Source organism: Xyrauchen texanus, chromosome 14, assembly GCF_025860055.1.
Source record: "Xyrauchen texanus isolate HMW12.3.18 chromosome 14, RBS_HiC_50CHRs, whole genome shotgun sequence".
Lineage (NCBI taxonomy): Eukaryota > Metazoa > Chordata > Actinopteri > Cypriniformes > Catostomidae > Xyrauchen > Xyrauchen texanus.
Window position 1 is genome coordinate 40,608,433 of NC_068289.1, and position 123,991 is coordinate 40,732,423.

At 38.2% G+C, this 123,991-nt stretch overlaps 3 protein-coding genes across 7 annotated transcripts in view; 1 reads left to right on the forward strand and 2 right to left on the reverse strand.

The window, feature by feature from the left end:
* Positions 1-15,420, forward strand: part of tanc1b (tetratricopeptide repeat, ankyrin repeat and coiled-coil containing 1b) — a 198,813-nt gene extending 183,393 nt beyond the window's left edge. Inside the window, exons 19-27 of one of the 3 annotated variants that reach the window (XM_052142050.1) lie at positions 2,290-2,423; positions 2,519-2,642; positions 2,951-3,126; positions 6,121-6,253; positions 6,765-6,794; positions 6,912-7,003; positions 7,267-7,413; positions 11,000-11,100; positions 11,799-15,420. In XM_052142050.1, coding sequence (XP_051998010.1) covers positions 2,290-2,423; positions 2,519-2,642; positions 2,951-3,126; positions 6,121-6,253; positions 6,765-6,794; positions 6,912-7,003; positions 7,267-7,413; positions 11,000-11,100; positions 11,799-13,146 — 2,285 coding nt within the window. In that variant the 3' untranslated portion in view covers positions 13,147-15,420. Of the gene's footprint in view, positions 1-2,289; positions 2,424-2,518; positions 2,643-2,950; positions 3,127-6,120; positions 6,254-6,764; positions 6,795-6,911; positions 7,004-7,266; positions 7,414-10,999; positions 11,105-11,798 lie in introns of those variants that run through there. The other 2 variants (XM_052142051.1, XM_052142052.1) reach the window with 2 other exon arrangements.
* Positions 15,421-17,220: 1,800 nt separating this feature from the next.
* On the reverse strand, positions 17,221-33,798 carry LOC127654741 (WD repeat, SAM and U-box domain-containing protein 1-like). Its single transcript, XM_052142068.1, has 11 exons — positions 33,733-33,798; positions 31,401-31,819; positions 29,664-29,851; positions 26,806-26,892; positions 24,823-24,916; positions 24,134-24,167; positions 22,952-22,992; positions 20,868-20,993; positions 18,964-19,169; positions 18,053-18,187; positions 17,221-17,819 (listed from the first exon to the last, which is right to left on the reverse strand). The coding sequence occupies exons 2-11, from the start codon at positions 31,802-31,804 to the stop codon at positions 17,653-17,655; spliced, it is 1,482 nt and encodes a 493-aa protein (XP_051998028.1). The 5' UTR covers positions 31,805-31,819; positions 33,733-33,798; the 3' UTR covers positions 17,221-17,652.
* Positions 33,799-37,087: 3,289 nt separating this feature from the next.
* LOC127654730 (bromodomain adjacent to zinc finger domain protein 2B) lies at positions 37,088-121,057 on the reverse strand. Of its 3 annotated transcripts, XM_052142046.1 has the most exons (37): positions 120,936-121,057; positions 86,110-86,214; positions 82,474-82,662; positions 77,882-78,040; positions 77,507-77,670; positions 76,189-76,383; positions 73,524-73,985; positions 71,215-71,704; positions 68,644-68,895; positions 68,349-68,403; positions 68,168-68,276; positions 66,272-66,373; positions 65,390-65,603; positions 63,557-63,649; positions 63,400-63,461; positions 63,240-63,305; positions 62,102-62,167; positions 61,579-61,623; positions 60,090-60,122; positions 56,462-56,527; positions 55,566-55,706; positions 54,502-54,756; positions 53,084-53,298; positions 52,815-52,889; positions 51,650-51,866; positions 51,488-51,550; positions 49,994-50,138; positions 48,551-49,116; positions 48,143-48,428; positions 46,540-46,695; positions 46,290-46,450; positions 45,572-45,864; positions 43,481-43,616; positions 43,167-43,313; positions 42,297-42,580; positions 40,302-40,445; positions 37,088-38,149 (listed from the first exon to the last, which is right to left on the reverse strand). In XM_052142046.1, exons 2-37 carry the CDS (start codon positions 86,210-86,212, stop codon positions 37,972-37,974), a joined length of 6,387 nt encoding a protein of 2,128 aa, XP_051998006.1. In that variant the 5' UTR covers positions 86,213-86,214; positions 120,936-121,057; the 3' UTR covers positions 37,088-37,971. The 3 variants fall into 3 exon arrangements, with proteins under 3 accessions (XP_051998006.1, XP_051998007.1, XP_051998008.1); XM_052142047.1 differs by lacking the exon at positions 60,090-60,122; XM_052142048.1 differs by lacking the exon at positions 86,110-86,214 and having other exon boundaries at positions 120,936-120,980.
* Positions 121,058-123,991: the final 2,934 nt, after the last annotated feature.

Below are 123,991 nucleotides of genomic sequence, written 5' to 3' on the forward strand. Positions count from 1 at the left end.
ATTACTGAATTCATAGTCATTTTGATATTTTAGTCAAAAACTTCATGTGGTGTAACCATCTGGAAATGGTAAAACCAAATTTTTTAAATATTAAATTCTTAAAAAAAAATTAAAAAAGAAAGAAAGGAAATATGGCAAGCACTGTCCAGAATAATCGTATGTCTTTACAACAAAATAAGCAATTAAATTTTGTTTTAAATTATTATTTGAAAAACTTTTGTCCATCAAATCAAAGTCAGGTGGTGTAACCAACATGTAGAGATGGACCCCTCATGACTGTAGGTCATTTTAAAAAAAAATATTCAAAAAAATATATCCAATATTTTGTCATTTGTGTAAAATGACAAAAAATTATTGTTTACGTCAATTGGAGTAACCATGAGAAAATGTTTGGATATTGTTTACAATCAAATGTTTAATATGAATTTTATTTTTTTTAAATATGTTTGAAAACTTTAATTAATGATTAATTTGTGTACACTCTCGGGTATTCAAGGTGCAAAATACCTTTTACTTGATGGTAACACCATATGACATTAAATCATTTTTTTAAATAAAGTGCTGTAAATGTTTTTCAAACTTTTATGAAACCAAATTGAACACAAACATTACATAGTAGGGATCAGACGATATGTTTATCTCACGATTCAGTTCAATATAAGATATGAGGTTCACAATTCAATATTATCTCGAATCGATGTAAGAACACTTAAATTGTTTATTTAAAAAAATTATGTTTGAGCAAAATGCACATTAAAATTTCTCAAAATAAAGTTCTTTAATATATAATATAAATGCTCAGTTTAAATAATATGACCTTTCTCTATAGGAAAATATCACAAAATCAGGCTGATCAGGTGCAGAACAAGGAATAAAACTATAATTAATTTTATATCATGAAATTGTATATATAATAATGATATGAGCATTCACTGTTTGAAATAATGTGTACAATATACAAGTAAAAACATTCAGTTTACATTCATTTGTATAAAAAAACACACAAAAAATGTTACTGTCACTTTAAGAGTTCAATGAGCGGCTCACAGTGTTCCAGTTCAGCGAACATCAACGGGAATCTCTGTTTCTTTAGCTCATCCATGCTGCGAGATAAAATTTCATATTTCTTTTTACTTTTTTATCTGACTGTATAAAACAAAAAGGATATTAAGACACATTATTCAATGAAAGTGGAGTTGCCTCATCTGTGATGGACACACACATTACACGGAGGAAACAATACGTTTAATTTCAAGCACTTTTTATCAAATCAAGGCGACTTTCAAGGTTTTCCAGTTATTACATTTCTAAAAGCTAAATTTAAGCACTTCAAGGACCTTGTATGAACCCTGTAAACAGTGTAGAAAAATGTGCAGTTGTGGTAAATCAAGCGATATAGAGATTGTGATGTTTTACAGTTCATTTAATTTATGAACACAGTGTTGCAATTTTCGAAACATCTAGTTATGCCACAATATGGGTCGTCATTTTATTGGTTTGTGGTATATCGAAATTGGACCCCTAATTTCTAGGGACTGGATGTGTGTTTTAAATTAGATTTTTAAAAGGTTTCAAATTTTTTCATAAATTAACGGCACGATGTTAAATAAGTTCAATCGAGGCACGAGTTTATCCATCAGATCTTAATTAACAGACAGCGGCTTTAAATGATTTTTAACCAAGCGAAGAGAGCAAACATTTTGCATCCCCATTTGCTCCAACAGTTAAAGATAAAATACACCATTATATAGTTGTTTCCACAAATAAAATAAAATATATATATATATATATGAGAGAGAGAGAGAGAGAGAGAGAGATGTAGACTACTGTAAATGTATAACATAATTCTTTGTTATATTACCCTGTCATTGAAAAGATATAAAAAAAAAATATAAATTTTCTAGTTTTTGCAGCTAAATAAGGACTAAATCTGTAAAAACGGTCCATTCCATTTTGTGACACATCTTAGTTAAAATGGCAACAAATTTGATGCTCCAAAACACCTTAGCAACTTACACAAACACCCCGGTTAAGGTGTTACATTTCTTCGACTCCTCAGAATGTTTAAACAATGCATTTGTAGCGAGAGCAGCATTCTGCATCCATTATTTGATTGTAATCTTGAGTGGTGTTTTTATGAAATCGCACATGCAAAGCTCTTGATAGGTAGAGAAAATATATCATCAAAAAACATATTTAAGAGCATATATTTGCTTACGATTTAGTAAAACAAATGTGTTTAATATTGTGTGATAACAAAAGAATGCATGTGTACTTCTCTTTCCTCAGCTCTGACAGCGGCGGCAGGACGGGGGAAGTTGGAAGTGTGCAGCTTCCTGTTAGAGCAGGGGGTGCAGGTTCAGCAGGTGAACAGACGAGGAGCATGTGCGCTCTACTGCGCAGTGCGACAGGGACACTGGCAGGTAAGATGCTCCAAAACACCTGAGCAACTTGCACAAACAACCACAAACAATAGTTGCAGCTCAGTCCAAGTGTTAATGTAGAAATTCTGTCTCAGATTGCAGATCTGCTGTTGCAGCATGGTTCAGATGTGAATGTAAGTGACAAACAAGGACGCACACTGTTGATGGTTGCCGCATGTGAAGGGCATCTGAGCACCGCTGACTTCCTGTTATCTAAAGGTGAGCGAAGTTCTCACATCTTCTGAGAAAGTGAGACAGTCAGGCCGCGTGCCGAGTCATTTAAAAGAATTCGCTCATAAGTCATTCGTTTATGAATCGGACCACACCGGTCAAGCTGCACGTTTATTGTTGCGTGCAACCAATGAGTACATCACGATAGAAGTCAATATATATGTATAAGAACTGGCTCTCGACTCTCAATGAATGCTTCATAAAGCAATTTTAGAAGGTTTTGCAAGTCATGATTGAAGTGTCATGTTTCCGATAAGGTCTCACTACTTCAAATGAATATCTTCTGCATTTCTCAGGTGCCTCTTTAACGTCGGTGGATAAGGAGGGGTTAACTCCTCTCAGCTGGGCTTGTTTGAAAGGACACAAGAATGTTGTTCAGTTTTTGGTGGAGAAGGGTGCGGTTATTGACCACTTGGACAAGAATGGACGCACTCCGCTCGACCTGGCTGCTTTCTACGGAGACGCAGACATGGTAAGTGAATATTTGTAATGATGCCATGAGGACAAGCCTCTATAAAAGTGTTTTTGTAATATGAGATGCTCATGCAGTAGATCAGAAGTGAATTCATTATTTTAATTTCAGTTGAGATACAGTAGCAAACAGTTAAATGGAAATGAATGCAATTCCTATAACTGCTGTAATTTTTATTTCCTGTCAGTACGAATGACCTATAAGCATGATATCATACATATTTGCAGAGAAAATAGATTACAGTAATAATGCTTGAAATGTCACCTACTGTTTGTAAATTAGTTGGGGCTAGAGCACTGAAAGTGCAGATGCCTTATTATTCTTCTAAGGATTATTATTCTTCTTCTTTTCAAAGTGTTGGGTGCTTTTGCGGCACTTAACATGCTTAACTCATTTGCACACACATCAGAGTTGTCAGCCATTATGCCCGGGCAAAAGTTCACCCATGGGCATGTTGGTGGGCTCTCTACTACCACGTTCAACGTGGGTGTGTAAGGGGCGCTCTGTAGCACCCTCTTTTTCACCTACAGTCACCAAACTTAGTACATATATTGTTCTCATCAAGCCTTACAACTTTCATAATTACAGTCATTAGCTCCGCCCAACAGGAAGTTTGCCATTTTGGATTTTTTTGAAAATTGCAGGCCCTGAACTTTTAAATACTCCTCCTAGAAGATTCATGTGACTATCATCAAATTTAGGCAACATTATGCCAAGACATTGATGATGCTAAATTGTGAACAGATTTTGTATCTATCGAACGGTGTTGCCATGACGAATACTAGGTAATAAAACATTATGGAAAACAGGAAGTGTGTCTCATATCTTCTGTTTGCATTGTGTGATTTAGATCAAAATTGAGCTGTATGTTTGTTAATGGCGGCTGATCACATGAATGTGGCTATGGTGGGAAACTGTCATAGCGCCTCTAGCTGGCAACAATAGATGTAGCACTATGAACAGACTTTGAAAAAAACATTCACCCCTTTCGCATCAAATGTACTCAGACTAGTGCCAAATATATGAATGTAAGGGGATTCTTTATTTTTATTTTTTATCCCCTTTTCTCCCAATTTGGAAAGCCCAATTCCAACTACTTAGGTCCTCGTGGTGGCTCATGCTACTCTCCACGATCCATGCACAACTTACCATGTGCCCCATTGAGAGCGAGAACCCCTAATTGCTACCACGAAGAGGTTACCCCATGTGACTCCCTAGCCACAGGGCCAATTTTTTTTACTCAAGAGACCTGGCTGGAGTCACTCAGCACGCCCTGGATTCGAACTTGCGACTCCAGGGGTGGTGGTCAGCATCTTTTCTCGCTGAGCTACCCAGAACCCCAATGTAAGGGGATTCTTGATATCTAACATGATATTTTCATAGCCACAAGTCAAATAACAATATTCTTTTTTGGACTATCCAGGGGTTCACACTTGCCATAATTACACATTTATTACATTTGCCACACACATCAAATTTGTTAACCATTTTATCTGAGCAGAAGGTAAGACATGATAGAAATAGAAAGCATTTGATTGGATAAAATTAATGCAGTAATGAAATTGGGAGTCATACATTTTTCTGGGTCTGTTTAGCCGGAAGAGAGAAACTGCAGATTTATAACGCTTATGTCTTCTGAAAATGAATTTTGTCAATGTTTAGAAGTACACTAGCATATAGCTTTAAACCTTAAACCTTAAAGCTAATAAATATGGACTAAAAGCATCAAAACGTTTGTTTGTTATTCAGTAAGTTACTCTTCCTGTCAAAAATGTTTGCACTCACCCGGAACATGCATAGAAACCAATACTGAAGACATAAGGGTAATGCACATACATTATCTCTAAGTCTACATAAAGGCTATTATATTTTTATAATATAGAATGATATTATTCAGAAAAACACAATCAGAGTTATATTAAAAATATCCTTGCTCTTCCAAGCTTTATAATGGGAGTGAATGGTACCTTAGATTTTGAAGCCCAAAAAAGCACTTCCATCCATCATAAAAGTAATCCATACGGCTCCAGGGGGTTAATAAAGGCCTTCTGAAGTTATGGGTTTTTGTAAGAAAAATATCCATATTTATAACTTTATAAACTATAATCACTGGCTTCCTGTAACGGCTGTCCGCGCATTCACAAGAGAGTCGAGTTCTGGCGTAGGATGTAGGCATAGCATAAGCTCCAGTGAGACTGTCCAACATCTTTGCATTGTTTACAGCAAAGGAAATCGGCGAAAAGAAGTGAGTTGTTTTAGCTATACTGTAGATTTGTATTAGTCTTAAAATGGTGCATTCGTGCGTCTATCCGGTCATTCCAATCGTCCATTCATGGCAGCTAACACTTTCAGCCTCTGTTGGCATTTCCTGTACGAGCACCACCACGTCTCCCGTACTCTCCGTCTACCAGATTTGTTTGTTTGTGCCGCTGCTGCAGCCTCCTCTATCTCCCGAAAGTTCCTGCTCAGTGTACTCCGGTTCAAACAAATAGGGCTGGGCAAAAAACTCAATCACCTCTTCTCTTATATCGAAATCCTCCAACATTTTACTTTAAAAATCCTCGTTGTTGTCTTCTAATTCGTCACCGGCAGAACTCGAATCTCTTGTGAACGCGTGAACGGCCGTTACCGGAAGCCAGTGATTATAGTTTATAAAGTTATATTGTAGATATTTTCTTACAAAAACGTATCGCTTCGCTTCAGAAGGCCTTTATTAACCCCCTGGAGCCATATGGATTACTTTTTTGATGGATGGATGCACTTTTTTGGGCTTCAAAATCTAAGGTACCATTCACTCCCATTATAAAGCTTAGAAGAGCAGGATATTTTTTTATATAACTCCGATTGTGTTCGGTTGAAAGAAGAAAGTCATATACACCTAGGATGGCTTGAGGATGAGTAAATGATGGGATAATTACATTTTTGGGTGAACTAACACTTTAAATGAATTAGTCTGATAGTAGCTGTAAGCGTTGCAATGTGTTGTTTTTGCAGGTACATTATCTGGTTGAGAAGGGAGCCGTGATTGAACATGTGGATTACAGTGGGATGAGACCTCTGGATCGAGCCATCGGCTGCAGAAACACATCAGTGGTTTTGACCTTACTCAAGAAAGGAGCTAAACTTGGTGAGATTGGCATCTGTACTAGGACTGGGCCATATCGCAAAAAAAAAGGGGAAAAAACATATTTCTGTATTTTTTTGCCTTTTGATGATATTTGATACATTTATATTCTTTTTTATTATTATTAAAACAAGAAAGAACTAGTCTAATGACATGAAATGTAACGGCAAAATAAAAAGTGCTTTTTGGAGCTGTGGTGCTGAAGGTTACACATGGAGACCCGGGTTCGAATCTTGCTTGGGTCATGTCCTAATCCAGTTCCCTCTATCTTTCCACACTTTTCCATAATGTGTCTTCTGCCCACTTCAACAACAAAAAAATTATAATTCACATTGTTTTATTTTGCATTGCCAACAAAATCACTGTGAATATACTGTGAATATTCAATATATCGCCATGTTCTTACCTTCATCTTGTTTTGGTGTATTCTTACTTTCTCTTTGCATGCCTTTTTCTGTGCTGTTTTTATTTTACTCTTTTCTCTTTTAACTGCTTTCACTAAAACCCTCACAAGGCTACAGAACGTCTCCTTATGATCGAACAGGTACACTCTTTAGGTAACTTTATTTCACGACAATCGCATACCTTTTCTATGCTTTGTTTTTAAAGATAAGTTTGACGTAACTGGGACCACCTCTCTTTTTCCCTCGCTGTATTTAAGGTAACGCTGCCTGGGCGATGGCGACATCCAAACCAGATATCCTGATTATCCTCCTACAGAAACTCATGGAGGAAGGCAATCTGCTTTATAAGGTAGGTACAAAGGATAAAGTTCAAGGTGATTTGTGTGTGTGCCTGTCTGTGTGTGTGTGTGTGTGTCTGTGTGTGTGTGTGTGTGTGTGTGTGTGTGTGTGTGTGTGTGTGTGTGTGTGTGTGTGTGTGTGTGTGTGTGTGTGTGTGTGTGTGTGTGTGTGTGTGTGTGAGAGAGATTTAAATGATTGAGTTTGGTGTCAGAATGATTTTTGTAGCTTGACCGAGTGATTGAGCTTCTTTTTGTGCACATTGTCTCTTCTCAGAGGGGAAAGATGAAGGAAGCAGCTCAGCGGTATCAGTACGCATTAAGGAAGTTTCCCAGAGAGGGTTTTGGTGATGAGCTGAAGGCCTTTAAAGAGCTGCGAGTCTCTTTGTACCTCAATCTCTCCCGCTGTCGCAGGAAAACCAACGTAAGACACGACTATCAATGCCTCACCTTCTACATGCTCACTTTACTTTCCTAGAAACATTTATCTATGCCTCTTACGTACATTGTGCTCTTTTCAACTTTTGACTGCATATTATTCACAAAAAACTCAACAAGTTGAAAACATCACAAATTAATTAATTCCCACATTTATCAGGGTCTAGGCAACTAGCTCTTTATTCCTTTAATAGTATTTTTTGTAATGTTGCCGTTTTCAAATACAGTACTGTAAGACTGATGATCTGTGGACAGCGTGTATCAGCAACTGTTCCTCAACAGACAGAAAAAAAATTACACAATTTTAATTTAACAAAAATATTCTCTATAAAATACAAGAAAGCTGACCTGCAGACTTTCGAGTTACAGTTTCTAAAACCAAAGACAAAGTCATTTTTATCTCTCACATTGTCAAAAATCATCAAAAAACCCCAGATGTAATGGCTGTCTGTCAAGAAGGATTCTTTTGCTAATGTGAAGGGCAGGTACTTTCTCTTGAACAGAAGCATCTCAACATGAAGGGCCCTATTTTTAATCTCCTGAGACCAGAGCGTGACTGCTGTGTGAATTGTCCATTTCCCTTTTTATTTGTAACTAGTAGCACATAATAAGAGTACTTCATTCTTATTCAAAGTAATGTCCAGCATCATCCAATCAACATGTTAAAATAAAATGATACATTATAAATTGTGAATCTATGTACTGATTATCATTGTCCCATGTGTGTCAAACATATTGAGTGATTCAAAAATCATCTGCAGCCTGAAACTGAACTTATGACTTGATTTTAGGAGTGAATGCACTTAACTGCATAGAGAGCTATAGGATGCTCTCTTGCTGCCTATTTAGTGAATGACTTGACCTTCAGTGTGCTGTCTGTCTGCACTGGTCTCAGAACCGTTTGAAATGCACCTTATTTTTATCCGAACTTGATATAAATCATCTGAAAGCAAAATTTTTCAGCTATTGGATGAACTCAATGTGATAATGCACAGTAAATATATAGGAATGCATTTACTAATGTTAATGTATAGAACCGTATTGTACAGTGATAGCTAAATAAAATATTAAAACTATATTAAAATGAAGCAATATGACCCACAAATGTGTTCATGTTTTCTACTTTTGAGGAAATATGGTTCCAGTTTCCACATATGTGGACATGTTTATCAGCACACTGACTCGCGAAAAATTAACAGATTTGTTAAAGCGGCATATCAAACAAAACTAGAGACTCTCTTTACAACCAAACAAGTTTCAATAAAAAAATTAAAAAAAATGTTTTTTACCAGAGGCAAATCGGTGGCATGCTGTTGCGTCACGTGACTCGGTGCGGCTTAAGTTTAATCCTTAAATGACCGTCTAGAGTCTTGTGAACATTATTTAAATTATGCGCTGCATGGACGCGGGGTCGCGTGAGGTTAATGAGTGTGTTTTTGATTTTATGTTTTGTGAAGCACTTTGTGCTTAATCGCTAAAAGGTGCTATATAAATAAAATGATTATTATGAAATCCCTTTTCTTTATTTCTTTTCTACTAATTCAGTGTTTTCCATTTTGTTTTTTCTGAATTTGACAGTTTAATCAAATTTTTATCATTAAAATGATGTTTAAATCAATTAAATCATTAAAACTTTTAGCAAATGAAAGTATTTCATAAAATTGAACAAATAAATAATATATATATATAGAGAGAGAGAGAGAGAGAGATCCTTACAGCACAATCCAAACTACAACATTGGAGTAATTTTTGCCAAATCATGTGCTATTACAGGTGAGATATTGCTTAAATACAATACCTGCTATTGGTAGTAGCATTATTATAACAGTGAATATTACATAATTATACAGTACTGATATAATCCATTTTTTTTTTTTTCAATTTCAATGCAGCTTTTATTTTGACGGAAAACCTAGTTAAGGACAGGAGTTTTCCTGTACATTTTTGATGACAACTTGACCTCGCTACATGACCCAGTGTGATTATTAAACCGCAATAGGATGTGATTTAATTAAATATGTAGTCTGTATGTGCTGCACGCTGTTGATGCATGCTTTGCTGTCTGTCATCTATCACAAAGATGTTTTTGATGAAGTGTCTTCAGTGTATGTGCAGCCGGCTTCACACGTTCACTTTGAAGTGCGCAGCGCATGCAGACTGTATATTTATGTATTTACATCGCAGTGGTTTAATAATCACACTAGTACATAACGTGATTTTATTTTTCTGTGCTGAATGTTCACACAAGAACATTTGTACGTTAAATGGTATCAAGTTTTTGGTACTGGACCATTTTTACGAGTAACGGGTACATGAGCGCATATCCAATTAATCAAGGTTTTTAGGACTAGTTTTCATTGACGAAACCGTACAAACAGAACGACATTTGTTTAACACTTATTTTAGTACTATAGACAATGTTTGCTAGACGAGAATGAGAATGAGGCATTATGCAATAAAATAAACTGTAAAAATTATATTTATACTTATGTCCTTTAACTCTTAACAGTTTAACAAATCTCATACTACCATAACGAAGAGCTGTTTGACTTTGTATATTTACTCTTGTTTAATAGACCAAGTAAAAATGCAACTGTTTGTCATTAATACCGTGTATTAGCAGCCAGGTTGCATGTTATCTTGTGATTTAATTTAACTTGACATGTACCGTATGGGGCTAAATTAACCTCTCTTCCACTATTTTTGGTTTCGTAGATACATTTTGAGAAATGTTGAGAAGGATTATGGATTAAGGGGCTCTAATAAATTGTTGTTCATCTATTAATGACCCATAAATAATAGAATCAACGTTAATTTATTTTCTTTACCTTTGTGCCTCTAAAACGTTTAAAAGTCTCCATAAAAGAATCTGGGCTGAATATCTAGAGACGCTCTGGTAGATAGACGGGTGCAGTCCGAATCAGATTGTGCTTTTCACTGCTGTAAATGCCACACGCAGCAAGGCAAGAAAGACACAAATTACTCAAAGGACTCGAATTGATTTGAAGCGCTTTAGAAGTATTAGTCTGTCTTGAAGTGGTCTAGTGACACAATACAGAGCTGATTTCCCTTGATTGATGATACAATGATAAACAGCAGAAGAGTTCACTAATTCAATCGCCTGTTATTTGGACCAATTTACCACTATTCAGTTGTCCAGTGGTGTAAATCTAAACGTGGCACCTCTGGCTGACTTCATGATTGCATCACTTATTCTCAGTTTATGGACCTGTGCGTAGGTTTGGGAGACGAGAAACGGTTCAAAATAAAAATACTAAAAGCTGAATTATGCATTCTAACACCAATGTGGATATAAGCGATCTGAAGTTCTCTCATAGCACCTTTTCATGGTATTTATATATGAGGGATCAAGTTAGCTATGTTGTTTGTAATTCCTGATTTATTACTGTTCTATTGAAGTCTCACAATTTGACAGCAGGTGTCTTAGGGTAGTGTAAGTTTTCCAAATATTGTCATTTCTTTCTTCCTCAAAATTGAACCAGAATTGTCGTGTTCCTTACGATCGTCATCCCCACCTGATGCAAACTCTATGCTTGCTCTCTCTTTGACAGGACTTTGGCATGGCGGAGGAGTTTGCCACAAGGGCTCTGGAGCTCAAACCCAAATCATATGAGGCGTACTATGCTAGAGCCAGAGCAAAACGGAGCAGCAGGTGAGTGGATAGACTGTTCAAACACACAGTGTACTGCCTATGGATTTTACAGTTATGTCTCTTTAAGCATTGCATTATTAGTTAAGCAACATACTGATGACAAACTCTATTTACATCAATTGTGAGTCAAGTCTCCAGCGCACTTCACATTAGAAACTTGTACAAAGAATATTTCCATACACATTATGCACGTAAAAGTTTCCTTTTAGCTCTTTCTGTGTATTGTGTGTCCAGAGATGAGATCATTTCATGTCTTTTAATATCCTTTCTGTACAGTCAGTTGTAGTTAAATATAAATAATGAGAGAGAAGTTACACAGTTGTTTTTACCTTCGTTGTTTTAATGTGTGATTTAAAATTAATGTGCGCTGCGCTCATTCAACCGTAAACACTTGCTAGCGGAAGCTCGGTAAACTCATTCTCTTAAAGAGACGGTACTAATTTAGTGCTTGTTAGACATATTAATGTAAAGCGTACAAGTACATATAAACCTAAAATTTAACAAATTGTATTAAGTGTAATAAATGTGTAAATTATAAGTATTTAAAGGGACAATCATACATTATGAAATATTTGTACTTTTAAATAATGCGAATAAAAACTACCATTTACCTCCAAAGTGTCCGTAGAGGGTTGTAACATTTACACATTTGCTGCTTTTTGCATAATTTCCTTAATTATATCTCTGTGTTTATACAGACAATTTACTGCGGCATTAGCAGACCTGCACGAGGCGACCAAACTCTGCCCCAACAATCGTGAGATCTGCCGTCTGCTGGCTCGGGTTGAGGAGGAGTGTAAACAGATGCAGCGGTCGCAGTGTAAACAGCAGGGGGAGCCAAACGCACCAGCTGCTAACCACGACTCGGATCACGAACACGGCGATCAAGAGGACGATGACGTGACAGAACGCAGCCTGGGACGGGAAATCGAGGATGAGCCGGGCTCTGAGGCATGGCATCAAAACATCTACTCGCTCAACCGGAGTGTGCCGGATTCTAATGGTCGTTCAGTGTCGCCCCCTCACAGGCAAAGCCTTCGACACCAGCACAGAGAGCCCGTGGCTCAGAAGAGCCTTGTGCAGCCAAGCAAGCAGGCCCAGATCGTCAAAACCAGCCAACACCTTGGATCTTTACAGGTAGGGTGTACACGACAAACAAGTACCAAGTCGCAGTATGCACCTTCCAGTCCGATCCCGAGTCGTCACATATCAAGCGTGCTCAAAGCAGGGCCAGGCATTGACATCAGCCCTCTATCGGCGAATTTTGACGATGCAGGACGGCCGTCCATGGCAGCAAGTCATGAAATCGAGGATTTTCATATTGCACACTCCTCTAAAACTCAAGAAAGAGTCTCTAGAGAGGCTCCACCTGTGTTGTCATTGGATGGCATGGGATTCTCCATGGCCCCTGGAGTTCAAGCCCAGGATTCGAGGAAGGGGTCGCAGGCAACCAACATGAGGGTTTCGAGCTCCACAAGTAGCCTTGCTTCAAGCAGTAGCTTATCGGACAGTGGGAAAGCGCAAGGTCCAGATGTACGTACCAAAACGGGCACGGACAAGCCTAAGATCAGCCAGGGAGGATCAATGGAATACAAACCCAGACCTTTCATGGGGATTATGGACAAAACGGCTCGATTTCAACAACAACAACAACAACAACAGCAGCAGCAGAGTCATCCAACACCAGTGTCCCGTGGTTGGCAAAGTCAATCCACTGAAGGTCTGGTCGGCCACAGCATGTCTTCTGCAGGTGTGAACTGTGAGCTTGTATACACCAAACCAAACAACGCTTACTACGAGCAATTCAAAACTCCCTCTCAGGTTTCTGCCTTGGGCGGCCAGCACAATGGGAGTTTGCACTCGAAAGAGTTCAACGACAAGTTCTGCCAAGCTGCCACTTGTCACAAAGAACCCAAGCCGGCTCTCGTCATGGCGCATTCCTTCACAGACAGTATGCCGAAGCCACCCAGCTTGACACGAGATAACCCCACTCTTCATGTAGCTTCAATTAAACCAAAGAGATCCTTTATAGAGTCTAATGTTTAGGGCATATTCATAGGCAACCTCTCATCCCCCCAAAACACACTTCAGATGAAGCTATTTACTTTGAGGATTGTCCAAACTCTAATATACACACACATCAGCCACAACATTAAAACCACCAGCCTAATATTGTGTAGGTCCCCCTCGTACCGCCAAAACAGCACCAACCCGCATCTTAAAATAGGATTCAGACATGATGTACTTCTTGTACAGAGCGGTTATCTGAGTTACCGTAGACCTTGTCAGTTCGAACCAGTCTGGCCATTCTCAGTTGACCTCTCTTGAACAAGACATTTCCCTTCGCAGTAAATTCTAGAGACTGTTGTGCATGAAAATCACAGGAGATCAGCAGTTACAGTAATACTCAAACCAGCCCATGTGGCATGCCTTGTTGAAGAGAGAGGTCAACTGAGAATGGCCAGACTGGTTTGAACTGACAAAGTCTACAGTAAGTCAGATAACCACTCTACAATTTTGCTGATAAGAAAATCATCTCTAAATGCTTTCCTGAGATGCGGGTTGGTGCTGTTTTGGCGGCACGAGGGAGACCTACACAATATTAGGCAGGTGGTTTTAATGTTGTGGCTGATCGGTATGTATATATATATATTACAATGTTTAAACTAACATTAACTAAATATGAAAAATTTTCAGGCAATTATTAATGTTCACTAATGTTAAGTTCAACTTTATTCTGACATGTTACCATAAAACTAAAACTCATGAGAACATAAATACAGTCAAGTGTGTCCAGAACTTTTACAGTTAGTATATATGTACAGAAAATATTTACTCCAAAACTCATTTACATATATTTTAAAGGGAAATGTAAACGCAAGTTCAGACTTGTGTTAATTGGCTGAGCAGGTGCAAATATTCTCACAATAACCCAGTAGCAGTCAACTAATTGGTCTGGCATCATTTTACACAAAACATATTTGATAGGAAATTTATATTCTGAATTTAAAGGTGCTGTAAACTATTTTTTCCATTGAAAGTTGTGCAAAAGAAGTTACTAATCCCTGAAAGATATTAAAGAAATAAGTGTCTCTGTGACCGCTCTAGACAAACAAAAATGTGTTCGCGGGCCGTGGACAATGACGCTTTCTGCCTGTCAATCACTTTGCGCGTTCTCATTGTATTGTAGTTGCAGTGACACTTTAAGGCATAATGCATTTTTATGCCATATTGTTCTCCAACATGCCAGTTGTCAATTGCGTCCACCATTTTGCTGCTAGTGTTTTTGATAACCGTTTCTGCTCGATATCTGTTTTAATAAAGCTCATTTGGTATCTTTGGAGTGTGGGGTTTTGGAAAGAGGGGGTGTGGCTTATCCAGTGGTTCAGATGGTCAAAATTCTAGAATGGCTAAAATTGCTTACAGCACTTTTAAGGCTGATGATAAGCAGGTCGTTAATCGGCCTGGCAGATATATTAGTCTTTCACTACTCTTAAAAGACCATATTTACATTAAGCCTTGAACGTAGACAATTATTCAGGCTGGTTGTATTTTTTTAAACCCTTCAAAAGGGCATGGTGCCATAATGGGCTTTAATATTGCTGCTCACTCACTGTGTGTCAAACAAGAGACACTGCACTGAATCAGCAGAGGAACATGCCGAGACCATGACACGAAACTTGTAATAATTGATAAAGAAGGACTAATCTAGTGATCTGCACAAGGGGATAATGTTGACCGGCATTCCTCTGCTATGAGAAAAATCAGACCCTCTAACAATGTAAATATTATGTGTAATTTCCACCTTTTAGTGTATATCTACAAAAAAATGTAACAAGTCAAGCGCTTTTAGTTGACATTGTTCAAGGGTCCTAAAAAAAATGTACCTGTTTTGTATGTTTGTACATTTTATTTGAATTTGCCCAAAAGCGTTAAAAGGCCATTCATTTGTTGTTTCTGCTCGTTATTTCTGTCTAGAATAATTTATTTTTCAGCGCGTCTGGCTTGGGATCTGTAAAAACAATATATTTTATAAAGTTATTTTTGCACAGCTACTTTAAAATGGAAATACGTTTTACGGTGCCAGTACGAAACTATGGAGGTCATCTGGGTGTGCGCGCATGCTATGATTTATGTGAAAGAATTGGAAAAAAATATATAAAATAGGAATGAGATGGGCAGCAGTTATATTTTCAGTGTGTATAAATATATTTTTTTCTGCAATTTTTGCCTCGAGTTGTGTGAACTGTACAATCTGTTACCACATTCTGTATCAAAAATGAATTTGCTGTGATCCATCTGTGGAAAATAAAAATCTCACTGGAAAAAAAAAAAGCATTTAGCACCTTTTAGCAATTTAGCACAAAGTGCTTCCCAAAACACAAAGTAGTAAAAGCAAGTTTATGCAAATTAGAGTTTAAACATGACTTAAAAACAGACTCAGATTCAGCAGATCTAATATCCCAGGGCAGACTGTTCCATAATCGTGGGGCCTTCGCTACAAACACTCGCCATATCTTGTTTTGACACTCTTTGACTAATGTTACAAGATCTACTTAACCTATTACGGCTTGTTTTACTCTAGGCCGTCTGTTCGGAGTAAAACAGTCTGATATGCCACTTTTTTTATCATGTCTATTTTTCATGACGTTATAAACCAAAATGTGACTGTGGTGTTGTTTTCTCTGTTTATCATACATGTGCATTTGACACGCTAATAATCACTTTCTCTCATTTGATCTCTGAATGAATCAAATCTGCTCGATATACTCTACTAATCGAGACCTTTCCAAAGATATATGACACATGGCTGTGATCTTTTGATCTTTTTACATATTTACGAATTATAAAAAATGGAAAGTTCTTGATTGGCAAATTTGAAAGCTGTATTTGAGAATTAGTCAGATCACCTATATTCATTGTAAAGATGAGCATCTAAGCTTTAAAACGACATCTATTTTGTGCAGATCAAGCAAGTTGTTGAGTAATATAATGATACATATCTCTTTTTTTCGTGATCAGCCCCCCCTCTCAGCCCGGGATTACTCAGTGTAAGAGGGTAAACTGATAAAAACAAGACTGAACTAACTTCCTGACGTGATATTTAAATGTGTCCAAATTTCTTACCACTTGAAGGCTCAAGTGCTGACAATCTGAATCTTATTGAAACCATGACCGATTATAACAACCTCCATTTCATCGGAATTAAACTGCAGAAAATGACATGCCATCCAATGTTTTATATCTACTATACACTCGAAGATCATTTAAATTAGACATAATTGGGATTCAATGACAACTATAACTCTAGGTCAAAGTTTATGTTATGTTTTTGAATCAAGAGGTAACATACAGAGAAAACAAAATTGGCCTTATTAGGGATCCTTGCGGAACACCACCATTTATTGTTGAAGAGGGGGGCATATCATCTCTAACAGACACTACACATGTTTTTCCTATTTGTATTTTTGAACACAAGACATCTGGGGCTTTACTGAAAAGATACGGGACTTAAGACCTGGTAGTCCTCCCCTGGCGCCACCTATAGGTACAGATATGGTACCTCACATTGAGGGAAAAATTAAGGCAAATCAGTGTGGAATGTTTTGGAAAAATGGCAACGCATGTTCTCAGAGGTTTTCTCAGAATACTTTGCCATGTTTAGTTAATTTATTACATTTTGAATGTCTAGAAATTAATTTTATTTGTCCATCTAAGCAGTCTATACTAATTTCTAATAATATTATTTTTTTTTTTACTTGGACTGCAATACACACATTTAAAAAAAAAAAAAAAAAACACATTTGTGAGTAGGTTTAAATCTGATTCATTTCAGAATCTTGGAGAAGGACACCCTCAGTCACCATTCACTTTCATTGCATCTGTATTCCATACAATGGAAGTGAATGGTGACTGAGGCTGTCGGACCCTAACATTCTGCCTAACATCTCCTTTTGTGTTTGAAGGTAAAAAGAAAGTCATGTGGCTTTGTAACTACATGAGGGTGAGTAAATATTTACAGAATTTATTTTGGGATGAACTAAACTTGGCAGATCAGTCTTTTCGGTAACACGTCTGATTTGCATTTTTCCCCATACATTTTCTACACAGAGACTTCAAAAATCATATTAATAAAGAATTTCTGTCCATGAACCGAAGCAATCAGCTCCAAGATGAATCACAACATTTAGAAGAAAAAACTAATTTAAACTCTGCCATTTTATCTAAGGTACAAGACTGTACCAGTTGAAAAATCACACTGACTTTTGGCTTTTACTGAAGCATACATCACTCAGTCTTGGGGCTAAATGGTAGGTCTGTCTTGAGAGGTTTATACATTAAATGTCATTAAAACTCAATTTCTCTTGGGAGAAAATGTATGGGATTTATACTTCGAGAACCCTACAATTACACTGTATTGACTGCACAGTTCAAACCCAAGTATCTGATTTAATAACTTGCAAAATGACAGTGTGGACAGTCGGCACCAAAGATTGAATTTGAAGACCAAATCAGATTTGTTGGCAGAAAATTGTACACATTTACACAAAGCTAGTAGTGTAAGACGTGGCTACTGGCTCTCCATCGCTGTATGGCCATCTTCAGGGTTCTGTTGGGGGTCAATGTGTTGGTTTGTAAAGGCAGGTTTGTCATCGGGCTCGACCGGTTGGAAGTGTTGATCCAGCTCTCGATTGCCTCTCTCTCGTATGAATAACCATCTGTTACGAACACATGCAACGGTTAAATAACTCCTTTACATCGAAACGTCGCATAGTCAGACTTATGACTATTTGCATAAACGTTTTCACTTTGCATGTTAATTGGACACAGAGCACTAACCACTGCTAATTTTGCCATTATGTGTTGGTTTATTTCAGGAGTTGATAGCAAAATAATTGATCAAGGTAGAAGACTTGTACATAATAACTGAAGAAATAATTGCACAGCTGACCTGCAGCCATGACGGGGTCCTTCATGGTCTCTCTGGTGATTGGACAGAGGAACTCATCTGGAACATCTGAGCCAATCAGAGCAGATCTCAGCTCCTCAATCTTCCTCGTGACTTTACCACGAAGACCCACTGATTCTACAGGGGAGATACAAAATATTTTCTCTGAAAGAGACAAACATAAGAAAAAACAATCTTGGTAGCCAACAATTAGCATGCGGTACCAACCTTGGTCATCTTATGCTTACAGGGCAACAATGTCAGTGGTGCTTTATAACCACTCTGTACAAATGTAGTGAGAAGAATATGATGTCTGTATTCTATTCTGAGACACGAGTTGGCTCTGTTTTGGTGGCACGAGGGGGACCTACACAATATTAGACAGGTGGTTTTAATGTTGTGGCTGATTGGTATATGTATAATAAAGGGGTGGGATGCTTATAATGCTTAAACTCTACCGAAGTATCTCAGTAGATTTGTAGGCACACAAATGACTTGTGTTGAGTGAGTCAATTAATCGATTCAACTGATTCATTTAAAAACGTAAAGACACTCCTTTGTCGCCACCTATTGGTGTAAGTCGTCACTGAACAAATCTTTTGGTGAATGGATTCAAGAGATGAATCAAAATCTCCACTACTAAAAGAAAAAATCTTGTAAGGTTGTACACAAATGGTCATAAGTTGTAATTGACTAAATGGAGATGCAAAATTGTTTATTTTTTTCTTCATTTAAACCATTGAAATGGGTGCTTTAAGCTTATTCTTTAAAAAAAATGTTTTCAAGGAAACTACTTGGAGATTCTTTTTTCACCCCCTCATGAATTTGCATAATATAGTGAAACCAGTGTGAACGTGTGTGTGTGTGTGTGTGTGTGTGTGTGTGTGTGTGTGTGTGTGTCTGTCTGTCTTCACCCATGTTAAATTCAGTGGCCAGTGTCTCCTTGTTTAGGGCGATGAGTTCGGCCCCATCTATGTTATGGGCTCTAAACGTGTCCACCACAGCTTCAAACCCTTCGTCCTGAAGCCAGTCACAAACATCCTCCTCTGACCAATCCTTGACCAGCATTTTGGAATAACCCAGGGACTTCCTTCCTGTCCAAGCGCACAAACAGGAAGTGCTTTATCATCATCCACAACACTGAACATCACTCATTATAGTCCAAACAATGTGGCTCTTTCCTTCCCAAACCCAAACAAAGCTTCTCCTCTGTGCTTGATAGAAATGATTTATGTACAGTACATCTCTGAACAGATAACAAAAACAATCTTGGCTTGGAACATGAAGTCTGTTTACATGCTTCATCTCCGATTTATTCTACAACAGTTTAATCGTGTTTTGTGTACGTGAGGAAGTCAAAACCAGATATGCAAATCTAATAATAAATACAAAGCTGCGTGCTTCGAAGCGAAGGGGTGGCACTTCACATGCCCCGATTAAATGTTTTCAGAAAAGATATGATCCACACCAACTCCATATTATTATCTAGATGGACACTGTGTATATATATATATTAATATGTCATCCTCAGATGTCATATTAATACACACACTTCAATAACAAAATGCTGCAAAGACAACTCTCTGAACATTGTAATTATGAGTTTCAGTTTTGGTAAATAACCAAAGTCTGCAAAATTATATTCTGTCTGTGGTGTAATCCCATTTTGAGAGATAGTTTATGTATTAAATATTCATGAAATATTTGCCATGATTTTGCTGGCAATATAAAATTAAGCAACACTGAATATCAGTTTATATATTATTATGTTTGTATATATTATATTATAGCATTATGTTTGATTTAAGGATTCACGATATGAAATGATACAGATACAGATTTTAACAAACAAAATTATAGGCAGATACTGATATATTGTCACTTAACTTATTTTGTCATCAGATCACCGTTTTACTTTGGAATTATGCTTAAAAAGCTTTTTTTTACTGTTCTAACATTAAATAATTTCCATTGAACTTGGACTGGATCTGTTGAACATATGATGGGCCAAAATGTTCAAGAGAGCCACAATGATACAAAATTGTTGGTTAATTCTATGGAATTTTCAACCACATCATGAAAAAAAATAAAAAGTTAACCAGAGGGACAAAAACCCCTTTTAAATTCTGTATTATAGTAGATTATGTTGTCCAGACCACTAGAGGGCGCCGCTTGCTCACACAGCACTGACTGAAGCACTGAATTCAGAAATGCAGCCTTTTAAGGTTTAATATTTGCTCAAGACCATATTGTGATTTCAATCTTAATTCAATCAATCGTGCAGCATTAATGGATATCATACTGATGTCTCAGAAGTCAAAGTCTGCTGGTTTCAAAGCATTTTAAATGGTTTCCACCTCATCGTAAAGCCTATAGGTAACTGCCATTTTCACAACTGCCACGATGTAACAATGGTGGACAATGATTCTTTCTTCCTGTCAATCATTTTGCACATTTTCATTGTATTGTAGTTGCAGTGAATTATTGAGGCTTAATGCATTTTTATTCTCAATTGAGGGCGCTATTTTACTACTGATATTTTTAGCAACCGTTTCTGCTCTCAATAAAGCTCATTTGGTATCTTTGAGATGCAGGGTTTTGGAAAGAGGGGGCGTGGCTAATCCAATGGCTCAGTGTCATGGAAGTAGAATGGCTAAAATTGCTTAAAGCAACTTTAATAGAGCTTGAGCCCGGAACATTCACAACACAGTCTGACAAGAGCAGCCAGCAGATCTGAGTCAGTATTCATTTGTGGATTGTAGAGTTGAATAGAAGAAGCTGTATTTGTATTTGTATTTATATTGAGTGTGAGAGATGCGTGTGCTGCTGCTGCTTACGTGCTTGAGCATTTCCATCTCCAATTCTCCAGATATTCACCGTCTTATCCATAGAGCCAGACGCAAACATCAACACACAGGGAGAGAACGCACATGCGGTCACATATCTACAGCACAGACAGAGAAAAAATAGTTGGGAGATTTAGAGAGTGAGTTTAAGATAACAACTGCCTTCGGTCAATAAAAAAATACATCTTTAAAATATTAACAACTTCAGTTTTGACCAACACAAAATAAGTATCGTTTGAAAGATCAGAAGCTGTACTTCACAATGTAGACATTATGACCAAAACTGAACAAGTGCTTTGAAATGTGCAGACAAATCAGAAGTGCTCAATTTTGATCATTTATATAAAACATTAAAATGTATGCTATGTACACAGTATTGCAATCATTAAAATATATCAAACTCATTAAATATCCATGTGTCATATGTTGTTAGAAAGCTCTCAAAGAGTAAATACTCTTTAAATACTATTATGTTGGTGTAGCTTAGATGCCACATTTTCACTGATAACTTAAATATCATATGGAGGTGATTATATTTAAAACGAGACCACACACAAGATAATCGCATGTATAGATCATTAGATAATCCACATGAAGCACAATGTTACATATGGCCACCAGGAGATGGCGCCAAATACACTCAATGATGACTCAAATGGCACAGAATGAAAGTCATTCTGTGAAATCTCAGTATTAAAATCATGTCTGCATGCTATTCAAGCCTTTAGTCATTGTTGTGTTTGCATGTGTAATTAGTTTTTTTTATTTATAATTATGTTTTATTTGTTTGGAGAGCCTTTTGGACACATGGAGATGTTTTTTTTGGACACTGTGATACAGTTGACATGATTGGGAACAAAATAAATGTTTTTCAGGGCCACCTTGTTTACACCCAGATATATAATGTCAAATCAGGATTATTTATTTTTTTCAGCGGTTTGTTAGACTGAGAGTCTCAGAATGTTTCATAATCAATATCATTAAACAATTTGAAACGTTTTCTTTACAATGATACCAAACACTTGACCCTCCATGTTTTTTTATTTATTTAGTTATAAGCCTTTAATTCTGGGTATGCCACTAAAACAGGAAATCTTTTAAAACACCTTCAGATTTGATTCCAGGATGTGCTGAGTGACTCCAGCCAGGTGTCCAAAGCAACTAAATTGGCCCGGTTGCTAGGGAGGGTAGAGTCACATGGGGTAACCTCCTCGTGGTCACTATAATGTGGTTCTCGCTCTCGGTGGGGCGTGTGGTGAGTTGTGCGTAAATGCCGCAGAAAATAGCTTGAAGCCTCCACATAATGATTACTTTGGTACTCAACATTATGCTTCAAATGCTATCGACTGAACTTAACTTGGATTGAACCCAGAATATTCCTTTAAAAGGATAGTTCACCCAAAACTCTAAATTCTGTTATGATTTACTCACCCTCATGTTGCTCCAAACCTGTGTGTGTGTATATATACAAATAATGTATCTTTTTTTCCCCCCTGTGGAACACAATAGATGTTATGCAGATTGTTTGGGACTGACAGTCTCAGTCACCATTCACGTTCTTCACTGCAACTTTTTATACAATGCAAGTGAATGGTGACTGAGACTGAACATTCAGCCTAACATCTTTTTTGTGTGTGTGTTTCACAGAAGAAAAATAAATTTAAACAGGTTTACAACTACATGAGGGTGAGGAAACGGCAGCAGAATTATCATTTTTGGTTAATAATGACTTTGAATCGATTTTTATTATAATTCAGCATCATGTTGCAATCTAAATCTAGGCATTTTGTATTCAGTTCTGAAAGGTGCACACCCCTGATGTTCAGAAGAGGAATGATAACTGTATTTATGGATTTATTTATGTCAGCCTCAGTCACCATTCACTTTCATTGTATTAAAAAGATGCAATGAAGGTGAACGGTGACTAAGACTAACATAAGGAAAGCAAAGCATACAGGAACAACATGAGGGTGAGTAAATGATGACAGAATTGTCATTTTTAGGGTGAAGTATCCCTTTAAGAGCAGTGTTAACATGAATCAGGTGGGACACTCACCTGTCATGCTGCATTAGAGTGTGTAAAAGCTCTCCGTGATTCTGTAAACACACACACACATATATTAGGACATTAGGCGACATAGTTAACAATGTATGTTGACACACAGTCATACCTCCAACTGTGATTTTGAAGCCATTGTTTCTTGTTAAAATGCTTGTTGCTAATGCTAATAAGGACTACAACAGTCATCTATTTCGTAAAGCAGGTCTCTCATTCTCATGGAGCGTTTAGTCTTTAATTAGCATTGTGATACCAACATTCATTTTTAATAAACACAGTAGCTTCAGATTAATGTTTGAGGTCTGACTGTGTAACTTTACATTCTAGAACAAAATGTGAAAGTCTCTTCAAGAATTTTTAACCACATTAAGTGCTTTAGTAAGTCAAAACTATGAGATGCTAAGTCTATTTTGAGCTGACTTGATCATCTCATGATTATGACCTCATAATTACGACTATCTATTAATTTTTACTTTTATCTCATGAGGATGACTTTGCATCTCATACATAAGATCATACAATGTTATGTTAGCATTATGACTTATCTAATAATAATAATAATAAAATGTGTTCCTCCTAATTAAGACTTTGTATCTCATAATTTGACTATCTCTGGATTATACATTTTTATTTTTAACATTGACTTTTTATCTCATAATTTAGAATTTTTATCTCATAATTTCAACCATATTCTCTCAAAACTGTGACCTCATAATTATGCATTTTTTAATGTCATAATTATGATTTTTTTTTCATAATTTTTACTTAAGATCTCAAAACTGACTTTTTCTCATATAATTATGATTTTTTTTCACATTAATCATTCTCATAATTTTTAATTTATCTAAAAACTGACTGTCTCATAATTATGATTTTTTTACTCAATAATTATGAGATTAAAAAGTCAAAATCATGAGAATAATTCATAATGTATCTAAAGACCTTGTGACCTTTTATCTCAGAAAATAAAATCACGATTTAGTTAATCATAAATATGAGTCATAGTTCTATGTGGCTGAAATGGTCTTCCATACATCCAAATCCAAAACTATCTTAATAAACAAAAAACATTGGAAATCTTTGAACCTGTGGCTCAAAAATGCAAGTTCTCTTCCAGATTTATAAACTACAACCTGAACCGCTTTATTGCACATATATCAAAATCTGTCAATCACTCACCGCATCATATATAGTGACTGTTTTATCCACAGACCTGCAGAAACAGCACAAAATAAAATCAACATACGGAGGCCTCTGCTCTTATGAAGTGCTGTAATTATACGTATCCCTGAGTATGTCAACACACATAATATTCATTCATTCATTTGGGATGTTTGTCACAACTATCCAAGCTTTGAGAGTTTTTTGTCCCTTAAAATTCTGTTTTAAAATCCAGCATATATGATATTGTGTTTAGCAATCAGAAATTGACCCCACTGGTCCCTCTAGTGGTCAAATAGTGCAACAGGCCAATGACAACAAACCAGGCTATTCGTGTTTATACTACCAAACTACTCTTGCCATTTATACAGCATATATTATATGCACAATATGCACATATTCTATATGCATAGAATACCTTTAACATTTATTAAAAATGTTCACAATACAACCTTTTTCTCGTCTCATTATTTGATCGGACCGCTAAAAAATAAGTCATTTTTACATTAGGTACAATAACCTTTCCAAGATAATAACTGGACGGCACTCACAGTATTAAATATGTCATTTGTAGCACTAAACAGTTTAAAATGTGTATCATTACATCAAGTATTCTGTTTTACATACTACTTTTATAGTATAGTATTTATACTTGTGCAGTATTGAGTAAGCTAGTATTCTATTCGTGGTGAGTGGGAGGGGCTTACCCAGAGACGAGCAGCTGTCCGTCAAATGAGAATGCACAGGAGAGAACTGGAGCAGATTGAGCTGAGAGCGTAAACATCAGTGACATCTTGTAACCTGCACATCAAAGACAACATCAGTCTCGTCATCAAATCAAATGCTGTTTTAGAGAGTCAAACTTTTCCTAGTGAGCTGCCTACCAAGGCATCACAGGTGCGCTCCTGATGTTAAGGCTGTTACACATACCTATGCTGCCTTCTAAGATAACTTCTTTTGGAAGAATTCAGCGTAGCATCACGTCTGAAGGTTATCCAAGAATGTATTGTGACAAGTGAAATGATTTGTGAAAGAAAACAAAATTATAAATCCCTATAGTCAGGGCCGTAATGAGGTATTCTGGGCCCCCTGACTGTGTACTGAACAGGGCCCCTTTCCTATTAAAACAATTAAGTTTACAATTTGTTGAGGGGCCCCCCTGGACCTGTGGGCCCCTAGAATCGTTGCCACCTTTCACCCCACTATCTACAGCCAGTAGCGGTTCTAGCTGGCGCCCTGGGCGAAACCCGCTTCAACACGCCACCCAAAGTTGTGGGGCGGGGTCCTTATTATTGAATCCTGATGAAACATTAGCTCAAATAAATCAATCAATCAACCCAGACAGGCAATTTAAAGAACCATAAAAGACGAGCGCACTGGCATCATTGATGACATCAGTTAGAAAATGAAGATTCACCTACACACACACACACACACACACACACACACACAAAATATTCACATTGCACAAAACAATTTCCTGCAAGACAACGAGACACTATATATATCAGCACATCTGTGACTGACTGATGCTCATCTGTGTGTGTGTGTGTCTGAATCAACAGTCTCAGCAGGAAGTGACACTGGACACACATTACAGTCGTGACCGTTGCCACAGCAACAGATGGACGTGGCAGACATGGTCACCTATCCTGAGTATTATAGTTTAAATACAGTCTTCATTTTACCAGTAGGTGTTCACTAAACCCATTATACACCAATGAGCCAAAACATTATGATCACCTTCCTAATATGTTGTTGGTCCTCTGTCTGCCACCAAAACAGTCCCGAATCGCCGAGGCATGGACTCTACAAGACCCCTGAAGGTGTCCTGTGGTATCTGGCACCAAGACATTAGCAGTAGATCATTAAAGTCCTATAAGTTGCGAGGTGGAGCCGTCATGGATCGGACTTGGTACAGCACATCCCACAGATGCTCAATCGGATTTAGATCTGGGGAATTTGGAGGTCAAGGCAACACCATGAACTCTCCATTATGTTCCTCAAATCATTCCCGAACAATGTGTGCAGTGTGGCAGGGTGCATTATCCTGCTGAAAGAGGCCACTGCCATCAGGGGATACCATTGCCATGAAAGGGGTGTATCTGGTCTGCAACGATGTTTAGGTAGGTGGCACGTGTCAAACTGACATCCATATGAATGGAAGCTTTTCGTCTTCCCACAGTGCATCCTGGTGCCATCACTTCCCAAGGGAAACAACACACTGCAATGGAAAAGAGCGAAGGGGCGTCGGCCATCTATTTTTTACATTCTATGGTTTCCACATAGACATATATGGGATTCCAAACGTCATCACTCCTATTTCGTATATATATATATATATATATATATTATTCGGATGAATCCTTTATTTGTTTTGAAGTCATTATTAGTGCCTTTCTGAATAAGAATTCGCTTCGAGCACATTATGCTGATGCTCCAGCCATTATTCCAGCAAACTATACAGAGATAAATATGAGATATTAATTATACTGTCTAAACAAACTGATCCGGTTTCATTATTTGCAATTTGGCATTGCAAACATTCATATGTGATCTGCATGCAGTGTGAACAAAACCTTAAAATCCTTTGTACACTCGTGCATGACTCACTAATCTTTAATTCTCTCAGTCTAAACTTCAGTGAATTTGTGTTGAATGGAGGGGAACGGAGAGAGACCTGCATGTACCTGCTGTTGCATGCTGGGAAACGATCCATATCCTCAGCTGGTTATCCTGCCCTCCAGACGCCAATCGAAACGTCACTGTCTGACCGTCTGAAAATACACACGCACAGGCAACAAAGCATGACTAATCTACAGATAATGATGTTTGACTTCCCTGTAATGATAAACACGGTTTATTCACTCTCAGAGAATCAGGATGTACACAGTCATTTAACCTCACAATAACTGTAATTAGACTAATACCACCAAGCTGTTTCTTAACAGATGGCTTTAAACAGAATAACATCTTAAACATCGATGTTGTGCTGAGAATGAGTGAGAAAGAAATCATTATAAACTGCTTAAACTGAGTCAAAGACATTTTAAATGTCACGTCTAAATTGACTGTCAGCATAAAGTCTGGTCCACATTGCAGCTTATTCTGGACAAGAACTACTTTGACAAAAAGTGACCAATCACAGTTCCTATTTTATTTTTAATGACATTTAGGGGTGAGTTCTTCCCAAATATCTGAAACCACAATAATAGATTAATAGAAAAAAAAATACATAAATTCACGGTACAGCGGGGCTAAAGGCAGACCTTAACCTTGTGCGACCCCGCGTGCACATGCATATGCTATATGTAGATATAGATATGTATATCTATATGCATGTTGTATTTTGGCTTTGCTATATGCAATGCATAAATTAATTTCATTTAAACCGTCTGATTTCAGTTCAGGAGACTCTGTGCAGTCAGTAAAGGGTTAAACTCATGTGACAAAACAACATGGCGCTGACCACAGCGGAGTTTGTCTTTGGCAAATGGCAACAAAACTACATTTTTACATTAATCTTTTGATTGAAACAGGTTTCAGAGTCTCTAGTTTCATCCGATATGCAATTTAAAAAATTTGAACGATTAAATCGCAAAATGCCATGCTGCTAAACACAATGTGCATTAATGCGCACAATAGCAAAAGGTTTTCATTAGAATCATATTTATTGTGCATTTTCACACTGAGAATTTTTCAGAGGCTTTATATTGAGTTAGGATGTAAATAAGGTGCATTTCAAACTGTTCTGAGACCAGTGCAGACAGACAGCACACTGTAGGTTAAGTCATTCACTAAATAGGGAGCAAGGGAGCATCCTATAGCTCTCCTATAACTGTTCTGAGACCAGTGCAGACAGACAGCACACTGGAGGTTAAGTCATTCACTAAATAGGGAGCAAGGGAGCATCCTATAGCTCTCCTATAACTGTTCTGAGACCAGTGCAGACAGACAGCACACTGGAGGTTAAGTCATGCACTAAATAGGGAGCAAGGGAGCATCCTATAGCTCTCCTATAACTGTTCTGAGACCAGTGCAGACAGACAGCACACTGGAGGTTAATTCATGCACTAAATAGGGAGCAAGGGAGCATCCTATAGCTCTCCTATAACTGTTCTGAGACCAGTGCAGACAGACAGCACACTGGAGGTTAAGTCATTCACTAAATAGGGAGCAAGGGAGCATCCTATAGCTCTCCTATAACTGTTCTGAGACCAGTGCAGACAGACAGCACACTGGAGGTTAAGTCATGCACTAAATAGGGAGCAAGGGAGCATCCTATAGCTCTCCTATAACTGTTCTGAGACCAGTGCAGACAGACAGCACACTGGAGGTTAAGTCATGCACTAAATAGGGAGCAAGGGAGCATCCTATAGCTCTCCTATAACTGTTCTGAGACCAGTGCAGACAGACAGCACACTGGAGGTTAAGTCATGCACTAAATAGGGAGCAATGGAGCATCCTATAGCACTCTATGCAATTACATTGTGCATTCACTCTTAAATCTGAAAAAAAGTTCAGTTTCAGGCCCGTTTTCCACATATGTGAACATCGATTTTTAGGAAACATTTTGCATGTTTATTAGGTGCTACTAGTTACAAATCAAAAAAGGGAAATCGAAATTGCACACAGGTGTCACGCTCGATCTCAGGAGGATAAAGAAAATTTGAAATAAAAGCTTTTTTCGCAAGTTTATCAAGATTAGAAAAACACATTTCTCTTTATTTAATACTACTGGAGCAACATAATCTGTTTGAAAACAATTAATGGAAGGTGACTTATTGTGTGATATCATGTGATTGAAACTATTTAAGATGGCGGTTTAGTAAATAGCAAGTCTGAGGCAAAGCGGTATGCTCGAAACGTCATAAAAATGTGGATTTTTCAGATGTGTGTTTCCTTTGCACTGGATTGTTGCTTTTATGGATTCTGCACCCTATTCATATATATATATATATACAGTGGCGGATTTAGGCATGGGTGACATGGGCAGTCGCCCAGGGTGGCACCTTGCGTGGCATCATTTTTAGAAAAACTTCAACTGAACTTGACCATTAGACACATGACAACTTCATCAGAAAAATATTTCAGTGCATAGTACAATACTAATCTAGCAGATGTTTTTCTCCAAAGCCATTAACAAATAATCGGTGCAAACAGAAATTCTGATGTCCAAGTTTGCATAAGTTTGCACGAACTGCTTCGGTGGTTTTCACACGAACATCAAAAGAGAATTCTGCGCCATATTTGAAAGTTTCTGTCTATCATTGTGGTATCAACCATTTCAAAACGGCATGTAAAACCAACTGTAATTATTCACTTTGCATGTCAGTCAGACATGTCTGTTTCTGTTTAAGTGGCCAGAATAAGCTGCAATATGGACCAGACTTCATGCTGCAAGTCAAAATGTCTGAAAAAGGAAGACTACTGTCAAACGTCCCACAGCATCACAGAAAGTAAATTCCATATTCCACCAGAATAGTGAGTAATAATAATCTACAGCAGGGAGGGGAGATTAGATTGACTTTTATATTATCGGTTTTACCGATGCAGATCTGTGGAGAGAAGTGACAGCAGATGATTCCCAGATCATGTGCTTCTCTCTGGGTGTGTAAAGAGCTCATGGCCCAATTCCACAAGTGAAGTTCTCCATGAGTGGAGCCTGTTACGAACATCTGCCCACACGGAGAGAAACAGCATGCCAGCACGGTGCCCTCGCTGACTTTGGCACATCTAGAGATGAGAAGGGTTCAGATTACACAGATTAAACAGCACGCACTGGACATGTTGTTTTTTTTAGACTAAAGTAAACATTGTCCATTCTGGCTTTTATGGGCGTCTTTACTGCATGTTTGCATTAGGAAAGTGGTTCTCAAAGTGTGGGGGTTTTCTCAAATCTCTTCACTTTCACATCACACTTTAAAGATATTCACTGGTTTTAAAACAGTACACTGCATCCATAAAGTAACCGTGTGCTCACTATAGATTAGCCATAGTAATTCTTGTGGTTAATAAATATAATACAATCAATAATAAGTCACTTACATAAATGAATAATTATCAGATAATGTATTTTTGATATATAAATACTTTCTCCTATTCCAGCTCAAAATGCAATATTTAAATACATCTGTAAATGAAATATATATGTGCATGACATTTGTAAACACTGTGAGAGGGTCCCAAACTGCACACTTATGCACTATTCTATATCATTATGTAGTGTAAGTAGTATGTTAACACTGCAGATTAAACTAAGAGTGTGGAATGTTGGACACTTCATGCACTCAGTGCTCACGGCTGCCATACATGGAGGAAGGGGCGGAGTTAAGTGGTCTGATAAACCAATTGTAAATAGAGAATGCAGCAACTAGCGAAACTTTCAAAATGTGAGTTGAGGGGCCTAGGGGGCTCAGCAAGACGCTGACTATCACACCTGGAATCGCGATTTTGAATCAAGGGCATGACGAGTGAATCCAGTCAGGCTTCCCAAGCAACCAATTGGCCCGGTTGCTAGGGTTGCATTGGGTTAACCTCCTCGTGGTCACTATCATGTGGTTCTCGCTCTTGGTGGGGTGTGTGGCGAGTGGTGCATGGATGCTGCGGAGAATAGCGTGAAGCCTTCACGTGCACTGGGTCTTTGCGGTAATGTGCTCAACAAGCCGCGTGATAAGATGCGCAAATTAACAGTCTCAGACGCGGAGGCAGCTGAGATTCGTTCTCCACCACCCAGATTGCAGCGAGTCACTACGCCACCACGAGGACTTAGAGAGCATTGGGAATTGGGCGTTCCAAATTGGGCAGAAAAAGGGGAGAAAAATCCAAAAAACAAATGTGAGTTGAATGCTTTACCATCACCCCACGCTGTGTTAATATGCACGTTGTTTGAGGTTGGCTAACGTGCTAAAGCTAGCAGAAAAGCATTGCATGCATTTGAAACGTCACTTCCAACAGCTTTTAAATGGCGAATACTTCCGTGAAGTAAAAAAACGAAACATTAAGTATTCAATTTGGGACAATACTACACTTCATGCACTACATGGCTGAATCTAGTGTGCATAGTATATAGTGCATCATTTAGGTCTCTATAGCACTTAAATTCCTCTGTTTTTTTTGAGCGACCCATCAAGCTCTACACAACAACAATTGTGTGATTTAGGGGCAGGACTCTGTTTGTTCAGTCAACTGCGTTTTAGGAACGATGTTTAAATATAATGTTAATTCCCTTGCAAAAGCCACTAGTAGAGCAAAGATTACCATTTCAACTGTAAAGGAATTTCACCTTTGCAGTGTCTTTGACGGCACATTCCAGAGAGCAACGGTCCCGTCAGCAGCACCAGACAGCAGATATAGCGCATCAGGAGAGAACGAGCAGACCCGAATTGGACTGCGTGCCGGATGCTCCAGTGAAGCCACCACTGCACCTGTGTGCGCTCTCCAGACCATAGTCACGGCATCTGTGGAGCAGGACGCCAGATATCTGCCGCAGCGGCTGAAACAGCAGCAGTGAACACCGTAACCGTGACCGCAGAGAGGAGAGAAGGCCAGTTCACGGAAGTCCTGCACGGAATACACACGGACAGTTTTGTCTCCGGAGCAGGTGGCCAGTAAAGAGTCTGAGAGCGCGCAGCAGTTCACATCATCTCTGTGGTCCTGTAGGGTGCACACTAATGAGGCCATGATCATTACGTAAATGTTTACCTGTGAGAAGAGACAAGAGAAATTTTAAAGTTTACATATTTTATTCCATATATCTGCTTATGCAGAAACAAGTATAAGTAAACCATTTGCAGGTTGATTTCCCATGTGTAAACACTGCAGCAGTAGCGGTTCTTGCTTGTTTTGTTGCCAGGGCGAAACCCGCTTCAATACGCCCCCCAAAGTTGTTGATCGGGGGGTGGGGGGGATTGACCCCGCCGCAAGATGCCTAAATCCACCTCTGTATTGCGGGTCTTTCAACATTGCTTTGTTTCAAAGCGACCAGTTCAACCCAACGCAATACTGGTTCGACAACGGCATGAGTTTGGGGGCGTGACTACCCACTAGATCAACCAATGTGTCGTTTTGTGGCGCGTTCTGCATAACAAGGCGGCCCCATTTCACGGCCGGCCCACTGGGAAAAGTCCCAGTTCCCCAATGGCCAGTCAGCACCTGATCACAACTAAGCAGTGTTGGGTGAGTTACTTAAAAATAGTAATCCGCTACAGATGACTAATTATTTTCCCAAAATTGTAATCAGATTACTTTACTAATTACTTAATTGAAACATTAATCAACTTGACATTTAAGTTACTTTCTAAAACACTTTTCTGCCCAACAAATATTTCTATATTTCTATATCTATATTTCTTCCTTGTTCATTGTTTCACACAAGACAGCACTTCACATTTCACCTTCACAATGACTCGTTACGCTGCCATAATTCATGTATTCTACATAAATAATATAATACAAATAAGCATAACCCTATAATGTACTTAAAATTAAATTCAAAAGTCATTAACTGTATAATGTAATTGCAAGAATTTAAAATGTAATGCATTACATGTCACTTTGACTAAAAAGTAATTATATTAGAGTAACTAATTACTTTGTAATTGCATTACACACAACACTGTAGCTAATTGTACATGGGAGTGAATTTAAATAATAATAAACGGATGTTGCATTTAAAATTGGATTTAAGAAAAATTCCAAACGTTTCCTTAGTTTGTCCCGTACTCTAATTGAAATGTAACACTTTCCAATTAGTGGTGGAGGACGAGTCTCAGTTGGCTCTACTTCTGAGGCCGTCAATCCGCGCATCTTATCACGTGACTCGTTGTGCATGACACCGCGAAGACTCACAGCATGTGGAGGCTCATGCTACTCTCCACGATCCACACACAACTCACCACACGCCCCATTGAGAGAACCACTAATCACCACCACGAGGAGGATACCCCATGTGACTCTACCCTCCCTAGCAACCGGGACAATAGGGTTGCTTAGGAGACCTGGCTGGAGTCACTCTGCACACCTTGGATTCGAACACACGACTCCAGGTGGGATAGTCAGCGTTAAAACTCGCTGAGCTACCCAGACCCCCAATTATCTTAATTTTTTTATTAGTATATTTTGAAATTAACATAAACCAAGATTAATAAATGCTGTCAAAGTGTTCATTGTTAGTTCATGTTAACTAATGAAACTAATTAAAAAAAAAGCATTCTAGTGTTACTATTGAATTATTTCAAACTACACATGTTTTCTTAGGGATAATGATTTTGGGAACCAGTTTATACATTTCCCTATGTCCTCAAGATCTCTTCTTGCCACTATATAACAGGATAATTAATAAAGTTGAAGTGTCTGAGCTTGGCCAGAATATAGTTCTGAAAGTCTGGTATATCCTTTTATAGAAATGCACTCCAATTCTACACTAAGCATATGCATTTCTTTATAAGTAACAAAAGGCACGGCTTAATATGAATGGCTCACCTGTTGGCAAAAGTGTTGTTAAAGATCTTACTGTTGTTAAAACGCTTGAAAAAGTGCATTCAAGTTGAATTGACTACAGTAAATGTAACATTTTAACACATGATAATCTGCACTAAATATAGATTCTTACTTACACTCAATAAGTCAACCTGATTGTAGAGAAGGATTGTTGGAGTCGTCCACAGTGAGTGATGGTTCCTCTCCAAACACTTCCTGAATGACTGTTGTGATACAAGGCAGGTGAGTCATGTGGCACGCTCAGTTCCCTTGGACAGTAGTTTCCAATCATAAACACCCCAGAGATTATCAACATTAATAACATGATCTCCCCTGAGGTTATCAGAGCTGCTTTATGCAACACCTTCACAAACAGTGACTGGTCAAGAGTGTGAACCAATGAAAACACAACCCAAGTTCAGATTAGCATACTATCATACTACCCTTAATACTTTGGCAGAAATAGTAATAGCATCGTGTTGTATGCGGTTCCAAACCGCCATTTTTGTTGTAGGAGTAAATAAAGGTTAGAGAGGTATACAGAAAGAAAGCAGCTGTCCAAAAACAATGTAGATTTACTTCAACCACACACTACACTGAGTTTGACTTTTCAGTCTTTCTGTTTGATGTGCAGACCAAAATAACAGTAATTTCATAATTAACCTCTTATTTTCCCTTCATATGCATTTAAAGAATTCATCTTTTCAAATCAACAGATATTGATGAAGCTGTAGTTATAAAGCTGTAATTTAGTTTAAAATAATTTCATCAACCTGACACTTAAACGTCAAGTATGTTTATCATGATGTCATTTGAGTTTCTGAGAGCACAAACAACGTGACGGGTACTGACATTAAGGCATGTCACAACTTTACTCAAAAGGTCGGAGTACTACACTGAAAAAAAAAAAAGGTTTTGCAAGTTTTTTGGTTTGCACATTTTAATGGTATAAAATTAAGGACAATAAAATGACTTAATTCCATGGCATAATATTGATTAAAGTGAGTACATCGTGTAACACCTCTCTCTTTAACTTTGAAATGCTACATGAAATGAGGGACCAAACAGACCAATTTTACTCATGAGTCACAGAGTTACACATCACATGCATCTTCAACATGACACCAATAATTGAGTCAAACATTCGAGAGAAAACGCAGTCCAGCTCCACAAAGCAGTCTTTAGTTTGCAATCAGTTGCAATCACTTTTGGTTACAAAAGCAGTCTAGGAATACTATCCTCATCCATAATCACCTGCCAATAGCCACTTTTGAGATCCAATGTCTTGGATCTGCGGCATGGGAAATCCAAAGGTGTCTTTGCATTTAAAGCCCTGTAATCAATGCAGAAACGCCTGGTACCATCCTTCTTGGCCACAAGAACTATGGGAGCTGCCCAAGGGGAAGCTGATGGTCTGATTATCCCTTTTTCCAACATGTTGGAAACTTTCTGATCAATGAATTGTTGTTTGGACACAGAAACAGGGTAGGCCCGTTTATGAACTGGAATCTCATTTGAGGTGTTAATCTGGTGCCGGATTACAACAATTCATTTTAGGGACTCAGTGCAGACTGTTGGCCGATCAAACAGGAGTGTTTCTAGCTGACGTTTCTGGGTTCTGGGAACATCCGCTCAATTTACCAGTTATTTAATGGTTGCCAAGGTGGAGGAAGATACTTGAACTAAAGGTAATGCCAAATGTAGACTAATTGCTGCTGGAGCAGCGTACAGCATGAATGGATGTTTTGCACGTTTCCTCTGACAGAATGTAGGTCTTGTCCTTGAAATCAATCTGAATCCCTAAATCCATCAACAACTCCAGGCCAAGTACAATGGGTAAAGATAGATCTTGATCTTTCATCACAAAGGTTTTGAATGGATATTGATGTCCATGAAGTGTACAATTCCAGATTACCTTTCCTAGAGCTGTCTATGACTTGACCTTTAGTAAGTGAGAAAGTCTGACCTCTGCTGGACATCCAAGTTTCAGTGCTTGACTTCAATTTTTTCCAGTAAGATTCCTGAAGTAAAGAATAGGTGCTACCAGTGTCCAAAACTGCTTAACATCTATAGTTATTGATGCTGATTGGCAGGGATAATGGGTCAAGCGGTCTCTTTATATTTCCTGACAGTACAGCAATATTCTCGTCTGGTGGTAGAAGGTGCAGTGGGAATAGTCTAGTTCTGTAGGATTCTCACCCTCTGTCTCATCATACAGGTTGGCCATTATGTGTCAGTTTCATTAATTAATTAAAATGTAATTTAGTAACTTAATGCACTTGCTCAATCATAAAGCTCCATGATCTTTAAAACTCCTCCTGTCATTGCCTCAGGCTGGGGAGCCCCTGGCATGACGTACACCCCTATCCTCTCGTCTCGTCTGCCGGCGGGTCACCCCTGCCTTGCTCGACCTGGGAGGAGGCAGGGGGGTAAAAACAACAACAAAACAAAATAGGCGATGGATAAAGACCAACATGGAGCAATAGATAGAGAGAGGGGGGCCTACCACTCCAGGCGGTCGGAGAGGAGGCACGGACGGCGGTCCTCTTGACCCCTCCACGTTTCTGGGGGATGGCGGGGCACTCCTCCGCCCCTGGCAGCGGCTCCTTCGCGCCAGGCGGTCGGGGAGTCCAGTTACCAGTCCCCAGGTGGATGGCAGTGTCGAGGACACTGCGACAGGCATCCCTCCTCCTTCCCGGGTTTCGGCACCAATGTAAAGAGGGTTAAGGGAAAGGAGGCGGCGAGAACCGGCTTGGCATTATAAATGATAGTTTTGATAATTAACTGAATGAAAAACACACACATAAACACAGAGAGCAGCCTGTGATTCTCTCTCCCTCTTGAACTGTCGTCACCGGCCGCCTTTATCCCTCGCATGCCAACATCAGGCTGCTTAGGGACCGGGCGTGCGTTGTTCCAGCCCGGCCCCACCCTCTTTTACTAATACTCTAAAGTATTAATTTTGACATGTTTGAATTGAAAATATGAAGTAAAAACATTTCTTTTTAAGTTCATGCTTAAACAAGCTTCTTCAATGTAGAAATGTCATTTTCTGCTATATTTACTTTAGTTTACAATGTAGAATAAAAAAATAAAACAAAAACCAAGTACATTTCCATTTATTCATTTACCAGACACTTTTCTCCAAAGCGACTGAATCAAGTATTTTACACCCCTAAAAGGTATGAAAAAACTAAATCACAAAATGAAACATTAAACTAGCCAGGCTGTTTAAATCATTTTATTCGTGACATACTAGAGAAAAATAAAAATCCTACAAAACAGAGCATTGCAACATCTTTACAAAAGATAACTTGAAATATTCTGACCATAAAAAACAAACGCTGCAGTAATCTAGAGAAGATGTCACGTCTCACCGACGCATATGAAGATCGGAAACTCACTAATTAGAATAAATAAAAAGTACATGTGACATTTTTTGATTCTGGTCCCTTGATATGTTTCAGATCCCTCCAGTCCATCAATTGGATGTTTTGTTTTTTTTTTTTTTTGCCATTTTATTGTCCACCGGTTGAAAATGTGTGAGCCCAATCACTTAGAAAAGTAATAGCACAACCAATAAGTTCCACGATTTGAGGTATAATTCATGTCTGTTGCACAAATGGTCCAGGACAAGTTGTGCACCACAGTTTAATTGGTTAAGGGTTTGTTCTTTAACCCCAAGTAAGAGCAATAGTACTTGTAAAGCTTTCCTTAGCAAACACTTGAACACATGTGCATCAGAGTAGGATTTAAGTGGAATTGAGGTTGAGGATGCCGGATGTCACAAGTACAGAATAGAATATTCAAAAGCAATATTAAACATTAACAGTCATTATATCTGTAAAGATGGCCTCACTGTATTCAAAACATATGCTTTTATGCAAATCAGGCTTTATAGCACAACTACATAATGGATCTTCTGTTGCCCCGGGATCTCAGAACTTGTAAACAAAATCCTTTTTTATTTGCTTTTTATATTCAGGAAAGAAATCCACTTTCATTGAGACCTTTAAAGCAGTTTGTCTTTTTTTTTTTTATGTTTTCATTGAAAATGAAAACCATTTTAATCATAAATAATGAACAATAAATTAAATATAGTGCATTTGCTATAATATTAGTGTTTATTAAAAAAAAAAATAACAACAACAACAAACATATTTACAGGTAGTGTGAGGATATTTTCCCAAATGTTCTTGATTTGTTCGAGTAAACATTGTTCAACATGTCAAACCTGGTATGAAATATCAAGTAATTGAGGTGCTTTTGGTGTCTAATGCTGGTTTATTGATAACTTGCGTCACTGTCTAAACCTTAAAGCCATAAGATGTTCTTTTAAAGCGTCTTGCACATCTGAAATGAGAAGCAGAAACCGCTCATGTGCCGGGACCGAGATTTGAGGAGTTCTGCTTTAACATCTCGGTCCATCTCCTCTGGAAAAACCTTCTCATGGTGTGTCCTGCTCGTCCAATGTCTGAATTGTCCTCGTTGAATTTTTCACAGTTATCAAACACCAAGTTCACATCGATAATGAATGTCTCAAGATTCAGATACCTGCAATAAGAAACGTAAATTCAGATTAACAGAAAACATGCGTTTTTGCTCTCTTGTCAACATAACAAATATTTAATAACAAATTTAATTCCATGTACACTTAAAAAACTAAAGACAATAAAAAAAATTTCATCCAGAAATAATTCATTTGAATGGATTTGATCTAATCTTGTTAAATAAACGTTATTTTGTCATATCCACCATTTACAAATGTGTCTAAAGTTATCATTTGCATTATGTTGAGGCAACGTAACTTCATTCTTCGTTACTGTGGGCCCTATTTTAAAAGCGCTAAGTGCAGCACTATGCGATAAGTCATACACACCAAGGCAATGGGCATGGGCATGAAGTTTTGGTATTTTTGTGCAAGCATTCGCCAAGTCTATGCGCAAGTGGGTTTGGTAAAATTGCACGTGCCGGGCATTGATGGGCTGGGTCAAGTGCAATTTAATTCGGAGGTTTTTCTCCGGCACCGTCTGCTTCTTATTATATAATCCATTCCCTGTCAAGCACCAGCAATATAAACAAAGTGAGTAGGCCTAGTGTATATGGACTGTGTGCAATGAATTGCATAAACAGAAGAACTATGGATTTACGTTATTTTGTGCATTAACTGTGTCTTTGTTGTATGTCATATTTCAGTGACATGCTCCTTTTATGTTTGAAAATATGATTGTTGTCTGAATTTGGATTTATGCTCCATTATGTTATAAAGAATATAAGTGTTATTAATCATTTCCATTTAGTGACTCAAAATCATGGCGTGTATTAACAGTGATTGTATCGGAACGCACGTCACTTCTACAGGTCCATTTTTCATTTTGAAATTCAAATTACACTTCAAACGAAACGAAAATGTAATCCAAGTAACGAAGTGGTTAAAAAAAAAATCAAACCAAATCTAAACACGTCACTCTCTCAAGCTTCTTCCACCTTTTGCAGTGACTTAAAAACCCCTCTACATCGGGTATCTCAGCGAGTAAAGACGGTGACTACTACACCTGGAGTCACGAGTTCAAATCCAGGGTGTGGTGAGTGACTCCAGCCAGGTCTCCTATGCAACCAAATTGGCCCGGTTGCTAGGGAGGGTAGAGTCACATGGGGTAACCTCCTGGTGGTCACAATTAGTGGTTCTCGCTCTCGGTGGAGCGCGCGGTGAGTTGTGCGTGGATGCCGCGGAGAATAGCGTGAAGCCTCCACACGCACTGTGTCTCCGCGGTAATGCGCTCAATAAGCCACGTGATAATATGCGCGGATTGGCGGTCTCAGACGTGGAGGCAACCGAGATTCGTCCTCCGCCACCCATATTGAGACGAGTCACTACACCACCACTAGGACTTAGGATTCCCAATTATTGGGAATCCAACTCATGACTTCAGGTGTGGTAGTCAGCGTCAGTCCTTGCTGAGCTACCCCGGCCCACAAAAATTTATGCTTTTGAGCAAATAGCCTAGAAAAGTACTATTTTAGGCTAGGTATGCAAATAATTTTTAACCTGCTGATCAAGAAGGCTATTTTCAACGATGTGGTTAAACCCTTTTATTCTGTGTGCACGTCATGTTTAGAACAACACATTCAGTTTATTGTACATCTCTCACAGGACAATTTTTGCCATTTATTTTTACACTGTTATTTTTTAACGTTCTTAACCGAACAGCTGTCATATTAGATCATAGGCTAATAATGCACGTTGTGTATTTTTAGTGCATTTTTTTCCTCTATAGTAGATTTGGCTTACCTGTGAATTATTTTCAACAATGTCCTGACTGTGTGTTTAATATGTTAAGTTACATTTACTTGGCGATTTCCATCTAGAACAGGCTATTAGGGTTGCTCTATTGGTCCTGCACTATTCGTTCAATTGTTAATTTGCATTTAATTTTGTAAAATTTACATTTTGATTCATTAAATGCATGTCATGTTCTATATATAATGTTGCCTACAATGGTGATAATGCAAGTCAAGCACATCGCAGATAAATGCCCCTTTTTCGGTGGAATTTATCGTCAGATTTGGCTTTTGGAAGAATTTTACATTTCCGTTTAATCGTCAGTGAAATGAGTGGTCCCTCACATCCCTAGAGAGAATGTTTTTGGATGAACTACTCCTTTAACACAATAAGTTTGTTCTGTTTCATGTTATTGTTACCCACTGGCTGTTGGTGAGTTTGTCTCTGATAGTAGAGAGGTCCATTGGCTTTTTGATGATCTTGTGGTATCCAGGGACAGATTTGGGATTGACAGGTGTCAGAAACGGCCAGGAGTCCTGATGACGTTCCAACTCACCCAAGAGCAGTCTGATGAGCCAGAAGAGACCAATCAATTATATCTGATTCATATTAAAATATAGCAAACAAATTCAGCAAATCACTTTGCAGCTGATGCCTATTGCACACTGGTATGAGCTCCAATCAGATTGCACGACTGTAACACAACTTCTGAGAGTGTGCATGTGTTTGCTGGGAAACAAGATCTTGTTTAAAAGACATCAAGTTATATTTTAAATGATGCTAGTTTATTATTTTCATATCATGCATTTCAGATAACTCTAAACAACACATAAAGTGCATAAAAACCAAACTAACTGCGACTGGTCGTGTCAAGGTTATTATAATTTTGTGATATTTCACTTAAACTTTCTTTGAAAACGATTCACTTCATACCGTATACACACTGATCAGCCACAACATTAAAACCACTGACAGGTGACGTGAATAACGTTTATTATCTCATTACAATGGCACCTGTTAATGGGTGGTTTATATTAGGCAGCAAGTGAACAGTCAGTACTTGAATTTCATATGTTGTAAGCAGAATAATTGGGCAAGCGTTAGGAGCGACTTTGACAAGGGCCGAATTGTGATGGCTAGACGACTGGGTCAGAGCATCTCCAGAACGGCAGATCTTGTGGGTGTCCTCGTATGTAGTGGTTAGTACCTACCAAAAGTCCAAGGAAGGACAACCGGTGAACCGGCGACAGGGTCATGGGTGCCCAAGGCTCGTTGATGTGCGTGGGGAGCGAAGGCTAGCCCGTCTGATCCGATCCCACAGAAGAGCTACTGTAGCACACATTGCTGAAAAATTTAACGCTGGCCATGATTGAAAGGTGTCAGGACACAGTGCATCGCAGCTTGCTCTGTAGAGGGCTGCATAGCCGCAGACCGGTCAGAGTGCCCACGCTGACCCCTATCAACCGCCCAAAGGGCCTACAATGGGCACGTGAGCATCAGAACTGGACCATGGAGCAATGGAAGAAGATGGCCTGATCTGATGAATCATCTTTTATTTTAGATCATGTGGACGGCCGGTTGCGTGTACGTCGTTTACCTGGGGAAGAGATGGCAGCAGGATGCACTATGGGAAGAAGTCAGGCCGGCGGAGGCAGTGTGATGCTCTGGGCAATGTTCTGCTGGGACACCTTGGGTCCTGGCATTCATGTGGATGTTACTTTGACACGTACCACATACCTAAAGATTGTTGCAGAACACATTCAGCCCTTCTTGGCAACGGTATTCCCTGATGGCAGTGGCCTCTGTCCGCAGGATAATGCACCCTGCCCACACTGCAGAATGGTTCAGGAATGGTTTGAGGAACATGATGACCTGGCCTCCAAATCCCCCAGATCTCAATCAGATTGAGAGCCGCCATGGATTGGACTTGTTGGTCCAGTACATCGATGTACTGGACCAACAAGTCCAATCCATGGTGGCACCACCTCGCAACTTACAGGACTTGAAGGATCTGTTGCAAACGTCTTGGTGCCGGATACCACAGGACACCTTCAGAGGTCTTGTGGAGTCCATGCCTCGACGGGTCAGAGCTCATTTGGCGGTACGAGAGGGACCTAGATGAGGCAGGTGGTTTTAATGTTGTGGCTGATCATGCTCACTGTGATTGGTCCATCGATAACTCAACTGAAAACAGTAATAAACGGCAACATTTAACAAGATAGTTCCCCAAATAAAAAAAGCAGCAATATGAACTGTAATTGGTCGCTTTACATGTCAATCAATTGATCTATTCCTCTCTAAATAGGCAGTTCTTGGCCAGAAAAAGATGGAGACTGGATCTTCATGCTGATAAAATACTATTACCATACCTAGGTCAAGCTGATAGATAACAATCAATCGCATTGAATACTCTGATACCTGCACATGGCCAGGTCATTATTGTCCTCTCCGGCTGTTTTGGGTTTCTTCACGCATGCAGGACTTTCTAGCTTGGCTGCAATTGCTGAAGGATTCTCCTCAGCATTTCTCTTTTTGATTTCCTTTGTCACTTTTTTGGGCGTGCTGTTGGCACTGCCTGAATCTTTCTCAGAGTTCTCTCCAGCCATAGATAGCTTTCTGTTACGTTTGACCTCAGCGGGTTTCTTCAGTTCGCCGCTTGAGCGGTTGGAGAGCTTCTTGGTCTTCACGGACTGACTGCTCGCCTGCACAGAGACAAAACCTGTTTACTGAGAACACTCGGACCTCTCCACAGAGAACAAGCAACATAAATGATCTGGACATCATTTACTCACCCTGACAACCTTTTGACTTTGTTTTGTGAACCACAAAATAAAATGTTTGGCAGAATGTCCGAGCTGCAACACAAGTGGTTTGTGATTGTTACTGCTATGCTCCAAACAGGACTTGTGCACTATATTCCAATACTTTTGTAGTCATACGATAGCTTTGTGTGAGAAAAGGAGCTAAATTTTAATTATTTGTTATATTTCAATAATCTCCCCCTCCACCAGAGCTCTTAAATCTCATTTGCGATTTTGTCGATTTCAAAAATATACCTTTGTATGCGACTGATGCCAAACACTAATCATATGGACTGCTTTTATGAGACTTGGCAGTAAAAATCACCCCCCAGTTTTATTGTATGGAAAGGAGCAGCTTGGACATTCTGCTTAATGTCTCCTTTTGTGTTCCACTTGCGAAAGAAACTAAAACAACAATATGTTGGAGAGGTAAATGATGATAAAATTATACTCAGGCAGTGTTACTCAACTACTAAAAGTGCTTCACCTGTGATATGCATGCTGGACAGAACCAATCTCCATCTGGTATGCTGCTGATCTTGGGTTTATGGCAGTAGGTGTGGCAGCCTTTATCACATCCGTCACACAACAGCAGAAGCTCCTCGTTGTCTCCTTTACGGCAGATCTGACAGTACTGACCAATACAGAACAAAGACATCCTGAGATCATTTCACTGAAGTCTCAGAGAGGTAACTAAAGCACTCCACACTTTTGGAAATAGAATGCATTCATGCAGAAGATATTTGGTGTTTGGAATGACGAGAAGGTTTCATTTTTGGGTGAAGTATTTCTTTAACTCACCACTTTCATGATGGATTTCTCCCAGGCAATGGACTTCTGCAGCTGCTGTATACAGAGAGCGAGCTGACTCGCATTACGCACCGCACTTACAGCTTTACGCCACTGTTTCAAACCTGGAGCTAGATCCTCCTCAGTCCTGATAGACAGAGAGAGACAGAGAGAGAGAGAGACAGAAAGACAGAGAGAGAGAGAGACGAGACAGACAAACAGAGCGAGAGAGAGCGAGACAGACAAACAGAGCGAGAGAGAGCGAGACAGACAGACAGAGCGAGAAGCGAGACAGACAGACAGAGATAGACAGAAAGACAGAGGAGAGAGAGACAGAAAGACAGAGCGAGAGAGAGACAGAAAGACAGACAGAGCGAGAGAGACAGACAGACAGACAGACAGAGCGAGAAAGAGCGAGACAGACATACAGAGCGAGACAGAAAGACAGAGCGAGAGAGAGACAGAAAGACAGAGCGAGAGAGACAGAAAGACAGAGCGAGAGAGCGACATACAGAGCGAGACAGACAGACAGAGCGAGACAGACAGACAGAGCGAGAGAGACAGACAGACAGACAGACAGAGCGAGAGAGACAGACAGACAGAGCGAGAGAGAGACAGACAGACAGACAGACAGACGAGAGAGAGAAAGACAGACAGAGCAAGAGAAAGACAGACAGACAGACAGACAGACGAGAGACAAGACAGACAGACAGAGCCAGAGAAAGAAAGACAGACAGACAGAGCGAGAGAAAGAGCGCACGAGATTGAGAGAAATTGAAAAAAAAAATAAATAATTGAGACAGACAGACAAAGCGAGCGAGCGACGAGCCAGACCAGACAGACAGAGAGAGAGAGAGAGAAAGCGAGAGAGAGAAAGAGAGATTAGCACACACCATTCAGAAATAAAATAGATAAACTATATGAATGAGGTCCAAATGACATTTTTGCCACACCTGCAAATGATGGATTGATTTAGAAAAATCTATTGTGTCATAATTGGAATATTTTTTATTTAATTTATTAGTTTAATATTGAAAGTCTGTGTCTGGACAAGGCTTAAACAGTAAAATATGTATAGATAAGTCATTAATTAAATGTTATAATAGTTAATATAAGTCATTTAAAAAGTCCTAAAAATAAATGATGGCCTAGTAAAAAAAACGTTTTTTTTATTATTAGTAAAAAAAAAATAATAATAATAAAAAAAAATCTCCAGAAGTTAGAGTAAAAAAAATAAATCAAGGTAAATATCACTTTAATTGGGCATAATTTCCAATCAAGCTGTAATTTTGACATTGTGAATGTATTATTTAATTGTGTGTATTTAGGATATATAAAATGTTAGCTATGAAATTAGCCTTAGCAAGACAAAAGAGTCGGTCGTTTTATTTCAAAAATTGTAAAAATGTAATTTCCGGGGGTCTGGGTATCTCAGCGAGTATTGATGCTAACTATCACACCTGGAGTCGTGAGTTTGAATCCAGGGCGTGCTGAGTGACTCCAGTCAGGTCTCCAAAGCAACCAAACTGGCCCGGTTGCTAGGGAGGTTAGTCACATGGGGTAACCTCCTCATGGTCACTATAATGTGGTTCTCGTTCTCGGTGGGGCGTGTGGTGAGTTGTGCGTGGATGTCGCAGAGAATAGAGTGAAGCCTCCACATGCACTAGGTCTCCACGGTAATGCGCTCAACAAGCCGCGTGATAAGGTGAGCGGATTTACGATGTCAGAAACGGAGGCAACTGAGATTCGTCCTCCACCACCTGGATTGAGGCGAATCACTATGCCACCACGAGGACTTAGAGTGCATCTGGAATGCCCAATTCCCAATTGAAAAAAAAAGATGTTCTGGGAATTTTCATAACTTTCAGAAAAAAATTCCTTAAATCTCCAGCATGAGGATGAGTAAATTATGAGAGAATATTTACTTTTAGGTGAACCATTTTTTAACATAAAATATAACACTAGAGATCAGAATCAGATCAGAATCCCACCCCAAACACAAGCAAACAGCACCAGTAAAGCATGAATAGTGGCAGAGGACAGCATGATGCCCTATTAAATGAACATGAGGAGCATCAGAGAGGAAGTGAGAGGATGACCTACCCGTCATCATCAGCTCTATCAGTTGATGGCGCAGGGGCGGGTACTGTGACCGTGCCCACCTGATCCAGTCTGATCTGAATGGTGCTGCTTAAAGGGCTTTTCAGGTACCTTCTCGCGATGTTCCTCTCCAGTTCTGCCAGCCGCGACACTGCAATGTCCAGAGGGTTGTTTGCACGGCGAGCAATGCCGCAGTCAGACATATCGCCTGTTGCTTTGCTGTTATTCATGATAGGTTTGTGTTCGTAGTACACCAGATCTTCACTTTGTGACTCTAGTGCTGGCTTCATCCAGCCCTGGGAAACAGAAAACAAAAATGACACTTTGATATCGTGTTGTGGCATCAAAACATTTCAATTGTTTTATAAAAAGGCTCATTTTGCTCCGGTCATGTGGTGCGAAGAAGAATGATATTTAGGCACTTTTTAACTATAAAAGATCGCTTCCAGTCAGGCGTGACGAATGGCCGAATTTACCAGAGTGCTCCCGTGTTGCAAACACGATGGCACGTGAACTGACGTATGACAGACACACAACCAATAAGTCATTCATCTTCTTCTACCCAATCAGCCACCCAATAATGTTTACTTGAATGCTCCATGTGGAATTTTTCATATATTAAAATGTTTTTATTACAAATATATGCATGTAGGTAAATGTCTATAAGTAACAATATTTAACCTCGATCATCGTGAGAATATAAACGTTTAATGTTCTGCACCTTGACCTGCAGGCTGGCCGAGGTGACCTTGCGTTCCAGCTCCTCAACCTTCTGTAGGACACCGATGTCAACGTCCATAGCCTGATCTTCAACACACCAGCTCTGGACAGTATCCTCTGAGATATGATTCTTCTCCAGCTCAGAGACATCGATAACTGTGACTAGACGAACATACAACACACAGAACAAAACCTAAGTGCACTGCATTAGCACCCATTACATTTTAAATACTGTCTAGAGAGATGCAAACCATCTCTGTGTTTGCTGCAGATCTGAGCGATGTAATCCATGTGCTTCTGCAGTTGTTTCTGAAGGACTCGCTCTCGGATCCCGCGGGAATGACACGCCTTCTCTATGGAACGCAACACTTCAATGTCTGTCACCTTCCACCAGCCAGTTGACAGCTCTACAACACACACACACACACACAATGAACTTTTCTAGTGTTGTCACGATTATGAAATTTGGCTGATGATTAATTGTCTGTTTTAGGGCATTTAACAAGTATGCAGATTAATGTTCCATTTAGGGCTTTCATGATTATGCAGATAAATGGTCATACTTCTCATCATTTGCTCACCCTCATGCCATCCCAGAGGTGGTGTATGTCTTTCTGTCTTCTGCAGAACACAAATTATTATTATAAGAATATTTCAGCTCTGTTGGTCCATACAATACAAGTGAATGGTGAGCAAAACTTTGAAGCTCTAAAAAGCACATAAATGCAGCATAAACAATCCACCAGACTCCAGTGGCTTAATCCATGTCTTCTGAAGCGATCCAATTGGTTTTGGGTGAGAACAGACCAAAATGTAAATCTTGCGCTCTGCACATGTGTCAAGCACTAGGAAGTGTAATCGAGCATGAAATCATGATCGTGTCTAGAGACTGCAATGGCAACATGTACAGTGAAAAAGGAGTTATATATTTTAGTCTGTTCTCAACCAAAACCAACTGGATTGCTTCAGAAGACATTGGAATAAAACTCTGGAGCCATAAGGATTACTTTGAAGCTCCAAAAAGGAGATAAAGTCAGCATAAAAGTTCTGATCACCACTCACTTGCATTGTAAGGACCTACAGAGCTGAAATATTCTTTTAAAAATCTGTCCTGCAGAAGAAAGAAAGTCATACACATCTGGGATGGCATGAGGGAGAGTAAATGATGAGAGAATTTAAATTTTTTGGGTGAACTGTCCCTTTAAGGTGTTTGTGTGCTTCATACGCCTTAAGAATTAATTGTATGCATATTTACATTTACATTTATGCATTTGGCAGACGCTTTTTATCCAAAGCGACTTACAGTGCACTTATTACAGGGACAATCCCCCCGGAGCAACCTGGAGTTAAGTGCCTTGCTCAAGGACACAATGGTGGTGGCTGTGGGGCTCGAACCAGCAACCTTCTGATTAACAGTTATGTGCTTTAGCCCACAACGCCACCACCACCACTACACCACTGCATATTTAACTCAGAATCATATAAAACAGGCATATATGATTTTCTCTAAGGTTTTAAAAACTTGCACAGATTTACAATGACATGAAAATGAATATTTTAAATATCAAACATTTCATACATTTTTGGTTACTCTCTACGTTACTCTTGGTCCATTTTACATGTACACTGTTGTTTTAGGAACACAGTCAACCTGAATATCTATTATAGAAAAATATTTCTGTCCTAAAATCTTCAGTGTGACCTTTATTTTAAATGTACATTTTTTTTTAGAAAAAAGTGTAAAATCAGAAGTGTGCCTATGATGCCTCAAAATGCTACCTCTGTAGGCAGCTCACTACATTTAGGAACAGAGCTACATTTATTGTCCATTAAATATGAATGGAGAGGTCTTACCTTCAGGAATAGGTTCGGCTGAAGGGTAATCCTGATTTTTAGCCACCTCAATCACAGGTGAGGGTGTGAAGAGGGCTTTCTCAACTGGAGATCCCGGGGAGTCTCTCTTACTGGTGGTCACACTTTTGGGCAAGTGAGGGTTAATGTTTCCAATGCCCTCTGTGGGCAGGTAAACTCTATTGACAATCGGAGCCATGACAACCCCAGGAAAGGCCATGTTTGGAGTCATGTTTCCATTGGACCAAGCACAGCCTGGCACATCCACCAGGGGCACACCAGACATCATCTGCAAACACGGCGGAGAGAAGTTACCAAAATATTTTGTGATAAGTCTCATTCACTCTTTAAAAACAGTTTTCCAGAATGAATCAGGCTTCACTATATTTTGATCAAAGTGCACAAGCGTACCTGCAGTCCTCCTAACGACACGTTATTGATGCCCGCTGTGCTATAGGGGCCCGTGCCATTTGCAATATGGTGTGAAGACAACGATGATGCTGAACGCTGACCTTCAGTCAAAGATGCCCCATCACATGGAGACCGAGGCAACAGGCTGAACCAATGTGTGTTCCTCTCAGTCAGAACCTTATAAAGCTGGTCGTTATTAAGATGTTGTGCGTTACTGAGGTCGGCGGGGAAGCGGAGACAAGACTCGTCCAGGCGGGGCACTACAGAGGGGCTGCTGGGTAATGTATTGTGCTGGTTTGGACTGCTGTTTTGGCTCTGTAAGACACTTGAGGACTCGGGTGACATCTGGGCTACCTTTATGATCTTGCTGAGCTTTGAGAAGGATCCAGGTTTCTGCAGGAAATAGTTGAGAGAATCTACATCCTCTGGAGGTTTCGGCGAGGTAGGTTCACGTTTCATCTCAGGTTTTGAAGATTTTTCATCAGGTTCCTCTACTGGCTCCTCTTTCACCTGGACGAACCGAGAGTCCTTCAGTCTCTTCCTCTCTCTCTGCCACTCCTCTGGACCTGAAGGATAGGGATGGGATAGTTTTTAAAGGGGTCATGAAATGGAGAATCAAATTTTCCTTGATATTTAGACGTCAGAGGCAACTGTACTATAAAAACATACTGTAAGTTTCAGAACTCAAAACTTCCTCCCCAGCCTAAAAAGAGCATTTATATAGTTACCACCCAACGGAAACATCTTGTTTCGAAATCGGTGTGTTCATGACGTCACAAGACATTGCTCATAAGTACTTACACATGCCACAACATGAGTTATCTTTTGGCCCCGCCCACTGGCGCTCAGTTTGAGAGAGTGGGACAGACAAGCCTGAACACCAAAGGGGACCCTGAACTATTTAGAATTATTATTACTTTTATTTATTTATTTTTTATGGGGGGGTTCCCTTTTTCCAACCAATTTGGAATGGTTGCATAGTGACTTGCCTCAATCCGGGTGGCAGAGAAGGAATCCCAGCTGCCTCTGGGACTGTCCACCCATGCATCTTATCACATGGCTTGTTGAGCGCATTGCTATGGAGACAGCGTGTGCGGAGGCTTCACGCCATCCACCGCAGCACCCGTGCCCCACCGAGAACGAACCACATTCTAGTGACCACGAGGAGGTTATCCCATGTGACTCTACCCTCCCTAGCAACTGGGCAAATTTGGTTGCTTAGGAGACCTGGCTGGAGTCACTCAGCACATCCTGGGATTCGAACTAGTGAACTTTTTTTTTTTTTTTTTTCTCTTCCAAGTAGGTCTCTGTGGAACAATAATGGGTGCTTTCCAATCTAAGAGTGTTTTCAAACCGGGACAGACGTTTCTAAACTATATGGTTTCACAGACCAAACTTTTCTGTGTGTATGTGCTCTCAGTGTTAATGTGATGTCAGTCTCACCCTCTCCACTCTTACGTCCTTCCACAAAGACACCCCCACACTGGGGCAGCACCCAATAACGTCTTTTATACCGGTCCTGACCGAACATTACCGAGCGCAAGGAGTGAGAGGCCTCGAACAGCTTGCGACGCATCTGAATCTGTTGCTGTGGTAGATAGAAGTACAAATTAATCAGTGTTCATACAAAGTCCTTGAAGTGCTTAACCCTTAAATGCATGGTAAACATTATTACATGCTCGGGTCTTTAGCGACACGGCACGTAGAGTCAAAATAATAGGATATACGGTCATATATTCTGATATATTTTGATGTTTTATTTTTCATCTGTCAAAGAGATGATGCAACAAATATAAATCAGGATTCATTACTTCCACACTGAAACGTAATGAGATGCAACTGCCTGTCAAACACATATTGAGCTACACATAATCTATGTATATGTATATTCTCAGGCAATTTTTTAATCTAAATAGACGTACAATGTACATACTTTCATTAGTACACCAAAATGACCATAGTCAAATCATACTGTTCATGTATTAAACTTGCTATAGTTTGTCAAAAAGCAATGTCAACTGTAAATCAAGTCAATCACTGACACATCAGTGCCACCTTAAATAAGACAGCATGTATAATACAGTGTGTTATATGGGATACTGATAATTCACCACTGTCACACAAAAAATCAATGTGATATAGTAGACATATGTCCTGTCATAATTACATTATAAAGATATGAAATAATCGGAAAAGCACCAAAAAATTAAGCAGGTATAATTATTCAGGTGGTGAAATAAGGTCCCGGTTCACTAAAGACCCGAGGTATGCATATAAGTGTTAAAGTGCTTGAATTTAGCTTTTAGAAGTACTGGAATCGTAGAGTTGGAATTCCTGGAAAATCAGCTTGATTTGTTGAAAAGTGCTTAAAAATGCTTGAAATTAAAAATAGAACATTTCTATGCAGTTGGCATTCCTGAGAAACAAATTTCTCACCTATTTCTGATTAAATTTGCGATATTCCCCACACACAGGGCACAGACTCCACCCAAGATTAGAAAGGGAAATCTGATCGCCATGAACAGCAACCAAACAACAGAGAAGGGTATAGCTGCAGGCATAGCTCCAAAAAGGGACGCAAGCTCAAAAACGCCATTGAAGATATAGGGAGCCCCTAACCGAACCCTTTCCCTAACCTTAACCGTGAGTTGGGGCAACCCCCTTTTGGAGTCCCCCCACCCCTTTTGGAGTCACCCCACCCCTTTTGGCGATTCCGCCCACATTTGAAGGTCTCCGGCCTGCAGCTATACCTACTTGAACCAACCAGCCCATTCGGTTTTAGTTTTTTCTACATGACGTTAAGGAGCATGTTAAAAACTATGGTCTGCACTTCTATGTTGCTCCCGAATGACAATGCGGATACACATCCCTCTACAATGTTTTTAATGGTTGTTCATGCAATGTTGGAATTACTGTAATTACGAGTAGTTTATTTACCTTGCTAAGCTTCTCAATCTGTCTTTCCAGCTCCACAATGCTTGTGTTTTGATCACCTTCATCCTGAGAGACAAGACACGGAAGAACATCTCTTGATATGACACTAACAATACCAACAGCTGACACGCAAACCAGCGATCATGTGACCGAACCATGCTCTACCTCTTCCTCACAAGCCTCGGCTTTCTTCCCTTTCTTCAGTCTGTAAACCTCTTCCTCGTACTCTTCATCTACCTGCTCATCACTGTCATCATCTTCCTCGTCGTCATCTTCACTCTCGCCTGCTTTACGCTTGCGTTTGCGTTTGCCGAGGGTCTGACCCTCCTCCCCGACACTGCTCTCTCTCTTCCCCATCCTCTTTGAGTAAACGCTCCTTAACCTGAACAACACACAATAACAACACATGCATTACAATCCAAACAAACACTACATCGGATTAGAATTACATTCTGTTTTTATGTATAATTTATGCATTATAGTAGTTTAACAATGTGCCAGATGTCAAAAAGAATTTTGTATTTTGGTTTCCTATGTGGACCCAGAGACAGGGGCGGTGCTGCTTCCTAAGGAAGCTGAATTCTTTTAATGTCGATAAGGTTATCCTGTATTTATTTTATAAATCTTTTATTGAATCTGTTCTTACTTTTGCTTTTATTGCCTGGTATGGGGGCATCAGCCTGAGGGAGCAAAATAATCTACGCCATATTGTGAAGGTGGCTGGTAAATTAATAGGCTGTCCACAGGTTTCCTTCACAAATATTTATGAGAGGCAGGTTATGAGGAAAGCAGATGCCATATTGGACTGTGTAAATCATCCCCTTCATTGTTTTTTTGAGGTCCTCCCCTCAGGTCGGAGATTTAGAGTCCCTTGTTTTAAGTCCAATAGGACTAAGAACTCTTTTATACCAAGTGCAATTCGGTTGCTAAATTTGCACAATTCTATGACATAGATGGGTAATACTGTAACGGTGTTTTTTAACTAGTAGTTTGTGTTGTTTATTGGTATGTGTATGTGGTGTTTAGGCTACCTGTTGTGTCACCTGTATGTTTACCTGGCTGCAAGACAACTTTCCTTAGGGGACAATAAACTGAACCTAACCTAACCTAGAGGGGTTGCCAGGAGTGGCCAGGAGTGACCGTGCCCCCTCGGACAGAAGCCTGGCCACCTCATTGGCCACACCACCCACAGTCGTACCTCTCCGTTGCGGGTGTCACCGTGTCCACTCCCTTCCGCTCTTGTATCCACGCACCTCTGAGAATGATGCAACCCCCCACAAGTATGGAAATGTACATGCATGCATGTGATCAGTATAAACAAGCATCTTACTTTCGTAGTTTTCCCTCAATCACCCATTTGTCTCGTCGCAGGTTGGTCATATTGTCAATGTTTTTGTCGATCTCACTGTGCAAAACAGAATAAAATCTTGTAACAGACTGCAATTCTGTTTGGTGCCACTAGAGGCGCTAAAGTTAGATACTTCATCCTCATAGAGTGTAGTATATTCTCAGTCATTTAAACATCAGTTTAACATAACAGTAATGAGTGAATCCCTCTGATAATAAGCATACAGAGCAAGTTAACTGAGATGAGCTCACTTGACAACGCTTTTACTGCAGGACAGCTCATTAACCAGGAAGGCCAGAATGGAGGCTTTCTGTGAGGGCGTATGCGCCTGGAACGCTTTGGTCTTCAGGCTCTCAGACAGCGACGCTAACTCCGTCTGTCCACAGTGAGCTTCCATGTAAATCTGTAGCACCTCTGAAACGTTGTCCGGATTCAGGCCGATATTAGTCAAATGACCTTCAAGAGCCTGTTCCAAGAAGTGTTCAAAACATCCAATCAAAAGAACAGAATGATACAATTAGAAATGTGGTGTAACATTACCAGAGAATATCATTATTGTGGTGATGGAAAGTCATTTAATCTTTAAGTTCAAAAAAGGCTTTCTATTAAGTGTGAAAGGATGCGAGATTAGCGCAAGAACATTGGTGTAGGGTTGAACTAAACTCTCGCAGATATTGCTGATAATGTGACTTTGAGAACGTAAAAAGGAATTCCAGAGGGAGTACACCCAAAAAAAATAAAAAAATGAAAATGTAATCAGTCATTATTTACTCACCCTCATGTCATTCCAAACCTGCATTCTGTCATTTTTATTTTCTAAGAATATTAAGCTCCAAAAGTACCAGAAAACCCATAAAAGAACCAATATATAATATAAAGTGGCCCATATATGGAGGATTCTTCAATTTAAGGCATTTTTAGCACAGTGGACCTCTAGAAAGTAAAGTATTTTTCCACACTCTTTAGGCCGATTTATACTTCTGTGGCGACCCTACGCCATAGCATGATGTGCACCTCTCTGGGTCAACGCAGACAACAGCAGCTGTGATTGGTTTGCTTTGTAACCAGAGACCGCCCCTCCAGCGTGACAAACAAGATATCTGAGGCAGGAAGATTATTTGAAGATATATGACGTTGTATTTGGACAAGGCACTTTCATTAAGACTCAGGAGAACTGTTGTACTTGGGAACATCTGCCATTTTAATATTCGGTTTATGTTTATTAGTTACAAGCAGGGTTGGGAGGGTTACTTTTAAAAAGTATTCTGCTACAGATTGCAGAATAAATGCTGTAAAATGTAATTTAACGTACTCTGTTAGATTACTCATCATTAGTAATGTAATCTAAATATTATAGTCCACCGTTTGAATATTCAAACGGTAAGAACTAACACATTTAAGAAGTAATTGTGTCTTGGCATCAATGACATCAAAACTTTACAACCATGCTCATTCTATGGAAAAGAGCTGTGTGAAGATTCACCAAAATATCTCCTTTTGTGTTTCATGGAAAACAAAATAGCAGCATAGGGGATTGGAATGAAATGAAAGTGAGTAATCAATGAATTTTGGGGCAGACTATTATATTGGCACACATACCTTCTGCCTGTTTTGTCATAGTATGGCGTTTCTACCTGATCGGTCTTGTGTTTGTATATCAATTACTGACCTTGTGTCCTGGTGGGAGTCCCGGGTCACATACAGCAGCAGACAGCAGTCGCACCAGCAGATCTTGAATAAACCTCATGCTGTCATCCACATTCAGCAGCCCTGCCTGCATCACAGCGAGCGACGGCACATCAGCGCTCGCATCTAAACCCAGAACCTTCCCAAAACAGCGCAGGAATTGTATAACCATCAGACAGTCTGAGAAACACGCTCCCGGCAAAACCAGACCTGGTATCCGTGACAAGGCTGGAAGAGACTGGAAGAGAGAGAGAGATTTACACATTGTACTTTCATGAATTGTAGTTTTAATAATTACTGGCGAACAGTTCTTTTTAATTAGAACCGTTGTTCATGCACTGTCATTACATTAATGTAATGTTTAATGCACTTTTCAAAAAATTTGTCATATGGAGCTTTCTGTGAGGCTCTTTTTGTTAGTTCTTCCTCTTTTTACTTTGATGACTCCAGCCAGGTCTCCTAAGCAACCAAATTGGCCCGGTTGCTAAGGAGGGTAGAGTCACATGCGGTAACCTCCTCGTGGTCGCTATAATGTGGTTCTCGCTCTCGGTGGGGCGTGTGGTGAATTGAGCGTGGATGCCGCGATGGATGGCGGGAAGCCTCCACAAGCGCTACGTCGCCATGGAAACACGCTCAACAAGCCACGTAATAAGATGCGCGGGTTGACGGTCTCAGACGCGGAGGCAACTGGGATTCGTCCTCCGCCACCCGGATTGAGGCGAGTCACTATGCGACCTCGAGGACTTAAGAGCACATTGGGAATTGGGCTTGCCAAATTGGAAGAACAAAAATGATTATATTACTCAAATGTATGTCTATGAGATTACATTACTTACTGCATTTTTTGTCATGTAATTTGTAATCAGTACCTGATTATAATTCACAAGTAATCCACCCAGCACTGCTGGAAAACTGGCTTCTTTTAGTTCATTTTGACGAAACACACTTTTTGTTTGTTTGAGCAGCCCAAACTGGGCCAAACACTACCACACTGACTCAAGCAATGTTGTGAGTTTTTTGGCCTTCAGTAGTTGCTGTATGATTCACCTTGTGATCTGTCAGACACATGTCTTCATTAGGTTGGTTCAGCTCTTTGGCCATCTGTAGTTCCAACCGCCTGAGCTCCAGTTTACGTTCCTTATTTAATCTTTTCTCATCTCGTTTCTCCTGTTTCATCCGCTCTTTCTCCTGCGGAAACATTTGACAAGAGTTGACAAAGCCGGTATGCCATCCCTGAGAGCTGCAGATTAGTGATGAGCTTTCACAACAACAACAACAACATGAGCAGGGGCCGGTTGCACCAGCTATACGTACGTTACTTAGCCTAGTTGTGGCGCTCTACTAAATATTTGAGTGTTTCACCATTATTCTTAGGTAGGACGTAACCCTACGTATAAACAAAATATTTACGTAAGCCTCCAACCAGGAGTATCGGATGGAATAAAAAGCACATTCGTTTAATGACATCACTGAGCTCATGCTTTAGTTGACAGGCTTCAGTCCTTTTGACATATATGATGAGGTTGCATTACACTCGTTTACATTTACGGGAGAAAACATTACGTAAAAAACTTAACACGTCTGTGTACAAATTTGAAAGCCGTTTATTGGATCAATACAGTTAAACATCATATTATGCGACTGTGCATTACTTTACAGAGAGCTTACCACCTACTAGTTAAGTTTGCCTTAAGAACAGGTGGTGCAACTCATTTAAGCACTGGCTTAGTTACAAACTAACTAGCAGTTACTAATCCCTTAGTGTGAACTTTACATCCCAACTTACATGAGAGTTTACACACAGCTGGTGCAACCGGACCCTGCTGCTTCTCAAAAGAATTGCATATAAGACGACTCTCTTTTTCACAGTCCATGTCATTTAGAGGAAAATGGATTAGAAAAGAAAATGGCAGTAAAAGTGAATTTGGTGCTGCATAACTCACCTCAGCTTTCTTCCTGGCCTCCATCGCCTTCATCAACATCACATGCTGTCGACGCCGCTCACGTTCCTACAACACCAAAAACAATAACATTAGCAAAAGAAAGAAAATGAAGCAAAACCAAAGAGTGAAATAGCAATAAATAAGATGAAATGCTCCATCACAGACGTGGCCTGGTTGCAAAGACAATACTCCAACGTGTCCCAACCAATTACCAGAGTACCAAAAAAAGTGGTTCGGGAAGAATTGAAGGCCATGATGGATATGGGGGAAATAGAAGAATCACACAGTGACTGGGACAGCCTGGTGGTGCTGGTTCCAAAGAGCAATGGCTCGGTCCTGTGTGGATTATAGAAAAGTCAATGCAGTGTCTAAATTTGACGCGTATCCAATGCCTCGTATTGACAAACTGCTCAATCGGTTGGGCGCAGCTTGCTTTTATTTGACACTGGATTCAACAAAGGGTTATTGGCAGATCCCCTCAACACCAATATCCCGTGAGAAAACAGCGTTCTCCACACCGTTTGGCTTGCACCAGTTTGTGACCCTTCCATTCGGTTTGTTTGGGGCCCTGAACGTTTCAGCGCCTTATGGACCGAGTCCTCAGACTGCACTCTGCGTGTGCTGCTGCCAATCTGGATGGCATCATTATATACAGTAATGATTGGCAGCAGCATATGGAGCATCTGAGGGTGGTTCTGAGGTCTCTGCGATGGGCGGGATTCATGGCAAACCCCAAGAGGTGCGCAATTGGACGGGTGGAGGTATGGCATCTGGGGTTCCTCTTGGGTCACGAAACCCAAGACCAAAAAGGAGGTGAGACAGTTCCTGGGGCTGGCTGGCTATTTGTGGAGCGGAGGGGGGCGGGGCCAGGCTACAATGTTGCACGCCCAGTCCCCAATCGGCCTGATGGGGCGCGCGAGGGATAAAGGCGGCTGGTGACGACGGGCCGGAGAGAAAGAGAGAGAGAATTACGGGCATGTCCGTCATGTGTGCATTTATGTTTTTGTTTTGAGTTTAATTAAATTATTATTTATTATTATTATTATTAAACCTTTATTTAACCAGGAAGAGACTCATTGAGATTAAAAATCTCTTTTACAAGAGTATCCTGGCGTACATTTACATTGACAAGCCGGTTCTCGCCTCCTCCTTGCCCATCCTAACCCCCTTACATTGATGTCGAAAACCCGGGAAGGAGGAGGGATGCCCGTCGCAGAATCCTCGACACTGCCGTCCACCCGGGGAGCGCCGCTACCATCTGCTGGGTGACGGAGTAGCCCGACCGCCCGGACGTGGGGAACGGCCGTCGTACACGGGGTGAGTGGGGACTGGATTCCCCGACCGCCTGGAGCGATGGAGCCGCTGCCAAGGGCGGATGAGTGCCCTGCTGTCCCCCAGAAACGCGGAGGGGTCGAGGGAAGACCACCGTCTTCCGCGAGGGGAGGAGGGAAGTAACTCCCCGATCACCTGGAGTGGTAGGGGCGCTGCCAGGGGCGGAGGAATGTCCCCATGTGCCGCCAGAAAAGCAGAGGGGTGTTCTGTCCACTGGGGGTTGGAGGTTTGACTCCGGTTCGCCCGGGGAGGACCGGCTGTCGTCCGCCGAAGAGTGTGCAGGAGTGCTCGAGGACCATGCGACGGCTCATCAGAGAACCGGTGAGTGAGCTTTTTCTATCTCTCCTCTCTCTCTTTCGCACCGTGTTAGACTTTTCCCTCGCCTATTTAGTTTTTTTGTTGTTGTTGTTTTCCCCTCCTGTCTCCTCCCAGGTCGAGGAAGGCGCAAAGCACGCCCCTACCCAGGGAAAGGGGGGGGGGTGTAGGTCATGCCGGTGGCACCCCGGCCTGAGGTAACGCCGGGAGGAGTGTGGAGCGGAGGGGCAGCCTGATGGGGCGCGCCAGGGATAAAGGCGGCCAGTGACGACGGTTCGAGAGAGAGAGAATTACGGGCATGTCCATCATGTGTGTGTGTTCATGTTTGTGCTTTTGGTTTAAGTTTTTATTAAATGATTATTTATATTGACAAGCTGGTTCTCGCCTCCTCCTTGCCCATTTTAACCCCCCTTGCACTATTATAGGAGGTTTGTGCCTAATTATTCGGATGTCACCAGCCCGCTGACTGATCTCACTAAAAAGGGAGCATTTTATTCATAGGAAAATGATATGAATAATGAAAAACAATATTACAACCAATGATTCCTCAGTAAAGCTTTAGAGTTTCAGGAAGGTGTAAGAGGAACTGCTCGAGAGTTAACAGATTATTCCGATCACAAAGACACAATCTGCTACAGGTCAGCTGGTCAGTTTCTAAACATCTGTTAAAGTATTTCAGGTGTTATGCATTCAGCTTCAGGTTTCTACAGGCAGCTTGTGGTGTTTAGTGCAGGACAGACAAGAGGAGATGCAGGAGACCGAAGTCCACATTTATTCTCAGTATATCAGTCTTTAAACAAGATCCAAGAATTACAAGATAGTGACCAATTGGGGTCTGGGTAGCTCGGCGAGTATTGACGCTGACAACCACCCCTGGAGTGCTGAGTGACTCCAGCCAGGTCTCCTAAGCAACCAAATTGGCCCGGTTGCTAGGGAGGGTAGAGTCACATGGGGTAATATCCAAGTGGTCGCGATTTGTGGTTCTCGCTCTCAATGGGGCGTGTGGTAAATTGTGCGTGGATCGCGGAGAGTAGCACGAGCCTCCACATGCTGCGAGTCTCCGCTGTGTCATGCACAACAAGCCATAAGATTATATAATGCACGGATTGACGCTCTCAGAGGCGAAGGCAACTGGGACTTGTCCTCTGACACCCGGATTGAGGGGAGTAACCGCGCCACCACGAGGACCTAATAAATAGTTGGAACTGGGCATTCCAAAATGGGGAGAAAAATGATAATAAAATAAATAAATAATAATAAAAAGAAAAATCAGTGACCAATTGAAATGCTATTTTTAGCTGGTGAGTAACACTTTAGATTTGTCATGGACCATTAGCTTTTGGAAATATTTATTTTTGTCTATTTAAAATCTAAAGGGACAGGATAGATATAAAAACATCGGAGGTGATGCAAATGGAAAACAAGAACGAACAAGTATGGATCATTAGTCAGCATGATATTGAGTGCACACAAAGGAATGGTTGATGATATGAAGTGGACACCAGTGTTGGGGAGTAACAATGTAAAGGAAAATACACCATTATAGCAAGCTCAGGATGACCACGACGTGCGGCGGATAAAGGCCGCTTATTATTCAAGATCCAATCAATTCCTGATGGATAAAATCAAGTCCTGTAACACGTGTTCTCATTGAAAATCCTGTTTCATGCGGAAATACAGTACATAAGATTATAGAAGTCCAATGGATTATAAACAGCAAAGTCGCTTCCCCAACACAGGTGTTCACGATCAAATTTCAAAAACATAATCACAACCAACATAGATAAATATGACACTGTTGTGAAACTGAAGTCTGTGAACAGTTACAGATTATTAAAAGCAATTTAAAGCAACGCAGGGCACCATGCAAGAGCAACACATGCGCAGTCAAAGCAATCCTCTACAGCACGTGCAACATGAAAGCAAAACAACCAAATCACAACCATTTCACAATGCATTAGATGTACAAAAGTAAACATACCCATACCATATCTAGTCTATGTCTGTCCAACTCCTAGTAGAGAGAGTTGGCAAAGGATTATAAAAAGGCAACAAAAGCAATGTATGCCACCTTATTGATCAAGCAATTACCAATGTTCCCTTTAATGTTTCTATTGGTCAGATCCTTCAGTCACCTGTAACACAGTACTGACCTGTGTGGTGTATATATACTAATTGTTATTTATTTAAATATGTTTCTTCAACTTCGGGCACTTTTAGTACTGTGGACTTGAAAGTCAAAAGTGTGTTTTGTGTTTAATAGAATTTATTTATTTATTTTTTATAAAATAGCTCTTTTGTCTTGCTGAGGGGTCATTTCATAGCTAACATTTTGTATAGCCTAAATACACACCATTAAATAACATTTTCAATGTTTTTTTTTGCATAATTTGGCAAAATAACAGCTTGATTGTAAATGACGTCCAATAAAAATAGTCTGCTCACAAGTGATATTTCCCTTGATTTTTCTTTATCTCATATTCAAATGACGGCACAACTGCGGGACAGTCGTAATTTTTGACAAATTTATAGTAATAATTTTCACTCAATAAATATCGAAATGGGTTAATGTTTATTTCACTCCTTGTTTGGATCGTTTTATGCAATGATTTGTATTTTTATAATGTATTTTCATTAGTTTAATATTGAAAGTCTAAAGGCTAAAACTGTCAAATCTGTACATAAAAGGCATTTAAAAGTAACAATAAATAAATGATAAAGGCCTGATAAAATTTTGTTTTAATGTGACTTAAATAATTTTGTAAAAAAATTATTTACAAAAATTTATTTTAATAAAACTAAACCCTTTGTGACTTGAAAGAGCCCAAAGTTGAAGAAATACTAATTTACTAATACAGATTTATTATTTATAAGTTTTTGTTACTCATTTTTGTTTTGTGGCTCATTTGTCGAAACACCGGCCTGTACAGTTCTCCCGATGGACATTCCGTCCGTGATCGCCCCAACAATGCGTCTGCCCACCGGGAAATTGCCCGGAATGCCAGATTACCAGACCAGCCCTGTGCATGACCTCTGTGAGCTTCCATATTTGCCATGACAAATCATTTCTTTCTCAATTTTTTTTCCAGTAAAAATGTCTAAACATCCTTAAAACAAGATACATTTACTTAAGAAATTAAAGTTAATTTGAAGATTTTTATGCTTAAAAAACAAAACAAATTATAATAATTTGCCAACGAGGCAAGAAAAACTTCAAAAGGGGCTCTTTTCTCATTTTAAAAAATACGACTTAATATCATCTCAAGTAAATGTCTTTCGTTTCAAGGACGTTTCCATATTATTACTGGAAACAAAACAACATTTCCCACTTATTTAATTTTTTACACTCCCTTCAGAAATGCACATCTGTGCACATGTGAAGCTCACAGGGAACATCTGTAATGTTACTTCTCAAATAGTGATTATGAAAAGAGGCTTGAGGCTTTATTCAGAGGAAGACAGGTTCATACCTGATGCTTGAGAATAAAAGCCTGCTGTCGGCGCAGCTCCTTCTCCTACAGACAGAGATCAAATACATTAAAACCACAAATATTCCCTTATTTCCAAAACTGAGATTGAAAGAACGAAAATGATCGAGAGAAGTATTGTGAGGTATAGACAGATGCAGATGGGGGGGATGGGAAAAACAGATTGGATTTTTTCCATTTATATCCGCAGTATATTGAAATGGTTGGCTTTTGATTGACTAAAGGGGAAACTGAGTGTTAATGTAAAATGAGAAATGAATATCACACAAATCACATTATACATCTGTGTGTGTGTGTCACTGAAATGCATGAAAATGCTTATAAAATGATTATTTTATTATCTTTAGACAGGTGATCACATGAAACTGGGGAACTATGGGAGAGAACAAAAACTCTAAAACATATTGAATCTTCGTACATGTACAAGGAGAATCTGATATTGAGAAACTGATTATTAATCGACTAGTAAATAAATAAATGCATGAATCACTCAAATGCAACAAACCTTAATTCGTTTTTCAGCTTCCAGTATTTTTGCATTGGCAGACTCTTCCTTCTTTTTCCTTTTCGCCTGCAAACAAAGGAAAAATGAACAGCTTTGATTTTACGGTGATCGGCAGACACGTTTTTAGAGATATAAATGTTTAGTACGAAGGCTGAAAAACTGATTTTAAGATTTACGCATTTCAATTTCATAACCAATCACATCAATAATTATTGAGTAATCTTTAACAAAATAAAATGAAACTAAAATGCAATTTTCAAGGTTTTATTTTAATATATAAAATGTAAAAAAAAATTACCCAATTCAATTTGATGGAATTTTATAGTGAAATTGAAATGAGTAAATCTTAAAAATAGGCTAAAATATTTTTTGAGTGCAGGATACATTTCTTACAATATTTTTTAAAGTCTGAAATGGCTTAAAAGGGGGACATTTTTTGTCCCAATCAGATTTCAACCAAGCCATCGTTGCCAAGTAGAAATAATCAAGGCTGGTTTTTCACACTAAATTAAATTAAGAATGATAGTACGAGAAATATCGTTGCAAACATGAATATCCGATACGTCGCCCAGCCCTAAGGTAAGTATAAGACAATAATAAATTAAACAAGACGACAAAAGCTTTCAAAGCTTCTTCTTCAAGAAATGACTGTTTAATATTACAAGCATGCTCTTTAGATGCTGATTATTCTTGTATCCCATTGACTTTAAATGCAAAAACCCCAAGCAGAGCTGGAAGTGCATTAATCCCTGAAAGAATAAATTAAATCTCTATTTAAATATTCCTATTAATCACTGTTTTGAAGGCAGTTATGATTGATTAACCGACCGTGTCAACTTTAATTGATGCAAGCCAGATGTCGGCCGGTCATCTGTATGGTCCAAGTGCTAATTGCTTCCCTTACCATATGCCAAAAGTTAATATGCACGCATTAGGAGGAATTTTACTCCCTTGAAAATCTACTTTAAAGCTGGAAAAAGCAACGTTTTAGAATTGGGGAACATATTAAAGATTTTTCACCATTTATAGGTTGTGAATCAGATGACTGAATTGCCCTAGAAGTCTCCAGATACTTTTTTGGGGACTCTGTATGTTAAAAGCTTTACAAACTCTTCTATACTATTCAAAGAGTTAAAACCTCCAGTATCTGCTGAGCTCGGAGTTCCCTCTCCATACGGACCTGCTGGATTCTCATGACCTTTTCCTGTGAAGAGGAGAATGAATAAGAGGACATGAGTCAAGATATGTAATAAATGAAAGAATTGGCTATATTCAGACTAATGCTGAAAATCTCAGACCTGCTGTTTGAGAATCTTCATTTGTTCCTTCCGCTTCTGCCTCTCTTCTGCCGCTTTGATGGCTGAGAGTTCCCAGGAAACAACGAGCAAGTTGAGTTCACTGGATATTAAGTGCAGTAACGGGTCCATTTCTATAAATGAAACTCATTTAGCTCACCTTGCTGTCTCCTGGCCTCTTTGGCCACTCGTGCCAGCGCCTGTTTCTCCAGTTTACGCATCAGCTTTATCTGTGCCGCCTGCCGTGAGATTTCTGTCGCATGAATACAAACTTTAGTTCTAATCTATAAGCCACAATTTTTGGCAACAAATGATAAAAAAATCATCCCTGAAGTTCTCAACTCTCCATTCTGCAAATAGCATGCAATTTTAGTCAGCTAAAAAACATTATAGCTGACAATAATGTGCAAAGTGATACAAAAAACATGCATCAAACTGTTACTTTGATAAGTGCATTGTTGACCTGTTGATACACGCCGCTTTTTGAGCACAAACCGTGAAAATGACATACCTGAACTTAAATGGTTGTATTTACGGGACCCTTTGGAGTACGGACACAGGTGAAGTATCTTTTGAAAGAAGACACTTTGGGCTTTATTTCCCAAGTTTCAGATTTAATATATGTTGTTATTTTTTAAAGTTAGTGAAGCTGAAGTTTATAGTAATGGAAATATTTTGTGCTGAACATGTTTTTATAATCTAAAGAAAATAATAATAAAAGTACCAACTTTGTAGACGGCTGGTTTTGTTTATGAGACTCTAATATATAAGATCATATACAGTTTTACAACATGAATGCTGCTCAGATTGCAGTTTGTTGAAGAACGATGACGAAGGCGAGATCTCATGTAAACAATGGAGAATATATCAATATTTCTCACATTTATCACTTTTATGGACAAAAAGTGCAATTGGATGTTTTTAATGAACGCTTGTCATGTATAATTGACCCAAGTGTGTTGAACTGGATTCATCTGGCGATCGTGTTTTCATAATAAATGTATGAAGTCCCATTTTGATATTGCATGTTTTCATTTGTACTCCTGCACAAATAACTAAATTGCTGTTTCTGGAGCATTGCTATCGTGAAACAGAGATCAGATATCAATGTTGAACCCTTAAACCTTTGAAAAAATGTATAATGTTAACATTAATTACATTTATAGATGGTAAAATATATACTAAATGTAAGCAGAGTGACGTCACTACCGCGCGTGTGTGTGTATGTGGGGGGGGGGGGGGGGTAATATCTATAATTTTATTCTCATTATATTCTCGTCAACAGTATGTTTAAATAAAGTTTTATTATCATATGTGTCTTTCACTTCGTCTTTGTTATAGTTCAGCAAAATCACTACTGTTAAAACAGCGTTATAATTATTGTTATTAAACTTTTATAACATATGGTATTAACCTTGTTATAACAATTGTAAGTAATCCTGTTATTTACATTTTACATTTACATTTATTCATTTAGCAGATGCTTTTATCCATAGCGACTTACAAAAGAGGAAAACTTTGTAATGTTGCCCTTTTGTACCGCTGTCTCCTTAAGATGATTCGCTTATAAATTTAAGTGCATATAACACTTGTTAAGGGCATATAACATTTGTTATAACACTTGTTAAGGGCATATAACACTTGTTAAGGGCATATAACACTTGTTAAGGGCATATAACACTTGTTATAACACTCGAATAGCACTGTGCGTAATCAAACTTTTGAATGAGCTTAATAACTGTGGTCATTTCTCCTTTTGTGTTTAACAGATAAAATAACAGTATACACGTTTGGAACAACAGCAGGGTGAGTAGACTGATTTTAATTTTAAGGTGAACAATCCCTTTAAATTCATGTTGGTATAACAATTATAGAAACCCAGTTCTTGGCTTGGTCTGGAGCTTATTGGGTAACCCGAACTATTTAATGTTCATAACGAATAAAATAATGTGTGTTTGTTTTTGTGTACAGTAAATAAGACGGTCAGCGGTACCCTGGGCTTCAAACTTGCGCAGTAGTTTGGCCTCGGAAGTGTTGAACACATCAGCTTCACTCTCATCCGGTGCTCTGCTTTTCTTGCCAGACTGAGAGAGGTCCACAGCATGATCCCCGAATTGCTCAAGAGTCTTGGGACGACCTCGCCGACCCTCCAATGCTAGGATACGAGGAATGACCTCCTCCTCTTTCAGTAAGCACCACTGCAGCCCCTGAAGAAGAGGTCAATATTTTTTATAAAACAACTAATTTAATATTAAATAATAAAAAATGGCATATACCATGCAATGAGTCAACCAGTAGAGAATTTGCACCATTATTAGTAGCAGAAGTTGTTATAAAAACAATGTTTGTTGTTTGCAGAGTTTAGTTGTTTACTTGCTGCATTAATACTGTATATAATTCAATTGATGCACAGGTGTGTGTATATTGGTTCAATCGATCTATAAAGTATTTAATTCACTTGATTACCAAAAAAAATAAATAGGAATTATCACATTCTTATTAAAATAAAACACATTCTTGTCAAACTCAGTTGAGTTTCCAGCAAAAATCATTATTGTGTCATTTAAACCGTCCGTTAACATGGTATGAAATTAATGATTCCAGATTTTGGTCATAACACCCACCCAAAAACTGCATCATTGTGGTAGTTTGGCACTTTGATCAAGTTATTTCTAAATGAACTTACTATTAATTTCCTGCTCAGAACCACAAAGGCAGAATTTAACAAACTGACGAAAATGACATGATTCACTTCCAATTCACTTACAGTCAAAAGTAGCACGCAAATAAAATACTGCAATTTTACGGTCACTGATGAAAGCAAAACAATGACATTTGCTCTGCTTGAATGGACATTTTAAATTGACATACTTGCCTCTGGTCCATCCCTGGCTTCATAAAAGTCGCCAACCTTTATTTTTGCACTGAAGCTAAAATGATCCCGTGTGATGTCTCGGACTCCGTTTCTGGTCAAATACTGAAATGGGTGAGAAAATAAGACCATAACAATTTCAATAATTCTCCACCAACAGTTACACATGGACAAATCTCACCAGTTACAGTAATGTTTGATACTACAAACAAGTATTGTGCATGGAAAGTGTGAAGCTCAAATATATATATGCATTCTCAATTCCCATTCTTCCGTTTGTGTTTTTTGATGACTTTACTACAGTGATGTGAAAAATGTATTTGCCACCTTCCTGATCTCTTTATTTTTGTGTATTTTTCAAACTAAATTGTTTTAGATCTTCAAACGAGATATGACAAATCAAAGGCAACATGAGTAAATGCAAAATGCAGCTTTCAAATATATATATATATTATTGAAGCAAAAATGTTATCCAACACCTATATCGCCCGTGTGAAAAAGTAACTGCCCCCTTAAACTTAATAGCTGGTTGTGCCACATTTAGCAGACCAAACACTTCTGATAACTGGCGATCAGTCTTTCACAACACTGTGGTGGATTCACACATGCATTTTCGAGCAAGAACTGCCCATTTAAGGTACTACCACAGAATCTCAATCAGGTTCAAGTCAGGACTTTGTCTAGGCCTCTCCAAAACTGTAATTGTGCTTCTTTTGAGCCATTCAGAGGTGGAATCACTCCTATACTTTGGATCTTTGTCTTGCTGCATAATCCAGTTGCGCTTGAGCTTCAAATTAAGAACTGATGACGGGACGTTCTCCTTTAGTTGAGAGCAGAATTCATGTTTCCCTCAATTACTGCAAGTCATCCTGAAGCAGCAAAGCGTCCCCACACCATCACACGACCACCACCATGCTTGACCGTAGGTATGACGTTCTTATTGTGCCATTCTGTGTTTGATTAACGCCAGATGTAACGGGACCCCGTCTTCCAAAAAGTTCCAGTTTTGACTCATCGGTCCACAGAACATTCACCCAAAAGCTTGGAGGATCATCAAGGTGTGTTTTGGCCAATTTTTTAGATGTGCCTTAATGTTCCTCTGGGTTAACAGTGGTTTCACCTCGCCACTCTTCCATGGATGCCATTTTTGCCCAGTGTCTTTCTGATAGTGGAGTCCTGAACAGTGACCTTTAGTGATGCGAGAGACGCCTGCAGCTCCTTGGATGTAATCCTTGGATTTTTTGTGACTTGCTGGATGAGTCGTCGCTGTGCTCCTGGAGGAATTTTGGAAGGTCGGCCACTTCTGGGAAGGTTCATTCCTGTGCCAAGTTTCCTCCATTTGGAGATAATGCTCTCACTGTGGTCCTTTGGAACAGCTTTGTAACTCTTCCCAGACTGATGTATTTCAATCACCTTTTTCCGGAATTTCTTTTGACCTTGGCAAAGTGACCTCGGCTTTTGACCTTGGGTGAGACCTTTTAGCCAACTTCATGCTGCTGAAAAAGCTATATTTAGGTGTTTATTTGATTGAATGGGGATGGCAGTAATCATGTCTGGGTGTGTTTAGTCCAGCTGAACCCCATTATAAATGCAGTTCTAAGGGGGCAAATACTTTTTCCACTCAGGCCCAGTTGATATTGGATAACTGTTTTGCTTCAATAAATAACATTATCATTTAAAAACTGTATTTTGTGTTTACTCAGATTGCCTTTGTTAGATTTAGTTGAATTTTTAAAACAGTTTAGTTTGAGACATACACAAATACAGAATGAGTAGGTGTGTCCAAACTTTTGATTTGAAGAATGTGCATATCATCCGTCCTGCTCTCGAAATACTGTATAGGTCATTAAAAAACATTCAGTATATGTCAGCTACTAGTTTTAAACAATCCTCTCTTGCCTTGATGATGTCAGGATACTGTTTGAGCTTCCTGCCACATGGAGCAAAGTATGCCACCTCTCCCCACAAACGTCCACACGTGTTTGTGATGCATGTCTCTCTCTGCCATCTGGGAAAATTATTTAATGAATTAAAAGAAAAGCAAGCATGCACACATAAACCACCCTATTGGATGACTCACCCGTATTCCAGAGGTTTCCGTAGCGCACGCTCATCCGTGACTCTTCTTCTTTTACCTGACATCACCAGACAGGAAACAGAGAGAAATTAATCGATCTTATCCATCGGGTATTGATTGGATCATAAAAAGTTGGCGTTACAGAATAGAATAGAGTCAGATTGTTGGAGGGGAGGGGTTGAAAAATCAGAGACCTTAGTGCCATCAGCCAAAAGGGAAAACCGTTTTTTTGTTCATCAATTGTTTTATAATAAACTATTATATATACAGTATATATCACAATTTCAGTTTACAATACCTGGGGGCGTGGCCACACTGGAAGATGAGGCTGGTGGGCTGCCATTGGCTGGTCCCTCAGTGTTGGTCACAATCGGGGGCGTGGCCATGACAAGGGTCTTATGAAGCTGTAGTTTGAGAGGGGTGGAACTAGTGCTCTGGCTGTGGGATGAGTCTAGTACAGAGGATTTGGAGAGTTTGAGTGCCGTTCGCTCAGTTTCTGTGTCCGTGTCATCATCATCATCAGAATCGTCATCTAAAAGACTGTCAGAATCTGCAGAGGAGACAAAAGCTGTGTGAGTATGTTCATGTGTGAATAGCCAAGGGCACACTTATTATAACGCAATGTTAAATATTTGGGTTATTAATATATAAGGACTAATATAATAAAGGATAGGGATAGTCTAGAGATAGTAGATCTTTTTTGTAGTTTAGATTTTTTTTTTAACTTTCTGGTCCCATTTTATATTTGGTGTCTTCAACTACTATGTACTAACATTAAAATACAGACAATACTATGCACCTATTGTGTAAATGCATATTGTTCTGTAAAAGTCTCACAAGATTCATATTAGAGGTTGAGGTGCAGGTTGGTTTAGGAGTAGGGTTAAGGTTAGGGTTTAACCTCCTGAGACCACCGCATGATTGCTGTGTGCATTTTACGTCTCCCTTTTTGATTTGTAACTCGTAGCATCTAGTAAACAAGCAAATTCTAGGGCAAATAGTTTTAATAAAAATGTATGTCCTCATATGTGGACGGCGAGAGTATGTTGTGAAATTTTAAATAATACCAAGCTATAGATAATTTTTAAATCAAACTGTTAACTATGTTTCCAGGAGTGTTGATTATTCATGTTTATGGGACGTTACAGACATTACATCAGAAATAACTTTTGGTCGGATTTTAGGAGTGAATGCACTTAACTGCATAGAGAGCTATAGGATGCTCCCTTGCTCCCTATTTAGTGAATGACTTAACCTCCAGTGTGCTGTCTGTCTGCACTGGTCTCAAAACAGTTTGAAATGCTCCTTATTTTCATCCTAACTCCATATAATGCAATTAATTATATAATTGCAATTAATTCCATGCCCAAATTTGAGTTGTAGATCTCGTGCAGTAACTACTTGTACGATAGTTTAAAAGATTAGAAACATAAGGGGGTAATTTACCCAAAAGTGCCTTGGCAATAAATAAAAACATGTGCAATTTTCTCCTGTGATATAAGGATGACTAAGCTAACGATTCATACAAAATACAATGATGAGTACGTGACTCTGTCATTAAAGATATTATTATCAGATAAGAATCATAAATCATAAAGTTAAGGTCAGGGTCGGGCAGGACTGGGAAGAGAAATCGGCCTGTGATTTTACATAGCAACTGGCCCAAGAGTTGTTGAGGGGGTCCTGTCCTTTTCTGCATATCGCAGCACCGTTATGTGGTCCATTCTGCATAATGAGGCGGCTCATTTTAGCTTATTATGGCTTAGTCAGCCCATTTCGTGGCTGGCCGACCAACCGGCCTGCCCAGTTCTCACGATCGGCCTCAAAGTGCATCGGCCGACCGGAAAAATGCCTGGTGTGCCAGATTAGTAGTCCAGCCCTGGGGTTGGGTTAGGGTTAGGTTTAACATTGTAACTACAGATGTAACTGAATGCAGGTACTTTAATTTCAAGTACAATTCAATAACACTTATGTACATAATAAGCACATGGTGTCGTAGTAAAAGACACCTAATATAAAGTGGGCCCAACTTTTTAACGTCATGTCAGCTTATATGACTATTTTCAAGTCGAAGTCCTGGTTAGAATATAAAAACAGATAAAACAAAAAAACGTATGTATAAGATCCATTTTCTCTAAAAGCTTGGTTAAAATAATCACAATTAATCTCATTTTATTATTGTAGTCAACATGTAAACCCATAGCGTTGCTCATTTGACAATTTGTAGATACAGATTCGGTACAAAGTTTTGTTGACTTCAAAACATATGCTACCATCAATTATATTGAATTTGCTTAGTATTTTCTTGTATAATGCATGTAAACAAAATGTGGTAAATTGTGTATTATAGTTAGGATCAGGGCTGGACTGGGAAGAGAAATCGGCCTGGGATTTTACATGGCAACTGGCCCAACTGTTAAGCAGATGGGGGGGTTGGGGTGATGGTGGGGGATTCGCTGTCCTTTTCTGCATACCGCGGCGCCATTTTGTGGTCCGTTCTGCATAATGCGGCGGCTCATTGTTGCTTATCGCGGCCCATTCAGCACATTTCGCGGCCTAAACTCGCGGACGGGTCACCCAAAACAAACGACGGAATTGTTACAGTGCCACAGAGACCGTTTTTACATCTTGAGAAAAATAACCTATGAATTGTTTACTTATAGTTGTCTCTAAGATGGGATTGGAGAAAGTATTTAAAAGCCAAAAAAAAAAATTATACATTTCAGCTTTCAAGGAACCTGAATTGGATTTATCAGATTAATCAAATTAGGGACCAGAATCATTTAATTCCTTTCAAATCCCATCCCTAAACATTTCTACAAACTACTTCAGTGTTCAGACTTCATGCTGGCTATGCAAGATCACTGACCTGAGAGACTTGAAACATCATTTTCATCTTCGTCCTCCATTAATGAGTCATCAGAGTCTTTAATGTTGGGCAGGTCAGACTCCGCCCCCCTGAAGAGCTCCACCAAAGACTGCCTCTCTTTCTTCACGCCCCACTGCCCTGTTTTACAGCCCTTTCCTTGTCCTGCTTTCAGAATCAGACCAGGTGAGGTAGATGTTCCCATCTCCATGGGTGCTGGTGAGGGCGCCCTGCCCGCTGTGGTCGTGAGGTCGATGGGGGTGTTGGTGGTGGCGAGCAGGGGTCTATCAGGGGTGCGAGCGCTCTGGGAGCGAGGTTTACTAATCAAGGCCAGAGGAGCATCATGAACGGCATTGAGCTGGTGGTTCCCGGTCGGATGGGAAGAGAGGAAGAGATTGGAATGCTGACTGGTGTAGGTAGATGATTTACCGGAATCTTGTGCACCTTTCAGCTGAAAAGATGCCTCTTTGAATGACTCCTGAGGTAGAAATGGCTGATGGGACAGAAAGGGAAGTCAGGTGTCATTCATTTCAGATTCATTTCAATAAGTCAAGGAATCAAACAGAACAAAGCTGCCCTCACATGCATAAATATTGGAACAGACTTTTATTGTTTATATTATGTTGCAGCTTACATTTTTTAATAAACCGTCAATCTCAGAATTGAATTAATTCACAATGTATATATATACACCATCATTAAATATTTGAAATATTTTTTTTTCCATGATCATATAGATATATCAATCTAAGGCTTGAGAATCTTTCTGCCGTCTTGGTTCCGGAAGTATTTTTCCCATTAATCTTTTTCATAGGGATTTTATAAAATCCATCATGAAAGACTCCTAAGCCATGAACCGAACCAAACCAACCGGCTTTGAGGTGAAATCACAACATTACAAACAAGATTGGTTCAACAAAAGTTAAGCTCATTCAACAGCATTTGTGGCATAATGTTGATTACCACCAAAAAAAAAACATTTTGACTCATCCCTCCTTTTCTTTAAAATCAGCAGGTTACAGTGATGCACTTACAATGGAAGTGAAAGGGGCCAATTTTTGAAGGGTTTAAAAAAGGCAGAAATGTGACGCTTATAATTGTATTAAAATGGATCTGTTAAACATCATGTGTTATTTGAGCTGTGAAGTTTTATGGTCGTTTTAGGGTTTTCATGTGTATGGCGTTATGTCATGGCAACGAAGTTGTAAAATTGGCTATAACTTTACACAGATGCAGTTAGTAAGTGATTTTATCACACTAAAATCATGTTCAAAAGCATTTGGTTTATGTCTTGTGGCTATACCATGAGTATTATAATGTTTACAGATTGGCCCCCATTGTCTTCCACAGTAAGGGCCTCACTGGGGGATGAGTCTAAATAAATTTTTGTGGTAATCGACATACATTATTATGCCTTAAATACTGTCGATTGAGCTTAACTTGTATTGAACCCGGAATATGCCTTTAACATTTTTAATGAGGGAATGAACTACAATCCCATGAAGCATTGCGAATGACGAAATCAAATTAAAAAACTAATGGAAATGTATTAAAATATTGATTTAAAGTTGTTTATTAAAAGTATAGAACTATATATTTTGATCGTATAAGCGAAACATTAACATATTTACAAATAAGTAATTTGAGTGTGTAGGGAGGGCGACTCGATTGCGTCATTCACAGTGCGTTATGGGAGCAGAGCTCTTTCGGCGCACTTTGTTTGCCACAATTCTCGGATTGGTAGATTTTTCCTCTCAGGATCCTGGGTAGTGTAGTTCCTCACCAGGGAATCCAATATTTAACATGATATTTTTTTTTAAATGCAGTTGAAATGACATGACTGATGGCTGAACTCCCTACTCCACCCAGGTCTCCTAAGCAACCAAATTGGCCCGGTTGCTAAGGAGGGTAAATTCACATGGGGTAACTTCTTTGTGGTCATTATAATGTGGTTCTTGCTCTCGGTGGGGTGCATGGCGAGTTGTGCGTGGATGCCGCGGAGAATAGCGTGAAGCCTCCACACGTGCTATGTCTCCGCGGTAACGCGCTCAACAAGCCACGTGACAAGATGCGCTGAGATTCATCCTCCGTCATCCAGTTTGAGGCGAGTCACTTCGCCACCATGAGAACTTAAGAGCGCATTGGGAATTGGGGAGAAATAAACAAACAAAACAAAATAATCAATTCCCATCTGGAAATATTTATGGGATATTTACTTCCAGAACCAGACTGTTGCTCTATTATTCATTTCTGAATTTATGTTAGTAGCTTGTAGAATTGCAAACGGTTATCATCTACGTTGTGTGTTGCACCTGTTTGAGTATGCAGAGGTTGTTCATGCTCAGGAGAGTCCCGTTAAGGTAATTCCTGCCCATTTTTAGGTTGTCCAACTGCAAAGGAGGGGGTTTTGAGGATGGTGAGAGTGAGGATGATGAAGACAGAGATATAGGCTTCTGCAGCGGGATGAGGGAAACTGGTTTCAGAGAGTTTGAGTGCGAGAGAGTTTTAGGAGAGGATAAGGACAAGGGTTTAGGAGGCGCTGCCTCTCGATCCCTGCGCGACTTGATGACTAGTTCCAGTGGTTTTGTGCTGACTGCGAGACCGGTGTTCTGGACGACGCTGGTGTGTTTCCTGGGCTCCTCTGAGGGTCTAAAGGACTGGAAGGGCAGGGGGGTCATGTGAAGCATTGGGGGCTGGGACGAGAGAGAACTCCGGATGTCCCGTGTATTCTGCCCTACAGTGCGATGATCCTTCTTGTCTGTCTGCATTTCACCCTGTGTAAGGAGAACAACCGCTTTGATTTGGCCACCTGTCTCTGACATCATTGTTCAAACATGTAGACAGGGATTGTCACAACAGCCCAACATTCACCTGCAGCAGTTTTAAACTCATAAATCCTTCGAATCAAATCGTATTTCCTTGCTTCGTCATGCAAAACAGCTTGTGGTAGATGTAATGTTTACCAAAAGACTTTATTTTTGTATGGCAACGAACAAAAGATGATGACACTTACACTGAAATGAATGGGGAAAAGTCCATAAATGCTAAAATACACCTAAAAAGGCTTTTTCACCATCAGGCCGAAAGCTTCATGTTTTAAAACTGTGATATGATGTGATATGGGCCAGTTCCCTGCACAAGAACAGACATGGCCAATGTTGCAAAAAGGAAAGCAAAGAGAAGGCGGCGAGAGGTTTACCATCATATGCGGTGAGGCTGTGTATGCCACCAAACACAAAACACACAGAAAGGTACAGTACAAGTTCCCAGACTAGCTTAAAAGGACATTTATTGACATAACTAAACATGACTAAAATATTGACATATAAGAGTTTTAATGAGCTACAGGTAGTTTACCTCCCTACAAAAGACACCCACTACAAGTTACACCCCCTTCAAATAACTGGCAAAATGCTGAATGTCACATTCATACATTGTGTTTATTTGGAGTCCAGCACACAGTGAGGAGAAACATGATGAAAATGAAGAGAAGTTGTACCAATGTGTAGCTAGCAGGCTAATCGGCTAGTTGTATGCTAAGCTAATAGGCTAACTGTTAGGTTGCACGTAGGGATGCACAGTTATGAACATTTTTGCCTGATACAATACCAATTTTGACAAACTATATGCCAATACCGATATTTAGCCACTTACCTTATTTTGTCATCAGATCACAGTTTTACCTTGGAATGCATAAAAATGCATAAACAGGTACAAAAGTTTTTTTCAAAGTGTTTTGGAGGGTTTCTCTCATCATGTAAAGGTTAGTTCCACTTTCACAACTGTCACGTCCGTTTATGGCAGTTTTTTCCGCATTAATGTGAGAACGAGAAAGAATTCAAATGTAATATTACATGTTCTTTGGAGCGCTAACCCTTCTACATACTGTAGCTTTTAATATTTCTGTCTAGTTTTTACAAAGTGTGTTCCTAATTAATTATAAATAAACAATTGTTTTTCATATAAAATTTATTTGCATAGTTCATGCAACAAGAATCATTCAGCGATTGCATAGTATTGAAAAGGTGCTTTCAGCCAACAGAATCGCTTAGCGATCAAAGGAGGCGTTACTTGCAGTGGCCGAATCGTGCAGTGGGTGTTCCTTGTCATCGTGCCGGACACAAACAGATACACTTGGACATAAAAGGCGTCTAGGAAAATAATGTACTATACTAGTTAAACCATCATCATAAAATCATGAAGATACACTAAACACACTCATTTTCATGAGCTTATTTGTGAAAAAAAGCAGCTTCAATGTTTCTGTTGATCAAAATGGCAGCGAACTAGCGTGAAAAGTAGCTTATGTTGGGATAAATGACAGCTTATTTTAATAAAGTACAGGTGAAAGTTGATTATATTGTTACTGATATTTTTAAATGAGTTTTTGCTGAATATAAGCAACTTGTGCTTGGTTAAAGTTTTGAATATAATTTTATCGAAACCCCCTTTGAAAAATAATTAAAGCTTTGCAAATTATATATATTTGTAATATATATTTAATGTGTCTGTGTTTTCATATACAGTATGCAGCCTGCTCTGTCATTATAAAGATATCATTGTTTGACATTACAAGCTATTATGATGTCATCATAACCAGACCCAGTTAAATGTTTTTTTTACAATTTGCATTTTTTTTAAAATGTCTATATGGTGTTTGGTGCATAAAATACATATGATGAAAAAATGTATTGAACAAAGAATATTATATTTGTATTGTATTTGATGTGATTGATTTTCAATCCATATTTATAGAGCAAGGAGAGGAAGTTGTCATGGCCAAACTCTCAAAAATTGGGTATCTCTGAAAAGCCCAGGGATCCTCTGATAATACCCCAAGATTTACCACTGTAGCACGTATGGGCTAAGAAAAACTTAAATACCACATTGCTGGGCCTTGGGAGGATGATGACCTTTAAAGCTCAATGCATCAAATATGATGCACAAAAACAATGTCCTAGTTATTGCCCCACACACCTTTCTGTTCTTGTTCGCCTCTTTTCCACAGTCAGACTCCACACTATCATCACTTTGATCGTCATCATCATCGTCGTCATCTGCCTCCAGGTCATCCGAGTCACTGCTGCTGAGAGCATCACTAGAACAATCAGAGCTGGATGCTGATTGGCTGTCACTGTTGATTGACACATCTGACCCTTTCCTACAAAATTTCTGTCAGGAAGAACAATGTCAGTGGAGCAGCCACATACACACACCTTTCTGCAACCCTTTCAGTTTACATGTCAGACTAAAATAGATTAGAAAATATATGGATGATGTTTTCTGTCATGAAGAGCCAACGAAATTTGGCATACCGATAAAACCGATGCACATGTTGGGAAAGTATTACATGAGGTTTACAAACAATGTAACGATCAGGACTGGGTAGATTGCTTCTGTATTGTAATCTGATGCCGATTACAAATTACATTACTAAAATTGTAATCGGTAACATAACCTCTGTAATCTGATTACTTTTGGATTACATCTATCCTAAGCTACAGGGCGATACCGATATTTCTCCACTTACCTCATTCAGTCATCCGATCACTGTTTTACATATCAATTATGCTTAAAAATATAATTTTCGATATCTCAGAAGTCAAAGTTTGCTGGTTTCAAAGCGTTTTAAATGGTGTTACCTCATCATGTATAGGCAAGTGCCGCTTTCACAACCGTCACGTCTGTTTATGGCGGTTTTTCCGCATTAATGTGAGAACGAGAAAGAATAAAAAGGTTATATTACATGTTCTTAAGAGTGCCAACTCTTCTACATATTGTGGCTATTATTATTTCTGTATTGTGCATTTAAATTCAGAGTTTACAGGGTGTGTTACTAATTAATTATATATAAACCATCGTTTTTTTCATACGGGTGCTTTCATGCTTATTACAGATATTCTGATGGTTTTAATTTGGTCAATAATTGGCCGATAAATATCAGCAGCCGATACATTGGGGCATCCCAAATAAAAAGTAACTCTAATCTGATTATTTTAGAATATAATGTCATTAAAAGTAATTGATTGTTGTAATCTGATTACATAATCAACATAACATGTAATAAGTTACAACCCAGCACTAAGATTAATTTACATTGTGGAACAAACTTTCAATCTGTTCTTCACAAAGATTTCATATGGCTTCAAATTAAGTGAGATGGACTACTATTATGATGCTTTTATTATGTCTATTGGTCCTTTTTTAGAGCTTGACAAGTAACAGCATTCAGGTTTAGAATAAAATGCTTGTAAATTTGTAATAATAATAAAAAAAAAAAAAAAATAATGTTTACCTCGTCTTTTGTTCTGTGCCTAGATTTCTCTTGCCGCTGGTTTTGGGCTGGTTTTTGGCTGGATTTTGGGCTCTTGGTTGGATCTGAAGGGGTGAGCGCTGGAGAGGCTGTGGAAGAGACGGAGCTCGAGTTTTCTTTTCCATTGACGGAACCGTTCAGCCCTGCTGCAGTAACAAACATGCATGAAGCATTAGCAAATATATTTGTACATCGTCAAATATGTGATTCTATAAACTATATTTTGATAGCAAACCCTAGCGAGCTACGATGCGGTCTACTGCCAACATAATTGAAATGGAACCTTATAAGTGACCGATTTCGAGCCTTCAATTTAGGGTAGCAACTCCACATGCATATAAGCAATTATTCTCGCACCTTTAGCAGAAGCATGGCCGCTCTTACTGGCAGCTCGGGACTGGAGAAATGTTTGGTCTCGACTCAGTGACGAGGTGTTGAATAACGCCGGCAGACCCAAAAGATGAGGGAAGAACACCGCTGACCCCTGACCGTTAATGTCTATAGAATGCCACCAATCTGATAAAACAAAGAGCAAATAGATCATTTAACAATCTGAACATCTGGTTTAAAATAAGGCAAGTTTTACACGCTGTTTTTCACTAATTAAACACATAGAAGACTTATTTATAATCATTTTCTTTTATATGCACCAACCGCAATATTTACTTGCATTTATGCATTTTAACAAAACACTAATTGCTAGATGAAAAAAATGATATGCATGAAGTTCCAAAAATTGCGTATTCTTTTTGAAGGATGTATTTGGTGTTTTGGTCCATACAATGCAAGCCAATGGCATCCAAAACTTTCAAGCTCTAAAAGGAAATAAAGGCAGCATAAACGTAATCCATACGACTCTAGTGGTTTAATCCATGTCTTCTGAAGTAATATATGATAGGTGTGGGTAAGAAAAAAACAAAAATGCATTCCTTATTCACAAAAAAGTTATACGAGTTAAGGTGGCATGAGGGTGAGGAAATGATGAAATAATTAAAACTTTATATCAGTTGCAAAATTAAAAATCACAAACATATCATTCATATTTTGTATATTACACAGCCCTGGGCTCAAGAACACAAAAGCTTTTTGTAAGCGAGAAATGATTACAAATGGTACTATATAGCATTAAAACCACAACTAAAATTAACCCTTTAAGCTCGGATTGGCCCACCGGCCACAATAATAAATGTAGTTATTATTACATTAATAACTACAGTTTTGACCAACACAAAATAAATATCTTTTGAAAGCTTAGAAGCTCTACTTTACAATGCATGTAGACATTATGACCAAAAATGAACAAGTGCTTTGACATTTGCAGACAAATCAGAAGCGTTCCATTTTGATCATTTATTAAATTTTGCACTGTACATATTATTGTACTCAGTAAAAACATCAAACTGATCAAATCGCCATGTGTCATATGTCATTGGAAAGCTAGAATACAAGACAAAAATTTAGCGAGTAATAGCCAATTATAGGTCTTTGATACATTTTGTTTATATTTCATGTGAACACGTATTGCTTGTATGCCGCATTTTCACCTATAACTTTACAAAATATAAAAAGAACATAAAATATCATATACCATTATTTAGAGGAGGTTATTATCTTTCAAACGAGCCCACACACAAGGTAATTGTATAAACTATCAAATGATTCGTGTGTCCCAAGCACAATGTGCATCTTGCAATCTGGCTGAGAACACATTAGCTTTCCTGGATCAGATGACATCATCGAAATTTATGTAGCACCATGGAATGCCAAACCAAGCGGATAGAGTTCAGATCAGTGTACGAAATCATCCGGTAGAGAGATATGCGATTGGTGACTGTTACATATGACCACCAGCAGATGGCGCCAAGTACATGACACAGACTCGATGATGACTCAAATGGCACCGAATGAAACTCATTCTGTGAAATCTCATGACTAAAATCACGTCTGCATGCTATGCAAACCTTTAGTCATTGTTGTGTTTGCATGTGTAATTAGTTCTTATGTACAGTTATTATCTTTTATTTGTTTAGAGAGACTTTTGGACACTATGATAAATTATGTTTGTAATGCTATAACTTTTGATTGCTTTGTCGCATCAACACAATTTTATAGGACAAGTTCTCAGTTACACTTAACATGATTGGGAACAAAACAAAAGCAGTTTTTGGAGCCACCTTATATACAGCCAGAGATATACATCATGTAAAATCAGTAAAAAAAAAAAAAATACAAACACTTGATATAAGATATAAGCCTTCAATTTTGGGTATGCCACTGAAACAGTCAATCTATACAAACACCCCTACAGCTTAAAGGGTTAATGCAGAAACTGTACACACTTGAAGATGAGGTACTCTAAAGAGTAAAGTACTCTGGCGGCTGTGGCTCAGTTGTTAGAGCAGGTCAGCCACTAATCACAGGGTTGGTGGTTCGAATCCCGGCCCACACGACTCCACAAGCCGAAGTGTCCTTGACAAGACACTGAACCCCAAGTTGCTCCCAATGGCAGGCTAGCACCTTACATGGCAGCTCTGCCGCCATTGGTGTATGAATGTGTGTGTGAATGGGTGAACGAGTCAACAAAGCGCTTTGAATACCGAAAAGGTTAAAAAGGCGCTATATAAGTGCAGACCATTTACCATATTTCACTTAAAGTTGTTGTCACATACTGCCGTTGCTGTATCATTATCAAAGGACACATCACCCGTGTTAAACAGCCCAAAAATGTGTTCCTATGAGAGCAAACAAATCTATACAAACAGACCGATTTGCTAAATGTTTCACAGCTACAGAGAATTCATCTTGTGATTACAGAGCCCTGTATCCTTCAATATAAACCTGCTGAAGATGGTAAATCGAATCACTAGCTCCCTACACAGCTGCAAAAACAACATCATACAAACACTTCACAACCACAAAAGCATCAGGTTATAACACTGAAACGGTCTTTTTGACGAGACAGATTCAGTATTCGATTGTCCTTCAGGTTTTGCTTTTATGGCAACAATTTTTTGCTCCTGCACAGAGAGAAACATTGCGTGACACAGAGCGATTACAAGAGAGTTTGAGAGACTGGAACTGATACAAGAGGTTAAAGCAAAGCTTTGACCCGCAGCGTTTAGGTCTTCATAAATGTCAAGGCCTCCGTGTGGACCGCTGGACTGATGTAGAACACTATAAAGAAGATACATGCTGCCTGCGTGAGAACAATCTGGGAAGACGAGTTTGGAATAGAGCTGCTTTAAGCACTTGAATGAGCATTGTGAAACTAAAGCAAAAAGTGATTGAATATATAAAATACTTTTAAAGAAGAAATCTTTTTTTTAAAGGAATAGTTTCATTTATGCCTTTAAACCCTCCAAAAATCGGCCCCATTCACTTCCATCGAAAGTGTCTCACCGTAACCTCAATTTTTGCTATTTTTAAGAAAAGGAGGGACGAGTTGAAATACATTTTTCAACATTATGCCACAATTGCTGTCGATTGAGCTGAACTTGTACTGAACCCGGAATATTCCTTTAAATCCAAGTGAAATCAGAACCAGATTTAAATGTTTTTACAATTATGAAAAATTTCATTTTTGTGGATAAACTATACCTTTAAATGGATGCCAATTAATTAATCAAATTAAATAACAATTAAATTGCATGTAAATATCTGCAAACATAGGCCCTTAAATAACAATAACTTAATATATAATTATTAAATAGGGTTATTCTAAATATAATAATTCAGATCATTTAAATGCATCTATGAGTAAAGCATTAAGACCATACAAAAAGGCAATATATTTGTGTATTTCCATTTTATTGATCATAAGCCAATCATTGTCCTACAGTCCACAGAAATCCATTCGTCAATCTAGATTGATTTATTACGGCTTTTATAAGGAGCTTTTGGTGCATAACACTTTAGATGGTCGCATCACAAACACCATTTTTAAGTCACTTTGTCAAGTTAAACGTACTTCGAAACTTAAAAAAAACACGTCTCAATATTCTAGCCTGTCCAGCTGTGTTTGAGCGCAAAAACATGTCCTCATCTTGTGCCATCACAAGTGTCGAGCGAACCGGAGTGTGGCTTGTTCTCTGTAAAACTGTGCATTGCCATTAAAGCTGGAGTTTCATTTACTGCCCCCTGCTGAAAAAAGGTGGTACTTTGAGCTTGAATCCTCCAATGGAAGGAATATTCCTTATTACGGTCCGAGAACATGATTCATTGCATTCATTTCTTAACATGTTATTTTTACATAATTAATCGCACTGAATGAACACGTTAAATCGACACCCCTAATTATTATAAAATAAATAGATACGACTCTAAATCAGGTTTTGCTAAAATAAATCTTTATCCATCACTCAGAGTAGAAATATTTCCATCATGGTCAATTTATATCATGTATTGCACAATTTTTGGAAAAGTATACACTGGTGAACAAAGTCAGTTTAATTGTAATTTTTACACATTTCAGGGCAATAAATTAATAGAAATGAACTAATTTGGAATTAAAAAAGGTAATTAGACATTTTGGTTAGCGCAACCCCTGCTTTAAATTTTGAATGGATGAGGCACGCTTGAAGCCGCTGTGAAATGCAGATCAATGCATATACTAGATTTATATTTGCTACATTGTTTGGAAACAGGCTAATAAACTATTTTAGTGGAAAACCTTTAATTCCAAATGTTATTAAAACTAAATGTAACGATCTATTGAACATTGGAGTCTTTTATCATACTGCTGTTGCCACCATATTATAAAAGCAATAAGCCACAAGAGTCCGTGTGTTGTAGCGATTTAGACAAATGCATCTTATCTGGGGTAAAATCACAGTAATGCACAGTCCCAGTGGCTTATTTAATGAACTATGGCGTAAGTCAGCAGGTCGACATTATACCTGTGAAGACACAGAGTGACATCTGAAGATTGTGATGTATTCTGACCAACATACCTGGCAGAGTGCCAAGCTGAGAGCGGGCAGCCAGAGCGGCAGACATTCCCAGAGTTCCCAGACCACCAAACTCAGAGCGGCCTGGAGCAAAGGAGTGAAGACTGAAGCCTGGCTGATGGATCAAGGGAAAGACACTGGAAACTGAAGGCATTCCCAAACTTTGACTGCCAACCATTCCCAACAAATGCCCTGAGAGAGAGAGACATAAAATAGCACTACCTTCATGCATGTACAATGGCAAGAAAAAGTATGTGAACCCTTTAGAATTGGTTGGCTTTCTTCATTAATTGGTCATAAAATTTGATCTCATCTTCATTAAAGTCACAAGTATAGACAAACAAACGATTATAATAGTTCATGTCTTTATTGAACACGTCCCATTAAATAGTCACAGTGCTGTGGATAAATTAAGTGAACCCTTGTACTGATTAACTGGTTGATCCTCCTTTAGATGCGGATTCGACCGGCACAACGTTCAGAAGGAATTTTGGATCATTCTTCCTTACAGAACTGCTTCAGCTCAGCCATACTCTCAGGATGTCTGGTGTGAACGTCTCTCTTGAGGTCATTCCACAGCATCTGTATTGGGGTAAGTTCTGGACTCCAGTGACTGGGACACTCCAAAAGGTGGATTTTCTTTTTTTGAAGTCATTCTGTAGTGGATTTACTTCGATGTTTAGGGTCATTGTCCTGCTGCATCACCCAACTTCTACGGAGCTTCAGATGGCGCGCACAGCCACCCTGACATTATCCTTTAAGATATCTTGATAAACTTTGGAATTAATTATTCCCCTTAATGATGGCAAGCGCTCCAGCCCCTGAGGCAGCCAAGCAACCCCAAATCATGATGTTCTCTCCACCGTACTTCACCATTGGGATGATGTTTTCGTGTTGGTATATGGTGCCCTTTTCATGCCATACATAGTGCTGCAAGTTCTCTCCAAACAATTCAACCTTAGTGTCATCAGTCCACAAAAACAATTTCCAGCATTTTTCTTGGCACTGTATAATAGACTGATATATAAAACCATGTTTGAATATTTACTGTCAGAGATCGCATGAAATATTCATACATAATTCAACGTTAGAGGTACAGACGGGGTGACTGGCATTCACAGGAAATGGAAAGGAATAACCAATCAATTTCCTTTACTTTTTACTGACTGGTTACTAAATAAGGTTTTAAAAAATAATAAATTTTATAGAGATTGCAATCAGAAAATATTATGGATCTGATCATAACCAGAAATATTTAGATTTACAGTAGAAAGGTTCATGACTATTTGAGGATGTTTAGATTGGATTATTTCCCATGACATTTACAGGCCTAGAAATCACAAAATATAAAATCATAATAATTCCCATGAAGGTGGAAATCCTGTTTATTACAATTCATTTGACAAGATGTTGTTCTGGAAGTAGAGCGAATAGAAAGAAAAATCAGCACCCCAACAATTAAGCATCTATTATAGAATAATATTATATTCTTCATATACAGTCCAAGAATACATTCTTAATTATATTTGTTTGTATTAAGTCAAATTTGTCTTGCCGTTTTATTGTGTGTCATTTAAATAATTCTATAAACCACATGCATAAATTAAATGCTCTTCATATAATCACTAAACCAATTAAATGCATTTGAGTGGTTGCTTAAGTAGGCTAAAGGCTGAAATTATTTACTGCTGACACGCAGCATTAAATGATCCCCCCGAGAGATCTCCAGAGCACAGAGGAAGACGACAAAAGCTGGACGCAGGAAAAATTCCCTTCAAGAGAAAAAAAAAGCTGCCGTGATGGCCGGTTTACATTAAAATAAAGACAAATCTTGGCTTTGAATCTCATTCTAATGAGCTGCATCGGCTCCTTTGAGGGTTTGTGAAAATAAATGTCTTGAAGGATAAGACGAAATCTCGCCCCCTTCCCCCTCATCTCCCCTGGAAGTGGCAATAAAATCTGCAAAAAGCCTTTAAATATTAATGCACTCCATTCTTCCGAATAACCGGAGCCGGCCGGACGGCCAAGGGGAAAGTTGAAGTAAAACCAAGAATTCATGGAAATGTATTTGCCCTGGCATTCACCATTACATCGTGAATAATACATTTTGCATAATGTAGATAGAGTTAAAAATATAAATCTATATAAAAAATAACAAATAAATAAAAGAAAAAAAAAGTATAGATTTATTTTTTATTTTTTACCCAAAAGGACATGATTTTATTAATTAATCCGGACATGGTTGGATCATGGAAAGGGGGCGTTCCATACAGAATAAAGTCCATTATATTGCAAATATGATATTTTAATACAATGAGAGTTTATTACATTTCAATAAAACAATTTTGAAGACAAGAAAAATTCCAGGAATAAACCAGGAATGCAAATTAATAAAACAAACAGGGTACATTTTGATTTCATGTTGATTTTAACGTTCTCAGACATTCACAACATTTGTCTTATGGCACAGACTTAAGGAAACCTAAAGGCCAAATCAAAAGCATATTAAAATCATTATGATATTAAAATTTATATGGGCAGCAAAATTATATATATGTTACAAATATGTTATATAGCCTTTATACACCTGACTGCAGAGACGCCACTGATTTGAACTGGTTACTCTGGTCAATATAGGTTATCTTTGGGAAAAACAATTATTGTTGCATATGAATGTTTTCAGATACATAATTCATGAGCGATGAAGAAAAACCTCTCACGGCCGAGACCTCTTTTTGGCTGTAATTGCATGAAGAAAAAAAATAAAATAAAAAAAACATCTTTTTGGCCATTTCTTATCATGAAATAGAACAAAGAGACTGGGAGAAAAAAAATAAAGCACAAAAGTGCCATTTAAAAATGTGCATATTATTATTTTGTGGCCAGGTTAATCTGACAGCGTGTGCATTAACAGCAGGCAGTCGGCATAATGGCTTTGACTACAATGACTTTAGAAATAAAAGCTTATCGCAGTCTAAGCAGCATATTGGCAGTAGATGTCCCCGAGTCTGTTTAATTGTTGCGGTTTATTAATGAAGCACCTCTTTAGACTGTCAGAAAAGTGCGAGACAGCTGCACTTAAGATGCACGTGGTGCATTTCTGATGTTTGGATAATAAGGTGCGTGTGTGTGTGTGTGTGTGTGTGTGTGTGTGCGCTGAGAGCATTTTCAGTAAAAGGGAGCACACATGTTTTTAAATTAATGTAGCGCTTTAACAATTAATTTTGTCCAGTGAGTGGCAGAACACTATAAACACAACATGGCTGTATTTTTGTCATATTATATTACTGCTATGCAGCTTTAAAGTAGAGCAAAAAGATTAACCAAACAAATGCACCAAACAATTCTCTCTAGGACTGGTGGTGGCGTAGTGGGCTAAAGCACTAAACTGGTAAGCAGAAGGTTGCTGGTTCGATCCCCACAGCCACCACCATTGTGTCCTTGAGCAAGGCACTTAACTCCAGGTTGCTCCGGGGGGGATTGTCCCTGTAATAAGTGCACTGTAAGTCGCTTTGGATAAATGCATAAATGTAAATGTTCTCTCGTATGAAGCATTGGAAAGTCGCTTCACTCAGACATTTCAAGTAAATGTAAATTCCCTGCATGGATTTTCATATGATTGTTTGTGCGTTTTCTTACCGCTCATGCTGCGGTTGGCTGGTGCGGGGTCTTTGTGGTTTGTTGCAGATCTGATTGACATCTGATTGGATGTTGGTGACACTAGACTCTCTGTTGACTCCATATCTGACAGACACAAAACATATTGCAAAATCAAAACTGGCGTACAACCAGCACACACACCCTTTCTCTCTGTTTTCTGTATTTAATCAGTCAGGACATAACAGCATCTACACTGTGATTTTGAGAAAACCGTTTCTTTTTTATTTGGGGGTGAAATGAGTTCTTTTAAGACTCACTCGCATGTGTGTTTTTCAATGCTTTCAAAGCTCAAAAAAAGCTTCTTGTAAACTTCAGAAATGGAACAAAACACGTACGGTCTAGTTCTTGTAGCGCTGTACAAAGATGCATCTTCTATTGAATGCAAATGTCAGCATCATTATCTCTTAGGGGGCATTTACATAACAGCAAATCACACCGACTAACAACCACACTTCATTTGTGCTTTAACATGGACCGCAAATAAAGAGTGCTGGTGGCAAGCACAAATAAAGAGAACAGAATCTAAAGGGAATATAAAACCAGTTTTATGTTTCCGTAATGTGTTTTTCTCTCCATTTTTTTATTCTCTGCAATATATAAGAAGTGACTTATTAAAGGGATAGTTCAACCAAAAATGAAAAATCTCATGATTTTTTTCCTGCAAAACACAATTGAAGATTTTTAGATGACTATATCAGCTCTGTAGATCTATGCAATGCACGTGAACAGCATTGAAAACTTTGAAGCTTCAAAAAGCACATAAAGGCAGCATAAAAGTAACCAACTTGTGGGCGGCTGTGGCTCAGGTGGTAGAGCGGGTCGGCTGCTAATCGGCACGACTCCACATGCCGAAGTGTCCTTGGGCAAGACACTGAACCCCAAGTTGCTCCCAATGGCAGGCTTGCACCTTGCATGGCAGCTCTGCCGTCATTGGTGTGTGAATGGGTGATTGGGACACAGTGTAAAGCACTTTGAATACCGCTAAGGTTAAATATAACACAAGTGCAGACCATTTACCAACTGGTTCAATCCTGTCTTCTGAAGTGATCAAATCAGTTTTGGGTGAGAACAGACCAAAATATAACTAATTTTTCACCTTAAATCTTGACATCTTTAGTCTTCTTGGTTATCATGATTTCAAGCTCGATCACACTTCTAGAGCTCTGCATTCACTGGCATTTATGGACCTACAGAACTGAGATATTCTTCTAAAAATATTGGTTGGTGTTCTGCAGAAGAAAAAGTCATACACATCTGGAATGGCATGATGGTGAGTAAATGATGAGAATTTTAATTTTTGGGTGAACTATCCCTTTAAACAATTAATGTCTTTTATTCCAATTTAAACACAACAAAATGTATAGCCAAAGAGGTGTGAAAAATATACCAGACCCAACACTTGATCTTTCATTGAGAACAATAATGCATACTAAACATATATATATATAAGACAAACACATTGATATTTCCTGCCCCAACTTCATGTTAATGATTTACATCAACACTGTTAAGAAAAATGTGCTCGTCAAGCAATTTCATGGGGTCTTCTACCAGATTTTACACTGTATTTTAGTCCTTACATGAAACAAAACACCCTTTTGTCACATTTCCCATAGCAAATACATGACTATTGAGAAACAGGCCTTCATGAACACTGAATATGGTAAAAAGTCCATAAAGAAAATATTAAGATTTATGTTTTTTGCTATATCTCCCAGCCCTTTGTGCAAGTTCATCCTCGGTTTCTCAGAAACATCAACATCTCACACATCAGTGCACTAAAAATCAAGCACAGACAGAAATTAAACTAATTCTGACCACATGAGAAACACATGAAATGACACCGCAGGCATTTGACGACCTGAAACTCTCTGCTCTATTCTCAGATAACTTCAGATTTACCCAACTGCCCTTCTGATGACCCTCTTAGAAGACGGACAACAAAAAGAGACATCACAGTGTAAGACAGACATGCATGAGAGTTCAAATGAAATCTTCAGCCATTGTAGGATGTAATGCAGTGTTTTATTTTCATGTAGGCTGTTTGAATTTCTTGGGAAATGCACTTTATAATATGTAAAGTAATGGCTTCCTCCGCCAGTTTTGCAAAGGAAACTTGAGCCTTAAAGCCAACATACATTTCACACAAGCAAGCATTTGCAGAATGAGAATAAGGAGAGGAAATGTGCTTCATTGAAATAATGTTACAAAGCAAAAAATATCAGTTACACTTTCAATGAAGCCCTTATTTATACATTATGTATGCATTGTAAAGGCATGTATCATAATACACCTTATAATATGTTATAACATAAATATTTAATCCTCAAATATAATACATTATAAAGACTTCCCCTATTTATAGTTATACATTAGAGTATAATGCATTATAACACAAGCAACATCTAATTTTATCTGCACAAGTTATAATGTATTATATATATATATATTTGTAATGTAGGTATGCTTTAAGTGAAAACAGCAAAGTCTTCTTATAAACATCAATAAGATATTATTAAGTGGTTGTAAGACATTGCAAGTCATATATACATTAACACATGCAAAAAATACTAAATAACACATTCAGTGTCAATTCTGAGATTTTACAAAAAACACACAAAGCTACAAGGGTAAGAAATATCAGAAACTCACTCTCTCGAAAAATGATGTATGTTGATCACACATGTAGCAAATCTTGTTGGGGGTTTACACTTAAACTGATTCTACACTGGACTCTATTAAATAAAGTTTAATGTCTGTGCATCTTATTTGGAGACTTCTTTTATAAATAACTCGCAGTATATAAGTTTGACTTGTATACAGGTAAAGATCTCTTATAGTATGATCATGTCATAAAGCCATTTAACTGTTTACACTATACAGCACTTATCCCATTAACTTTATTAACATCTGCTGCTTTAGCATTGGATGTTATGGAGGACAAAACATGCAAAAATAATAAATATATACATAAATAAATGTAATAATAAGAAAATAAATAAAGGAATAAATGTATGAAAAAACTAATATAATTAGTTTTTAATGAAAGATATTCCTGAATTTATTTTTGTAGACTTTTTTTTCCCTTTATTATTTTCTCTTTTTATTCTTTAAAACTTTTTTTATTCTTTCATTTGTTATTTTTTTATTTATTAATTATTTTTATATTTATTTATTCCCACATGTATTTATTTCCATATTTAAATATTCTCACTTATTGAAGCGTGTGCTCGAGACTTGTTTTGATGTGACGTCAGGTCATATATAGTGTTAAAGGGGTCATGACATGGTTTTTTTTATTGTATTATTATGTTCCCTTAGGTGCAATTATAGTATTAATATTTTTTTTTTTAAGAAAAACTTTTAAAATCTAGTGATTTATGACCTTTTCCCACCCTGTTTCTCATCCTCTGATTCAAACAGTCTGTTTTGGGGGCGTTTTCCATTTAAGACTTCAGTGTTAACGCCCACTGTTATGATTGGCTAACGTCAGTGCCTATGTATCAATTATTGACGCCCCAGCCAGAACAATATGCAAGTAAACTAAGTAAAAACATTGTGATTATTCATAATGAATGAAATTGCGCTTTAAAAAGTAGTTTAAAGTTTAAAATAGATTACTTACAGTTTGCGCCGTCGTTGTTCCCAGAATAGTCGGCACGGACTTATCTTTGAGCAACAGTTTTCTGGCAAAGCCAGCATCATATTGAGATTTGTTCTCAAAACAGTCATCCTTAAAATGTACAGGACAAACGCTTAAGTTAACACTGCCGTGACTGGGACGTCCGCAAAAAATAAACTGCATCCATTTTTCCCTGACGCCTGGATCTTTCGGCAGCTTATTCAGAGGTTTTGTTTGACCACAGCCTGGAACAGCACATCTGTGTGGCATCGTAATTTTCCTGTGCACAAGTAGTCTCTGTCAGAGCTCGCTGTCCATCGACTGAACACTTGTGAGGCGCACGGCGATACTGAAATGAGCGTAGCTGTCTTGCGCTTAAAGCGTAGTTATCTTGTGCTGGAGGCGGTCATATGCAAACGCTGTTACGTCACTTCTAACCGTCACGTCACTTCTAACCATGAATCCAGAACGAGCTGTATTTTGAGCTTGATTAAATAAATGATTCGTTTAGAATGGGGAGGACGTCTTAAAATATTAAACTTGCAGGACGTTTTAATGATACAAAGACCTCTTATATACCAAAAGATCAAGGCAAATTTGGTTTCTCATGTCATGACCCCTTTAACTATAAACATAAGACCTTCAGTCAATCCAAGATTTATTGGTTATACTACAATCACAAAACCACAAAATGAGCAAGTTTCATAAATGATATGATTTAACATTATGCTTTTCTTTTCTGTGTATATAACTTCATATTTTGATGTCCGAAAATCCATAATATTGATTTCTGTTGTTATGATTGTTCATTGTAAAAGATACAACCATGCTTCATTTCCCTGATCGTTTATGCATGTATGTATATATGTATATATATATGTATATATGTATATATATATATGTATATGTATATATATATATATATATATATATATATATATATATATATATATATATATATATAAAATATTCTGCAATAAATTAAAAAAAATATCTATAGGCCTAGCTAACGCTTCAGATATATCTAGAGAGTTGCGCGACATGAGAATGAAGTGGATAACCGCGCATGAAATGACGGTTAGATTTAGAGTAGAGGTGCTGATTGCTGTTTTAGGAGATCTGTATGCTGGTATGAATGTCGAAACACATCCTGGATTGTTAAACTCTCTGCAAAATGTTTCCCTGCATATTCAAAATTGTGAGACATCCATCTGCTTCCGATAAATACTATTGAGATCTCAACCAATGATGCACTGGAGCTACGCAAGGACCGCCTCCCTCATTTACATGTTGCACACAGAAAGTAAAAATAAATACATGTATATATAAATAAATAAATATAAATGGGAATACATAAATATGGAAGTAAATATGCTAAATAAATGAATAAATAATTAAAAGTTAAAAAGAATAAAAATAAAGTTAAAATAATAAAAGGAATAAATTCAGGAATAATTTTAATTAAAAACTAATTATATATTTTTCTTTATCAAGACATTTATTCCTTTATTTATTTATTGTATTATTACATTTATTTATTTATTATTATGCAGGTTTGGGCCTCCATAGGATGTTGCTTGTGTTATAATGCATTATACTCTAAAGTACAACTATGAATAGTGGAAGTCTTTAATGTACTTTAACTACAGTTAGAATTATTTATTATTATTTATATAGAATTATTAAGTTATAACTTATTATACAGTATATTATGAGACTTTATGAATTTTCAGTATAATGCCTTTACAATGTATTAAAAATATAGGCTTCACAGAATGTGTTACCAAAAATTTTACTTAAAACAATGAAAAAAAAAAAAAAGCAGCAGATAATTTCTTTATTTTTTGACCTGGACATGTTTTTGTGAAATTCATCCAGAAAGAGAAAACTGGAGATAATAAGTGTGAGACAATTTCCCCAGGGTTATTAACTTCGATTACACTAATATTGAGCTCTGCTTGTTTACAACTCGTTCAAATTGTTCTAGCACATGTTTGTTAGCCTCTGGTGACATCACACCATCATATGTGTCTAATTAGCAAATATGAGGATGGAAATTAAGGTTATGAAAGAAAATTGCAAATAATGCCAGAGATTTGCGCTCAGCTCGGCCTCTGGTGGGAAATAAGTACACACTGGATATTACCAAGTCAATTGAGATTATAGCCTTTTCCAAAAGATCATTACTGTAATAGTCTAAATGACAGACATTTACACTGAAATTTAGAGTTATAAAACCATTTATAGTGCCGGAGAGACAGTGTTTACAGTTTTGAGAAAATTAACCAACAAATGGCTCTTATGGTTGTCTCAGTATTTAATAAAAGGAGGAACAGCGGCTCATGACGTAGTGGATAGAAACAAACAACGATTTTGTTTTTAAATACACTTAAGAAATGCTAAACATTTAGATGGATCCCCAGCTAGAGACTAGTGTTTAAAAGTTGTTGTTCTTTTTAACCAAGACATCCATCTAGTGCACATTTACATGGAAAGACACCACAGATGGACACAAAAACATGTTCGGTGTGTCCTCATGCGGTTAACAGATTTTTAGAATATAGAACAATTTCAAGCTAGATTAAAGTTTAAAACCTCCCAGTTTCCCGAACAGAAATATATGCGTTTTAACTCTACAATTGCGTTGAGGATCTGCATGCACCTTTTGCATTCGCGGGTCAATTTTGACCTCAAGCTTATAAATCATTCATAACCTGATGGTTTCCATCTAAAACTATATTGTAACAGATTCTTAACTGTTCATACATGTAAAAAGATGTATGCGTTTGGCATGTTAACTGACAAATATAAAAGTTAATTAATATGCCTTTTTTTAAATAATAAAATATAGAAATTCTTTGACATTTCAAAATATACATGAACTACAGCAAAACCAGTGAGCTACATGTGAAGACATCTTTTTTTTTCAACACTTATGTTTTATTTAGATTACATTTCACAGAATACACAATTTATATTGACATCTAAAGTGAGAATTACTTGTCATCAGAACACATGTGTGTGTATGTATGTGCGTTGTGATGAGTGTGTATATGTGTTGAGTTGTGTGTGTGTATGTATGTGCGTTGTGTTGTGTGAGTGTATGTGTTGAGTTGTGTGTGTGTATGTATGTGCGTTGTGTTGTGTGTGTCTATGTGTTGAGTTGTGTGTGTGTATGTATGTGCGTTGTGTTGTGTGTGTCTATGTGTTGAGTTGTGTGTGTGTATGTATGTGCGTTGTGTTGTGTGTGTTGTGTGAGTGTATGTGTTGTGTGTGTATGTGTGTTGTGATGAGTGTGTATATGTGTTAAGTTGTGTGTGTGTGTGTATGTATGTGCGTTGTGATGAGTGTGTATATGTGTTAAGTTGTGTGTGTGTGTGTATGTATGTGCGTTGTGATGAGTGTGTATATGTGTTAAGTTGTGTGTGTGTGTATGTATGTGCGTTGTGATGAGTGTGTATATGTGTTAAGTTGTGTGTGTGTGTGTATGTATGTGCGTTGTGTTGTGTGAGTGTATGTGTTGAGTTGTGTGTGTGTATGTATGTGCGTTGTGTTGTGTGTGTTGTGTGAGTGTATGTACGTTGTGATGAGTGTGTATATGTGTTAAGTTGTGTGTGTGTGTGTATGTATGTGCGTTGTGTTGTGTGAGCGTATGTGTTGAGTTGTGTGTGTGTGTGTATGTATGTGTGTTGTGATGAGTGTATATATGTGTTAAGTTGTGTGTGTGTGTGTATGTATGTGTGTTGTGTTGTGTGAGTGTATGTGTTGAGTTGTGTGTGTGTATGTATGTGCGTTGTGTTGTGTGAGTGTATGTGCGTTGTGATGAGTGTGTATATGTGTTAAGTTGTGTGTGTGTGTATGTATGTGTGTTGTGTTGTGTGAGTGTATGTGTTGAGTTGTGTGTGTGTGTGTATGTATGTGCGTTGTGATGAGTGTATATATGTGTTAAGTTGTGTGTGTGTGTGTGTATGTATGTGTGTTGTGTGAGTGTATGTGTTGAGTTGTGTGTGTGTATGTATGTGCGTTGTGTTGTGTGTGTTGTGTGAGTGTATGTGTTGTGTGTGTATGTGTGTTGTGATGAGTGTGTATATGTGTTGTGTGAGTGTATGTGTTGTGTGTGTGTTGTGATGAGTGTGTATGTGTTGTGTATGTAGAAGTGTGTTGTGTGTGTGTGTATGTATGTGCGTTGTGTTGTGTGATTGTATGTGTTGTGTGTGTGTGTTGTGCATGTAGAAGTGTGTTGTGTGTGTGTGTATGTATGTGCGTTGTGATGAGTGTGTATATGTGTTGAGTTGTATGTGTGTATGTATGTGCGTTGTGTTGTGTGAGTGTATGTGTTGTGATGAGTGTGTATATGTGTTGTGTTGTGTGTGTGTATGTATAAGTGTGTTGTGTGTATGTATAAGTGTGTGTGTGTGTGTGTGTGTATGTATGTGCATTGTGTGAGTGTATGTGTGTTGTGATGAGTGTGTATATGTGTTGTATGTGTGTATGTGTGTGTTGTGCGAGTGTATTTGTGTGTATGTGTGCTGTGTATGTGTGCCTGAGTTTGTGAAGTCCCAGTGAGATACAAAGTGTGTGAAAGTGTTTGGGAAAGAGGCTAACTGTAAGTGAAGTGTTTATAAGTAAAAATCAAATTCATAGATGAATTTTTTTTTTTTATAATTATCGACATAATTTCATGTAAATCCACAATTGATGCCCAGGTCAAAATTGACCCACAAACACAAAATATTTTTTTTTTAATGGCTATGTCTCAAACCAATTTTTGTTATATTTTTTTATTTTATTTTCTTCCTCCCCAATATGGAATGCCCAATTCCCAATGTGCACCAAGTCCTCATGGTGGTGTAGTGACTAGCCTCAATTTTATAAAAATATCAGAAAACAAAAAAACTATAATCATGTGTATTTTGATAGCCTTGACAAAGTCCCAAAGTTTGGTTCTCGTACTAAAAACGATGTGGTATTTAAAAATTATTATCTTCCTCTCCCGGGTCAAAAATTACCCAAACCAAAAATGACACAAACCTCCCTTTCTCTATCAGTGTTAACAAAGTGAACTCTCAGAAACATATCATTTGCATGATTTAAGCTTCACTCACCTCCAAAAAATTTACACACATTTCATAAATAAAAAAAGTACTTCCTGTGCATGGATTTATTTGCGTGTTGGAATATAAATGACAGGCAATCACAAAACAGAAAACAGAGCACATCTGTGCAAAGGTTACATCTCATTTGGCAACGCTGCAGAAAAACAGAACGATGCCTGGGGCTTGCATACATCACACTCTTCATCACACCAATGTCATCTTCAAGTGTGATCTCTAATCAGACTGAATAATGAACGAGAAGAGGAGAGAGAGACACAGAAGGATCTGATGATATCACAGTTCAGCTGAAAGGGAAGACCTCTAATGTGTGTACACCGGTGGTTCTCAACCGGTTTCGCATCATGTGGCGACACAGAGTAACAAAACTATTGTTTATTACACAAAAGTGAATAGAAATGCCCTTAAAATGAAACCTAACATGAGACTGTGCAGAGATGAGGCTAATTTTAAAGCCTTGACCTTCACAAAACAATGGCACCTCAAAAGCGAGGACACCAGTAGGCCATTTAGATGGACCAGACTTCACATGTCAGCGACCATCATGACAGAGGTGACCAAATAAACAATGAAGATCTATTATTATAGTGGCGAGGGCAAAGTCATTATAACTTCTGCATTGTTTCTTTAGAACTGTCAGAGACCGAAATAAAACCGTTAGAATGAAGGTAAACAGCCGTAGGAAATGAAGGCCTCTTAAAACTGAAGTGTGCCATTTTTAGCGGCACCAGCATCACCAAACAGGTTGTCCAAATAGATAGTACCACCCCCAAACTCATGCCATTTGTTTAGTCAATGTTTGATAAAGAAAAATAACAATGTTTATATAGTTACTGATGTTACAAAATAAGCATTTGCTGAATATAAGCAACTTGTGCTTGCAAAAACGTTTGTACATTATTTTATTAAAAAAATCAAGTTGAAATGCATGTATCAAAATTATGACTTAATTATCATTATATTCCATCCATTCCAGTCACAATAAAATACACAGATCTTTGAGAAATCTGAAATATAATTTTTAGAAGATATATTTAAATTGTGAGCTGTGATGTATATTTTAAACACACGTGTGTGTGTATATACATGCGTGTGTGTATATATATATATATGCGTATAATCTGACTTTTCATATTTCAGGCTTTATTGAATACAATATTAAATTACCGATTCAATTTATATTGCAACTCCGTAAGTATTGCAATTTGATGTTATAATATATTTAGTGTTAACTGTGTCGAACACTGTTTTCATTTAAATGAAATGCTTTCACACTGTAGGAAGGTTCGGATGGTCAAAAGTACTCATTTTCATAATTGACTAGTCGATGCGTTGTGTAAGTTTTTAGTGGACTAGTCCTGTTAAGAAACCCCTGTATAATTAGGCTGCATTACTGTATGTCCACGTGACCCCTATATGACCAGTTTTGCCAATAGACGTTAAGTTCAGCCCTTTACCAGGAGAACTAACAGATATTTAAAAAAATAAAAATAAAACGCACAAAACTATCAAAATAATTCATGAGAACAGGCTCCGATTCAAAACCACTTATGCGCATCTGTGATGCAGAATGAAGCGCTTTAATGTAACTGGAGCATTTGGGGTCACGGGGTGATCCGCACTCCATTTTCAAAAGTGCAGAACTGTTAATGTAGTTCATGGCATCCAAAAGTCTGATTACACTTTTTTAATGCAACTATTCATTAAGGCAGCGTCAGACAAAATCTGCAGAACAAACCCTGAAAAATGCTCTCCCCAAATAAACCTGTGGATCACAGTCTGACACTTTATGCAACTAATATTAAATGCAAAGAATTTCTGGCGAGAACTTCTGATTGAATTGCATTTACAGAGCATGCTTTCTTTTCAGAGGGCAAAATGTTAAAGGTACAGTACACGCGTTGCTGGTATTCTCCTTGTTGCCCTGTGATGAGTCAAATGTTTGAGTTCTTCAGTCTTCAAAAGTAAGACTGTTCAGACCACAAGCAGTATAGAGCAAATCTAGATTTTTTTTAACCAATAGACAGTGATGGGCAGTAGCTTCGCTAGCTTAAACACATTTCTGAGTAGCGAGGCGTAAGCTACGCTACTTTTTAAATCAAGTAGCTTTTCAGTATCAAAGCTATATTTTTGACTAGTGGCGTGGGGTTGAGAAAAACTACACAGCTACATCACGCCTTGTACCTGGTGCTTACTATCGGCAGTTTTGAGTCAAAACTAAAGATGTCCATTCACAAATGAATCGCTCATTTGAGTCGGCTCTTTAAAATGAATTGGTCATAAGTGATGTGAAAGCGGTCTGAATTGGTTTGCAATTCAATCTGTATGACTGCTCTGGCTGGAGTCTCTCAGCACGCCCTGGATTAAAACTCACGACTACAGGGGTGGTACTCAGTGTCAAAACTCTAGAATGAAGAATGACCCATTATTGTTTTCCTGCAAAAGTCACCCAAAAGGCAAACTGAACCTTCAAAATGTCCCCCTTTCTCCCTTCAAGACAATTACAACAGAATGTATACTGTGTACAACTGAAGTCAAGCTGCTCTATGGTAATATACTGTACATGTGCAATTACTGCAAACATAAACACGAACTTCAATTAAGATTCCGAACTATGATTGTTTTTCCAGATTCAACACGTCCTTAATTGGATACGGAACAAGTCCAAACTAATCACTGGAAATAACATCTAGTATAGGGCTGAACAGTTGGCAGACCTTGTTAGACTAGAGCTAAAAATAAAAGGTCCTTCTTTCACATCCATGGTGGAAAATATAAACATACACAGTCTATAGCAGGCCATGTAGTCTATAACAACACGCTATGTAGTCTATAACAACACGCTATGTAGTCTATAACAACACGCTATGTAGTCTATAACAACACGCTATGCAGTCTATAACAACAGGCTATGTAGTCTATAACAACACGCTATGTAGTCTATAACAACACGCTATGCAGTCTATAACAACAGGCTATGTAGTCTATAACAACACGCTATGTAGTCTATAACAACACGCTATGCAGTCTATAACAACAGGCTATGTAGTCTATAACAACACGCTATGTAGTCTATAACAACACGCTATGTAGTCTATAACAACACGCTATGTAGTCTATAACAACACGCTATGTAGTCTATAACAACAGGCTATGTAGTCTATAACAACACGCTATGTAGACCATAACAACACGCTATGTAGTCTATAACAACACGCTATGTAGTCTATAACAACACGCTATGTAGTCTATAACAACACGCTATGTAGACTATAACAACACGCTATGTAGTCTATAGCACGCTATGTAGTCTATAACAACACGCTATGTAGTCTATAACAACACGCTATGTAGTCTATAACAACACGCTATGCAGTCTATAACAACAGGCTATGTAGTCTATAACAACACGCTATGTAGTCTATAACAACACGCTATGTAGTCTATAACAACACGCTATGTAGTCTATAACAACACGCTATGTAGTCTATAACAACAGGCTATGTAGTCTATAACAACACGCTATGTAGACTATAACAACACGCTATGTAGTCTATAACAACACGCTATGTAGTCTATAACAACACGCTATGTAGTCTATAACAACACGCTATGTAGACTATAACAACACGCTATGTAGTCTATAGCACGCTATGTAGTCTATAACAACACGCTATGTAGTCTATAACAACACGCTATGTAGTCTAGAAGGCAACATCACCCTGTATTGTCGGCGATAGTAACAAGATTTAATTCTGCACACGCAGACATTAACAGATCATTTTGTAATCATGAAAGTGTAATTTGAAAATTAACTTAAGACTGCACAAGAAACAAGAAGTTACCAAAAGTAACAACAATATTAACCATAAAAACTGTATAAATAAACATGCAAACAGTGAAGCCATGCAAGCTCATTCATTATTCAAGTGCACTGCATGCTGGGAACACCTGATTGAACACAAAATTTATTTACCAGTGAAATTTACTCAAATTAGCAAAATTATAAATCTTTTTACTTATAAGCCAGAGCATTAATTTTTACATGTTTGAATGTAGAATTTACTTTAATATTTTAATAAAATAATAATACTTTCAAGTTTACATTAACAAATAAAATAATATAATAAAAATTATAATTGGAATATTTTCAAGTTTACGCATAAACAAAATTATTCAGTGTAGAAAGTACTTAATTATTTTGGGTTGAAGGAAATATAGCAGAAAAGATTTTGTATTTTTTTTTATATTATTATATTTTTATATTATTTTTAGTTAATCATTTTTATAATAAGAGTGAATAGCAAGCGTTTGAAAGAAATGCACTTTGTGGTGAAGTAAATATAGCAAAAAAGATATATTAAGTGTAAACCTTTTAATCCTAAAGTAGAAAACATTACATTTATTCGCTAATTTGAGTACCTTTCACAGGTAAATTAAACAAGTGTATTTTACTTCACTTCAAGCTGGTATTCCCATCATGCATCGGGCTCAAATAATTAATAAGCTTGATGTTCCACATCTTGATTTGTGAGGTCTGAAATAACATTTCTACTCAAAATTATCCATTCATGATCAAAACATTTTAAAATATTTATCTGTTGATTGTCACCGTCGTGGCGTTTTGTGCTTTAAACATTGAGGTCTGTGTTCGCAGCTCTGCATCTTGTTTCCATCACCAGTAATGCAAGGTGACGATGTAGATGTACATAGCATGCAATAAGCTTCCCTGTGGAAGGCTTCAGTATGTCATGTGATACATGATTAAAAATGCGTTTATAAGGAACGTTCAAAAAGTGGAACGTTCATATAATATGTTCATTTAAATTTACTAAGTAGAAGTACCATGTACATCAGAACTGTAATGGGGCTTTTCCACTGCACGGTACAACTCGACTCAACTCGACTTGCTTTTTTGGGGTTTTCCACTGTGGAGAGTACCTGGTACTTTTTTTAGTACCACCTCGGTTGAGGTTCCAAGGGTTCAAAACCCAACAGTTCACTGATTGGTCAGAGAGAATCGCCACTACCGGCGTCACTGGATTTGCGACACGGGACATCAACCCGCTAGTTTTAAAGTTAGCAACAGTGATAGCAGTTTCATTTGTTCATGCGACTATCGAATTGTAAAAACAAATGGCTGTGTGCAAAACCACGCTGTGGTCAATAAACGTGGTGCAAAAGTCTTTCAGGAAGTGTCTCAGTTGTTGGCCGCACACGGCTACCACCGGACCTACCAACAGTGAAGGGAAAAGTAAAAAAAAAACTTAAGTGACTACAGAACCATCAAGGAAAAGTGGAAGTGGTTCGACCAAATGGACGCTATCTAAACCGGCGAGCGATGGGAGGGAGAGTGCCCTGGACTGGCATTGATCCATGATTGAAGGATGGGACGTTTTGTTACGTTAACTCTATACTCTGCTTGAAAGCTTCACTTTAAATCAAATCGATTTAAACGATCAGCCTATAATCCCACCCACGTTGAGGCGGCACTAAACTGCAGTGGAAATGCAAGCTCAGAAACGTAAAGTGAGTCGAGTCGATCCGTAGCGTGCGGTGGAAAAGTCCATCCATCCATCCATCTTCAACCGCTTATCCGAAGACGGTGGAAAAGTGCCATATGTAAATGTTACTGTATAAAATACAATGATTAATTAAATTAAAGGGCATCACTTTAATCAATATTATGTCAAGAAGTAGATTTTACTTAATTTTATACCATTAAGGTTTACTTAGAAAAACTGTGTGCTAATATATATATATATATATATAAACGGAGTAAATCTTTGACATTGACAACCATGTCCAAAAAGGACAAAAACATGTTAAATGAAGCACAGAATTAGTTTTATGACTTGTGTGCACTATTCCAATGGTTTGTGTTGTCCACAATGTGCTTTGTGTGACATGATGGAAGCATGAAACCAACTAAATTCAAGCAGCGTACAAAAATAATAATAATCATTTAATATTTCCTATTTAGCAAATATTAAAATTAGGAGGCAAACATGACTTTGCCGATTATACTTTCATTTCATAAATATGGTGAAAGGTACATACAGTACATACACAATTTCTATAGGTGGCATTTCAAACAATATAATTGTTTTCTGGTAATACCCCATATTTGTAAATAAAAAAAAAAACATATTTTTTATAAAAATGACAAATTTCATTCCACTTAAATTTTTCTTAAACGTTCGAATTGGAATTAGAATCGTGCTTCCTTCAATTCAAATTTAGTTGGAATTTCAAAGGCATTTTAACTGTAATTTTGAATAGCATATGACCCTGGCATCAGAAACATCTTCCGTCAACAGCGCAATGATGCATTCCAGCAAAGCATGCGTCGCTGTTGTTTAAATGCTAAGGAACAAATTGCCTTGTTGAAGTACTAATCATAAATCATCAACATCAGGCGCTGTAGCACTGCTGTCGGCCAGCACTCATTCATCTCTAAACAGCAGCGACTGATGCCAAGAGCGCTGGCTGTTCGTTACACTGACAATGATTCATCACACTATAGTGGTGCCACTTTTAATGCAAATGACTCCAAATGTTAAGAAGCACTTGATAAAAATACAGCATTTTAAAAAGAATGTACAGCACAGGTTTATCTATTTTCTTTCTCTCCTTTATCCTCATCAGATATTATTTTCGCATGAAGACAAGACAGTAATGCAAATCTGAAACCAAGCACATTGCAAAAAAAATCTTACATTGCACTTATGCACAAAAAGCATCAGATCTAATCTGCACAGCAACGATTAAACAACACAATTACAGTAATTGTGCAATCAAATATCTTTAAGTGTCATTAAGTTTATTTTTCAGATTTTTTCCGCAGTATGACACAACATGCATTTCATGGTGCAGGAGGACACGGCATGCATGTCAATGAGCCATGCTGATGAAAATCAACCATATTCCTGCCATACATGCATATTACACCAAAGTATAGATGCCGTTTAGCACGATCTTTCCATTCATCGATTTTCCATTTTGACCTTGGAATACTGGTTTTACATACCTGAAAACCTTGTGCAACATTAAACTTCTCTGTGCATAAGCCTGTCTTTCACTACACATCAGAAAACATGTGCTCTGTGTTTAAATGCTGAATGTTGGGTAATTACTTCCCCCATAAGAAAGTGCTTCAGTCATTAAAGGTAATCCATTCCAACTATTGTTTAAAGATCAGGACAGTTAAGTCACATTAATTATCTTAATTGGTAAACAAGAATTCTCTCATTTCTTTATCGTTCATTTGGAGTGGATTTTGAGGAACAGCATGTTACGTTTATTGTACCGTCTTCCAAACAAATACATTATGAATGTTTGTCCATGTAATTGTAGTTAAAACATTTTATTTATTTTTTTTACAAAATGACAATATTAAATTACGGTTGCTCTCATTAAAAGAATGTTTATCATTAATTGCATAAAGAGCAAAATAAATAAATATGTAAAATATCACTAAAGCGCTGGTTTATTTATCCCAAGGATAAAAAAAAAAATATCAATGCAATGCATCCATGCATATATTGATATTTATGGCTTGAAAAATGGGCAGTTGTTTTGTTTTTCAACCTTAGCCAAGACACTCAGATGCCATAAAAATCTATTTTTTAAATGAATATTTTTGAGTGATTATGCAAATGAATTGCTGAATCAGTTTTTAATCCATTCACTGAAATGGACACTTGATTTTGTAGGTGAAACTTTATTTATTCATCATCATGAATAAATTATGAATATTCAATATACCGGCTCGACTTATAATAGTTTAAAAATGTATTCAAATAAATCTGTTCATTAAATGTTTCCAACAACTACTTCCACTACTGACAAAATTAAATAAACTCAGAATATTCTTTTAGTACAAAAATGATTACGATATTATGAGCAAGGGTGTAGGTTTGGTTTGAAAGGGACATAGTACAAGGAGGATAATATTCAAAATGTAGGTTAAGAAAATGCTAGAATGTCAGTCTAAAAGCAAAATAACATTATTTCCTCTTATATGTAATTCCCATTTCCCATTTCTCTGGCCCACCACATTAAATTGCATTCTAGTTTTTGATTGTTTTCGCTTTTGAACAATGAACAGGTTTAAAACAGACCACTAGGGCTTCACGAGAAGAAGGAAAAACGCCACATGTAAAAAAAAAACGTGTTGGATTATATGTTGGAGATATGCGATAAACCTAAGATTAATGTGTCAAAATCAAGTTCAATTGTTTGAAGTAGATCAACACTTGAGAAAATAATGATATCAAGGGGACATAAAGTGACGTTCTGTAAACATTTATTATACAGCATTAAACAAATGGAAATCTAAACAATCGGTGGCTCAATTAACAAATTACATGTGCAAAATGACATTTATAGATAAACAAATAAGGAGGAAAATTCGTTCAAATTCAAAAGGTGTCTACACCAAACTCAGGACATTTTTGAAGAGAAATGAAGTAAACATGTTAAAGAATTTTCTATCTGTTAAAATTACTAGGGCTGTCAATCATTTAAAAATTGTATTTGGACTAATTACATGGTGTCCCGATTAATTAATCGTGATTAATCGCATATACAAATATTTGCTGAGAAAGCCCCTCATATAACAATAATTCAATATATAATGATGAAATAATTATACATAGTTATTTAAAAAAAAATATATATATATATATACGTATTATATATGTATTATATTAGGGCTGTCGATTTCACGTGATAATTCAGTGCAGTTAATTTTACAAAAAATTATGTGTTAAAAAAATTAAACGCAATTAATCACATGCCCACGGACCATAATAATTAAGATTCCTGAGAAATGCTTGTAGTACCACCCGTTTACTCCAGGGGGCAGCAAGTGAAATTTCAGCTGTATGAGCAATGCACAGTTTATATACAGTGAAGAAACACTTCAGCAGCAACAACACAAACATGCGTTACATTCTTGCATTTGAAACACTTGGAGCGCAAATACGATCAAAGGGATCTCAAGACGTGTTTAAAGATTGAGTATTAAACTATATTTAACGTGACACAGTGACCTAAATATTCATTTATAAATATATATATAAATAATAAATATTCAGATAATTAAAATGCATTACATTCTTGTGGCAGAAGAGTTAATCATTGATAAGATACAAAAAGCGGCTTTAGAATACAATGTATTGTTTAATACCATATTATTGATCATAAGTCAATCATTGACACACAGTTCACAGTAATCCATTACACAAGTGAATTTGTCAATCAGTTGGAGATTTATTATGAGGGCTTGTTTAAGGACCCGTCAATGTACACCTGCATCAGACATGCTTGTGTAGCGTCTCGGGTGAGTTGCATCATAAACATATAATTTTTAGGTCACCGTGTCACGTTAAATATAGTTTAATACTTAGAACACATCTTGAGATCTCTTAGTTCAGATTTGAACTCCAAGTGTTTTGAAAGCAAGAAAGTAACGCATGTTTGTGTTGTTGCTGCTCAAGGGTTGTTTTGTTCACTGTGTAAACTGTGTGTTGCTCATACAGCTGAAGTTTCACTTACTGCCCTCTGGAGTAAACAGGTGGTACTACAAGCTTGCATTTATCAGGAATCTTCTTCATTACGGTCCGGGGGCATTGCGATTAATTGAGTACATTTTTTTAACAAGTTATTTTTAATATAATTAACGGAGTTAAATCGACCCCTAAAAATTACCCATATATTGGTGGGGACATTTCTCATTTTCTAAAAGTTGGTAGGGGGCATGTCCATGCCATCCCAACCTAAATATACATCCATGATTCTGGGTTCAATACAAGTTAAGCTCAATCAACAGCATTTGTGACATTATTATTAATATTAACAAAACAAAGAATTTCGACTCGTCCCTCCTTTTCTTTAAAAAATTAAAAATGAAGGTTACAGTGAGACACATACAACGGAAGTGAATGGAGCCAATTTTTAGAGGTTTTAAAAAAGTACTTAAATTAAGTCTGTTAAACCTTGTGTGATATTTGAGCAGTGAAGTTGTTTAAATCACAATTTTTTGCAGGATTACGGGGTTGAGGGCGTTATGTCATCATGGCAAAGTAGAAAAATTGGATATAACTTTACACAAAAACGGTTTGCAAGTGATTTCCTCTCATTAAAATCATGTTTACATGCATATTCTTTATGTCTTGCGTCTATACTTTTGAAACACTATTTTAACGTTTACAGAGTGAATCCCCCCCATTAACTTCCATTGTAAGTGTCTCACTGTAACCTTCATTTTTGCTTCTTTTTTTTTTTTTTTTAAAGAAAAGGAGGGATAAGTCGAAATTATTTTTTGTGGTAATCAATATTATGCCACAAGTGCCATCGATTGAGCTTAACTTGTATTGAACCCGGAATATCCTTTAAACATAGCAATATGTCTATGCATCACAAAACAGCATCGCCTCTCTTAAAAGTGTAAACTTTCATACTCTTCCACGTCCATTGTGAACAAAGAGAGAATGCTAATTGATCGAAGCAGTCGTGCTGGATTTCACCAAGCAGGGAAGGTCATTGCTGCTTGCCCGTCTGCCAGCGTGAGAGCTGGGGGGGTACCGCTACACCCCACCATTTTTCTTTGCTGACAAAGACTCCATCTGCTACTGAACCATTTGCATCCTGCGAGTCAGAATATAAATGATTTCCAACCCTTCTGCAAGTCTGCCTTCACCTTGGTGTCACCTCTAACAGTACAGGAAGAGCTGACAGAGATATTTCCTCTCAGCTCTGCATGCAGCCAGCCGGATCCAGCGCTCTCATTCAACTAAGTACCATCAGTTCCAACAAGGAAATGATTTAATCAAAATACAGTATTCATTCAATATCAGTAAGTATCAATAAAAAAGTGAACCCAATCTTTTAAGCTCAATTGAAAGCATGTGGCATATTGTTAAAATGATGGTTACAGTAGGACGAGAGAAGTGAACGGACCCAGTTGTTTCAAAAGTATTTCACCAGAATACTGGTTTAGCGGCATTACATCATCATGGCATCGAAGTTCCAATATTGATATAACGTTATTGATTAGTTACTTAGTATTGTACCATGGTCGTTATGGTAAAATAAGCATCGACAAGGGTCTTGTATCACCCTGAAGTGGTTTATTTTGTAATAATGACCTGCTGACTGTCCTGCTTATTAAAAGGCTACCTACTAAATAAGTCAATAAAATGACATGCAATGTTGATTTTCATTGAAACCATGTTACTATGTGATAATAAGGAAACCGCAGAGACTCTAGAAACAGCTGAATTTCACCTCTGGTTTGCATCAGAGTTTCTATTGGTACATGACCATCTCACTGCTCATTATCCAGCTAATTACATGTATTTGTTAAATATATAAATAAATGCACAGGAAACATTGATTTGAGTTGAAATTAGAGAGATTGAAGAGTGGTGCGAGAAGTAGGAAAGCTGACACGCAATACCCGGATGAGCGGTTTGATATCACTTAACCCTTGTCCGTCGATACAAAAAGTTACTCAGAGGTCCTTAGAGGACAAAAACGTCCACGTCAAACAACTGCCATAAGAACATTATATATTCATATTTTCAACTTTTACTGAACCCACATCAGTCGTGATCATAACTACCAAATATTCATTCATTTTCAGTATCGTAACCCTTTAAATGCCAGTTTGTTCATATAATGTCACTGTTGTTCCCCCCCCCGCGCACGCACACGCACGTACTCCCTGACATCCACACCAACATGCCCCCACAATTTTAGCTGCATCATTTATTCAATTGTCCTGCAGCGCTCTATAATACAGCAAACAGAAAATGGGAAAAAAGGATGTATTTGCTCCATAGGCTAAACATGAGAGAAATGGCGCCATCTGGTGGAAAATATAAAAAGTTACATTTTGAAGCCAGAGCTCCGGAATGAAAGCATAATATCTGAATATTTAATTTTTATTATTATTATTATTATTATTACACCAATTTGGAACACCCAATTCCCAATGCGCTCCAAGTCCTCGTGGTGGCGTAGTGACTCAATCCGGGTGGTGGAGGACAAATCTCGGTTGCCGTTGCCTTTGACTGAGACAGTCAAATCACGCATCTAATCACATGGCTTGCTGAGCCTGTTACCACGGAGACCTAGTGCCTGTGGAGGCTTCACACTATTCTCCACGGCATCCACGCACAACTCACCACACGCCTCACCGAAAGCGAGAACAACAGCATAGCAACCACGAGGAGGTTACCCCATGTGACTCTACCCTCCCTAGCAACCAGGCCAATTTGGTTGCTTAGGAGACCTGGCTGGAGCCCTGGATTTGAACTCACAATGCCCGGGGTGGTAGTCAGCATCTTTACTCGCTGAGCTACCCAGGCCCCCAAACATAGCAGTTTTAATGGATTTCAATGGGGACATTTTTGTCCTGAAGTACCTGAGTGTAACTATTTTGTGTATTATAGATGTTTTTTATAGGAACTAAGGTTGAAATATCAAAGTTCCCCCAAAAATGCACACTTTTGGCAAAATGTATGCCGTTGGGATTAACACAAATGGACAAAAGGCAAAAATTTCCCAAAGGTCGCACAAGGGTTAAAGGAATATTCCGGGTTCAATACAAGTTAAGGTCAATCGACAGCATGTGTGGCATAATGTTGATTATCACAAAAACGTATTTAGACTCGTCCCTCCTTTTCTATAAAACAAGTCAGTCACTCACAATATAAGTGAAAGGATGCAAATCTGTAAATGTTAAAATAGTCACTGTATCAAAAGTATAGACACAAGATGCAAACAGTATGCCTGTGAACCGTCCCTATTAGGCTAAATTCTGAAGTGTGTGTGTGTGTGTGTGTGTGTGTGTGTGTGTGTGTGTGTGTGTGTGTGGCTACCCGCTGGCTTTGAACTCATAGATGTGTTTTCGTCTCTGTGTGAGCTTGTGTGAGGAGTTTTTCATTAAAGTGCAACTCATTCCTGACCTAATGAAGCGTCTCCTCTGATGGACATTAGAGTAATCCGTCATTGCTGAAGGGCACATGCACAAAACAAATAAAATCCATAAACAACACTGAACTAGACATTTCTTCAACTAGGTATAAGATTACTCACTCTCTGGAATACTTCATTCTGATTGGTCAATCAAACGTTCTGTGGTCAACAATTTTTGTCAAATGAGGCTAAGCTGTATACTTGACTGCTGTCCCAAGAAACCAGTTTTGTACATTACATAACAGAGTCTCTTGAAATCAAATCAATATTTCATGTATATTTACTTATTTGGAGAGTAGCTGTGTACAAAGCGAAAACTTTTCAGCTGAAAGTGAAACATCTGAATGACATCACTGTGACATCATCACATAAGAGCAATAAAACACATAAGGATCTCTATCTATCTATCTCTCTCTCTCTCTCTCTCGCCCTCTCTCTCATATCTATACGACATTAATTTATTACCCCTTGCTGAACACACAAAAGTCATGTTTGCCAAAATTTGTTTCCTAAAAACAGAATATTGTCATTATTTACTCACCATAATGTCTTTCCAATACCATCTGCTGCTATATATATATATATATATATATATATATATATATATATATATATATATATATATATATATATATATATATATATATATGTTGTTGTTTTTTTCGCTAAACAAAATAAAAAGGAAATCTGAAGAATCTTAATGCAGCTATTAAAGACACAACAACCGTTTATAGTGACTGTGTGTGTCAGGCTTTATAAAAAAAAAAGCTACATTGTTGCCTTGGATAAAAGCATCTGCCAAATAAATAAAAATGACAGATTAAAAGTTAATCTTGATTAAACCGCATCGCGTTTCGTAGTTAACCATGATTAAGCGCGTCGCGTTTCATAGTTAAATCGCATCGCGTGCTGTAGTTAAACCGCATCGCGATTAAGCGCGTGTCGTAGTTAACCCGCATCGCGTGTCGTAGTTAAACCGCATCGCGATTAAGCGCGTGTCGTAGTTAACCCGCATCGCGTGTCGTAGTTAAACCGCATCGCGATTAAGCGCGTGTCGTAGTTAACCGCATCGCGGTCGTAGTTAAACCGCGATCGCGATTAAGCCGCGTCGTAGTTAACCCGCATCGCGTGTCGTAGTTAAACCGCATCGCGTGTCGTAGTAAACCGCATCGCGTGTCGTAGTTAAACCGCATCGCGTGTCGTAGTTAAACCGCATCGCGATTAAGCGCGTGTCGTAGTTAACCCGCATCGCGTGTCGTAGTTAACCCGCATCGCGTGTCGTAGTTAAACCGCATCGCGTGTCGTAGTTAAACCGCATCGCGTGTCGTAGTTAACCGCATCGCGATAGCCGTGTAGTTAAACCGCGATCAGCGATCACGCGTCGTAGTTAACCGCGCATCAGCGTGTCGTGAGTTAACGCATCGCGCATCGCGGTCGTAGTTAAACCTCGATAATCGCATCACGCGTCGTAGTTAAACCGCGATTAAGCGCATCACGTGTCGTAGTTAACCGCGATTAAGCGCATCGCGTGTCGTAGTTAACCGCGATTAAGCGCATCACGTGTCGTAGTTAAACCTCGATTAATCGCATCACGTGTCGTAGTTAAACCTCGATTAAGCGCATCACGTGTCGTAGTTAACCGCGATTAAGCGCATCACGTGTCGTAGTTAACCGCGATTAAGCGCATCACGTGTCGTAGTTAAACCTCGACAATCGCATCGCGTCGTGAAGTTAACCCGATAGCGCATCGCGTGTCGTAGTTAACCGATTAAGCGCATCACGTGTCGTAGTTAACCGCGATTAAGCGCATCACGTGTCGTAGTTAACCGCGATTAAGCGCATCACGTGTCGTAGTTAACTACGACAAAAAAGAGTGAATAAGGTCATTATGAAGCAAAGATCTTTTCACAAAACTTTTGGATTACTGTGCTAAAGAGGCGGCTTGAGTTTCAGATTGCTCGCTCTAACATTGTTTAAAGAAAGAAAGATCAAGACACATGGTCTTCTCATGAGACAAAACTCACAGCAATGATAGTTATAATGATGTTTTTTCATCCACACCTCACCCACCCTTTAACTTTAATGCATTAAAAGATTATGCTACATCATTTCCCGGTGTCAAGACCAGAGAATCACACTCACACACAACTTTTCAGAAATTAAACTTTGAATCTATTGGATATACTTTATATTGATGTTTGGCTCCGTTGTAAAGACTTTGGGTAAAGGAAGAGTCCTTCCACCGTGGCCAATAAATGAATGTAAATTTCTTAAATCTAATAATATTCATTTGAATGAAATACACATTCCTTTTGGCAACATCTCAAATATGAATTACTGATATTATATAATGTTTCTAGAAATACCCCATATGTTGTTTGTATGATAACACACTTATAGGCATTTATACACAAAAAAATGATTATGTTATATTATAAATAATTACACTAACAGCAGTTCTAGAATTTGATTTACAATTTTCCATCCTGTTTGCGAAATTAAGATTCAGAAATTAAATTGGGTGATTCTCACAGAACCCATCAAGAAAATGCCCTGGTCCAAAATCTAAATAAACAAATAAGAGCATGATGCCTATTTTTAGGCCCATTAAGATGCTTTACATTTTGACCTAATTTCCATGATGGTTGTGCATATTTACCCCCCAATTCTCATTACCACAATGCGAAAAAGATGGTTATTGTGATATTCTCATTAAATATGACAAGGACATAATCAATAAGTTCAATTCTGAATTGCAAACGATGCAGTAAGTCATACATGCTGCATTCAAGGCAATAGATCGGATATTTCTGAGGGAAAATCCAAAAAGGCCAGAGAAAGATGCTTCATCCTGTAGTTCTATCTGGCTTGAAACTTGTCAGTAATTCAGTAGATGATATGGATGCGAGTGCATGCGGAGTAACCCGTAGATTAAAGAACTGCGTTTGTGTGCAGAACCGTGGTGTACAGTCGGTAATTACAGAGTAGAATGAACGGGGGGGTAATTAACAGAGCCTCTCGCTTCTAAAGGGAAAGGTGAACAGAAGCACATTCTGTATCACACACAGGTCACCTTGAAATGAATCTCACTAATGGAGCGTTCAAACATGCAGTGATTTTAGTGGATTAGCACAGCGGCTGAATTGTTGGTTGTAGTGAACATTCCTATTGCTAGATGCCCAAACTTCATTGGTGGGTGTAAAGGGGATCAATGGAAAGGAGGCGGCTAGAACCGGCTTGAGAATATAAATAATATTTAAATATGAAACTTAAACAAAATGACAAAACACACAAAGGTTTTAGACAGCTGCCCGTAAATCTCTCTCTCTGTCGCACTGCAGCTTCCAGATGGCCTTTATCCCTCTCTGAGGCTTGATTAACCTGATTAGGGGCAGGGTGTGTGGAATCATGACCCGGCCCTCCGCCCTGCCACATTCCTCCCTCGTTCTCTCAGGCCGGGGAGCCCCCGACATTATGTACACCCCCCCCCCCTCTTTCCCTGGGGAGGGGCGTGCCTTCCACACAGTCTGCCGGCAAGTCATCCCCATCTACCTGGATGAGGGAGGGAACAAGTGGAGGGAAACAAAAAGAAAAAAAAAAAAGTGTGGCACCTACACATAAAGGCGATCGTGCCAAATTAACAAAACATTTTAAAAATGTTTCAGAATTTCCACAGAATCCCTCAACAGTGCAAATGAATGAGCAACTAAAGTCAGATTGTCAGATTCATCAGCCAATCAGATTGATTTATTTGTTCTTGGTGGGTGTGGTCTTTCGGATATTTCCCGGTCGAGGCCTTCTAGCTGGTGATGAGTGACGCAATCACGCTTTAAGTGATGTACGTAATTTGAAAGCGAAGAGTGCGAGATCGTCATCACTGCCTCTATCACGGTTGAGAAAGACATCCTTATGGATTTAAAAACATGAGATGTTCTGCATGACCGTGTGATTGCTTAATTTATTAAACAGGAAAGGAGAACTGATTTTCACCTCAAGTAAATTGGTAAGTGCTTTTTGCATTGTTATAGCAACATCAGGAGTTTTCTAAGTGTAAATTAGTCTGATTGAGCATTCAGTGTCAGATCAAGCTTCCCTGCTAAGCTAACGGGAGCGCTGCAGTTCCAAATATTGGGGAATGGAATGCATTTATGGTCTGAGATATCAAGTAAGAATATCCCACATCCAACTTGAATGGAACGCAGCATAACCTGATGAAACGAAATGTATTGCAAGCAACATTCAAATTTAAATTAGGCGTGCTTAAGCATTAAGTTTCATTTCAAGTTTTGGCTGTCATGCATGGATGTGTTTTTAATATGTTAATTGATATTATTAGTTGACTATTAGTCTTATTCATTGTGAAACTGTGTTTTCTTAAATGGCATGAATCACACTGAAGGCCTAGACTTAAAATGCACGGCCTGCGGCTGGGTGTTAATTTAGTAACCATGTTAAATTTAGTTTACTATGATTTTACTACAAAATACCATTGTGAACCTATAGTTACTGTAGTACAACCAGGGTTATTTTTTTGTAAGGGAAGGTTAGGGTTAGGGGATGTGTAGGGCGTCAGTGGGACTCTAAATAAACAAACACACTGCAGTGATGCCCCTATAATGTATGTTAGTATATAAATTGGGTTTAAGTAGCATTTAACACTATTTGCACTTAGTTCAAAGATGAAGCTTTTTGTTACCATTTGCTAGGGATGTCGTCAAATATCAATAATTGATCAACACCTTATTTTATTGAAACATTTGGAGGCATTGATATATAAAAATTTAAATTAGAAGCCTAATTTCTGTACTTTCACTCGTTCACTGCCAGTTGCATTCTATTGAAGGTAGTTGGACGTAATAGCTTTGGGAGACCACAAGGGGCGACATAACATTTACTGAAGCCGGTCGCGGCATGGACAAGGCACAGATATGAGCTGATGGCAGTCCAAAGAAGGTTTGCAGGTTTATGTTCTTCCTCAAGAATGAACAAAGTGATGTTGATGAGTTTGCAGGTTAGTGTATGCAACTGGTGTAACTGCGGAAACTGAACGATTAGAAATGGTGACGTTTATTATGCAATTGCATGGGTCTTTCATTCAATCTGTCAAACCACAAAAAGACAAATTTGTAACTGAACATGCATGATAAACCTTACCATTTCTAAACTATATAAATAAACCAAACAGGCAGACATTTATACTGCGGCATCGGGATCTAACTGCAGTCTTAAGTCCCTCAAACTGTTCAGTAGAAGGCAGACATCTCAGCACCTCCTAAAGGACTTCTGCATCTTGATTAATGAGTGCTAGATTGTGGAAGGGAGAGAACGAGAGGAGGAAGATGGATGATGGAGTGTAGATGCATTTATTCCCAAACATGCATCAGAAAAACTGCCCTAATTACAGATGGACATGTGCTTCATCTGGTTTAAGCACACCCAGAAAAGGAAAGACAGAAGCCATAAGACTATTCCTCCCCCTCCAGACTCAACCAAATGACCTTATTCTCAATAACAATGCGATTAGTCATTCTCAACCAGTGAAAACATCCCCATGGACTTTGCCTGTGTTCCTGGTCACATAGTTTGGGGGAGTAGACAAGTTTTGCTTCAGTCTAGAGAGACTTTTTGACAACAATATTTCACTCTAAATAATTTTTATTAATTTATTTATTTATTAAGGCAGAAAACTAATGTCAGCTAAATTTCAGTCGGACTTGACAAGGTGCATTATGGTAAATGGTCTGCAATTATATAAAGCGCCTTTTTTAACCTTAGCAGTATTCAAAGCGCTTTACACTGCGTCCCATCACACACACACACACACACACACACACACACACACACACACACACACACACACACACACACACACACACACAAATAACGGCAGAGCTGCCATGTAAGGTGCTAGCCTGCCATTGGGAGCAACTTGGGGTTCAGTGTCTTGCCCAAGGACACTTCGGCTTGTGGAGTCGTGTGGGCCGGGAATCAAACCACCAAACCTGCGATTAATGACGTCCCGTTATGTTTAAGTTTAATTTTTAAGTGCATTTCTTGGTATTAGTTAGGGGGACATGTGCCACCCAATAGAAAAGAACATCTAAACCACTATTTTTAAAGATTTGTAAAGCATAAATTATTTCTATTGCCTCGGTTACAACTCACTTTTATAAATGTGTCAGTTGCCTATATATGCCCTTATATATATATGTATATTATATGCGGGGGACAGCATTTTGCGCCACTCCTGTAGAATGACCCAGAAACACTTAACACAGAAGAAACATAAATCCAATAAATACATGATTCATGCCATGTCAATGTTTTTTTATGCGGTTAGGGTATTTAAAAAAAAAAATGCTAACCAATGTAGCCATTAACATTGTATAGAAAGCTACAAATAATATATTTTCTGCATCATTCTATGAACAGAATCCACATACGATCAGAAAAAGATGTCGTCATGTACAATCTGTGGGGTTTTGAAGTTTGGAGCAGCAGAAATAGTTAACCTTGTGTAAATTATCATTGGAACAGTTAGCTTTATGCTAAGCTAAAATTGTATTTCTTGCCTTTACATGCAGCTGTTACCAGACACGATAAGATTTTGGAGTGAATTCTATGACAAATATTCACGTTGGGGCATCACTTCCTTTCTTTTCTGTTATCCATAGTGAAATAATTTTTTTAAAGTAACCTTCCCAACACTGGTAGGCTACTAGTCTCTTTGTCCACAGCGATTGAAACTAGCCCTGCTGCAATGCATTCATACATACAAAATTAATTTGTGTGTGTGTGTGTGTGTGTGTGTGTGTGTGTGTGTGCAGCAAATGAGAAACAATTTGAATAATCAGAATGTGACCAGCGACCCTGTTAGCATTTAAAAGTGCTGTTTCAAATACTAATTATAACCTTGAGCTAATGTTTTTCCTTGCTTGGACAGAAGTGCCTGATCATATGCATCACATTTAAATGGCACCAAGTTACTGTTCATGACTATACATGTTTCATTGTATTCCTGTGTGGTAAGGTTTTGAATAAATCTGTGTCGACCTTGTGACTGTAAATGCACTTTATCATTGGATTCGCTACAGCAACAATGACTTTTATTCACGTTCACACAAATCACAAGTAAAATGTCGGATTATCAGTTCATAAACACTTACTTTGAACCCTGTTCCTCACACAATGCTTGTGTCTTATGACATCTAAACACTTGTACTATATGTGCATGACTCATTTTAATATTTTAATTGCATAACCAAATACATTTACAAGCTTGTTCAAATGTGATCATAAAGAGCATTGCACTTGTGATGTAAAGGATTGGAGTCCTGAAGAGCACACAAGTCCACACGTGAGCCGAAAGTGTCATAGCACCACAAAATGACGTGGTTGTGTTTTTTTTATCTGTTGTTTTTTTTATCACATTTGCTTTTTCTGATACCATCAGTTAGGTTTAGGTTTAAGGTTTAGGATAGGGAGGTTGATTTTGTTGCTTTAAAACTGGATAGAACATTAACCTTAAAAACTCTTTCAGAGAACATTTAATTTTGTTTTAGCGCCACACAGTGGACATTTCACCTCCGAACTGCGGCAATACGTGTGAAGAGCCATGCAAAATAATTTACAAAAATTTCATCAGTCATTTTTTACTTGTATTTTGTTAAAAAAAATGCAGCCTATTTTAGTACCTTTAACATGTTTTTCATTTTGGAGTGGTGGTGGCGTAGTGGACTAAAGCAGAAGGTCGCTGGTTCGATCCCCACAGCCACCACCATTGTGTCCTTGAGCAAGACACTTAACTCCAGGTTGCTCAGGGGATTGTCCCTGTAATAAATGCACTGTAAGTTGCTTTGGATAAAAGCGTCTGCCAAATGCATACATGTAAAACATTTTGACATTATTTTCATGACAATTAAGCATATTAATAATGCAATTTATAACGTAACACAATTAATCTAATTTATATTTAAATTATGACATATATATATATATATATATATATATATATATATATATATATACACACACATACACAACACACACACACACATTTACTAGGGCTGTCAATCGATTCAAGTTTTTAATCAAATTAATTACATGGCGTACCTATTAAATAATCACAATTAATCGCATTTAATCGCTTAAACAAATATAAGATGAGAAAGCCCCTCATATAACAATAATTCAATACATAATGATGAAATAATTATACATAGTTATCTTTAAATATTAAAAAAAAATAATAAAAAAAACACATATACATATATATATATATATATATATATATATAAAATAAAAATATTCAGATAATTAAAATGAATTACATTCTTGTGGTAGAAGCGTTCATCATTAATAAGACAAAAAGCAGCTTTAGAATACAATGTATTGTTTATTAACATATTATTGATCATAAGTCAATCATTGATCACACAGTTCACAGTAATCCATTTCACAAGTGAATTTGTCAATCAGTTGGAGATTTATTATGAGGGCTTGTTTAAGGACCGTCAATGTACACCTGCATCAGACATGCTTGTGTAGCATCTCAGGTGCATCGCGTCATAAACAAAAGGTCACTTTGTCACGTTAAATATAGTTTAATACTTAGAACACATCTTGAGGTACCTTAGTTTGAATTTGCCCTCAATCAAGTGTTTTGAATGCAAGAACGTAACGCATGTTTGTGTTGTTGCTGCTGAAGGGTTGTTTTGTTCACTATATAAACTGTTCTTATTTATAAAATACGTAAACAAGTTATATACACACACACACACACACACACTTTGTGCCAGTCATATATGTGACAGTAATTATTAACTCCAATGTAACAAAAAACATTTTCATAAATGAATCTAAACAACAGCTGCAAACCGGTTTCAGCATGAGAATCTTTATAACACCGAAGGCTTTGTCTGTGAAACTATTGCATGTTTTTCTTTGAGTGGAATAAAATAAAGGCACAACCACAAAACAAGTCCTGACAACTGTAAACTCTCCCTACAGCTGAACAAAAATATCATGCCTCCCTTTTGTGTTCAACAGCTTTACAAAAAGCAACAATAGACATTTGTTTGCACTACAAAACATGAGTTTGAGTGAATATATTTGTATAATCCATGTCTGAGTGTGTGTGTCTAAGCAGGGGGAAAAGAGGAGGGTCTTTCTTTCAAATCATTTTCACTAATGGTTTCCAAGCATCTCTACAGAATCAAGCAGCTGCTGGTCGATGCATCTGGGAGAAGAGACTCATTCCCATCAGCAAAACAGCTGCGTACCTTTAAAGCACTTACCTTTAACCTCCAGAGACCCAAGCGTGACTGCTGTGTGCAATTTCCATTTCCCTTTTTGATTTGTAACTAGTAGCAGCTAATAAACATGCAAAAAAAACAAATCTACACCAAATAGCTTTCCTAAAAACGTATGTCCTCAAATGTGGAAAATAAATTGTGAAACTTTAAATAATACCAAGCTATAGAAAGTCAGATTTGTATTCATACAAATTGTATCGGATTTTAGGAGTGAATGTGCTTAGCTGCATAGAGAGCTATAGGATGCTCCCTTGCTCCCCACTTAGGGAATGACTTAACTTCCAGTGTGCTGTCTGTCTGCACTGGTCTCAGAACAGTTATAGGAGAGCTATAGGATGCTCCCTTGCTCCCATTTAGGGAATGACTTAACTTCCAGTGTGCTGTCTGTCTGCACTGGTCTCAGAACAGTTATAGGAGAGCTATTGGATGCTCCCTTGCTCCCTATTTAGGGAATGACTTAACTTCCAGTGTGCTGTCTGTCTGCACTGGTCTCAGAACAGTTATAGGAGAGCTATAGGATGCTCCCTTGTTCCCTATTTAGTGCATGACTTAACCTCCAGTGTGCTGTCTGTCTGCACTGGTCTCAGAACAGTTATAGGAGAGCTATAGGATGCTCCCTTGCTCCCCATTTAGGGAATGACTTAACTTCCAGTGTGCTGTCTGTCTGCACTGGTCTCAGAACAGTTATAGGAGAGCTATAGGATGCTCCCTTGCTCCCCATTTAGGGAATGACTTAACCTCCAGTGTGCTGTCTGTCTGCACTGGTCTCAGAACAGTTTGAAATGCACCTTATTTTCATCCTAACTCAATATAAAGCCTCTGAAAGAAAATTTTTCAACTTTTGGATGCATCCATTGAACCCAAACTCAATGTGAAAATCCACAGTAAATATAGTAAATATAGGATTTCTATGGGGAAAAACTGCGATAAAGTACATATTAGTGTACATTGCGTTTAGCTGCATGGCATTTCGTGATAAATTGTAAAAAAAAAAAAATGTAATGGCATGTTGGACGAAACTAGAGACTCTAATCCTCTGACTCAAACAGGCTTAAATGTAAAAACTTACTGAGGTTTCTTACCAGATGTAGTTTTGTTGGTGTTTCTCCCAAAGACAAACTCCGCTGTGATCAGCGCCATGTTGTTTTGTCACATTTTTAACCCTTTACCGACAGCAAAGAGACTTCTGAACTGAGATCAGAATGCTTCAATTTATTTAAATTATTCGTTATGTATAACAACACCAAAATACAACGTCCACACATGTGTGCGTTGGGTTGCACAAGGTTAAAGGAAGCTCATGAATGTGCAATGGATCTCAAGAATTTCATTGAAAAATTACTTACATTTTGGGTTGTTTCACAAGACTTCACCAAAATCACATGGACTACTTTTATGATACTTTTGGGTCTTTTTAAGGCGAGCCACTATCCAGTCATTGAAAAGACGGACTAAAATATTTAGTTAAAAAAACATTCCACCTGAGAAAGACAGTCATATGGGTTTGGAACGACATGAGGGCGAGTAAATAATGCCAATTTTCATATACACAGAGGTTTGGAGTAATTCAATCAGAGTATAAGTGGGCAGTTCAGATCAGCTTGAAACCTAAAAGTAAGCCTCAAACAAGAGTTGAAACGGGTCTTATAAATCAGTACCGGACTGAGACTGCACTCACAGTTGGTATTGAAAGCTCAAATACAGTGAGATTTAAGCTCATTTCACGGATCTCTCGTGGCTTACAGTACAATGTCACACGTTCAGCTGGAGTCGCCCAAAGATTTATGTGAGATGAATATTAAGGGGGATACTTGTTAGTGTTTAATGTTTTGTTATGTTGAGATTTAGAAGATTTTTGGAGGTTACCATTATGGTAACGATGAGGACAGGTAGATGTACCACAAGAGATTGATTGCTCGCTTAGATAAGCAAATGCTGTGCAAACCTTGTCATAGTTACTAAACTTCACTCTGTAGTGCTTCCAACCAGCATGAACTTAGCATGCTAACATCCATAGATACAATACATAGAAATAAAAGAGACTGATTTGAGTTACATTGACACATCTAATTTTGCTGGGTATACTCAATTAAACTAGGTTCTTATAAAGTTATATATCTTTCTTATATCTTAAATTCTAGGTTCTATAAAGCATATGTAACCTTAGGTATATTCCTTTAATTGTGATATTTCATTTATTATTAAACTATTGAACATTTTTGGTTTCTGTCCTTAAGATTTGCAAAACATTCTTGTTAGAGTATTATACAACCACAAATCAACAGATCAAGTACCAAAGCTGTCATATGTCACCATGTAAGCATAAGATTTCAGGCTTACTGATCGTGCTCCCTGGTGGCCGAGGTTGGTACTGCATGCTAATTGTTAGCAAGCAAATAAATAAATTCTCATGTTGCCTCTTGCGAATATTTTTTATACATATAAAAAAATATTTAAAGAAAAAAAAAAGAGAATTTTGAAAGAACGATTTTTTTAAATTTGTAGGACCCTGGTGGCCGAGGCTGGTACTGCATGATAATTGTTAGCAAGCAAATAAATAAATAAATGATCATGTGTGGCTTCTTGCAAATATTTTTTATACATATAAAAAAATATTTAAAGAAAAAAAAATGTGAGACTTTTTTGAAAGTATGATTTTTTGAAATGTGTAGGACCCTGGTGGCCGAGGTTGGTATTGCATGCTAATTGTTAGCAAGCAAAGGGCACAGGAATGCACGAAGAATCCTAAAACAATATTTTTCACCTGGTTAATGTGGGGTTTTTTTTCACAGTGTGGTTCAGGGCTTCCGTAGTGTTGAGATTGCATAGTAATTTTAAATTAAGAAAACAAATTTCTTATTTATGGCCATGAGTACAGACTTGGTTACTGGATTGCATCTAATGTAGCCCAAGATGGTTGAAATGGGTCAAGAATGTAACCGAAGGTTTAATATTTTGGTTTAAATTGTAAAAGTTTAAGAATCAGCCATTGATTGACCACTTTAACCCATAGATGCCACTTCACAAACAAACAAGAGGCACAAAAGAAACAAAACAACACAGCCAAGTAAACTTCAGTCGCGTGAGAAGGGACTGTTCCTTGTTACCCTCTTTAATATGCTGCATTTAAATCCTCATGCTGTTAAAGATCCATAACACACATGCATTTATAACAGACTTACACTATTTAATAAAATAATGAAATGACTTTCTGCACTCATGAAGCTGTTTTGCTGAACTCTGTGCAAACATAATGTGGCTTGATGGTTTGTTTCCTCTCCAATGACAACAATGAGTGTTTTCCCCTCTATTAATATCCAACCACATGATGACAGTAAACATAAAATGAACCCAAACATATCATATAAACCTGTTTTAAAGATGCACACTGCTTGGTAACCCTATTTGTAAGGTATCATGAACCAACAATAAACAATTAATCTTGGTTAATGTTGATTAATCAAAATAATACTGTTCATTGTTTATGTTCACAATGCATTAATTTTCAATGTCAAATACTATATGTAGAAATGAACTTTAACCTGCATGATTAAATGCTGTAAACAGTTTTTAAATAAAGTGTTACCAAAGCCTTAGAATGTAAGCGTCCTTGATAAACTTTAGGTTAATAAAATAATTGATAACTTGGAGAAGACATTATGTTTCTAATGAATATGCACACAAGGGAAACTATTAAACTACACAAACAAACAGCGTTGCGTTTCTTAAGGACTCTCTATCTGAGTCAGTTTAATAATTCAAACTTACCTTTAATATCTCACCCGGGGACCTCATGAATGAAAACAGGTAATATCCGATCCGATCCGGTCTGAAGCAGATGTTACACGGCACTGTTCTCAGTGTGCGTGTGTGAATGAAGAAGATCCTCCGTTCACGTTCCACTGCACTTCGAGAAACCGGCGTGACGTCAGCAGCAGTGCTCTTGTCCGACAGCTCAACACTTTAATGCTTTTATTTAAAGGTGCACTCCTTCATTTTTTCCTCATTAAAAAAAGTTTAACTCCTAAAGACATGAATTGTAATCACGAGCACTCACATTAAAATGGAGTCATGAATGTTACCTTATAAAAGCTGTTTTATTCTACATGGAGAGGGTCCTAATATGGGGGCGGCCATATTAGAATCACATGACCGGCTGAATACTACTCGCTTAATCTAGGTAACCTTCCTATTATTGGACACTTTTACTCATTGATGAAAGTAATCATGGCCAGGGCTGGATTGGTAATCTGGCATACCGAGCATTTTCCCGGTGGGCCGATCAGGTGCGGACTGGCCATTGGGAGAACCGGGACTAAAGTGGAACGAGCTGCCGCATTAGGCAGAAGGGGCCATAAAACGGCGGCGCGATATGCCGAAGGGGGCAGCCAGTAGCGATTCTAGCTTGTTTGGCGCACTGGGCAAAACTCAGTTCAAAACGCCCCCAAAGTTGTTGATCGGGGTGGTTTGGTGCCGCCACCTTGTGTACTTTTAAAATTAAGTTACATTTTTTAATCTATTCCTGCCATCCAGTGCTGTTGATTGACATGTTTAAATATTGTTGTCCTCTCATTTCAAATAAATAAATAAATAAAGATTTGCGAGCAAAAGAGCAACATTTCAATGCTTTATACATACAATTTCAAATAAATAAACAAGTACATAAACAAATAAATACAAATATATGAATAAAGGAATGCATTAACAAACAAACAAAGCAATTGTCAAGAGAAAACAGTGCAACACTTTAATTCTTCATCCATGTTGGTGTAATTGTTTTAAATCTAATGCTGCTGTCCAGTGCTGTTGATTGACATGTTTAAATATTATTGTCTAAAAAATGTCAAATAAATAAATAAAGCAAGATTCTCAAGAAAATTAGTAACACTTCAATGCTTCATTTTTATCTATTGCTGCCATCCAGTGCTTTTTATTGACATTTAAATATTATTTTCATCCTATACGATTTCAATTAAATAAATAAGCAAATAAATGAACGAATGAATAAATAAACAAAGCAAGATCCACGAGAAAAAGTGCAACACTTCCATTCTTCATCCATGCATTTTTTTAATCTATTGCTGCTGTCTAGTGCTGTTGATTGACATGTTTATATTAATATTTCTATAACATTTCAAATAAACAAAGCTTCAATGCTTCATCCACGTTGGTGTAATTTTCAATTAAAATAGAACTAAAATGACATTTTGGGGCCAGTTTATTGCAATTCATTGGCTCAGTCTTGCAGTCAAGTTTTAGTTACGCATATAACAAATTGCATGTCTCTCCAGACGCACTTTTAAAAGTTGACGCTCTGTTTTATGTGACATGGTGTCTAAAAATGTTGCGCTCCTGCACGAGACAACTAGATGCAGTCAAAGACGTCCATCTAGCGCATGTTTACCTAGAAAAACAATGGAAAACCAGGCCCGGCTCCACGGCCAATTTTCAAGCCTCTTAAAAATAAATGATCTTTAATAAAGGTGTATGGCATCATCATCTATAGATCTTTCCCACTACACAAAAGGATCCTTGCAGTTAAAAAAAAGGTTCTTTAGACACTAAAAGTCTCTATGACTGCGAAAAGCAGTTTTGAAACCTTTATTTTTAAGAGTATACCGTAGGCCTTCATTTATTGAAGCTGCTTTTACCAGCACAACATTGTGTGTAATGCTGGAGTATTACACCTTACATTGGTGGATTACAAGAAGGTGTAAATTACTGCTAAAATATTGATATCCTATTTTAAATCTGTGATTTCACACCTTGCTCCTGCTAATAGTAAAAGACCAAATTACTGACAGAGTCACTCTCTCAGTCACATCCTTATTCAGCGTACAGAAACAGCTTTAAAACAGCTTTATGAGTGTTCACAGTCCTGCAAGCTCATTGATTTTTACCCCCATCTTCTTTTCACTGAGTTAGAGAAGCATTGTGGACCCGCTTCCTTGTTCCATCAGATGCATTTGATGCATTTGTTACCGTGGCAGCGAGATGCTGTGATTTTAATTATATCAGGGAATCTTGATTGGGAAAAGCATAGAGAAAGACGGCTCAAAGCAAATTCATTACCGCAAAGACCTTACATACAGCGAGCTGAAAATGTCAAGCTCACCTCAGTCATTTGTAAAGTAATAAGCTCAAGCACAATGATGGCAAAGCGCAGCGGGCACTCCGGGGGGAAGGGCAAATCTGCCTGTCTCCTTAGAAAGGAATTTAAAAGGAGTCTTGATTAGAAAGTATAATGAGATGGAGAGAAACAGTGCAGACAATCTCTCCAGAGGCTGATGGAAAACAACTGAATATTGCCATTTTTTTTTTTATTATTCCTCATTTTTGCCACATTAGTCCATGGTACATCTTGGGTACTTTGCCATTATTGCACACCCGCTCATCTCAGAATTATATATATTTTTTCCCCATCAATTACCATTAAACACAAGAACCATCCAGCACCTGAAAGAAAAGAGACAAGGAGGAAAGCTTTCAGCAAAACATTTTATTTCTATGTGTCATTCATGTTTTTTAGAGGACTTTCCCTACATGATTGGGACTTACTATATATACTGCAAGGCTGACATGACCCATATATACAGGACTCATAAAAGGAGTGACCAAATGATTACCCAATTCATTTCAGCCCTAAAAATGTAACATTAAGCAACCCACAATCCTGCCATTGGTTTGCTTTTATGCTTTCAACCTGCATTCGATTGAAGACAAAGTAATTGTGGCTTTGTCTCTCTGACTAAATGTTCTCTTGAATTGAGTAATTGCTATATTTTTGCAGAAGAAAAAGGAATTAATTTTGCAGATTACTTACT

Excerpts from the sequence above, each read along its gene's own strand:
- LOC127654730 (XM_052142046.1), bottom strand. The coding sequence starts at position 86,212 with ATGGAGTCAACAGAGAGTCTAGTGTCACCAACATCCAATCAGATGTCA. Across the intron at positions 56,528-60,089 it reads ATAGACTAGATATGGTATGG|GAACGTGAGCGGCGTCGACA; the intron begins GTATGTTTACTT and ends TTGGTGTTGTAG. Across the intron at positions 52,890-53,083 it reads TGCAGTAAAAGCGTTGTCAA|TGAGATCGACAAAAACATTG; the intron begins GTGAGCTCATCT and ends TGTTTTGCACAG.
- LOC127654741 (XM_052142068.1), bottom strand. The coding sequence starts at position 31,804 with ATGATCATGGCCTCATTAGTGTGCACCCTACAGGACCACAGAGATGAT. Across the intron at positions 29,852-31,400 it reads CCGTCAAAGACACTGCAAAG|ATGTGCCAAAGTCAGCGAGG; the intron begins GTGAAATTCCTT and ends TCTCATCTCTAG. Across the intron at positions 24,168-24,822 it reads GGACAGCTGCTCGTCTCTGG|GTCTGTGGATAAAACAGTCA; the intron begins GTAAGCCCCTCC and ends CTGTTTCTGCAG.